A 144179-nucleotide genomic window follows, 5' to 3' on the forward strand; every position below is an offset into this window, starting at 1 on the left:
TATTCTTTGTCTTTCAAATCTATGAATGCAGCCAACACAGAATGATAACGTCTTTATTATGACTGGTATCGGGAGAGATTTATGTTCCTCTTGACGACCCCTGTGTTATTCATAGCACTATTCAGGAATGCGCTACATGCAGGCACAAAGACGAGGCAATTGGAAGGATGATATCTTGTTTAAACATACACAGCTTCGTTAAAAATAAGTGTCTCGTTAGGATATTAAATCTAGGTCCCCTGTAAACATCTCATTGTTTTTATGATGACCCTACAATTTTTTGACATCATCAGTTAAAACTTTGAGCCACTATACGAGTTTGTCAAAATGGGTCTGCAGCTTTTATGTACAAACCTATTACATGGACATCCAAATGAACTGTAAGATAAAAAATATCAAACTAAGTGAACTTAAAAGTTATGCTGCATTTTATATCCAGGGTTCTATCTTGAGATTAGAGTTCAAACAATCTAAGCCCCACTGCTCATCTCCGTGTCAATTCCGTCTAGACATTTCATGGTCCTTTGATCCTTTGTTCTCCCCACTGTTGATTACATTCCAACACCGAATGTCATAACTGTCCTAATGACTCCTATCATCTCAGCTTCATGACACCCAAATCGACCCTTGCTCTGTATTGCATTCCTCAGTAACGATAAGTCAGGGTAAATGCATGAAGACACGACAGTTGTTTTTTATGAATAGACCTGATGAGAAGGCTGGTACGCTGGTATAAAATCAACGAGTGATCAAAGCTAGGTCTTCATGAAAACATAACAGCATTTAAATCATCTCATCATAGAACACTGTCTATTAGTCAATATAGGTTCCAGACTCCTTTGAATAAAATAAGCTTCTGTTTTGAAAAGTAAATGTTTAAGTACCTTCGTAATCCAACTCCTGTCTAAAGGGTAGTCTTGATAAGGTCTATCCTAAAGAGGCGTACGTTGTTTCATGGCCGAATCATGACCAACTCCCTCCAGAGATCATGGTTTGTGATCCCTCGTCTTTTAAATCTATTATGACTTTCGGACATTGGATGAAAGTGCTTGTCTAATGACTGCCACAGCTGAGAGTTAAGGTCCCCTAAACAGTCGCAGGTCCGCACTGCATTGTTCTGTAACGAGCATCGGGGAACCGAGCACAGAGATGATGGTAATCGTATGGTACTTACAAAGAAACCAATGTCTTTCCCATGGACTCGGATGGAGACGTGGCGGTCGCTGCTTCGTCCTTAGACAGGCTCATCACCATTTTGACTTACATTGTGTTGTCAATTACACTGGACCAATCGTTAGTGCTAGTTGGTATGTGCTATGTAGCTAGATTATTTCTGCCATACAGATATTTCAATAGCTTCAACCATCAATATTCTCAGGTAATGTTTTTAAACATGATGAACTTGACTGAAACATTACGTGCAATGTGTTCCAGTTTGTGTACCGTGCCTGATGATTGATCAGAAGTAACATGGAAAAGTTACGATCGTTTGTTACTGATTTGGCTTAGATGTAATTATTTTAATAATGTTGCTCTTTTCGTTTAAAATTTTAATAATGTTTAAATAACTGATTAATGTTTTATTTAATATCGTGTGGCTTTGAGATTGGTGGAAATATTATGTTCTTCTTAGATTCTGCTGCCAACCAGAGTTGATTGACGCAAGTAATTGGAGACCCCCTCCGTTGTCTAGAGGTAGAGCGTTCAATTAACAATTTCATGTCATTGTTGTCATATTTCACTAATGTCAACTCCATCCATTGGCTTGGCAGTGAGAAGGAAGCCACTTCAGCAATATTGTACAAAACAAAAGTAAACGAGTTTGGTAGCATCTGACATAACATTTGTGTCTCTACACCACAATGAGAACACAAGTGACAAAGACTCGTGTGATAGTCCTCTGCGTGCATCTTGATAATGTCAAGACTGTTAAATGTTTAATGCTGTGAGTTTGTCATTTGGTCTTTTCGTTTAAAACAAATACCTTTGACTATCGATCGTCTGAACAAATATACCAACCTTACAGGTCGTTAGCCTGGACAGCATATGTTAATTGACTTGTATCACTTGGTTAAATGAAAAACTTATTCGCTAAATACAGAAAGTGCATGTATTGCTTCAGAACAAAACGTTTCACTTCCAGAAACACTGTTTTTTTCAATTATAATTACATTCTCCATAAAACTGTATGACAAAAGGGATGACTTCAACTTTCCAATAGTCAACTTTCCCTTTATGACGATCAATGTTCCAACAGCCTCACCCCTTGGTGTCTACATTTAACAACTTTGAGATACAATTCAGTATGGTCTTTCTTCGAAGATTCCAAAGAGCGTCAAACGCCGACTGCTGGTAAGCTGTTTGATCAAGGTTACAACATTTAAGGCCTCAGTGAAGCTTTCCAAAATAGTATGGTAGACCTGTGGAGGACATTTTTAAATTTGACTCATCATTGGCAAACATGATATCTGACGCAATTCACCAATTAGACTTGTAATGTATGTTCCCGATTTTTTTTTCAGGAGAACAATTGGCTTGCCGGTGCGTGTGTTTGTGACGGGTGCCAACGGTGGGGCAGGGTACCCACACGAGCACCTTGTATCATCACTGTTTGATAGCGATTCATAAACACATGCTCATGACATATAGAGCTTATCGCGTGAATGTGTTTGGGTATGGTAAATATCCTGTTTTAGGAATAAACATTGCATTTTGTGAGCCTGGACGAGCTTAAGACATAGTGTTTATTCCTTATTCTGGATATTTACCATCCCAAAACACACTCGCGTGATATTAATATTATTACTCTGTTTATTACTCACCCAAGAAGAGAAAACCCGCACAGTTATGGTAACTGATACCGCAAGGCTTATGTCCTCGCTAAATTATTTCTCAATTTATAACTCCAAATTTGCCCAGAACTTGTAATATGCCTCATCTACGTAACAAGATTTTCAGTAAATTAGACTATTCTTGTGTTAATGATAGCAATTACCCCAGTAGTGTCCCCAGATACTCAATGGTTCATTCTGACTCAATCGCCGAAAGACAAGCGCGACGCCTTGTTTGTTGTAAACCCTTTAAGAAGTCCCTCCTGACCTTTGATATTCGCATCTCTATCCGCATATGACCCGAGCGGATATCGCCTGTATCCATTGGCTTTAATGATACGAGAAACTTACAGGAAACCCACCCATTATATTATGTCGGAACAGGACAATCGACTTTGCTTTTAGCAGAGATTTCATATGGAAATGGAAAGGGTTTTGTCGCTTTTCTTAAAACCGCATAAGCGATCAATAAAATATCTGTTTAGCAACCAAAGTAATATCAATGAGCCTTGTACCTTGCATCATATTTTGTTCGTGCACCTGAAACAGCTACAGAGAACACATCCCACCATCCGACAATTACTTGTGTTGTCTCCTTAACTTTACATCTGTGTCCAAATATCTTGACTTGAACCACTCTTGGATTTTTAGTATTATGCTAGGACTTCAAACAGTCTGACTGACCTGTCTCATCCAAAAACAAACATGTCTAGATATAACTTTCTCTGTGATTTGTTGCATGAGATTCTTGGCACATTATCTCATACAACACTGATACTGAGGATCCCCGGCCGCGTCATACCAAAAGTCGTTAAAGATGGTACTTGTTGTTACCCTGTCTGGCGCTCGGCATTAAGGGGCTAAAACAAGGACTGGTCGGCTCGGAGTCAGTTTACTGTGTCTGAGTGGGGTATTCATGTTAAACTGCGGCATGGTATCTCAGTGAGCTAGCACGATGAATCGGCATCAGTCCGGACTAGTACAAGCAGCCACACACACACATACACGTGCATGCACGTCGCTATATAAGTGCAATAATCTTGGACGCGACGTTAAACCCCATTTCACCTCACCTCAACTCACCTCACCTCACCTCACCTCACCTCACCTATGATCCTCCTACAGTTCTTTGATATTGCCAATTAAACAGTTCCTTGATATTAACAATTAAACCTTTAAAAGACTGAGTTTCTTTCAATGAGTTTGCAAGTTTTGTTGGCAGTCTTATACATTACTTGTAAGAATAAAGCCAAGATCTTCTGAATTTATTGAGTAATATCCTGGCAATGAACATGTAACGACTTGACCGACCATAAATCATTAAACTGTGAGATCGTAAAAGTTTCACTGAATTATTTTCATATTCAGGGATATATCTTGCTCATTCCCGAGTCAATTCCGTCTGGACATTTCATGGTCTTTGATCCTTTGTTCTTCCCACGGATGATTAGATCCCGACACCGAATGCCATAACTGTCCTCATGACTGCCACCAGCTCAGATTCATGGCACCCTTCTCTGTATTGTATTCCTCTTTTCTGACAAGTTAGAGTACAAACATAATGATTCATAATATGAAATCAACCATGACAGTTTTATTCGACTGTAGATCAGGAGGCTAGTGTGTTTTTGTCAAGGATGTATGCTGAAACGTTGCAAGAATATTGTATCTTAGGAAGTTGAGTCCATAGATTGTATCTATTTTGGACAGTGATATATGGATATATAACGATACTTCGCTACAATAGTATATTAAATAAATTGTTATCGACAATTGTGTCTATTTTGTCACCCATCAGCTTCTCGGAAATTGAAACACTTTACAAGCTCAAGGTTATTGTAATGTAGTGTGATAATAATGCTTGATTTCTTCCAATATAAACAACTTCCATGAACCAGAACATTAGAGTCAGTGAGTGAGTTGGGTTTACGCCGCTTTTAACAGTATTCCAGTTACATCATCGCGTGTCAGCTTAATGTGGGAGGAAAGCCCGAAGCGACGCAGGTCTCAGATGTGTACCACTTTGCTGAAACCCACGAGCACGGGTATGGTGCTGACAAACCTAGAAACATAATCGGGGCGACCCGGGATTCGAACCTAGAATCCTAGGTTTCTGGCGTGGCCAAGGGACGTAACTCTATACAGCGAATCGCGACGCCTTAGACGATTGGGCCACCCATGCCAGCTTCCAGACATTGGCAGTTGGGAACATGACACGTTGTTTCTGCTTCAAAACATTAAACCGTCTCTGTATTGTTGTATCTCTGTGAATGGGGAGCACGCTTTATAAATAATGATGTTTACTCTTTTATAAATACGGACATATTTCCAGAAACTGTTTACCAAAAACTATCCACAGACTTGTGAACCGTTTTGGTAGCATCTCTCTTTTCAACATCGATGTGACTCTTTCCCATTATAACGCAGCACACTGAATCTCGTGGGATATTCCTCGGGAGCTTGATTGAATTAAGTTTCTTGGATGTTGTTAAAAGATCATTTCCAAATTGAAATGCAGAGGTTAACCGAGAAATCTGTTTGCACAGAAGTAAATTGTGGAAGAAGTAAATTACCCCACAACTTCCATGAATAATCAATCAATTTTATTCAATTGACGCCGTTTTAAGTTTACAATAAAAACACAATACGATGCATCAAATAAGTAGGAACAGCAATAACAATAGCAATAGCACGCTCACATATGTTCAGAATATTGCAGCTGTTGAATGAAAAGGTCTGTTTCCGTCCTTGGGTCTAGAAAAGGGTTGGATGGTGGCAAGAATTAGGTGTTTTCAATATGTATTTAAACCGAAATTTAGGAGAGGTGAAATGGGGCTTAACGTCGCGTCCAAGATTAGAGCACTTTTATAGCGACTTGCATCCACGTGTGTGTGTGTGGCTGCTTGTACTAGTCCGGAATGATGCCGAATTATAGCGCTAGCACACTGAGATACCATGCCGCAGTTTAGCATGAATACCCCAGTCAGACACAGTATACTGACTCCGAGCCGACCAGTCCTTGTTTTATCCCCTTAATGTCGAACGTCAGACAAGGTAACAACAAGTACCATATTTTAACGTCTTTAAGTATGACGCGGCCAGGATTGAACCAAGGGCCTTCCGATCTTTGGGCGGACGCTCTACCACTAGACCAAGGAGGTGGTCGAACCGAGCTTTAGATTACACACAAGTGTGGTCGGAATTTGCCTTCGAATTGTCGCTCTTGTGTAGGTACAGCCATTTTTCTAGAAACTGTCCAATCCAGGAACGTCTCGGATAAGCAAGCCTGCCATGGTCCTAGTTTCCTTAGTATTAACGAGTGCAGATAACCCCATTTATCATTTAACTAACGAAATATTTATAACATGAGCTATGACATAGGCACAGGTTTCTCATACCCCAACGACATAAGTGTGCCAATTAATGACGAGGAACAGATGTTGTTTTGACTGGTGCACTTGACCTGAAACAACACGTATCCCTTTGACAATGTTGATGTTGGGAATAACATGTTCATAGAAGATCCGGGGTAGAATAGATCTTCAGCAACTCATGCTTGCCGTAAAAGGCAACTGTGCTTGTCATAAGAGGCGACTAACGGTATCGGGTGGTCAGGCTCTCTGACTTGGTTGATGCATGTCATCGTATTCAAATTTTGTTGATTTAATCTAGTGCCAGAAGAGCATCAGTGACATATTTACCGAAACCTGATACATCGAAGACGTCTCGAAAGCATTTTGTTCCAATCACAAAGTTGTTCTCGGTTCTGCAACAACCAAATCATTCACATTCATTACATTTGATACACAGTGTCTTATAAGGTTAAGGTAAGGCAGTATTTCACCTGCTGAGTCAGAGTGAGTGAGTGAGTATGGTTTTACGCTGCTTTTAGCAATACTCCAGAAATATCACGACAGGGGACACCAGAAATGGGCTTCACGCATTGTACCAATGACGGGAATCGAACCCGGGTCGTCGGCGTGACGAGCGAACGCTTTCACCACTAGGCTACCCGACCGCTCCTTGAGTCAGAGAGATTGAATAATAATAATATTGCTAGAGACTGAGACTGCCTACATGTAACATCATAGGTGTAATCAGGGAAATCACTGCAAGGTTGATATATAACCTTTGATTTGAATCAAACATTCAAATATTACTTGGCTGAAAACCGTCACAGAAGCACCACAAACTACAGGTCCAAAACACAACTATGATACCCGTCTCAAATGCATCTCCATCGATTAGGTGAGGTGAAATGGGGTTTAACGTCGCGTCCAAGATTGTTGCACTATATAGCGACGTGCATGCACGTGTATGTGTGTGTGTGGCTGCTTGTACTAGTCCAGACTGATGCCGATTGATAGTGCTAGCTCACTGAGATACCATGCCGCAGTTTAACATGAATACCCCACTCAGACACAGTAAACTGACTCCGAGCCGACCAGTCCTTTTAGCCCCTTAATGTCGAGCGCCAGACAGGGTAACAACAAGTACCATCTTTTAACGTCTTTTGGAATGACGCGGTCGCGGATCGAACCCTGGACCTTCCGCTCGCCGGGCGGACGCTCTTCCACTTGGCCACCGAGGCGGTCTTCACCATCGATTAACCGTGCCCTGTTTGTTTCAGTGATGGCAACCATCAACTATTGGTGTATACTTTCTTTTACCCGGCATGTTAACTTCATATCACTTGAACTATAAGGCCAACAGAACGGTGTTAAGGGAATGCCAAATGACCTGGGAGTCGCAGAGAGCAGAGTTGCATCTCTTGGACCATGTCAGGATCCGCTAATGGTGGGGTCTGATTCACAATTCACCGCGATTATGATCCTTGGTCTGTCAACATCATGCCTTCACGTGATCCTGTAGGATCTGTTGTTAAATTTCGACACCTTATATGTAATATTTTTATATTTTTTTTAAAAAGAAGAAATTCTTCCCTCACGTGTGTAACCGACCATATAACGTGAAAACACATATAACTGAAGATATGTTCATAACACTCACTCACTAACCCGTGAGAACATAACAGAATCCTGTCTTTAGTCTTCACACTAAAATTGTTTAGAGTTCCACAAGTGATATCGTTCTTACAACATATTTGTTTCATACATTGAATAGTAATTTAACCCATTCAATCACTGTTTTCCCAATCCCAGCATGATTATTAACGGCTTCAGCGAAGCAACATCCACACCAAGATGAAGAAACAGCAATTTTTCAAAGTTGAAATTGTTTTGTTTCTATCGTACAGGACTGGTTACCATACACTTTCTGCATAGTTACGACCTGACCAAGCAATTTATCTTTTCGGCTGTCATCTGTCTGCATTCAGCCTGATGTGACCTTCAGCACCACTGATACACAAACCGCTAATGGCAATGCACATGTCTGTGTAACTGGACGTGGTACTTTGATGAAGCAATCAGTCGGCGACACATGGCTCAATGGTGGGGCAACGAACACTTTGTCAATACCATACGAGCTCCTGTTTGACTGATAACCATATTATCCATCTGCATCAAAATCATGCAAATAACGCGAATGGAAAAACTGTTGTGTTCTTATTTATCGTATTGAGGGTTGTTTTTTTAAGCACAGAACTCAGAACCTTCATGTTGCTTTAATGGTTTAAAGTTAAAGGTACAGTGTGTCTGAAGGTGAACCCTGTACACATCTTGGTTTTTTTATGTATAAATCTAACAAATGAACGTAAATAAAAACCGCAATACTTGTATGCTCAGCTGAGAAGATTGGAAAAATAAAAGAGTGAAAGCTGATGAATATGCCTTCTGATTTATATCGATGTGGATATCCTGAACCACTTTGATCGTCACGATTAAGGCGAAAACAATATGTAAATGATTATTATTTGGGAAATCCAGGGGTCTAAAGAGACACAATTCGCCGCGCAGAATACATCTGTTAGACGTTCAGCATCCCGCTGGTTCGAATCCCATACACGTCCTCATGATGATTCCTGGTTTTCCAACACATTTTTTGCACCAACTATTACAATTATACAGATTATAGGGTGAGATTCATCAGCACCGTCATCAGTTTACATGAACAATGTCAGCGAAAGGGACTGCTCTCAGGATCGCTGACTAGTCCAAATGACCTTCCTGAGATAACGACTCCCCAACACTGCAGCCTTCACCATTAACACATTGCCAGTAGTGTTGTGTTCTCGGTGGAAAACCCGGCCAATGTCCTGTTATGCGCCTAAAAAGCAGGATGCGACAAATCTAAGGCGCCGATACTAAAGGAGGTTGGACAAATTAATATTGGGATGTAGACGGACATTTCACGAAGGAGTGAGTGAGTGAGTGAGTTGGGTTTATTACAGTCATATCACGGCGTGTCAGCTTAATGTGGGAGGGAAGCCTGAAGTGATGCAGGTCTCAGACGTTTACCACTTCGCTGAAACCAACGAACACGGGTATGTTGCTGACAAACCTAGAAACACAATAAGGGCGAACCGGAATTCGAACCCACAATCATAGGTTTCTGGCGTGCCCAAGGGACGCAACTCTGCACAGCGAATCGCGGCGCCTTAGACGACTGGGCCACCCGTGCCCCTTTCACGAACAAAGTTCATCATTTGTATCATAGTTTTTCTGACTCTTGTATATCCTACTGCTGTCAAAATGGACATAAATTCAGTAATGATATATATACATGTATACATTTATTGGATTCATCAAGGACAAGATCAGGTTGACGTGAATCGTATGAGCTGTATATGGGGATGTTACGCAACAGTTGTCATTTTCCATGAGACCCGTGAAGATCTGGGTTAGAATAGGTCTTCAGCAACCCATGCTTGCCGAAAAAGGCGACAATGCTTGTCGTGAAAGGCGACTAACGGGATCAGGTGGTCAGGCTCTTTGACTTGGTTGATGCATGTCATCGTATCCCAATTGCGTGGATCGATGCTCATTATGTCAATCGCTGAATTGCCTGATCCAGACACCATTATTTACATTACATTATTTACATATAGCTGGAATATTGCGTTAAACAACAAACAACACACAACAACATATTCCATGACGCCCTGTTCATTGTCAGGGTCGTACGATAAATGGATCCACGGACATGGCAACCACGATAACAACATCAGCATCCTATAGGTTGTAGTTGTACGTCATAATTGCGTTTCTAATGACTATCAGTTGAGACTGATGTTCCCCAAAAGTACCTGCTAATCATTGCTCTGTTCTGCAGTTTCACGCACGTGTGCCATGGTTTCAAAACATGTATCTACCTCTCCATTGAAATCCATTTTTGTTAACGCACTGATAATAGTTTCTATAAAGTACTGACGAAATAATAGTACTCATAATACGCTACTTAGCGTATCTGAGGCCTTTTTCCAGTGTAGTCAAGTTTGGAGGCATTGCAGATCACTGCTTGTAGACCTTTGTGGCTTGGGGTCTTTTCCCGAATTAAAAACAGTTGGATTTCGCCGCAATATATTTTTTGTCCCTGTGTGAGACACCTGACCGCAATTAGTAACGCCATGACAGGCCAGACAGACTCTAACAATCATGACGTGGTGGCGGTGGTGGTGGTAGTTTTATAAACTAGAATAGGTAGAGGGCAATTACTCCAGTGGACGAAGAAAAGGATTGTCGCGAAAGTCGATCACTGACAATGAAAAAATATGTTGGGGCAATTATCTTTTTACCTGTACAGTAGATATGCCATTGTCAAAATAACAAGTTCCAGCTTTAATTTTATTTACTGTTTAATCACTGACCTTGTGATGTAGTATGCATCCCGTTAAAACTTGTGTGAGTTGGGATATCAAACAACCTATTAAAGGAATAAACACCATGTATTCTGTTCGCCAAGGCACGCCAAATACAATATGTATTCCTAATGCAGGATAGTTACCATCCGCAAACACACGCGCTTGATAACATATATTGCTTGATTCGTTCATATAGTTCAAAGTATGAATGCGATTTGAAGTTCACAGTTACTTTACCGTTATTTGTAAAAGGAAAACAGCTATCTGAGATATTCTGGCACTATGGATGTAAATATCTTGTCACACATAATCAAACTAAACTGCCGGACCAGAGAGAGAACACACCCACGTTTGATAGTGAAACAAACAAGAAATGTTGTTCAATGGCGACATATTTGATATGTGTATCACAGGCGATATTACATGCATCATATCGACAAGTATCTCACATCAAGTCAGCCAAGTAAAGTTTTGATAACGTTTGTAATCTATGGTGAAATGCAATTTTCCAGCGTATACTGTCTTTTCCCCGACGGTTTATGTGCACTTAAACGTCCCATGTTACACGTTGATATTTGGGGTTATATCGTCAGATGAAAGAGACATTTCAGGGTCTTTGATCCACGATCCTCTGCACTTTATGGAGTCGTGCTCTTGCAATGGACATGCAAATGAGCTTTCAGACTCCAATAATCAAATTATGTGAACTTAAAAGTTACGCTGCATTTTATATCCAGGGTTATATCTTGAGATGAGATTTCAAACAATTTAAGGCCCTCTGCTCATCTGCGAGTCAATTCCGTCTGGACATTACATGGTCTTTGATCCTTTGTTCTTCCTACTCATGTTTACATCCCGACGTCGAATGTCATAACTTTCCCAATGACTGCTATCAGCTCAGATTCATGGCACCCAAAACGGCCTTTCTCTTCATTGTAGTCCTCTGTACTGACAAGTCAGGGTAAACACTCGAAGATTTAAACATGCCATCAACCAACAACACGACAGTTTTTTATTAATAAACCTGATCAGAGAGCTAGTGTCAAGTTAGTCTGAAATCAAGTGCTCAGTGTTAGGTTAGGGTTAGGGTTGGGTTAGTGTTAGGTTAATGAGACTTCATCAAATCAGTGGTACATCTCCTTGACTTTGAACACAGTGTACTTGTCAATTTTAAACACCAGAATCCTGCGATTGCTGAAATGTAAATGCGTCAAAGTACTCTGCTAATCCAACTCCTATATCAAGGGTTGGTCGCGATGATTTTATTTTAAAGAGACGTTCCGTTGTTTTTATCGCGGAGTTTCGACCAATTCCTTCCAGAGATTATAGTTTCTTATCCCTCGTCGTTCAAATTTATAATTACTTACGGACATTGGATGAAAACACTGTTCTATTGACTGCTATCAGCTGCGATTTATGGTCGCCTGAACAGTCTCTGTTCCTCATTGCATTGTTCCGTAACGAGCATCAAGGAACCAGGCTCAGAAACCATGTTAATCGAATGATTCTTTTAAGGATAACATGTAGTCCTATGGATCCAGAGGGGACGCTTCTGTTACGACCTTAGCATTGCTCATCACCATTTTGACTTCTACGCAGACTGCGATGTTGATTTAATTGGAATGATACATCCTGGCGTGTGTTGTGTTCTAGACTTTGTAGGCATTATGACGACTGTTACAGCTTTGCTTGAAATATATTTCCATTGTGTCTCATACATCCTCCGTGGTTCAGTAGTACGGCGTCCGCCCGGAGAGCGGAAGGTCCGGGGTTCGGTTCCCGGACGTGTCACACCTATAGACGTTAAAAGATGGCACTTGTTGTTACTCTGTCTATCCCTTGGCATTAGGGGCTAACAAGGACTGGTCGAGTCAGTATGCTGTGTCTGAGTGGGGTATTCATGTTAAACTGCGGCATGGTATCTCAGTGGGCTAGCACTATAAAATTGGCATCAGTCAGGACTAGTACAAGCAGCTACGCACACACACGTGCATGCACGTCGCTATATAAGTGCAATAAACTTGAACACCTCACCTTTGTATCTCAGTAACACCGAGAACACTTTGTGTTCCATGTAACAGTCTGAAAATAGGTACGGGGATTGCTCAGAAATAACGTGGAAACCTAAAATATTGTGTTCATTGATTTTGGATAGAGGTACGTTTTTAAACATCATTTCCGTATTAGGTATAATTTTCAAAATCGGGTTACTTTTGAGTTTTGAAATAATATGTTTGTTCGAGATTGGTGTAATCTTTTTATCGCTATCAATAGTTCACAAAGACGATATTGCTAACCAGAGTAGATTCAAGCAAGTAAACGGATGAACACGATTCTTAGGAGGTCAAAATGGCTCTGTAACGACAACAATGTCCGCGTGACAGAGGGTAAGAGGGTTGGGTAATTGAATACATGCACAATTAATGGCACTGAACGCATCAGTATTGCCACCATGACCTATGCATGATATTCTGTGAAACACCAATCTGTACTAAGAATAATAACACACATGACATTCACGTCACGGTTGTGCGGCTTGGATGCGACTCCCATGTGTATAACATGTAGAATTCAGAAGAGAACCGAACCTAGCTGATTTTATGCAATTATCAACTTCGGTTCCAGGCAATGTTCAAAATACCTGCCTGTCAGTGGGCCCGTGGCAAGTATAAGTCGTGTGGGCTCGTAGTTTTAACTTTAATTTGTATGCTTCCGTATGGTCTGTAGTAAAGGTGTGGAATTATTTGTACATTAATTCTGCAGTGTTTTTAAATGAGGGCATGAAGAGTTTAGTGACGGCCTTCAGCTTTTAAAATGGGTCCGGATGGCACCTTAGGATTTGTGTTATTTCAAACACTGGTCATAGGCTAGCCCTAGTGTGTAGATGTGGCGCACGGTAAGCTGAGTAGTTATTTAAGGGTTAATGACAGACTGCGATTATTTAGGGTTAATGAGAGACTGCAATGATAACGACGAATGACGACAGAATGATACTGTCACATGATCACATTGTACACGTTGTATTACATATTAAAACTCATCTGTGACAGCACTCTGTTGTCTGAGAATCAACTTCCTTCAGGGATGGACGATTGCTTGTCAAGTATTCACGTCTATGCACCGCGTGTCGCCAGAGTGGCTCGAAGCTGCATGTTAGGATCTGAGGATGTGTAACAGACATCTTTGTTTGGTTTGTTGTTTAAAGCCGCACTCAGCAATATTCCAGCTATATGACGGCGGTCTGTTAATAATCGAGTCTGGACCAAATAATCCAGTGATTAATATCATGAGCATCGAACCACGCAATTGGGATCGATGACATGCATCAACCAAGTCAGCGAGCCTGACCACCCGATCCCGTTAGTCGCCTCTTACCACAAGCATAGTCGCCTTTTACGGCAAGCATGGGTTGCTGAAGACCTATTTTACCCCGGAATCATGACATTAATATTTACATATTATCAAATACATTATGTATTCTTTTTAAGCTTGGAAAAAAGATTTAACAAGTAGTGTTACATTATGTTAGCTTCTGTGGTGGTCATGTGAAATTAATTGGATAAACCTTTGATGAGATCAACTAAGAATCAGAATATGTATATACTAGTATTCAGGGCACTGGATTTCCTATAATCCCCGTCAGCTTGTCTGCAAAATGAATGCGAGGAATAAACACTAGTTTAGGCCTCACGAAAGTGTAAAGAGCGTTATATGTCACGCATTAAAGAGGTGGAGATGGAGCTTTGTGCACGACAAAAACAACTGTGGAGAACTCATTTCATGTGCATCACGCCAAGACCGCTAACCCAGAATAAATACAGAGAACATGGACATTGTTTTCTTTATATTTTTTACAGACGACTGTTTTGCCTAAGTCTAATCCTAGAGATGTATTTTGAATGAGTAAAAAGTAGATATATAGAGATGTATTTTAAGTTGGAGGCTACATTGGTTCATGTTCGCTCGTGAATAAGAATCATCTTGTCACTCCAGAGCTCCTCGATTCTAGTTTAGGAACCGACACTCTCTTGCGTGTTCTACTAATTCTCTCTGTAAATTGCTGTACCCGAGTCACATCGGCACCATGGCCTCATCACTACTGGTAAAAGTGAGTGAGTGAGTGAGTTGGGTTAAACGCCGCTTTAACAGTATTCCAGTTATATCACGGCGTGTCAGCTTAATGTGAGAGGAAAGCCCGAAGTGATGCAGGTCTGAGACGTTTACCACTTCGGTGACACCTACGAGCACGGGTATGGTGCTGACAAACCTAGAAACATAATCGGGACGAACCGGGATTCGAACCCACAATCATAGGTTTCTGGCGTGCCCAAGGGACGCAACTCTGCACAACTGGTTATAACAAAACAAATACCTTACAGATTAACGAATCAGAGGGCACAAGTTACTCAGTCGTCAAGGGCATCGTATTTTGCAGTGAAACCTTAAGCTTGCCATTATCCTCGCTTTGATCATATGTTCGAATCCCATATTTCCAGTTAATACCACGCCGACCCTTGTACACTTGGCCAAACAAGGAGAAGTCCAAGAACTGTAACACTTCAGACGTTCTCGCCACATTAAGCTGACAATTCGTGATATAACTGGAATATTGTTCCAACGTGCTGGAAACGTAAACAAAAGTGTTATTCTTTGTCTTTCAAATCTATGAATGCAGCCAACACAGGATGATAACGTCTTTATTATGACTGGTATAGGGAGAGATTTATGTTCCTCTTGACGACCCCTGTGTTATTCATAGCACTATTCAGGAATGCGCTACATGCAGGCACAAAGGCAAGGCAAATGGAAGGATGATATCTTGTTTAAACATACACAACTTCGTTAAAAATAAGTGTCTCGTTTGGATATTAAATCTAGGTCCCCTGTAAACATCTCATTGTTTTTATGATGACCCTACAGTTTTTTTACATCATCAGTTAAAACTGTGAGCCACTATACGAGTTTGTCAAAATGGGTCTGCAGCTTTTATGAACAAACCTATTACATGGACATCCAAATGAACTGTAAGATCAAAAAAATCAAACTAAGTGAACTTAAAAGTTACGCTGCATTTTATATCCAGGGTGCTATCTTGAGATTAGAGTTCAAACAATCTAAGCCCCACTGCTCATCTCCGTGTCAATTCCGTCTAGACATTTCATGGTCCTTTGATCCTTTGTTCCCCCCACTGTTGATTACATTCCAACACCGAATGTCATAACTGTCCTAATGACTGCTATCATCTCAGCTTCATGACACCCAAATCGACCCTTGCTCTGTATTGCATTCCTCAGTAACGATAAGTCAGGGTAAATGCATGAAGACACGACAGTTTTTTTATGAATAGACCTGATGAGAAGGCTGGTATGCTGGTATAAAATCAACGAGTGATCAAAGCTAGGTCTTCATGAAAACATAACAGCATTTAAATAATCTCATCATAGAACACTGTCTATAAGTCAATAAAGGTTTCAGACACCTTTGAGTAAAATAAGCTTCTGTTTTGAAAAGTAAATGTTTAAGTACCTTGGTAATCCAACTCCTGTCTAAAGGGTTAGTCTCGATAAGGTCTATCCTAAAGAGACGTACGTTGTTTCATGGCCGAATCATGACTCCCTCCAGAGGTCATGGTTTGTAATCCCTCGTCTTATAAATCTATTATGACTTTCGGACATTGGATGAAAGTGCTTGTCTAATGACTGCTATCAGCTGAGATTTAAGGTCCCCTAAACAGTCGCAGGTCCGCACTGCATTGTTCTGTAACGAGCATCGGGGAACCGAGCACAGAGATGATGGTAATCGTATGGTACTTACAAAGAAACCAATGCCTTTCCCAGGGACTCGGATGGAGACGTGGCGGTCGCTGTTTCGTCCTTAGACAGGCTCATCACCATTTTGACTTACATTGTGTTGTCAATTACACTGGACCAATCGTTAGTGCTAGTTGGTATGTGCTATGTAGCTAGATTATTTCTGCCATACAGATATTTCAATAGCTTCAACCATCAATATGCTCAGGTAATGTTTTTAAACATGATGAACTTGACTGAAACATTATGTGCAATGTGTTCTAGTGTGTTTACCGTGCCTGACGATTGGTCGGAAGTAACATGGAAAAGTGACGATCGTTTGTTATTGATTTGGCTTAGATGTAATTATTTTAATAATGTTGCTCTTTTCGTTTAAAATTTTAATAATGTTTCCATAACTGATTAATGTTTTTTTTAATATCGTGTGGCTTTGAGATTGGTGGAAATATTATGTTCTTCTTAGATTCTGCTGCCAACAAGAGTTGATTGACGTAAGTAATAGGAGACAGCCTCCGTGGTCTAGAGGTAGAGCGTTCAATTAACAATTTCATGTCATTGTTGTCATATTTCACTAATGTCAACACCATTCATTCGCTTGGCAGTGAGAAGGAAGCCACTTCAGCAATATTGTACAAAACAAAAGTAAACGAGTTTGGTAGCATCTGACATAACACATTTGTGTCTCTACACCACAATGAGAACACAAGTGACACAGACTCGTGTGATAGTCCTCTGCGTGCATCTTGATAAAGTCAAGTCTGTTAAATGTTTTATGCTGTGAGTTTGTTATTTGCTCTTTTCGTTTAAAACAAATACCTTTGACTATCGATCGTCTGAACAAATATACCAACCTTACAGGTCGTTAGCCTGCACAGCATATGTTAATTGACTTGTATCACTTGGTTAAATGAAAAACTTATTCGCTAAATACAGAAAGTGCATGTATTGCTTCAGAACAAAACGTTTCACTTCCAGAAACACTGTTTTTTTATTATAATTACATTCTCCATAAAACTGTATGACAAAGGGGATGACTTCAACTTTTACTAATTTGACTTGTACCATATGTTCCCGATTTTTTCAGGTGAACAATTGGCTTGCCGTTGCGTGTGTTTGTGACGGGTGCCAATGGTTGGGCAGGATACGCGCACATTTAGCGAACACCTGGTATCATTACTATTTGATAGCGATTCATAAACACATACTCATGACATATAGAGCTTATTGCGTGAGTGTGTTTGGGGATGGCAAATATCCTGTTTTAGGAATAAACATTGTATTTAGCGAGACTTGACGAGCTAAATACATAGTGTTTATTCCTAATACTGGATATTTAACATCTCCAAACACATTCGCGTGATAACCTCTATTTATTACTCACCCGTGAAGAGAAAACCCGTTGAATAATAATACAGGTTTAGTAAACAGTGTTTTATTACGTCACGGACTAAATACAATGTTGATTCCTAATACAGGATGTTTACCATTCCCAAATACACAAGCGTGATAAACTCTTTATCATATAACGCCAACCTGTTTCTGACAGCGTCATAACTGCATATAAGCAAAACAACAATTGCCTGTGCGCACTTTTCTTCTTACCTTTCGCGGCAATCCATCGGTCTGTCCGCAAGAGCAGCTGCCCTTTATCAAAAGGAAGCTACTCTTACCCTAGTCTATGAGACGTCACGTTTGTGTTAGAGTTCGCCTGTCCTATCAAGACGTTAGGAAGTGCAGTCAGATGTACACACATCGACAAAACGACGCACGGTAATAATTTGGACACATTTCGGCCAAATCCAACTGTTTTAATTTGGAGAAAAGGTTCCAAGCCGCAGAGGTCTACAAGCACAGCTATGGAAACTGATACCGCAAGGCTTATGTCCTCCCTAAAATGTACCCAATTTATAACTCCAAAGTTACCAAAACTTGTAATATGCCTCATCTACGTCTCAAGATTTTCAGTAAATCGATTATTCTTGTGTTAATGATAGCAATTACCCCAGTAGTGTCCCCAGATACTCAATGGTTCATTCTGACTCAATCGCCGAAAGACAAGCGCGACGCCTTGTTTGTTGTAAACCCTTTAAGAAGTCCCTACTGACCTTTGGTATTCGCACCTCTATCCGCATATGACCCGAGCGGATATCGCCTGTATCCATTGGCTTTAATGTTACGAGAAACTTACAGGAAACCCACCCATTATATTATGTCGGAACAGGACAATCGACTTTGCTTTTAGCAGAGATTTCATATGGAAATGGAAAGGGTTTTGTCGCTTTTCTTAAAACCGCATAAGCGACCAATAAAATATCTGTTTAGCAACCAAAGTAATATCAATGAGCCTTGTACCTTGCATTATATTTTGTTCGTGCACCTGAAACAGCTACAGAGAAGACATCCCACCATCCGACAATTACTTGTGTTGTCTCCTTAACTTTACATCTGTGTCCAAATATCTTGACTTGAACCACTCTTGGATTTTTAGTATTATGCTAGGACTTCAAACAGTCTGAATGACCGGTCTCATCCAAAAACAAACATGTCTAGATGTAACTTTTTTTCTGTGATTTGTTGCATGAGATTCTTTGCACATTATCTCATACAACACTGATACTGAGGAACCCAAATGCGTCAAACCATTCTACCGAATCAGTGGTCAAAGGTGACTCGTGGTTTAATCTAGCTTCCCTTTAGCATCTCATTTCATGATCCGACGGCCTCCGTGGTCTAATGGTAGAGCGTCCGCCCGGAGAGCGGAAGGTCCTGGGTTCTGTCCCCGACCGCGTCATACCAAAAGTCGTTAAAAGATGGTACTTGTTGTTACCCTGTCCGGCGCTCGGCATTAAGGGGCTAAAACAAGGACTGGTCGGCTCGGAGTCAGTATACTGTGTCTGAGTGGGGTATTCATGTTAAACTGCGGCATGGTATCTCAGTAAGCTAGCACTATAAATCAGCATCAGTCCGGACTAGTACAAGCAGCCACACAAACACACACACGTACATGCACGTCGCTATATAAGTGCAATAATCTTGGACGCGACGTTAAACCCCATTTCACCACCACCACATTATTTGATGATCCTCCTACAGTTCTTTGATGTTGTCAGTTAAAACTTTAAATGACTGAGTTTCTTTCATTGAGTTTGCAACTTTTGTGGGCAGTCTTATTCATTACTTGTAAAAATATAGCCAAGATCTTCTGAATTTATTGAGTAGTATCCTGGCATTGAACATGTAAAGACTTGACCGACCATAAATCATTAAACTGTGAGATCGTAAAAGTTTCACTGCATTATTTTCATATTCAGGGTTATATCTTGCTCATCCCCGAGTCAATTCCGTCTAGACATTGCATGGTCTTTGATCCTTTGTTCTTCCCACGGATGATAAGATCCCGACACCAAAAGCCATAACTGTCCTCATGACTGCTGCCAGCTCAGATTCATGGCACCCTTCTCTGTATTGTATTCCTCTGTTCTGACAAGTTAGAGTACAAACATAATGATTCATAATATGAAATCAACCATGACAGTTTTATTCGATTGTAAATCAGGAGGCTAGTGTGATTTTGTCATGGATGTATGCTGAAATGTTGCAAGAATACTGTATCTTAAGAAGTTGAGTCCATATCTATTTTGGACAGTGGTATATGGATATATAACAATACTTCGCTACAATAGTATATTAAATAAATTGTTATCCACAGTTGTGTCTATTTTGTCACCCACTTCTCAGAAATGGAAACAATTTACAAGCTCAAGGTTATTATAATGTAGCGTGATTATAATGCTGGATTTCTTCCAATATAAACAACTTCCATGAACCAGAACATTAGAGTGAGTGAGTGAGTTGGGTTTACGCCGCTTTTAACAGTATTCCAGTTACATCACCACGTGTCAGCTTAATGTGGGAGGAAAGCCCGAAGCGATGCAGGTCTCAGACGTGTACCACTTTGCTGAAACCCACGAGCACGGGCATGGTGCTGACAAACCAAAAAACATAATCGGGGCGAACCGGGATTCGAACCTACAAACCTAGGTTTCTGGCGTGGCCAAGGGACGCAACTCTATACAGCGAATCGCGACGCCTTAGACGACATGTTGGGAACATGACACGTTGTACCTGCTTCAAAACATTAAACCGTCTCTGTATTGTGGTATCTCTGTGTATGGAGAGCACGCTTTATGAATAATGATGTTTACTGTTTTATAAATACGGACATATTTCCAGGAACTGTGTACCAAAAAATATCAACAGACTTGTGAACCGTTTTGGAAGCATCTCTCTTTTCAACATCGATGTGACTCTTTCCCATTATAACGCAGGACACCGAATCTCGTGGGATATTCCTCGGGAGCTTGATTGAATTAAGTTTCTTGGATGTTGTTAAAAGATCATTTCCAAATTGAAACGCAGAGGTTAACCGTGAAATCTGTTTGCACAGAAATAAATTGTGGAAGAAGTAAATTACCTCACAACTTCCATGAATAATCAATCAATTTTATTCAATTGACGCAGTTTTAAGTTTACAATAAAAAACAATACGATGCATCAAATAAGTTGGAACAGCAATAACAATAGCAATAGGCCCGTTTCCGTTCTTGGGTCTAGAAAAGGGTTGGATGGTGGCAAGAATTAGGTTTTTTCAATATGTATTTAAACCGAACTTTAGGAGAGGTGAAATGGGGCTTAACCTCGCGTCCAAGATTAGTGCATTTATATAGCGACTTGCATCCACGTGTGTGTGCTGCTTGTACTAGACCGGACTGATGCCGATTTATAGCGCTAGCCCACTGAGAAACCATGCCGCAGTTAAGCATGAATACCCCACTCAGACACAGTATACTCCGAGCCGACCAGTCCTTATTTTAGCCCCTTTATGTAGAACGCCAGACAAGGTAACAACAAGTACCATATTTTAACGTCTTTAAGTATGACGCGGCCAGGATTGAACCCAGGCCTTCCGATCTTCGGGCGGACGCTCTACCACTAGACCAAGGAGGTGATCGAACCGAGCTTTAGATTAGACACAAGTGGGGTCGGAAATTGCCCTCGAATTGTCGCTCTTGTCGCTCTTGTGTAGCTACAGCCAGCCTTCCAGAAACTGTCCAATCCAGGAACGTCTCGGATAAGCAAGCCTGCCATGGTCCTGAATTTAACGAGTGCAGATAATCCCATTTATCATTTAACTAACGCATTATTCATGACATGAGCTATAACATAGGCACAGGTTTGTCATACCCCAACGACCCACGTGTGCAAATTAATGAGGAGGAACAGATATTGTTTTGACTAGTGCATTTTACCTAAAACAACACAGATTCCTTTGACAATGTTGATGTTGGGAACAACATGTGCATAGAAGATCCGGGGTAGAATAGGTCTTCAGCAACCCATGCTTGCCGTAAAAGGCATCTATGCTTGTCGTAAGAGGCGACTAACGGGATCGAGTAGTCAGGCACGCTGACTTGGTTGATGCATGTCATCGTATCCCAATTGTGTGGCTCGATGATCATGATGTAAATCACTGGATTGTTTAGTCCAGACTCGATTATTTTACAGACCGCCGTCATATAGCTGGAAAAAGTGCCGCGTTAAACAACAAACCAACCGACCAACCAACTTTCCGGACAACAAATCTCTGCCTAAACATATGCAATGAGCACCTACTGAGTCTCAACAGAAACAAAGTTACAAGTTACAAACATTGTGCAACAATTAAATACACTTTCATATAACAGAATATATTTTGACAATGGCTTGTAAATATTATTGTGAATAGAAGCAAAGGAAACCTCTGTAAATTTCTGCTTCAAGCAAAGGCCATTGTCAGATTTCGAATATATCTTTAGCATGTGTTAATTAATCACTCTAAAAAATGTGTGATACCTGATGTTCGCGAAAAGATGAAGGTATCCTGCTCCACTGATGACACACATCACCATCAACATATTGTAGAAGTCAAAATAAGATATTGCTTAGTTCCATTTGGGTCAACTCTTAAAATGTCCTTCGCGTATTGTCCACAAAAAGATTTGAAAGATATCTTCAGGACTTGAATGCTCTGTCTAACCCTTATAAAGCAACGTTTGATCAAGAGTCGTACGACGCTCTTTGGAATCTGCATATAGAGAGCATGCCGGAGTGTTCCTCAATAGCTGTAAAATGTAGACACCGAAGGCTGGAGCTGCTGGAATATTGCTCGACATAGAGAAAAACATGAGTTGTTTTTTATGAATACCACTGAGTGTACTATTCCCGTCACGGTACGGGCAACAGGTACACGGATCCCGCTGTGGATCGTATGTAACCCCAAGAGGAGATCCGTCTCATTATTTAAAGTGGGGGTCGACTGAGACGTCAACAAACCTTGAGCCCAATCTTTTAGTTGCATAACAGTGATTTGTTAATGTTACCCCTGAAGCGAGCGAGTGAATTTTTGTTTCATGAAGAGAGTCAGTGATATCTAGAGAAAACCTCGGGCGCGGAGCCCTTCCATTCAGAGGATCAATGATTGGAGCTCATGTATACTATTGATAGACATACGTATTTTGACACCGTTCATTTTCTGGTTTTACAGCTATTTCTATTATATCTCAGAGGAGTGGGGATAAAATGTTAGTTTTCGACGAGGAAACACTTGAACTAACGTGGGCTCACGTCCTAAAGGAATAAACCAGAACAATACTGTTCATCTTAATGGTGTAGGTTGTCGTGCATTTCCAAAACGGAACCAATCAAATTTTTTGAAAGAAATAACCTGTTGGTATTAAATGACTGAAGGATATTATCATATCATGATCCCAAACTGACTATTTAGATTGAAAATAAGTTGACTGAAATCATTAGGTTTGTTTCAATGTGATCGTAGTTTTAAGCATCTTCCCGAGGCAAGAGAGTTAACTGACTTTAAAAGTCCAGTTTCCACCCTTGCCAAACTAGGCTGGAATTCCTGGGCTCGATCGTAGCGCCACCACTGGCTTTTACGAGTTATGTCCTTTCTATGCCTCTCTATTGACAAATCAGATTCAACCTCTCGTATCACTTGCATTTGTTTCAAACAAAATGGTGGCGCCCAGTCAAGACGATCTGATCGATAATCAAGATCTATATTGTGTGAGTCTTACATCGCGATGTGCACCAAATCACGTGAGCACCTTGATTAAAAACATGAAAGGATTTAGAAAATATCTGTTGACAACGAATTAGCGGTGCACATGCTTTGCAAATCCTGCAGTCGACCGAAATCTGCATGACACTCTACGAACCGGATTTCGATTTCGGTGCGCGATTTTGATTGGACCATGCATAGACTCGTTAGTCCAGCCAAAATCTAACTCCATAATACCAGCCTAGTTCGTCAAGGGTGGAAACTGGACTTTTATAGTCAGTTAACTCTCTTGCCTCGGGAAGATGAGTTTTAAGCTGTTCAATCAAATAGTCTGAGTCACATGTTTAATTCACTAGTGAACGCATAATTACTTATTGCTTAGCTGATTAAAGACGACTATTCCGCAACTGAGTCGGAGATTCTGTGTCAACTATTAATATCTCATTCTGTGTTCATGCTGATCACACATATGTGATACCATCAGGTAGTTGCAACTGCGAATGACTGCAGTTGAACCTCGCAACTGTCTTTCACACCGCTGGCAACAACAGATCCAATACCCACTAATCTATTGCACTAGGGGCACATATGGCCTGTCGCCTCAACGGCGCCACGATTCGCTGTGCACAGTTGCGTCCCTTAGACGTGCCATGATCCTATGTTCGTTGGTTCGTACACAAGATTCATCCCGTATGACTTCAGCATGTCCTTCACATTAAGTGACGTGAAGTGTTCATCAGGAACGCGGGTTGTCAGTCATTCCAGCACTGCAACTTGTGCGTCTGTATAGTGAACCGTCTTCCTATGATCTTGGGTTTGTGTCTGACATTCGTCCTGATTATGTTTCTAGAATTGTCAGCACCATACCCACACTTAAGAGAATCCCGAAATTGATAAACGTCTAAAAGCTGCTTCACTTAGTATTTCCTCCAACTTTAGTGTGTAAGTGAATATTGTTTCACGCCTTTTAAGCAATATTCAAACAATATCACGGCGGGGACACCAGAAAGGGCTTCACATTGTACCAATGTGGGGTTCGAATCTGGGTCTTCGGCAAGACGAGCGAACACTTTAACAACTAGGCTACCTCACCGCCTCCTCTCACTTTAAGATGACAGGGTTGGACATAACTGGAACAGAGAAGGTTGCGTAGAACACTCACTCACCATTGAGTTAACTGACAACTAACAACGTAATCACAAGTTTCCTTCCTCTCCATTCTCATCTAGGATTGCAGCCGACTCAGGACGATAGAGTGTTTCCGGTGAATGCTTTCAGCTGAGATTTATGCTCCTATAATCACTGTTCGATCCCCATAGCATTGTCTTGCAACGAGCAACAGCCGGACGTAAAGACGGTGTTGGAAGGATGATAGCATGGTTAAGTACACGCGTCTTAGTGAAGGACACACGTGTCTTTTGTGGTTCAGGTATTCCATCTAGTTCCCCTTTAACATCTCTTTCTATTTTCGGTATGATCCTACCGTTCTTTCACATTGTCAGTTAAAACTCTGACTGACTCTGTACGAGTTTGTTTAAATGAGTTTGAAGACCTTTTATTCTGTACTTTATTCATTACCTAAAATCGACCGCCTCCGTGGTCTAGTGGTAGAGCGTCCGCCCGGAGAGCGGAAGGTCCGGGGTTCGATCCCCGGCCGCGTCATCCCAAAAGACGTTAACAGATGTTACTTGTTGTTACCCTGTCTGGCGCTCGGCATTAAGGGGTTAAAGCAAGGACTGGTCGGCTCGGAGTCTGTACACTGTGTCTCAGTGGGGTATTCATGTTGAACTGCGGCATGGTATCTCAGTGAGCTAGCACTATAAATCGGCTTCAGACCGGTCTAGTACAAGCAGCCACACACACACACACACACACACACACACACACACACACACATGCATGCACGTCGCTATACAAAGTGCAATAATTTTGGACCACCACCTCACTATTACCTAAAATCGAACCACGATCCTCTACATTTTTAGTAATATTTTGGCAATGGACATGTAAAGTTTTGACCGATCATTAGTCATCAAACTATGACCCACTGTTCATCTCGGGGTCAATTCTTTCTGGGCATTTCCTGGCTTCTTAGATTTATAGCACCCAAAACCACACTTGCTCTGCTTTGCATTCCTCTGTACGGACTGGCTGGGGTGGAAACTTCCTTCAAACGATGCAGTCAAACATGACAGTGATATAGTCAAACATGACAGTGATACAGTCAAACATGACAGTGATATAGTCAAACATGACAGTGATATAGTCAAACATGACAGTGATATACGACTGAGGATCAGGGGCTAATACGTTGTTCCCGCCTCAACAAGTGATCAGAACTTTGTGAATGTGATTTTCATGAAACCGTTAAGTTGATCGCCTTGGGTTGTGTTATTGGTCAATTACGACAGCAATATCGTTTGAGCTCAGTGAGCTTCTATTTTGAAATGTTAATGTGTTTATTTACTCTGATAATCCAACTCCTATCTGAAGGGTTGTTTGCGATAAGATCTTTCATAAAGAAATGCATAACGTTGGCTACATAACATGAAAGTGAGGAGGCAAAGACGAACTACACATTGCTGGTTATAATATTAATAACTACAGATTTATATAGCGCTGGTATCCAGTTCGAAGAACTGCTCAAAAGCGCTTCATTTAAGTCTACACAAAAAAGAGACATTACACACATATCCAATGGCAGCCTATTCCATAGCTCAGGGGCAACTTTGGCGAAACTCCGACCTCCAAAAGTCGCCGTTCTAACACTAGGCACAGAGAGTAGGGACTGGCAGCTTGATCTGAGAGATCTCCCAGGCACGTACTCTTCAAGAAGCTCGCTGATATAAGTTGGTTTTTGATTGTGTCGCATTGAACACAATCAGCATCAATTTATACTGGATTCTCTCATTGATTTTGAGCCAGTGGAGGTTCCGTAGAATCGGTGTGATATGGTCAAACTTTTTGGATTTAGTAACAAGCCTGGCAGCACAGTTTTGAACTCTTTGAAGTTTAGTTAAGGATCTTGTGACATGACATGTGCTTATTGAAACTAAATCGTCTGAACAAGCAGACACACCACGTGTTTATCATATGAGCGTTTCTGGTCAAAACGTGATGCAACAGTTTACAGTAACAGATTTATTTTACGGTACGAATTATACTCCTTGAATATGTATATACTAGTATTTCATTGGGTGTTTTCATTGTTTCTGTGTTAAACTGCCGGTTAGACAGCTATAGGCTAAATCAGTGAACGTCTACGACCAGAGTCACTTTGCTTATTTTGACATTAATATTTAACATTTTATAAACCCAAATTCCTTTCTAAGGTTTGATTGAACTCAACAGTGACTCACCAACACCATACGGGGCGGTGGGGTAGCCTAGTGGTTAAAGCGTTCGCTCGTCACGCTGAAGACCCGGGTTCGATTCCCGACATGGGTACAATGTGTGAAGCCCATTTCTGGTGTCCCCCGCCGTGATATTGCTGGAATATTGCTAAAAGCGGCGTAAAACCATACTCACTCACTCACTCACTCACTCACTCACTCACTCACTCACTCACTCACTCACTCACTCACTCACTCACTCAATACCCGTGTTCAGAACACATGATTGAGATATTGCGCCCACTTAAACAAGACATCCACTGTACAAGTGTTGAACAGTTGGAGTTGGGGGGCTTGTTGCCTTTCCATAAGTTTGGGGTGGTAAAACCTGAGACAAAAGTATCTCTGGAATTTCTACATTATCAAGCTTGGAAATGGAACAGACACAGATACATGATAAGGCCAGAAAGTACATAAAATAGTAATTGTTTTGTTACATTATTAAATCAAACACTAATTCCACACGGAGGAGGAAACATGGAGGATTTCTTGAGAGATAAACTATTGCTTCAGTCACATGCGGGGGGGGGGGAAAACGTGAGACAGATGGATTCTGGAATTGCACTGAGACGCAAAACAAAATTTATCCGAATTTCGATTCGAAAAAAAATGGGAATGTTTCCAATTCATGTAAAAATTTGCAAAGAAATAAAACAGACACAGATGCAACTGGTAATCATAATTATATTTTACTCAATGGCTGTGCTGGATATATTGCTGAAACGGGCGTAAAACACAAATCACTCAATGAAAAAAAATGTTCCCTAATCATGAAAAATAAGTCGTAGAAATGTAACATACACGCGAATGCAACCGAAAATCGTGTTCTAAAACATTAATCATTTACTCAATGAATATCCGCGTTCATAGCACATATATTGACGGCTAAACTCACAACATAAACTAACATCGATGAGCTATTGCCACCAAATGTGCTTGCCTTCCTACAACAGAACCCATCGATCTTGTTTCAACATCGAGTATACATCGACAAATGGAAGCAAGTAACACATTCATAAATTTATTTTATGTTGTGTTATTATTACGGTAGTCAGTGAAATGATGACAATAGTTGGTATTTTGTATTCAGGTAATGACAATTACTTAACTGTGATATGTACATGGGATGATATCGTTCAACACAATTACTACAGATAAAAAAATAACCACGACGTTTTGAACCGTACAACTAAGTATAAAAAATACAAGCACCATGAAGACAAGATCTACACAAGAGAGAAGTAGTGAAAAAAAAAATTGTTATTAATTAGAGCCCCGTGACGATACGGGGTAAAATAGGTCTTCAACAACCCATGCTTGTAGTAAAAGGTGACTATGCTTGTCGTAAAAGGCGACTAACGGGATCGAGTGGTCAGGCTCGCTGACTTGGTTGATGCATGTCAACGTTTCCCAACTGCGTGGATCGATGCTTATGATGTCAGTCACTGGATTGTCTGGTCCAGACTCGATTACTTACAGACCGCCGTCAAATAGCTGGAATATTGCTGAGTGCAGAGTTAAACAACAGATAACCTATAAATTAGAATCTCTTTTTCTTCCACTGTAACGTGATGCTTAAAAAGGAATTATTGTGTTCTTTAATTGTTCTTCATGATGTTAATGAACAGAAGTTGTGGTATTTTTTGGATTTGTTTACGAGAGAGCATTCTCTCTGAACCGTGAGAGCAAGTAATAATTGAAGCAATTACTTCATATCGATCTAATATGCAGTTCAACATAACCATCCGTCGTATGATGGGCCCCAAAAGACAAGCATGTACACATCTAGCCAAATGATGATAGCAGCCAATGAACTCTCCTATAAATGCATCTAAATAACCGGTGTATATGGAACTAAAGAGAACTTTTTGGTGAGGGAATATGTACGACCCGCTTTAGAGGAATGGTTTTGTGTGTGTGTGTGTCTGTGTGATGTGCAAATAAGTATGTCAATCGAGAACCGGTGCAAATGGAAAAGATGGAGCACTTTAATTAGGAGTCAGAGGAAATGAAAGACCTGCTTTAGAGTAATAGGTTGATTCCATATGGAACCTTTGAAACAGCAGCTTGCTTCACATCATCCCACTCGTACTCGCATTACATTGTTTCTGTTAAGATTCAGTTGAGTATAATGTTTTTGAAGCTATTTAGACTGTAGAATTGGAGGAAGCGCATGCGCATGGCCGTCTCATCTCACATTCCATCAAACATTACACCAAACCCAACGAATGTGTGAAGATCGTTGTTTTCACCCGCGATATCCACTCGCTTGACCACTGTTGCTGCTAGGTGAATATTATTACGACAGCTATTAAACTTTATGCTCCAAATGTAATTGTACTGCCATTGGATATTTGTACTGTCACGTTATTGTGTACTGCCAGTGTGGCTGCTGTGCAGTAATTTGTACTGATTTGTAAACCTAGTTCATTTTATAATATATACTGAACAACACAAGTTCCTGTGACATTGAATAAGATTTAATGCAAAGTTACGTTTATTTTACCAAATCTGAAACAATGTCGGTTTGCAGCAGATAAAAGACTCCTGTAAGTGTTCAAATGGTTTAATTTGCCATACTGACTTCAGAAAATGCGTGATTCCATAAAAAAAACATGAACATGGAAAAATGTCAATTTAAAAATCTATAGCGTGTGTGCCCACCTCTGATTGCGATGCAAGCAACACATCTTCGTCTCATGGAATGGACTAGGCGTCCCACATGCTGGAGCATGTTTCGAAGTTCCTGGAGTATCTGTGGAACACGTGGTTTACGTCGAAGGCGCCGATCCATCTCATCCCATATGTGCTCGATTGGTGAGAGATCAGGGGAGCGAGCCGGCCAGGGGATGATATTCACGTTGTTTTGTTGAAGAGAATCCTGAACAAGTCGAGCAATATGAGGCCGGGCGTTGTCATGTTGAAAGGTAATGCCTGGGTCATGACGGCGCAAAAACAGTAGAACAACAGGTCCGATGATCTCGTCGTGGTAGCGCTGTCCATTGAGATTTCACTATAACACTATCAAACGGGTCCTCTGTCTTGCTGTAATCCCACCCCATACTATAACGCTGCTGCCCCCGATCTTCTTCCATGACACAAAGATTGACGTAACGGTCACCTCGACGTCGGTACACTCGAATCCGTCCATCGCTGTTGCTGAGGTGAAAACGAGACCACTGAACCACTGTAGACGTGCTTGACGGTGGTTTCCTGTCAAAATGGGATGTCTGGCGGGTCTTCTGGCGACAATCCCTGCACATCTGAGGCGATGACGTACGGTTTGTGAAGATATTCTGGCTGCAATAGATTTCGTAGGTGTGTTGTTCGAATCCAGTTGTCTTGTCGATAATTGGTTACGAGTGGCCTGCCACTCTGAAGAAGGTATTTGACTGCATTCGTCTGTTGCCAACGTTGCCATGAACACCAAATGGTGTTTCTGTGGACGTAAAATTGTCTTGCAACATCACGTTGACTCGATCCTGCTTCAAGCGTACCATGGCTCGCAGACGCTCATTTTCGGACAGGCGTGGCATTTCGTAATGTTGAATAATTGCGTAATTTTGTAGTTTTTCTGAGTGGTTGTTGTCAGCACGATACTAAACAATGCAATGGAATCCCGTTAACGCACATGTTTTTATACCCATTCTTGGATAGTGAAATGCATGGGGCTTGCATTAAAGTCAACTTTTGCATGGAATGCATGCTTTTCTGTAGCATTTGCGTTTTTGTGACTTGATTCCATACATTTACTACAATATTGAAAACCAAACTGTACTTGTTTGAAAAATACACTAAAATATTAGTGTCACAGGAACTTTTGTTGTTGAGTATAGTCAGTGGTAACTGTATACCATTTCTTTGCTGGTTACACACGGAATTCTTTTTGGTTTCTGGGATAACTGTTTGTTTCTCTTTGGAAGTCGACACGTGAGAGACATTGAGGGTAAATCCGGGATCGAAATGTGATATGTCACAAAATTATTTGTCAAAATTATTGGATTTTTTTATTGTTTTATTTAGTGTGAATCAAACGCGTCTTTACACTCAATAACTGAGCTGATAGAAATGGCCAAATATTACAAATGTGTTATCAAATCAGGTATGCCTAAGACCGATATCAAGAAGATTTTGCTATCCTACCTGGTTCAGGACGAAATTTTGATAAAACGGATGTTTTGGCTCCTAAAGGTCGTGGATGCAACTTCGCTGTGTAAGAGATCTTGGATGGTTTTAGAGAAACATTTACGGATGTCCTCACGCTTTTCGGCTTTAGGATGGTAAATATCCAGCCTTGCCTGTTTGAATTGAGGAAAAGGCTTCAATCCTCTGAGGTCTACAAGCGCAGATATGGGAACTGATTCCTTTTGCATACTCACTAAATTGTTGCTGCAATATTTATATCTTCCTATTTACCCAAACCTGTACCATGTGTCATCTACGTGTCTGTGAGACACTAATTTTAGGGATCTTCGACTATTATTTCATAAAGATATCAATTATCAGTGTAATTTGTCCGAATCCCAAATGATTATTCAAATTCGATAGACAAGGGCGACATCTTGTTAGATTGTAAAGACGGAAAGTGGTGCCTACCTGTATTATTATTTGCAGAATCCGTACATGACTTAAAAGGATACCGCTTATGTCCATCGGCTTTTTCCTGCCGAGACATCTAACCATAACATGATAAATATCCTGTATTATCAATAAACATTGAATTGAGCCAGTCCTGAATCTGCTCTTGATACACGTGCTCTTGTTTTTTTATCAAAGTGGTACATGTCACTGACCTCCATCGATTCTGGATTGCCTCTACATCAAGCTGACGCGACGTGGTAAAGCTGAAATCTTGTTCAAAGTGGCCTCAACTCCAACCACTCACCAATCAACTTCATGCATCTTTGTTGCAGGCAGATGCTATTTTGTTCACATGATGGATATTTAATATGCATAGGGTTTGATATATCTGACCGTCAAGAGAACGAGTTGTACATATATATGTTATAGCTCCTTTAATTAATCCCCTGATACCCGCTTTCATTATTTAGTCTAAATTTGACTCATCAGTGTGAATAAAATGGTGTCTGGTGTAATTCCCTATTTTGACCTGTAGCATACGTTCCCGCGTGTTTTAAAGTGAACAATTGACATGCCTTTGCATGGTATCACTGATAGGTCAGGTTACGCTCACTTTTCCGCGAACCCCTGTTACCATCACTATTTGATAGTGATTCTTGATTCATGATGTAGTCAGAATCGTACAATCGACTCTGCATTGAGCAAAGATTTCTTTTGATAATGGAAAGGGTTTCATTGCCTTTATTGATCTGTCCTATGTGGATAACAAAGCCTAAAAGACCAAACATGGACATTGGAACATAACCCCTATCACTATCATGTCCGAAAGCTTAATGTTGAACCAGAACGTGTGTTTTTGAAAGTGCTGAACTTTTTTTTCCCAATTTCTTGATTTATTGAGTTACGTCAACATGTTGGAATCAGGCCTGAACAGCATGTTCGTGATGAGAATACCATTGACCGATTAGCCTCCTGGCTGCAAGTAGGCTTTGTGGATAAGTGTCATTACGTTTGAAGTTCTTAGTTTAATCTCGTAACATAAAAGAATTAATCTTGTTGCATTTAACAATTTAAAAAGAGTAATCACTACAAGGTCTTAGTTATTCTTTCACCGTTTACTGAGAGGATTTGAAAAGCATACTACGGTTGAAATGTAAGCTGATAGCCAAACTTAATTGATTTATTGCATACACGCTTACAGTAAAGGTGTTGGGTTAGGGTATTAAATATTTTTATGTGCTCTGTATTATCGATATGTCATTATCTGTATCTTGGCCATGAGCAACTTATTTCTTATTCGTGTAAAAAGTTGTCAAACTTATTCAATTGGGGCTGACTTTCCACAGATCATAATCGAGGCAAAACTAACCTTCGAACCAATGACAATGTCACGGCAAAAGGAGCGACAATGGTAGGCAGTATTGTGGAGAAGATACATCTGAGCAATTTGTTAACAGCTATAGTCAAGACTACAACTCATACACATCACTGGAGTATCATATTCGACAGGAGAATGCCTATAATAAGACGTTGGTATACACGCCATATTTCGTTCTTCAAGTTCAGATCAATCTTATTGAAGGCAATATTTTACTTCAACATGATACATATCTGCTTATAGACTTGAGGACGCCACAGGGTGTCGCGTCAGGTGATGTATTGAATCAGTGAATCAACGTCGAGGTTTCTAAATCCTTGATACAGATCACATATATTCTGATACTCTCGGGTATTTATGACAGCGATATTGAAATGTATAAATAACTTAAAGCACAACATTGATGATAAGATATATATTTCCCTCTGGTGTATTGAATCAGGGAACACAGGTGGCCAGTCATTTAAGGCACTGCATCTTGTTGTGCACATTTCTCTGAAGCGGACCATGATCCTATAATCGTGGGTTCGTATCTGAGATTCGTCCTGATTATGTTTCTCAGTTTGTAAGCACAATACTCATACATAAGTCAATCACTAAATTCATAAGCATATGAAACAGCTTCACTTAAGATGACATGCACGGTGTGATGTATCTGAAATACAGAAAGTTGCGTAAAACACAACTCACTCATCGGTACAAATGTCAACTGACAAATAACAATGTAATCACACGTTTCCCTCCTCTCCACTCACATCTAGGGTTGTAGCTGAGACAGGATGATAGGGTGTTTCTAGTGACTACACCTTCAGCAGAGGTTTATGCTCCCATGATCAGTGTATGACTCCATAGCATAGTGTTGTAACGAGCAACAGCCAGAAGCGAAGACGGTGTTGATGGTTTTAGGTCCTTATGGTTTTCGATCTCGGTCCCTTTCTTTTTTCAGGATCCTACAGTTCTTTGACCTTTAGAACTTTGAATGACTCTGTACGTTTGTTTAAATGAGTTTGAATCTTTTACATACTGTACTTCATTTATTACTTCTAGATTCGAACCACGATCCTCTACATTTTTAACAATATTTCGGCAATGGACATGTAAAGACTTTACCGACCATTAGTCATCCACTGCATTATTTGCATATTCATGGTTATATCTTGAGATGGTCTGAGACCCACTGATCATCTCCGGGTCAATCCCCCCTGGGCATTTCCTGGCTGTACGTTACCTCACACATTACTTCTGAAAGAGAACCACGATCCTCTGAATTTTATTGAGTAATGTTCTGGCAATGAACATGTACAGCCTTGACTGACCATAAATCATCAAACTATTGAAACTTAAACCTTACACTGTATCGTGTTCATTTTCAGGGTTATATCTTGAGGTGATCTGAGACCCACTGCTCATCCCCGAGTCAGTTCCGTCCAGACAGTTTCTCAGATTCATAGCACCCGAAACCACTCTTGCCCTGCGGACACGTTGGAGCAGAAACTTCATAATTCAATCGATGGAGTCAATTGTGACAGTGTTATGTGATGTAGTAACAGGAGGCTAGTAAGTTGTTACCGCATTAACAAGTGATCAGAACTATGTGAATGTGGTATTCATGAAACCATAGTTGATCGCCTCAGGTTGTGTTATTGGTCAATTAAGACAGCAATATCATTTGAGCGCAATAAGCTTCTATTTTGAAATGTGAATGTGTTTATCTGAAGGGTTGGTCGCGATAAGATCTGTCCTAAAGAGATGCACCATTGTTTCATGGTTGGGTCACGATCAATTCCGTCTAGACATCATTGTTTGTAAATTCCTTCCCATTCAAATCTATGAGATTACTTACGGACATTGGATGATAGGGCTTTCTGATAACTGCTATCATCTGAGGTTTATGGTCGTATATGGCCCCTGTTCCCCAATGCATTGTTCTGTAACGAGTATCAAGGAACCAGACACAGATGCGATGTTAATTGAATGAAACTCTCAAGGACAATATGTCTATTTTGGCCTTTCTTACTGAATTATCATCAACGATTTTAATTGATAAACCTGATGAACATGACATGTGTTGTGTTGTGAAATATGTCTCAGGTCCTATAATTATCAAGTATTTGATAGGTATTTAGAAGTGACACACATAAGGAAGAGAATTTATGGTTGTCAACGTCTAAAATTATGAGGAACACAACGTTTTGGAGTACATGTATTTACTTACTCCTTCATCAGTTTTTTTCCCTTTTTTAAAATTATTAAGAAGGAAAGCCAACAGATAATTGGCACTGATAGTTGATAGCGATGGACAACTTGAAGCCAGGACTTAAATTATCACTGATTGGTAATAGGTAATGGACAGTGGGCAAACGGGAGGACGGGGGAGCACCTGATGAAGCATATAATCCAAAACGTTATGTTGACATCCACTTCTCTTCCTGACCAAAAAATGTTGGGGTTACAGCCTTCCTTGGAATGTTATGGAGTTCGAATCTTTCGTGATGTCCTATTTTCTTTAGAAAAATTAACTGACAACCCCAGATATGTGCATCACTTGCACAAAGACTGTGTGAAGCTTTCTCAACAGCCAAACGCTAAGGCCGAGAATGGGGTGTCATAACAACGCCAACGGGCTTAACTGGGATCTATGATGTCAACTCTCAGTATGAAGGCTGGTGTATCTACCAAGTACACAAACCACTCCCTGCGTGCTCCTAAAGTAGACGGCTTTTGACATGCACTGGGTCCATCTCGACACATGGTGACAGTCTCCGGTCACAAGTCTGAGCCAAGCCTGAAAACCTACACTACGTTTCACTGATCACAAAGCTTGGAAGAGAATGTCCGCTACTGTCAGCGACAAATATGCCCTGATGTTCTGCTACATACTCATGTGGAACAGCCTGCATTTGGAGATGATGTACTGACTGACTTCTTGGGGGATATTGATTTTGATGATATTCTCCAGTGTATGTCAATTCGGAAGGCAGGTACCGTTAAAGAGGACATTCTCTTCTCAGCTTTGTCATCACTGAAACCAGTTTAGGTCTCCAGCATTCTGTTAAATCCTTCGATTGAAACATTTTCAAACTCAACTGATTTTCCTCCTGGGCTAAGTACTCCCGAAATACCTTCGACATAGATCACTTAGTATTTTTCGCATGTATATATTGTCCATTATAATTCAATCTTCTTCGAAAGATAGATCTGCACAATGGTTAGGTTTACTCTCGGACGCTGACGCTATGTTTACATTGTTATGATCGTGACGCGCTGGGGTCTCCACGAAACGAGAGACCTGATTGGCTGAAAATCCAAGGACACCCTCATCCTGGGGGTTTTCTGCTATTTTTAGAAACTCAAGTCAATATTGTAAATTAGCGGACCTGTGATTGAGTCAATATGCATTTCCGCAGACAGCCCTTCTTGCCCAATAAAAACTGGTAAAAATGTCCCTCATCTAATAATGTTGAACGCGTTAAACAACCTTTGCAGTATTTGGAAGCATCTGACATATCATCATTGTTGCCACAATCATCAATCAAAACGCGAGAAAACAAATCTCGCGGGATTGTCCCTACTTGCTTGATAGAGTAAAGGTAATGAATGTTTAATGTTGTGCATCCGTTATCTATCCTTTCTCTTCTCAAATAAATAATTGTGACGATTCATCATTTTTATTAAGTTACTGAACGTTGTTTTGCCAGTTTCGTAGCCTCATAAGGCAGCACCTTAACTCTGGTATTTGCTTGATTGGACAAAACACTAACTGATAAATAGTAAAGATTAGATGTGATGGGTCACAGGAAGATGTTTCAGCCCCGTGTGTTGTCTTTGTGTTTGTTTATGTCTGTCTGTCCCGTTGCTTCTCACTCAATTGATGTCATTGCAAAGCTTTGAATATGAAAACTATAGTAATTAGCAGACAGACAGACAGACAAATTTATTCGGTACTTCAGGCCACCGGCCCATAATACAATGGAAATATGCTGTATATATATTTGCATGCTGAGTAGATTTAATAATGATTTACATTTCCACACTGTTTCCTTTCGATGTTCATGACTTGGGAGAGAAATTTACCTAAGCCTTTTATAATTTCTTCGTTTTCAGCTGATATAAGTCTTATAAAATTCACAATAGAGGGAGGGGTAACGAGACGCTTGGGAAAAGGGTTTCTTCTTGCTCTAGAATACTGGTCACAAATCATAAGAACTATCTTTGCAACTGAACACGAAGGAGATGAGCACCTCACAAGAAACAGTGTGACTTAACTAGTTTAAAAGCTTGCTTGCATAATTGAAAACGAGTTGTAATACAACACGTCTTTCAGTCTGAAACGATGTAAACATCAAAGGACACATTCTTCACACATGTTCCTGTCGAACGTTTTTTTGTATACCATATGCAGAGCAAGAAACGTTTTTGGAACTTACTGCCCATGCGAAAACACATGGCAGATGTGTGTTCATGTTATTGGTGGTTTTATACAATCGGGTTCTTTATGGCACAGGTGTCTTTGTTTGTTTGTTGCACTCAGCATTATTCCAGCTATAAGACGCTGGTCGTGTGTGGACCTGAAAATCCATTGAATGGCATCATGAGCTTCACTCGCTTTTGGGATACGATGACAGGCATCAACGAAGCCAACCTGACTTACCCCCTGATCCCGTTAGTCGCCTCTTACGACAAGCATGGGTTGCTGAAGACCAATTCTTCACGGTGATATTACAGTGGTGTCTTTGTGTGATAGATGTACGTTTATAATAGCCTTTATGTTTCTATGTGTTACTTACATTATTACTTTACTTTCTTGTTTAATGACACCCCTGATCTTTGGAGCCCAGCTCCATGACACTAAAGACCATTCTTCGCAGTGTTATGACAGAGGTGTCTTTGTGTGATAGATGTACGTTTATACTGGCCTTTATGTTTCTCTGTGTTACTAACATTATTACTTTACTTTCTTGTTTAATGACCTCCCTGATCTTTGGAGCCCAGCTCCATGACACTAAAGACCATTCCTCGCAGTGTTATGACAGAGGGGTCTTTGTGACATATGTATATACGTGTTTACTGGCCTTTCTTCACAGTGTTATGACAGAGGTGTCTTTGTGACATATGTATATACGTGTTTACTGGCCTTTCTTCACAGTGTTATGACAGAGATGTCTTTGTGACATATGTATATACGTGTTGACTGACCATTCTTCACAGTGTTATGACAGAGGTGTCTGTGTGACATATGTATGTACGTGTTGACTGGCCTTTCTGTTTCTGTGTACGTGTAACGAGACGTCTGATGTTATCTATCAAGCACATGTGCTGGTCCTCATAAAGTGTAGCAAGTAGTAATAAAACGAAAGTTTCCATGTCCACTTCACGAAGAAAATACATTATTATGTTATAAATCCTAGAAATAATGAAGGTTCTTGAGGAGATATGTGGATTATACAAAACGCAAAGATAGCAAATTGTTCCGATGGTAAAATTTAAAAAAATGATGACATTCATGTTTGTTGAGTCCCAGTTAAAATTGGCACTTTGTTATTGAAGTCACATCACCTAGTTGGCATAAGGATGTTTCTGTTAAAAACGCCATGGAATAAATAAGTCATAATATTTATTTCAGCATACAGGCTGTATTCTTTTAATATGTATTTTTGTTAGTTAATTAGCATAAGGGTGTTTCTGTTCAAATGTCATGGAATGATTTAGACATAGTACAAGTTCGGCTTTTCAACATGCAACATTGACTTTTGTAATTGTGTCTGTGTTTTGTTTGTTTATTTGTTGTTTAACTCAGCAACATTCCAGCTATATGGGGGCTTCTGTATTAATAAACTGATCAGACATTTATTGACCAAATCAGTAAACGCCTACGAACTGAGTTTCAATGCATCAAATCCGAATTAAACAAGACATCCACTGTACAAGTGTTAAACAGTGGGAGTTGGGGGGCTTGCTGCCTTTCCGTAAGTTTGGGGTGGTAAAACCTGAGACAAAAGTATCTCTGGAATTTCTACATTATCAAGCTTGGAAATGGAACAGACACAGATGCAAACTCACTCACTCACTCACTCACTCACTCACTCACTCACTCACTCACTCACTCACTCACTCACTCACTCACTCACTCACTCACTCACTACCCGTGTTCAGACCGCATGATTGAGATATTGCGCCCACTTATCCCTTCCTACAACATAAAACATGGATCTTGTTTCAAAATGAAAAAGCAGGAACATTTGCCGCACGTGTCGTACGTCACCTTTTGCAGGTTAATAACACCAACCTGTTGCCTTGGTCAGTTGGCCCTTCTTCACTTGTCGCCAACTGAACACAATCTTGATCCTTATATCAGAGCATGACATGACACATCGATCTTGTTTCTACATCGATTATACATTGATATATAGAAGCCAGTAGTAATCTTGATATAGGTAGTTTATGCAGGTTATTATGACGAAACGATGACAATGGTGGATATTTCGTGTTTAAAGAAAGTGTTGGAGCTGGATGATGTGAGGTCAGATTGAATGTCGTTACCACTTCGAATTGTTAATAAATTGAGGTGAGCCCCTACATTTATGATGTTACTGAGCAAAAGTGCTCTTGTTAGTTTATGTTTTTTACATTCGAGAGCTTTGTTACCAGAGCAAGAAATAGTTGAAACAAATTAACAAATCATCATTCAGATTACTACATCTCTATCTAAAATGTGTGTGTGTGTGTGCGTGTGTGATGTTCAAATAAGTTTGCCAATCGATAAACAGTACGAATAGAAATGATGGAGCACTTTGGGGTCAGAAAAATATTTAAGACCCTAGAATTATATGGGTCCCTGTCTCAAAACATGCAATTCATTTCAGGGATATAGAGGTCATTTTTTTCCAACTATGGGTCACGACATCCAGTATGTCAAGCGAAAAATCCCTTTTAGGGAATATTATTGCAACGGGTATTAACAAGGGTCACCTTTAAACATATTTTGACATGACGCGGACAGGGGATCGAACCATGGACAGCTCTCGGGCAGACGTTATATGTACGACACCAAGGGGGTGCTGTTGAGATGTCTGTATGTATTACAGGGATTACCCTAACTCACAATTGATCCATTTATTCAAGCTGGACTCAACATGATGTTCTCACTGGGAACAGGGATTATGGGGTTTCGGTGAGGATCACGGTGACCTGTAGGCCTAGACAAGTCTGGTAGTTGAACACCGGGGGTATTTGTTAGATACAAGATATCCATGGACATTCAGTTATTTCCCTGAAGGAGGGTTCGAGTAAATAGATGTGTTGACGTTCTCTCTCTCTCGAATCTGTAATGTTAACAAAATAACACATACCTGCAACAAAGATGCATGATGTTGATGATGGTGAGAGGGTGGGATTTGGGGCCGCTTTGAACAGGATTTCAGCTGTACCGCAGCGTGTCAGTGTAGGGGTGTAGGGGAAAGGCCAGAAGTGTTGGGGTGTAGGGGAAAGGCCAGAAGTGTAGGGGTGTAGGGGAAAGGCCAGAAGTGTAGGGGTGTAGGGGAAAGGCCAGAAGTGTAGGGGTGTAGGGGAAAGGCCAGAAGTGTAGGGGTGTAGGGGAAAGGCCAGAAGTGTAGGGGTGTAGGGGAAAGGCCAGAAGTGTAGGGATGTAGGGGAAAGGCCAGAAGTGTAGGGGTGTAGGGGAAAGGCCAGAAGTGTAGGGGTGTAGGGGAAAGGCCAGAAGTGTAGGGGTGTAGGGGAAAGGCCGGAAGTGTAGGGGTGTAGGGGAAAGGTCAGAAGTGTAGGGGTGTAGGGGAAAGGCCAGAAGTGTAGGGATGTAGGGGAAAGGCCAGAAGTGTAGGGGAAAGGCCAGAAGTGTAGGAGTGTAGGGGAAAGGTCAGAAGTGTAGGGGTGTAGGGGAAAGGCCAGAAGTGTTGCAGGTCATTGACCTGTACCACCTTGGTGACAATCATGAGCTCTGAAACAAGAGCAGATTCAGCTCTATGGCAGATGATGTTGAGTAAGTGGGTTAAAGTTAGGGCGCTGTAAAAGACGTTCAGCTGTATCATGACGTGACATCACGATGTAGGGCATTAATGACCAAAATCTTCCCGATGCAATTTCCTTTATTGACTTGAACTTGTCCTCTTTTTTTTCAAGTGGTTCATTGATATGCCTTTGCATGTGTTTGTGACAGATCTCACTGCTGGGTCAGGATACCTTCATCTTCTCGCGAACACCTGTCACCATCACTATTTGATAGTGGTTTTATTGATATGCCTTTGCATGTGTTTGTGCCAGGATACCTTCACCCTTTCGCGAACACATGTCACCATCACTATTTGATAGTGGTTCATCAACACATGCTTATGATGTAGTCAGAATCGTACAACGGGCTCTGCATTGAGAATAAAATTCTTTCCAATATGGAAAGCGTTTCATTGCTTTTATTGATCTGTCCGATATGGATAACAAAGCCTAAAAGACCAAATCAAGCACATTGTAATATAACCCATATCCCTATCATGTCCGAAAGCTTAATGTTGAAACAGAACGTGTGTTTTCGAAAGCGCTGGACATTTCTTTTTTCAGTTTTTCTTTTTGTAGCTGCTGTATGGAGACAACAGACTGATTTATTGACTTACGTCAACATGTTGGAATCAGGCCTGAACAGCATGTTCGTGATGAGAATACCGTTGACCGATTAGCCTCCTGGCTGCAAGTAGGCTTTGTGGATAAGTGTCATTACGTTTGAAGTTCTTAGTTTAATCTCGTAATAGAAAAAGAATTCATCGTGTTGCATTTAAATATAAAAAAGAGCAATCACCTACCAATCGTAGTTATTCTTTCACTGTTTACTGAGAGGATTGGAAAAGCAAACTGCGATTGAACTGTAAGCTGATAGCGAAAACTGATTGATGGATTGCATAATCGCTCTAAGTACAGGTGTTGGGTTATGATATTATATCATTTTATGTGCTCTGAATTACTTAGGCACTGCAACTTGTTGTGCACAGTTGCGTCATATTATGTCATGATCTTTCCATGTTCGTATCTGAGATTCGTCCTGATTATGTTTCTAGGTTTGTAAGCACCATAATCACACTAAAGAGAATCACTAAATTGATAAATGTCTAAAAGCTGCTTCACTTCAGATGATACGTTGTGGTGCAATTGAAATACAGAAAGTTGAGTCAACTGAGAACTAACAACATAATCACAGGTTTCCTTCCTCCTCGTTCACATCTGGGTTTGTCTTTGACACAGGATCACAGACCGTTTCTTGGGATTGCTTTCACACGAGATTAATGCTCCCATAATCATTGTACGATCCTCATCACAACGAAGACGGTGTTGATGGAAGGACGATATCATGTTTAAATACTCTCAGCTCAGTGAAGAACACACGTGTTTCCCTTGTCAAAATCTCTTTCTATTTTCAGGATGATCCTACCGTTCTTTGACAGCGTCAGTAAATACTTTGAATGACTCTGTCGAGTTTGTTTAAATGAGATGGAAGCTCTAATATCCTATACTTTACCGTATACATTGCTTAAAACAACGATCTCTGAATTTTATTGAGATATATTATGGCACTGAACATGTGAAGAATTGACTGACCACAAATCATCAAACTATGGGAATTTAAAATGTTCACTGCATTATTTCATATTCAGGGTTATATCTTGAGATGTTCTGAGACCCACTGTTTATCCCCGAATCAAAGACATTTCAGGGTCTTTGATCCTTTGTTCCTAATGATTCCATCCAGACTCTGAATGTCATAACTATCACAATGACTGCCATCAGCTAAGACAAGGCACCCAAGCACGGCCCTTCTCTGTATTGTGTTCGTCAGTACCGACAAGTTGGGGTTGAAACTAGTCGATTTAAATCATGCAACGTAGCTTGACAGTTTTATCCGATCAGGACGTTAGTACGTTGTTCCCGTACTTTATGAATGGGATTTTCATCAAACCGTTTAGTTAATCGCCTTACTGATGTGTATTGGTCAATTACGACAGCAATATGGTGTGAGTTCAATAAGCTTCTATTTTGAAATGTAAATGTGTTTATCTACTCTGATATTTGATAGTGGTTCATCAACACATGCTTATGATGTAGTCAGAATGGTAAAACAGGCTCTGCATTGAGAATAAAATTCTTTCCAATATGGAAAGCGTTTCATTGCTTTTATTGATCTGTCCGATATTGATAACAAAGCCTAAAAGACCAAATCAAGCACATTGTAATATAACCCATATCCCTATCATGTCCAAAAGCTTAATGTTGAAACAGAACGTGTGTTTTCGAAAGCGCTGGACATTTCTTTTTTCAGTTTTTCTTTTTGTAGCTGCTGTATGGAGACAACAGACTGATTTATTGACTTACGTCAACATGTTGGAATCAGGCCTGAACAGCATGTTCGTGATGAGAATACCGTTGACCGATCAGCCTCCTGGCTGCAAGTAGGCTTTGTGGATAAGTGTCATTACGTTTGAAGTTCTTAGTTTAATCTCGTAATAGAAAAAGAATTCATCGTGTTGCATTTAACTATAAAAAAAGAGCAATCACGTAGTTATCCTTTCACCGAAAAGGAAACTGCGATTGAACTGTAAGTTAATAGCGAAAACTGATTGATGGATTGCATAATCGCTCTAAGTATAGGTGCTGGGTTATCATATTAAATCATTTTATGTGCTCTGAATTGCTGAGGAACTGCAACTTATTGTGCACAGTAACGTCTTATTATGTCATGATCTTTCCATGTTCGTATCTGTGATTCGTCCTGATCATGTTTCTAGGTTAGTAAGCACCATAATCACACTTAAGAGAATCACTAATTTGATAAATGTCTAAAAGCTGCTTCAGTTCAGATGACACGATGTGATATAACTGAAATAAAGAAAGTTGTGTTTCACACAACTCACTCTCCATTGAGTCAACTGAGAACTAACAACGTAATTACAGGTTTCCTTCCTCCTCGTTCACATCTGGGTTTGTCGTCGACACAGGATCACAGACCGTTTCTTGGGATTGCTTTCACACGAGATTAATGCTCCCATAATCATTGTACGATCCTCATCACAACGAAGACGGTGTTGATCGAAGGATGATATCATGTTTAAATACTCACAGCTAAGTGAAGAACACACGTTTCCCCTGTCAACATATCTTTCTACTTTCAGGATGATCCTGACAGCTTCACTAAAAATTTTGAATGACTCTGTCGAGTTTGTTTAAATGAGATTGAAGCTCTTATATACAATACTTTACCGTATACATTGCTTAAAACAACGATCTCTGAATCTTATTGAGATATATTTTGGCAATGAACATGTGAAGAATTGACTGACCACAAATCATCAAACTATGGGATCTTAAAATATTCACTGCATTATTTTCATATTCAGGGTTATATCTTGAGATGTCCTGAGACCCACTGTTTATCCCCGAGTCAAAGACATTTCCTGGTCTTTGATCCTTTGTTCTTCTCCTGATGATTCCATCCCCACTCTGAATGTCATAACTATCACAATGACTGCCATCAGCTAAGACATGGCACCAAAGCACGGCCCTTCTCTGTATTGTGTTCGTCTGTACCGACAAGCTGGGGTTGAAACTAGTCGATTTAAATCATGCAACGTAGCTTGACAGTTTTATCCGATCAGGACGTTAGTACGTTGTTCCCGAACTTTATGAATGTGATTTTCCTCAAACCGTTTAGTTAATTGCCTCCCTGATGTGTATTGGTCAGTTACGACAGCAATATCGTGTGAGTTCAATTAGCTTCTATTTTGAAATATAAAAGTGTTTATCTACTCTGATAATCCAACTCCAATCTGAAGATCTGTCCTAAAGAGATGCACCATTGTTTCATGGTTGTGTCACGATCAATTCCGTCTAGACATCATTGTTTGTAAATTCCTTCCCATTCAAATCTATGAGATTACTTACGGACATTGGATGATAGGGCTTTTCTAATGACTGCTATCATCTGAGGTTTATGGTCGTATATGGCCCCTGTTCCCCAATGCATTGTTCTGTAACGAGTATCAAGGAACCAGACACAGAAACGATGTTAATTGAATGAAGCTATCAAGGACAACATATTTATTTCGACCTTTCTTCCTGAATAATCTTCAACAACTTTAATGGAGAGTCCAAAGAATAGCAGTAAAACCCAAGGACCTAGGAATCCCTTGATTTTCAGCCAATCAGGTGTCTCCTTTCATGAAGACCCAAGCCCGTGACGATCCTAATATCGTAAACATGGCGTCCACGTCTGAGGGGTAACCTAATCGTTTGGTGATCAATAGGTCGAAGAACATGACGTTATATTGGAAAATATTTCTTCGAAAGCAGTGATGGTATGTCCAGAGTATTTAGCCAAGCAAAGAAAATCGGTTGAGTTTGGAAATGTTTCAATCGAAGAATTTGAAAGAAAGCTGTAAACCTACACTGGTTTCATTGATGATAAAGCTAGGACGAAAAGGGAGCTGCCTTCGGAACTGACATTCACTGGAAAATGTCATCAATGTGAATATCTAACAAATGTTATATTTGGGATAACACTTTCTTAGTAAAGTACAGATTCTCGTATGTTTTGGGTTGAGTCCCGTCCGGGATTCGAACCCGCACTTGCCAGAGTGAGGCACCTAATCGCCAGCACACAAAGTCAGCGATCCAACAGACTATACCACCGAGGATTCCACAAAAATGAAAGTCCGACAACTGGTAGTCTAGATCACGTACTTTGAGTACCCCTCTGACAAGTGTAAATTGGCACGGTTCCCATGGCTGAAAACTATGAATACACAATTTCATTTAGAAAGGGGGCAAATGTAACAAATGTTATATTTGGTATTTTTCAGATCTATATATTTTCTAATATAACGGCATGTTCTTCGAAATATATATCAGCAAAACGGTTAAGTACACTGTCGGACGCGGACGCCATGTTTACGTTTTAAGGATGATCACCTGATTGGGTTGCCACGAAAGGAGATACCGATTGGCTGCAAATCGAGGTAGACTCTAGTCCTGGTATTTTGCTGCTATCTTTGGTGACTCAAGTCAATAATTGCAGATCTGCTGAACGTGTTAAAACCACACTTTGTAGTCCTCTCCAGTAGTTGGTAACATGTGATATTTCTTCATTGGTGCCACTTCTCTGGAATCCAAATGCGAGAAAATAATCTCATGGGATTGTCCTCACTTGCAAGATTGAATCAAATCTCATTAATGTTTAATTGTTATCTGTCCTTTTCATCTCAAATACATAATTGTGATGATTCGTCATGTTTACAAAATTACTTAACCTTTTTTTTCCAGTTTCATAGCTTTATAACGCATGTACCTTTACTCTGGTATTTGCTTGAATGGACAAAACACTAACTGATAATATTAAAGATTAGCTGTGATGCGTCACTGGAAGACGCCTCTCTTTCAAGAACTCTGTATGTTGTCTTTGTGTTTGCTTATGACTGTCTTTCCTTCGATTTGTGTTGCTACTCACTCAATCAGCGTCATTGCAAAGCTTTGAAATATTAAACTGTAGTTAATTAGCTTTGCACTGGCGCAGAAGTAAATCAGCACTTCAAAAGAAACTAAGCGACTGAAGTGGTTAAAACGTTTGCTTGCATCATTGAAAAGTTGCAATGAAATACAATACGTCTTTCAGACTGAAATGATGTCAGCATCAAAGGACACAATATGTGCCCGTGTCTTTACCCACGTGCATCAGTGTGTCCACATATCACACATGCTCTTGTCAATTTGTCCTTTCCTATATCCTTTGTAATTGTTTTTATACCATATGCACAGCAAGAAACATTTCTAGGACTTACTGCATGTGCAGAAACACATGACATATGTGTGTTTGTGACATGGGACTGCCTCCGTGGTCTGATGGTAAAGCGTCCGCCCTGAGAGCGGAAGGCCCGGGCTTCGATCCCCGGCCGCGTCATACCAAAAGACGTTAAAAGATGGTACTTGTTGTTATCCTGTGTGGCCGTCGGCATTAAGGGTCGAAAACAAGGACTGGTCGGCTCGGAGTCAGTATACTGTGTCTGAGTGGGGTAGTCATGTTAAACTGCGGCATGGTATCTCAGTGGGCTAGCACTATAAATTGGCATCAGTCCGGACTAGTACAGGCAACCATGTGATATGCAGCAGTGACATGGGTGGTTTTATGTAATGTGTTTCTGTATGGCATGGTTGGCTTTGTTTGTTTGTTTGTTGCACTCAGCATTATTCCAGCAATAAGATGGCGGTCACTAAATCGAGACTGTCCAACGGCCAGTCAATAATCGTGTCTTGACCAGACATTTCATTGATGGCATCGTGAGCATCAATCCACTCAATTGAGATACGGTGACATGCATCAACCAAGTCAGCGAGCCTGACCATCTGATCCCGGTCACCTCTTCCGACAAGCGCTGATTGCTGAATGTCACTGGGTTGTAAAACTTCTCGTGTCACGGTTTAGTGACCGAACTGTTCATCGACCCCTTTCATGGTCTGGTTTCCAACATCGATTGGTCAATTCAGGTGGTTGTCATGGTACAGAGTCATTACATTCTGTTTAAGGGAATAAGTGACGATTATTTCATTCTCTTCTGATTTAATGACATACTTGTACCATGCATTGGCTTGATGTATTGCTGCCTTATACATGTAGTTACAACTATGTTTATGTACTTATGATCGTCCTCTGCCTCATCCATCATTGTCCATCATGTTTGTGACTGTATTATCTTTCAGTTGTCATTTCTTTCTCATGTATGCAATTGTTTACTGTTAATCCTCTACTGTAAATCCTTCACCTACTATATATATTCTGTACAATGTTCCTCTTACAGTCTTGCTTGACAACGGTATAAGGATCTATACCGAAACGTCGCATTCACAGTATTAAAGAAGTTGTTATCCATAAATTGTGTCTACTTACACTTCCGTCAGCTTCTAAGTAATGCCTATCAAACAATTCAATAGTTCAACCTTCCCGTGATTGTGTAGCTTTTTCGGAATTTTAGAATTCCCTTGAACAGTCAAAGTGGTTGAATCATTAGTCTATGCATCTTGTCTTTATCTTGTCAAAGTGTTGTTTTTCCAACTTTCATTTTATTACAGTTATACAGATACTTGCCTAAGCCGCTTGTGTATTTGCTCTGCTTTAATTAATCAGTGAGCTTAGTCATCGCAGATTGGACTTATTTGATCCTTTTATTGTCGTGTCGTGGTACAATTAGTTCTTGGTAATGAACCTATGAACCTATAACATTTTTACATTATTACTTTATTCTTGTTAAATGACCTCCCTGATCTTTGGAGCCCAGCTCCATGACACTAAAGACCATTCTTCACAGTGTTATGACAGAGGGGTCTTTGTGACATATGTATATACGTGTTGACTGGCCATTCTTCACAGTGTTATGACAGAGGTGTCTTTGTGACATATGTATATACGTGTTGACTGGTCTTTCTTCACAGTGTTATGACAGAGGTGTCTTTGTGACATATGTATATACGTGAAGACTGGCCTTTTTTCACAGTGTTATGACAGAGGTGTCTTTGTGACATATGTATATACGTGTTGACTGGCCTTTCTTCACAGTGTTATGACAGAGATGTCTTTGTGACATATGTATATACGTATTTACTGGCCATTCCTCGCAGTGTTATGACAGAGGTGTCTTTGTGACATATGTCTGTACGTGTTGACTGGCCTTTCTGTTTCTGTGTACGTGTAACGAGACGTCTGATGTTATCTATCAAACACATGTGCTGGTCCTCATGCAGTGTAGCAAGTAGTAATACAACTAAAGTTTTCATGTCCACTTCACGAAGAAAATACATTATTACGTTATATATCTTAGAATTAATGTAGGTTCTTGAGGAGATTTGTGGATTATACAAAACGCAAAGATAACAAATTGTTCCGATGGTAAGATTGAAAATGATGACATTCATGTTTGATGACCCTCAGTTAAAATTGGCACTATGTTATTGAAGTCACATCACCTAGTGTAATTAGCATCGCTTCTGTTCAAAATGTCTTGGAATGATTTAGACATGTTATAAGTTCGGACTTTCAACATGTATCTTTGAATTTTGTAATTGATTCTGTGTTAATTTTGTTTGTTTGTTGTTTAACGCCGCATTCAGCAATATTCAGCTATATCACGGCGTTTGTGTTAAAAGTCGGTCAGACAGTTAGTGACCAAATCAGTAAACGCCAACGAACTGAGTCACAATGCACCAAAGCCACACAATAGTAATTGCTTTGGTTACATTATTAAACAAGACATTCAATGTACAAGTGGTGTACACTGGGAGTTGGGATGTTTGTCGTCGTGTGAAGTGCGCACGGCTCACTATTGTGTCCGGGAGATAGCCTTTGAGAGGCGGAAGCGATATGGGTCTGGATTTGTGTTTAGGAAAAGATGGCGTTGACTCCGGAAATTGCAGCATAATCTAACATCGACGAGGTATTGTGCCCAGTTATGCTTCCCTTCCTTATACAGAAAATGGATCCTATTTAAAAAATGAAAACGCATGTTTATGTCTTTTTACTGTCACGAAAGCTTTGTCGCATGGTGAACCGGAAGAAAATGGAATAATTGAGACGAATTAACAAATCGTCATTGAGAGATTACTACATCTCTGTCTAAAATTCAGTGTGTGTGTGTGTGTGTGTGTGTGTGTGTGTGTGTGTGTGTGTGTGTGTGTGTGTGTGTGTGTGTGTGTGTGTGTGTGTGTGTGTGTGTGTGTGTGTGTGTGTGTGTGATATTTGAAATAAGTATGTCAATCCATAACCAGGACAAATGAAAATGATAAAAACACATTGGGGTCAAAGGAAATATAATATCTGCTTTAGAGAAATGGGTTCATTCCATATGGAACCTTTATAACAGCAGCTTGCTTCACATACTTGACTCCTACTTGACCATGGTACTTCAATATCACCCCCCCCCCCCCCCCCCCCCCCCCCACACACACACACACACACACACTGATTTACAGCCAAAGACAAAGTTGAACACATTCAGTGAAGGTTCCTAAATGACCATCACTTCGTCCACGACAATGGATTGAAATAACAAAGTTCAAGTGAAACTATTTGACAGGGAAGAAAAGGCTTGAGCATTGACTAAACAGCCCATTACCCCTGCTGTATTCATCCATTGTGTAACAAGGGCTTGTTCATAATAGTTCTGTGAAACATCCATTTGTGCCATGATGAACAGTGTATGGGATAGTCACGGTATGCGCAGCACGCACACGACTCCCGTGTGTAGAACATGTCGCCTTTAGAGGAGATGATGGCTTACTTGATGTAATTATCTTTACGGTGAGATCGGACGTGTATTTGTGACACACGGACGGCGTTGTTGCAATACTTCCGACAGACCATTTAATATTCTAGGTGTGGGTTGTGAGTGTATGTAGGGCCACCTGGAATTTTAACAGGATATACTTTGTGGGTCACTGTCTCAAAACATGCAATATATTTCAGGGGATAGAGAGGGCGTTATTCACACCAAATTTTCACGACATTCAGCATGTCAAGCGAACAATCCCATTTTGAGGTATATTATTGCTAAATAATGTCTGGTGCAATTCCTTATTTTGACTTTGAACAATTGACACTTTCCCAGCAGCTCAAATCTTTGGTGTTTACATTCCACAACTTTTGAGATACAATCGGGCATGCTCTTTCTACCAAGATTTCAACTCTTGCTCAGAAGTTGTTTGATCATGGTTACAACATTCAAGGCCTCAGTAAAGCTTTCAAAAAGCTTAAGGGAGACATGTGGAGGACATTTCCAAATTTGACGCATCAGTGACAAAAATGATGTCCGATGCAATTCCCTATTTTAACTTGTGACATGTATGTTCCCATGTTTTTTCCAGGTAAACAATTGACTTGACTTTGCATGTGTTTGTGACTGGTGCCAGGGGCGGGGCAGGATTGTCCAACCTTGTGCAAACACCTGGTATAATTACATTACTTGATAGCTATTCACAAACACATGGCCATGAACCAGTTAGAGTCGTACAATTTCTTATGAAAATGGAAAGTTTTTTGTCGGATTTATTTATGCATGTGTTTGTGACAGGAGTTGCTGGTGGGACAATATAAGCTCGCTTTTCGCAAACACCTGTTACCATCACTATTTCACAGTGTGTCATCAACACATGCTTATGATGTAGTCAGAATCGTACAATGGACTCTGCATTGAGCACAGATTTCTTTTGATTATGGAAAGGGTTTCATTGCCTTTATTGATCTGTCCTATGTGGATAACAAAGCCTAAAAGACCAAACATGGACATTGTAACATAACCCCTATCACTATCATGTCCAGGAGCTTAATGTTGAACCAGAACGTGTGTTTTCGAACGCGCCGGACATTTCTTCTTTCAATTTCTTTTTTTGCAGTTGTGGTTTGGAGACAACTGGCTGATTTATTGACTTACGTCAACATGTTGGAATCAGGCCTGAACAGCATGTTCGTGATGAGAATACCGTTGACCGATTAGCCTCCTGGCTGCAAGTAGGCTTTGTGGATAAGTGTCATTACGTTTGAAGTTCTTACTTTAATCTCGTAATAGAAAAAGAATTCATCGTGTTGCATTTAACTATAAAAAAAGAGCAATCACCTGCCAATCGTAGTTATCCGTTCACTGTTTACTGAGAGGATTGGAAAAGCAAACTGCGATTGAACTGTAAGCTGATAGCGAAAACTGATTGATGGATTGCATAATCGCTCTAAGTATAGGTGTTGGGTTATGATATTAAATCATTTTATGTGCTCTGAATTACTGAGGCACTGCAACTTGTTGTGCACAGTTGCGTCATATTATGTCATGATCTTTCCATGTTCGTATCTGAGATTCGTCCTGATTATGTTTCTAGTTTTGTAAGCACCATAATCACACTAATCACACTAATCACATAATCACTACTTTTGCAGTTGTGGTTTGGAGACAACTGGCTGATTTATTGACTTACGTCAACATGTTGGAATCAGGCCTGAACAGCATGTTCGTGATGAGAATACCGTTGACCGATTAGCCTCCTGGCTGCAAGTAGGCTTTGTGGATAAGTGTCATTACGTTTGAAGTTCTTACTTTAATCTCGTAATAGAAAAAGAATTAATCGTGTTATGTGTAACGATTTAAAGAGGGAAATCACCATCCAATCGTGGTTATCCTTTCGCCGTTTACTGAAAGGATTGGAAAATCATACTGCGATTGATTGATTCCATAATCTCATGTGTCGGGTAACAGAATCAAATTATTGCAATATAATATTATTATTGCTGCTGACAAAATATAATTCATTGTGACGAAAACCCAAGGGTATCAACTCTTGAAAGCATTGATTAAACCTTTGGGCCATTGGTTGACGGCTGCTGTCAAAATAACAACGCACATATATCATCAGAACATGTTATTGGAGAAAATCTCAATCATGATCGATATGCACGTAAAACATTTTCGTTCATCAAGCTCGGTTCAATTTCATGAAAATCAGACCGTTTACTGCAACAAGAGACTCCTCTGTAGTGTTTAAGGGGGTATTTTTACGACTCGTCTGTAGAACTTTCTAATCAGTTTAACAATGTAGAGGTTTCTGAATACTCAGTACCAATAACCGAACCTTTATCACCGGCATTTATCATCCAAAACTGGCTCCACGGGAGATATCGCTGCGGTGAGATCAAGCGATATGTATACTGTAGATATCGCTGCAATAAAATTGCATCACAATGCTTTGCAGACCATTGTGACGTCATTGTTACCGTGACGTCACAATCAAATGACATCACTAATGGCTCGGCTACTAAGGCTGTTAGCAGTACTTTTGTACACTTAAGAAACTGCTTATTACTTTCTACAAAATGAAAAAAGTTGGAAGAATGATGTTGGATGACCAATAAAATCTCACCCTCGTGTCTTTTGATATCAAATATATCAACACACGTTGATAAAAGTAGAAAAAAATCCTCGGCAAGCCTCGGAGTTTTCCCACTTTTATTAACTCGTGTTGATATATTTGATATCAAAAGACACTCGGGTGAGATTCTCTATATCTGATCCATGAATCTTGAAAATGACCTGTTCCGAATCTGAGGGCTCAATCACACATTCAGGATTTTACTGCCGTCCTTCATAGGACTATTCCCGATTAAATTTTGTCAAAATTCTGATCAAGATCCTGTGATTCGTGGCGAGATATTCACAAATTTGTAAAAACATTTATTTAATCACGACAACAATCAGATATTGTTCAGGGCGCATCCAGATTCAGCCGTTTCCATGCATGGTAAATAACGACCGCATCTGTCCCGACAGCGTCCCGATTCTCCCGAATGCGATCCGATAGAGATCAGACAGTGACCGGACAGTGAACCGACACAGACGGTTCGTATTCGACAAGATCTGGATGCAATCTGGACTCAATCGACAAGAAACGACAATGAACAATTTCTCCAAATTATGCTCATTCATCACGACAGCGTCCCGTTCAACTGGACGCAGTCCAGACAACACAGGACATTGTTACGATTATGATCCGATACAGCAGAATCTGTCACGACAGAGACACGGTTGTAATCCGACTAGACAAAATCGGCTGAGTTTCCCGAATGTTACGGGACGCAGCATACTGTCGGGATTGCTTGGCCGACCTCTCTGGAATTTTCCCGATCCGTAGGACTCTGTTACGAACGTGTACGATTGCGTTCAGACAATGATAGGATATTCCGGATCATTGAGGATAGTAATCCGACTTTTTTTTTGATCGTACATGTATCATACATATTCACCATCTTAACATCAATAATGATTCATTTGATACGAGCATTAGAAATTGTGCGAGTGGCGGATGCAATACATAGGTTACCCTTTTCGCTAACACCTGGTGTCATCAATGATTTTCAGTGATTCATTCATATGCATGTACTTATCGCCACTATTTTGCTTTTTATATTTTAGCAATATTCCAGCTATATGACGGCGGTCTGTAAATAATCGATTCTGGACCAGACAATGCAGTGATTGACATCATGAGCATCGACCCACGCAATTGGGATCGATGACATGCATCAACCAAGTCAGCATGCCTGACCACCCGATCACGTAAGTCACCTCTTACGACAAGCATAGTCGCCTTTTACGGCAAGCATGGGTTGCTGAAGACCTATTCTATTCTCGTCAGTCCTTTCTCTATCTGTGAAGATTTTGTTTTTATTTTGCAACATGTGAGTGAATGTAATTTGAATCCGTAGCCAGCAATACTTCATCTTTTTATAGCATCCCAACCTTTGAATAATCGAGGCAATGATACACGACCAGCCAGTTCAATCAAGTGGCTGTCAACCCCCTTTTGATACGCGAGATTCAGAGGTTTTATTAGGGGGGATTCACGACTCAGCAGTGTAATACGCAGGACGCAAATACAATCTTATTTACACAGATTAAATAACATAATGACTGTAGTATTTTGTGGTATGTTTTAAGCAATTTAGCTTTAAGCAATATTTTATGGCGGCCGAGGAGAGGTCTATAGGGTTTCGCCTTTATCGACCTTCCGCCTGTGTGGAGTGAATTTTGACATGTGTTTTGGAGATTTGTATTAAGTAAAATAAGTGAGTTATTTTTGACACCGCTTTGAACACTATTCCAGTTAGGTCCCGCTGTATTGTGTAGTATACGGGATTGAGGGGAGATCAAATGACATTTTTTGGATTCAGGGTAGGAGGGTTGACACGCTCCATGAAGTCAAGCATCCAAAATTGAAACGCTTGAAAAGCTGTATAAACCAGAGTATTACCAAATAAGTCAGCATTTACTGTTTGTTTGATTTGCAGTTTTCAAAAACCCCGTTTATCAATTACCCCTTTGTTTTTTTACGAAATAAGCATAATAAATTATCGTGCTCCGACTAATTGTGTATTATCGTGCTCCGACTAATTGTGTGTTATTGTCCCCCGACTATTTGTGTCATCGTGCTCCGAGTATTTGTGTGTCATCTTTCTCTGACTGATTGAGTGTCATCGTGCTCCTAGTATTTCTGTGTCATCTTTCTCTGACTGATTGAGTGTCATCGTGCTCCGAGTATTTGTGTGTCATCTTTCTCTGACTGATTGAGTGTCATCGTGCTCCGAGTATTTGTGTGTCATCTTTCTCTGACTGATTGAGTGTCATCGTGCTCCGAGTATTTGTGTGTCATCTTTCTCTGACTGATTGTGTGTCATCGTGCTCCGAGTATTTGTGTGTCATCTTTCTCTGACTGATTGTGTGTCATCGTGCCCCGACTGTTTGTGTGTCATCGTGCCCCGACTGTTTGTGTATCATCATGCCCCGACCGTACATCATTGAAATATCTGCTTTCAGATCGTATCACTCACTAGCCTTTATCAAACATATCTAGTTTCTGAACCAGCGCCTTTCAAAGGTTATGCCAGACAGGCTTCCGTATTGAACAAACAAGAGGATATTGAGATGAGGGAGGAATAACGATAACTCGATCCCTTATAACTACATGATTGTAAATAGCCATCCAAAAGGGAACGAGAACTTTTAACCTTTCCAAGTCATAGAATTAACTTTTTCAGTGTAGACGTGATGCCGGCACAATCCATTTTGATGACATCACATTCGGACAATTTCCCTGTGATCATCTCTCCATTTCAATCTTTACTTGTCAGCTGAATTTTGTCTGAAAGTTTTACGTCTATCTCGAGTAGGTTAAGATCGTAGTTAGGAAAGAAATATCCGTTAAATATCAATAAAAATGACCCTGGTCGTCTTGCGGGCGACACTTAGTCGTGAAATCATTTATTGACTTCAGGAAACTGGCCATGCGTTTTCCTATCAGAATGTTTATGGTGAATCGCTTTCTACAGGTTGACTCACCAACATCCGCATGCATTTGAAAAAGGGTGGCTAAGTCTTTGAGAGGCATTTAGAAGTGATACACATAAGGAAGAGAATTTAGGGATGTCAACTTCTTTATTATGAGGAACACAACGTTTCGGAGTATATGCTTACTCCTTCATCAGGTGAATGGATACTATGAGGCAGAGAGCATATATATATACATGTAAGGACAACAAAAGTAATAAGATAACAAGAGGTGGACATTTAAAAACGGGAGCCAACAGCTAATTAGCGCTGATATGTGATTAGCAATAGACAATGGAAGCCAACACTTTACAGTATTTATCACTGATTGGTATGGACAACTGGAAGCTAGAACTTAAATTATCAATGATTGGTAATTAGCAATGGACAATGGGCAAACGGGAGACCGGGGGTAATTAGCACTGATAGGTAAAAGAATAGACATAGCAATGGGCAAACGGGAGGCCGGGGGTAATTAGCACTGATAGGTAAAAGAATAGACATAGCAATGGGCAAACGGGAGGCCGGGGGTAATTAGCACTGATAGGTAAAAGAATAGACATAGCAATGGGCAAATGGAAGCCAGCGAGACAAATAGCAAAAGCTTCGAAGCGTTAAGTTCCTCATAATATAGAAGTTGACATCCATCAATTTTCTACCTTAATGGTGGCTGGTCGTCTTAGGCGCTCAATTCGAGGGCCAGACATTTATGATCGTTGCTTCGAATCCAAGAATCGCTCTGATTATGGTTCTCAGAAACATACTCTCTTGCGTGTTTGTCCAAGCGTCAATTCGGGATCCACTCACTCACTCACTCACGCACTCACTCACTAATTCGGGATCCACTCACTCACTCACTCACTCACTCACTCACTTCCGTCAACAGAACCCATGGATCTTGTTTCAAAATGAAAAAGCAGGCACATTTGCAGCACGTGTCGTACGTCACTTTTTGCAGGTTAATAACACCAACCTGTTGCCTTGGTCAGTTGGCCCTTCTTGACTTGTCGCCAACTGAACACAATCTTGATCCTCATATCCGAGCATGACATGACACATCGATCTTGTTTCTACGTCGATTATACATCGATATATCGAAGCCATTAGTAACCTTAATAGAGGTAGTTTATGCAGCGTTATTGTGACGAAACGATGACAATGGTGGATATTTCGTGTTTAAAGAAAGTGTAGGAGTGGATGATGTGAGGTTTACATGGAAAGAATTAATTTACAACAAGTATAACTACGACGGACTTTTTGTTCCACACAGGGCATGTATAAAACATAGAAGCAACATGGTAGACAAGATAACAAAAATGCTTTTAACTGAAACCTGTTTTACTTCCAATACAAATTGCCGCTTAAAAGAATTATATTGTTCGTCAGATGGAATTTCGTTACCACTTCGAATTGTTAATAAATTGAGGTGAGCCCTACATTTATGATGTTACTGAGCAAAAGTGCTCTTGTTAGTTTATGTTTTTAACATTCGAGAGCTTTGTTACCAGAGCAAGAAATAGTTGAAACAAATTAACAAATCACCATTCAGATCTCTACATCTCTATTTAAAATGTAACAGTTTGCCGATAGATGGGTCACAAAAGACGAGAGAAGCATGTATCAATCCCCTATTAATTATGCAGACCTTTCATATATATATATACCGAGAGTGTATTGAGTTTAAATAAATATGTGTGTGTGTGTGTGTGTGTGTGTGTGTGTGTGTGTGTGTGTGTGTGTGTGTGTGTGTGTGTGTGTGTGTGTGTGTGTGTGTGATTTGAAATAAGTATGTCAATCCATAACCAGGACAAATGAAAATGATAAAACACATTGGGGTCAAAGGAAATATAATACCCGCTTTAGAGAAATTGGTTCATTCCATATGGAACCTTGGTAACAGCAGCTGGCTTCACATAATCCCACCCGTACTTGACCATGGTACTTCAATATCAACCTCCCCCAACCCCGAACCCCCACTCCCCCCCATCCCCCCCAACTCCCACCCCCACCCAACCCCCGTCCCCCACCCCCACCCCCACCCCCACTGATGTACAGCCAAAGTTGAACACATTCAATGAAGGTGATCCACAAACTAATCATATACACGTTCTACAGACGGTTCCCAAATGACCATCACTTCGTCCACGACGATGGCCTTAAACATCAAAGTTCAAGACAAACTGTTTGACAGGGAAGAAATCCTGGAACATTGACTAAACACTCCATTACCCCTGCTGAACTCATCCATTGTGTTACAAGGGCTTGTTCATAATAGTTCTGTGAAACATCCATTTGTGCCATGATGAACAGTGTATGGGATAGTCACGGTATGCGCAGCACGCACACGACTCCCATGTGTAGAACATGTCGCCTATAGAGGAGATGATGGCTTACTTGATGTAATTATCTTTACGGTGAGATCGGACGTGTATTTGTGACACACGGACGGCGTTGTTGCAATACTTCCGACAGACCATTTAATATTCTAGGTGTGGGTTGTGAGTGTATGTAGGGATTTTAACAAGATATATTTTGTCGGTCACTGTCACAAAACATGCAATTTATTTCAAGGAATAGAGAGGGCGTTATTCACTCCAAATTGTCACGATATTCAGCATGTCAAGCGAACAATTCCTTTTTAAGGATTTTTTTTTTTTAAATAATGTCTGGTGCAATTCCTTATTTTGACTTTGAACAATTGACACTTTCCCAGCAGCTCAAATCTTTGGTGTTTACATTTCACAACTTTTGAGATACAATCGAGCATCCTCTTTCTACCAAGATTGCAAGGAGTGTCGTACAACTCTTGCTCAGAAGTTGTTTGATCAGGGTTACAACATTCAAGGCCTCAGTAAAGCTTTCAAAAAGTTTAAGGGAGACATGTGGAGGACATTTCCAAATTTGACGCATCAGTGACAAAAATGATGTCCGATGCAATTCCCTATTTTGACTTGTACCATATATGTTCCCGTGTTTCTTCAGGTAAACAATTGACTTGACTTTGCATGTGTTTGTGACGGATGCCAGGGGCGGGGCAGGATTGTCCAACCTTGTGCAAACATCTGGTATCATTACATTACTTGATAGCTATTCACAAACACATGATCATGTACCAGTCAGAATTGTACAATTTCTTATGAAAATGGAAAGTTTTTTGTCGGAATTATTTATGCATGTGTTTGTGACAGGAGTTGCTGGTGGGACTATATACGCTCGCTTTTCGCAAACACCTGTTACCATCACTATTTCACAGTGTGTCATCAACACATGATTATGATGTAGTCAGAATCGTAAAATGGACTCTGCATTGAGCACAGATTTCTTTTGATTATGGAAAGGGTTTCATTGCCTTTATGGATCCGTCCTATGTGGATAACAAAGCCTAAAAGACCAAACATGGACATTGGAACATAACCCCTATCACTATCATGTCCAGGAGCTTAATGTTGAACCAGAACGTGTGTTTTCGAACGCGCCGGACATTTCTTCTTTCAATTTCTTTTTTTGCAGTTGTGGTTTGGAGACAACTGGCTGATTTATTGACTTACGTCAACATGTTGGAATCAGGCCTGAACAGCATGTTCGTGATGAGAATACCGTTGACCGATTAGCCTCCTGGCTGCAAGTAGGCTTTGTGGATAAGTGTCATTACGTTTGAAGTTCTTACTTTAATCTCGTAATAGAAAAAGAATTAATCGTGTTATGTGTAACGATTTAAAGAGGGAAATCACCATCCAATCGTGGTTATCCTTTCGCCGTTTACGGAGAGGATTGGAAAATCATACTGCGATTGATTGATTCCATAATCTCATGTGTCGGGTAACAGAATCAAATTATTGCAATATAATATTATTATTGCTGCTGACAAAATATAATTCATAGTGACGAAAACCCAAGGGTATCAACTCTGGAAAGCATTGATTAAACCTTTGGGCCATTGGTTGACGGCTGCTGTCAAAATAACAACGCACATATATCATCAGAACATGTTATTAGAGAAAATCTCAATCATGATCGATATGCACGTAAAACATTTTCGTTCATCAAGCTCGGTTCAATTTCATGAAAATCAGACCGTTTACTGCAACAAGAGACTCCTCTGTGGTGTTTAAGGGGGTATTTTTACGACTCGTCTGTAGAACTTTCTAATCAGTTTAACAATGTAGAGGTTTCTGAATACTCAGTACCAATAACCGAACCTTTATCACCGGCATTTATCATCCAAAACTGGCTCCACGGGAGATATCGCTGCGGTGAGATCAAGCGATATCTATACTGTAGATATCGCTGCAATAAAATTGCATCACAATGCTTTGCAGACCATTGTGACGTCATTGTTACCGTGACGTCACAATCAAATGACATCACTAATGGCTCGGCTACTACTTATTACTTTCTACAAACTGAAAAAAGTTGGAAGAATGATGTTGGATGATCAATAAAATCTCACCCTCGTTGATAAAAGTAGAAAAAAAATCCTCGGCAAGCCTCGGAGTTTTCCCACTTTTATGAACTCGTGTTGATATATTTGATATCAAAAGACACTCGGGTGAGATTCTCTATATCTGATCCATGAATCTTGAAAATGACCTGTTCCGAATCTGAGGGCTCAGTCACACATTCAGGATTTTACTGCCGTCCTTCATAGGACTATTCCCGATTAAATTTTGTCAAAATTCTGATCAAGATCCTGTGATTCGTGGCGAGATATTCACAAATTTGTAAAAACATTTATTTAATCACGACAACAATCAGATATTGTTCAGGGCGCATCCAGATTCAGCCGTTTCCATGCATGGTAAATAACGACCGCATCTGTCCCGACAGCGTCCCGATTCTCCCGAATGCGATCCGATAGAGATCAGACAGTGACCGGACATTAAACCACACAGACGGTTCGTATTCGACAAGATCTGGATGCAATCTGGACTCAATCGACAAGAAACGACAATGAACAATTTCTCCAAATTATGCTCATTCATCACGACAGCGTCCCGATCAACTGGACACAGTCCAGACAACACAGGACATTGTTACGATTATGATCCGATACAGCAGAATCTGTCACGACAGAGTCACGATTGTAATCCAACTAGACAAAATCGGCTGAGTTTCCCGAATGTTACGGGACGCAGCATACTGTTGGGATTGCTTGGCCGACCTCTCTGGAATTTTCCCGATCCGTAGGACTCTGTTACGAACGTGTACGATTGCGTTCAGACAATGATAGGATATTTCGGATCATTGAGGAAAGTAATCCGACTTTTTTTTTTATCGTAAATGTATCATACATATTCACCATCTTAACATCAATAATGATTCATTTGATACGAGCATTAGAAATTGTGCGAGTGGCGGATGCAATACATAGGTTACCCTTTTCGCTTACACCTGGTGTCTTCAATGATTTTCAGTGATTCATTCATATGCATGTACTTATCGCCACTTTTTTGCTATTTATATTTTAGCAATATTCCAGCTATATGACGGCGGTCTGTAAATAATCGATTCTGGACCAGACAATGCAGTGATCGACATCATGAGCATCGACCCACGCAATTGGGATCGATGACATGCATCAACCAAGTCAGCGTGCCTGACCACCCGATCACGTAAGTCACCTCTTACGACAAGCATAGTCGCCTTTTACGGCAAGCATGGGTTGCTGAAGACCTATTCTACCCCGAATCTTCACGGGTCACTTCCTTTGTGTGTCATCAGCTTCGAGTCATATTTCTGTAAACTCTGACCTAACCGTGGTCTGTGTCTCGTCAGTCCTTTCTCTATCCGTGAAGATTTTGTTTTCATTTTGCAATATGTGAGTGAATGTAATTTGAATTCGTAGCCAGCAATACTTCATCTTTTTATAGCATCCCAACCTTTGAATAATCGAGGCAATGATACACGACCAGCCAGCTCAATCAAGAGGCTGTCAACCCCCTTTTGATACGCGAGATTCAGAGGTTTTATTAGGGGGGATTCACGACTCAGCAGTGTAATACGCAGGACGCAAATACAATCTTATTTACACAGATTAAATAACATAATGACTGTAGTATTTTGTGGTATGTTTTAAGCAATTTAGCTTTAAGCAATATTTTATGGCGGCCGAGGAGAGGTCTATAGGGTTTCGCCTTTATCGACCTTCCGCCTGTGTGGAGTGAATTTTGACATGTGTTTTGGAGATTTGTATTAAGTAAAATAAGTGAGTTATTTTTGACACCGCTTTGAACACTATTCCAGTTAGGTCCCGCTCTATTGTGTAGTATACGGGATTGAGGGGAGATCAAATGACATTTTTTTTATTCAGGGTAGGAGGGTTGACACGCTCCATAAAGTCAAGCATCCAAAATTGAAACGCTTGAAAAGCTGTATAAACCAGAGTATTACCAAATAAGTCACCATTTACTGTTTGTTTGTTTTGCAGTTTTCAAAAACCCCGTTTGTTTTTTTAAGAAATAAGCATAATAAATTATCGTGCTCCGACTAATTGTGTGTTATCGTGCCCCGACTGATTGTGTGTTATTGTCCCCCGACTATTTGTGTCATCGTGCTCCGAGTATTTGTGTGTCATCTTTCTCTGACTGATTGAGTGTCATCGTGCTCCGAGTATTTGTGTGTCATCTTTCTCTGACTGATTGAGTGTCATCGTGCTCCGAGTATTTGTGTGTCATCTTTCTTTGACTGATTGAGTGTCATCGTGCTCCTAGTATTTCTGTGTTATCTTTCTCTGACTGATTGAGTGTCATCGTGCTCCTAGTATTTCTGTGTCATCTTTCTCTGACTGATTGAGTGTCATCGTGCTCCGAGTATTTGTGTGTCATCTTTCTCTGACTGATTGAGTGTCATCGTGCTCCTAGTATTTGTGTGTCATCTTTCTCTGACTGATTGAGTGTCATCGTGCTCCTAGTATTTGTGTGTCATCTTTCTTTGACTGATTGAGTGTCATCGTGCTCCTAGTATTTCTGTGTTATCTTTCTCTGACTGATTGAGTGTCATCGTGCTCCTAGTATTTCTGTGTTATCTTTCTCTGACTGATTGAGTGTCATCGTGCTCCTAGTATTTCTGTGTTATCTTTCTCTGACTGATTGAGTGTCATCGTGCTCCTAGTATTTGTGTGTCATCTTTCTTTGACTGATTGAGTGTCATCGTGCTCCTAGTATTTCTGTGTTATCTTTCTCTGACTGATTGAGTGTCATCGTGCTCCTAGTATTTCTGTGTTATCTTTCTCTGACTGATTGAGTGTCATCGTGCTCCTAGTATTTCTGTGTCATCTTTCTCTGACTGATTGAGTGTCATCGTGCTCCGAGTATTTGTGTGTCATCTTTCTCTGACTGATTGAGTGTCATCGTGCTCCGAGTATTTGTGTGTCATCTTTCTCTGACTGATTGAGTGTCATCGTGCTCCGAGTATTTGTGTGTCATCTTTCTCTGACTGATTGAGTGTCATCGTGCTCCTAGTATTTGTGTGTCATCTTTCTTTGACTGATTGAGTGTCATCGTGCTCCTAGTATTTCTGTGTTATCTTTCTCTGACTGATTGAGTGTCATCGTGCTCCTAGTATTTCTGTGTCATCTTTCTCTGACTGATTGAGTGTCATCGTGCTCCTAGTATTTGTGTGTCATCTTTCTCTGACTGATTGAGTGTCATCGTGCTCCGAGTATTTGTGTGTCATCTTTCTCTGACTGATTGAGTGTCATCGTGCTCCGAGTATTTGTGTGTCATCTTTCTCTGACTGATTGAGTGTCATCGTGCTCCTAGTACTTCTGTGTCATCTTTCTCTGACTGTTTTTGTGTCATCGTGCCCCGACTGTTTGTGTGTCATCATGCCCCGACCGTACATCATTGAAATATCTGCTTTCAGATCGTATCACTCACTAGCCTTTATCAAACATATCTAGTTTCTGAACCAGCGCCTTTCAAAGGTTATGCCAGACAGGCTTCCGTATTGAACTTTTTCAGTGTAGACGTGATGCCGGCACAATCCATTTTGATGACATCACATTCGGACAATTTCCCTGTGATCATCTCTCCATTTCAATCTTTACTTGTCAGCTGAATTTTGTCTGAAAGTTTTACGTCTATCTCGAGTAGGTTAAGATCGTAGTTAGGAAAGAAATATTCGTTAAATATCAATAAAAATGACCCTGGTCGTCTTGCGGGCGACACTTAGTCGTGAAATCATTTATTGACTTCAGGAAACTGGTCATGCGTTTTCCTATCAGAATGTTTATGGTGAATCGCTTTCTACAGGTTGACTCACCAACATCCGCATGAATTTGAAAAAGGGTGGCTAAGTCTTTGAGAGGCATTTAGAAGTGATACACATAAGGAAGAGAATATATGGATGTCAAATTCTTTATTATGAGGAACACAACGTTTCGGAGTATATGCTTACTCCTTCATCAGGTGAATGGATGCTTACTTACTTACTTACTTACTTACTTTGGAGATTTAACGTGCGCTTTCCGACTGATGCGTATTTCGCACACGGGCCCGGCCAGGCCATTTAATGTGTTTCCGAAAGCGGCGAAAGTGGTGTGTGCAACCCAAGAGGGGGCTTTAGGGGTTGCTTATATAGAATTTGGGAATTTTGAGATTTGGAATAGATGCCGATGGGGTTGGGGAGGAGAACTAATTGAGCTGGGTATGGTGGATGTTTGTTTGTTTATGTGATTTTGATTTGGTAGATTATTATTGTGTTTTTAGATGCGTTTTATTAGTTCCGTTTTGATTAAGAATACGCCTAAGGCCTTGAAGTTTTCTAGTTTATTTTGTGGGTTTAGTATTGCTTCTAGAGTGAGAGCCTTGTTTAGATTGAGGGTGGTTTGTAATGCGGTTCGATGTGTTAGGCAGTGTGTGCAGTGGATGAGTGCGTGTTCTGGGGTTTCTAGTTGTTTGCAGTGTGTCCAGTTACCTGTAGTGTGTTTTTTTTTTAAATTTAGGTGGTTATTTAGGTTGGTGTGTCCTGTTTGGAGTTTAGTGATTACTCTGTCGACATTTTTTGATGGATGGAAAATTTTTGGTTTGGTTAGTGGTTTGCTGAGTACTTTTTTGATTTGGCTATTTGAGTTTAGATATAGGTTATGCCATATTTTGGTGATTTTTTGCATGTTTACACTTTTAATTTCTGATTTTGAGATGGGTAAGTTTAAGCTTATTTCTGGGATTTTGAGGGATAGTTTAGCTGCTTTATCGGCATTTTCATTACCGTATATTCCTACGTGGGAGGGTATCCACAAGAAGGTTATTTGTTTGCCTGCCTTAGTTAGGTCGTTGGAGCTTTTAAGTATTTGATTTATTACTTTAGGTCGGTTTTTGGTATTTTTGTTTTGGAGGGCTTGCAGTCCACTTAGGGAGTCGGTAAGTATTAGGATTTTTTTTGTGGTTTTTGGATTCTTGATTATGGGGGGCTGAGGCCATGCCCATTAGTTCTGCCGTGAATATTGATTGGTTGTTTGGGAGTTATGGAATGCTATGAGGCAGAGAGCATATATATATATATATATATATATATATATATATATATATATATATATGTAAGGACAACAAAATTAATAAGATAACAAAAGGTGGACACTTAAACAGGGAAGCCAACAGCTAATTAGCTAGAACTTTAATTGTCACTGATTGGTAATTAGCAATGGACAATGGGCAAACGGGAGGCCGGGGGTATTTAGCACTGATAGGTAAAGGAATAGACATAGCAATGGGCAAACGGGAGGCCGGGGGTAATTAGTACTGATAGGTAAAGGAATAGACATAGCAATGGGCAAACGGGAGGCCGGGGGTAATTAGCACTGATAGGTAAAGGATTAGACATAGCAATGGGAAAACGGGAGGCCGGGGGTAATTAGCACTGATAGGTGAAGGAATAGACATAGCAATGGGCAAACGGGTGGCCGGGGGTAATTAGCACTGATAGGTCAAGGAATAGACATAGCAATGGGCAAACGGGAGGCCGGGGGTAATTAGCACTGATAGGTAAAGGAATAGACATAGCAATGGGCAAACGGGAGGCCGGGGGTAATTAGCACTGATAGGTAAAGGAATAGACATAGCAATGGGCAAACGGGAGGCCGGGGGTAATTAGCACTGATAGGTAAAGGATTAGACATAGCAATGGGCAAACGGGAGGCCGGGGGTAATTAGCACTGATAGGTAAAGGAATAGACATAGCAATGGGCAAACGGGAGGCCGGGGGTAATTAGCACTGATAGGTAAAGGAATAGACATAGCAATGGGCAAACGGGAGGCCGGGGGTAATTAGCACTGATAGGTAAAGGAATAGACATAGCAATGGGCAAACGGGAGGCCGGCAGTAATTAGCACTGATAGGTAAAGGAATAGACATAGCAATGGGCAAACGGGAGGCCGGGGGTAATTAGCACTGATAGGTAAAGGAATAGACATAGCAATGGGCAAACGGGAGGCCGGGGGTAATTAGCACTGATAGGTAAAGGAATAGACATAGCAATGGGCAAACGGGAGGCCGGGGGTAATTAGCACTGATAGGTAAAGGAATAGACATAGCAATGGGCAAACGGGAGGCCGGGGGTAATTAGCACTGATAGGTAAAGGAATAGACATAGCAATGGGCAAACGGGAGGCCGGGGGTAATTAGCACTGATAGGTAAAGGAATAGACATAGCAATGGGCAAACGGGAGGCCGGGGGTAATTAGCACTTATAGGTAAAGGAATAGACATAGCAATGGGCAAACGGGAGGCCGGCGGTAATTAGCACTGATAGGTAAAGGAATAGACATAGCAATGGGCAAACGGGAGGCCGGGGGTAATTAGCACTGATAGGTAAAGGAATAGACATAGCAATGGGCAAACGGGAGGCCGGGGGTAATTAGCACTGATAGGTAAAGGAATAGACATAGCAATGGGCAAACGGGAGGCCGGGGGTAATTAGCACTGATAGGTAAAGGAATAGACATAGCAATGGGCAAACGGGAGGCCGGGGGTAATTAGCACTGATAGGTAAAGGAATAGACATAGCAATGGGCAAACGGGAGGCCGGGGGTAATTAGCACTGATAGGTAAAGGAATAGACATAGCAATGGGCAAACGGGAGGCCGGGGGTAATTAGCACTGATAGGTAAAGGAATAGACATAGCAATGGGCAAACGGGAGGCCGGGGGTAATTAGCACTGATAGGTAAAGGAATAGACATAGCAATGGGCAAACGGGAGGCCGGGGGTAATTAGCACTGATAGGTAAAGGAATAGACATAGCAATGGGCAAACGGGAGGCCGGGGGTAATTAGCACTGATAGGTAAAGGAATAGACATAGCAATGGGCAAACGGGAGGCCGGGGGTAATTAGCACTGATAGGAAAAGGAATAGACATAGCAATGGGCAAACGGGAGGCCGGCGGTAATTAGCACTGATAGGTAAAGGAATAGACATAGCAATGGGCAAACGGGAGGCCGGGGGTAATTAGCACTGATAGGTAAAGGAATAGACATAGCAATGGGCAAACGGGAGGCCGGGGGTAATTAGCACTGATAGGTAAAGGAATAGACATAGCAATGGGCAAACGGGAGGCCGGGGGTAATTAGCACTGATAGGTAAAAGAATAGACATAGCAATGGGCAAACGGGAGGCCGGGGGTAATTAGCACTGATAGGTAAAGGAATAGACATAGCAATGGGCAAACGGGAGGCCGGGGGTAATTAGCACTGATAGGTAAAGGAATAGACATAGCAATGGGCAAACGGGAGGCCGGGGGTAATTAGCACTGATAGGTAAAGGAATAGACATAGCAATGGGCAAACGGGAGGCCGGGGGTATTTAGCACTGATAGGTAAAGGAATAGACATAGCAATGGGCAAACGGGAGGCCGGGGGTAATTAGCACTGATAGGTAAAGGAATAGACATAGCAATGGGCAAACGGGAGGCCGGGGGTAATTAGCACTGATAGGTAAAGGAATAGACATAGCAATGGGCAAACGGGAGGCCGGGGGTAATTAGCACTGATAGGTAAAGGAATAGACATAGCAATGGGCAAACGGGAGGCCGGGGGTAATTAGCACTGATAGGTAAAGGAATAGACATAGCAATGGGCAAACGGGAGGCCGGGGGTAATTAGCACTGATAGGTAAAAGAATAGACATAGCAATGGGCAAACGGGAGGCCGGGGGTAGTTAGCACTGATAGGTAAAGGAATAGACATAGCAATGGGCAAACGGGAGGCCGGGGGTAATTAGCACTGATAGGTAAAGGAATAGACATAGCAATGGGCAAACGGGAGGCCGGGGGTAATTAGCACTGATAGGTAAAGGAATAGACATAGCAATGGGCAAACGGGAGGCCGGGGGTAGTTAGCACTGATAGGTAAAGGAATAGACATAGCAATGGGCAAACGGGAGGCCGGGGGTAGTTAGCACTGATAGGTAAAGGAATAGACATAGCAATGGGCAAACGGGAGGCCGGGGGTAGTTAGCACTGATAGGTAAAGGAATAGACATAGCAATGGGCAAACGGGAGGCCGGGGGTAATTAGCACTGATAGGTAAAGGAATAGACATAGCAATGGGCAAACGGGAGGCCGGGGGTAGTTAGCACTGATAGGTAAAGGAATAGACATAGCAATGGGCAAACGGGAGGCCGGGGGTAGTTAGCACTGATAGGTAAAGGAATAGACATAGCAATGGGCAAACGGGAGGCCGGGGGTAGTTAGCACTGATAGGTAAAGGAATAGACATAGCAATGGGCAAACGGGAGGCCGGGGGTAATTAGCACTGATAGGTAAAGGAATAGACATAGCAATGGGCAAACGGGAGGCCGGGGGTAATTAGCACTGATAGGTAAAGGATTAGACATAGCAATGGGCAAACGGGAGTCCGGGGGTAATTAGCACTGATAGGTGAAGGAATAGACATAGCAATGGGCAAACGGGTGGCCGGGGGTAATTAGCACTGATAGGTAAAGGAATAGACATAGCAATTGGCAAACGGGAGGCCGGGGGTAATTAGCACTGATAGGTAAAGGAATAGACATAGCAATGGGCAAACGGGAGGCCGGGGGTAATTAGCACTGATAGGTAAAGGAATAGACATAGCAATGGGCAAACGGGAGGCCGGGGGTAATTAGCACTGATAGGTAAAGGATTAGACATAGCAATGGGCAAACGGGAGGCCGGGGGTAATTAGCACTGATAGGTAAAGGAATAGACATAGCAATGGGCAAACGGGAGGCCGGGGGTAATTAGCACTGATAGGTAAAGGAATAGACATAGCAATGGGCAAACGGGAGGCCGGGGGTAATTAGCACTGATAGGTAAAGGAATAGACATAGCAATGGGCAAACGGGAGGCCGGCAGTAATTAGCACTGATAGGTAAAGGAATAGACATAGCAATGGGCAAACGGGAGGCCGGGGGTAATTAGCACTGATAGGTAAAGGAATAGACATAGCAATGGGCAAACGGGAGGCCGGGGGTAATTAGCACTGATAGGTAAAGGAATAGACATAGCAATGGGCAAACGGGAGGCCGGGGGTAATTAGCACTGATAGGTAAAGGAATAGACATAGCAATGGGCAAACGGGAGGCCGGGGGTAATTAGCACTGATAGGTAAAGGAATAGACATAGCAATGGGCAAACGGGAGGCCGGGGGTAATTAGCACTGATAGGTAAAGGAATAGACATAGCAATGGGCAAACGGGAGGCCGGTGGTAATTAGCACTGATAGGTAAAGGAATAGACATAGCAATGGGCAAACGGGAGGCCGGGGGTAATTAGCACTGATAGGTAAAGGAATAGACATAGCAATGGGCAAACGGGAGGCCGGGGGTAATTAGCACTGATAGGTAAAGGAATAGACATAGCAATGGGCAAACGGGAGGCCGGGGGTAATTAGCACTGATAGGTAAAGGAATAGACATAGCAATGGACAAACGGGAGGCCGGGGGTAATTAGCACTGATAGGTAAAGGAATAGACATAGCAATGGGCAAACGGGAGGCCGGTGGTAATTAGCACTGATAGGTAAAGGAATAGACATAGCAATGGGCAAACGGGAGTCCGGGGGTAATTAGCACTGATAGGTAAAGGAATAGACATAGCAATGGGCAAACGGGAGGCCGGGGGTAATTAGCACTGATAGGTAAAGGAATAGACATAGCAATGGGCAAACGGGAGGCCGGGGGTAGTTAGCACTGATAGGTAAAAGAATAGACATAGCAATGGGCAAACGGGAGGCCGGGGGTAGTTAGCACTGATAGGTAAAGGAATAGACATAGCAATGGGCAAACGGGAGGCCGGGGGTAATTAGCACTGATAGGTAAAGGAATAGACATAGCAATGGGCAAACGGGAGGCCGGGGGTAATTAGCACTGATAGGTAAAGGAATAGACATAGCAATGGGCAAACGGGAGGCCGGGGGTAATTAGCACTGATAGGTAAAGGAATAGACATAGCAATGGGCAAACGGGAGGCCGGGGGTAATTAGCACTGATAGGTAAAGGAATAGACATAGCAATGGGCAAACGGGAGGCCGGGGGTAATTAGCACTGATAGGTAAAGGAATAGACATAGCAATGGGCAAACGGGAGGCCGGGGGTAATTAGCACTGATAGGTAAAGGAATAGACATAGCAATGGGCAAACGGGAGGCCGGGGGTAGTTAGCACTGATAGGTAAAGGAATAGACATAGCAATGGGCAAACGGGAGGCCGGGGGTAGTTAGCACTGATAGGTAAAGGAATAGACATAGCAATGGGCAAACGGGAGGCCGGGGGTAGTTAGCACTGATAGGTAAAGGAATAGACATAGCAATGGGCAAACGGGAGGCCGGGGGTAATTAGCACTGATAGGTAAAGGAATAGACATAGCAATGGGCAAACGGGAGGCCGGGGGTAGTTAGCACTGATAGGTAAAGGAATAGACATAGCAATGGGCAAACGGGAGGCCGGGGGTAGTTAGCACTGATAGGTAAAGGAATAGACATAGCAATGGGCAAACGGGAGGCCGGGGGTAATTAGCACTGATAGGTAAAGGAATAGACATAGCAATGGGCAAACGGGAGGCCGGGGGTAATTAGCACTGATAGGTAAAGGAATAGACATAGCAATGGGCAAACGGGAGGCCGGGGGTAGTTAGCACTGATAGGTAAAGGAATAGACATAGCAATGGGCAAACGGGAGGCCGGGGGTAGTTAGCACTGATAGGTAAAGGAATAGACATAGCAATGGGCAAATGGAAGCCAGCGAGACAAATAGCACCAACAAAGATCGAAGCAATAAGTCCCAAGCTCCGAAACGTTGTGTTCCTCATAATAAAGAAGATGACATCCATAAATGTTCTTCCTTAATGGTGGCTAGTGGTCTAGGGCGCCCAATTCGCTGAAAAGAGTAGCGTCCTCTTGAGGGCAAGACATTTGACGTTGCTTCGAATCCAAGAATCGCTCTGACTATGTTTGTAGGTTTCTCAGAAACAAACACTCTCGCGTGTTTCATCAAAGTTTTGGCAAGCATCATGTCACGCGTTGAGATTAACTTCTCACTCACTCACTCACTCACTCACTCACCCACCCACCCACCCACCCACCCACTCACTCACTCACTCACTCACTCACTCACTCACTCACTCACTCACTCACTCACTCACTCACTCACTCACTCACTCACTCACTCACTCACTCACTCACTCACTCACTTGAATGTTAGATTCCCTGTACACTAAAAGCTACAATATCCTTTCCCTATTCATGTTAAATCTCTTTGAGTCTATTGACAAAATCGTAAGCATTTGTTGATTGATCACAATTACCGCGTTATGTAGCGGAATTCAATCGTGCAGAATCGTAGCATTGCGATTGAGGAATTGCCGTGGCACGACTGGGTCAAAACCTCAGGATGCAGAATTATCACTGTTGCGAAATGTTCCTGGGACAACTGTTAGAGTACCCAAGTGTGATTGCTGAATTATCCTGGAACTATTGCGGAATGATTGTTTTGCGATTGAGGAATTACGTATACCGTGGCACGATTAAGGCAATACCTAGGTGTGCAGGATGATCGCGGTACGATTGTCGAATTTTCCTGAACAACTGCGGGATCATAATTGTGTAATTATTGCTGAAATTAATTCCGCGATTGCGGAATTTATGTGGTATGAATGTGGTATTACCATGGTACAATTCTAGAAATACCACAGTATCGTATTGTACGGTGATGGAATTTCCGCAATACAATTGCGGAATAACCTTTATTCGACTGCGTAATTACCAGGATACGATTCCGGAATTTCCGCCGAAAAACTTAGTTGTGTACATGGTGGAACATCTATGAAATGTGCAACGGAGATCGCAAGCATAACACTCAACAAGATTGGGTTATGGAATCAGCTGATTGTTTGGTTTCATAAACAGAAAAAGTTCCTCAACTTTGGCGTGTACCGTGCTGACAACCGGCCCCGACTCGATAACTGTCAGGCATGTATGGCTTAAACAGTGCTCACCATGGCGTCATATAACATTTACCCTCCACTCACATGTTTCATTGTTCAAGAAGCAATGATATAACAAGTACAGGGTTCGATTCCGCACTATTACATGGTTATTATGTAAACCTACCCATTCAACAGTTTCGTGATTAAAAAGTATTATATGTATTTTGAACACGATTTAATTTGTGACATATAACTAACAAGATATCAGTTTCGTTATTATATTTATTACATATTTATTGAGAAGTTTACACGACATGCGGCTTTTGTAGTTGGACGAGAGGCCGGTCACATAATCGAGAAACTATCGTTCAAAGGCTATTACGAAATATTTAAATATCTATTTATCACTCTAAATGTTACAGTTAATAAATTATCAAACACTCCCGCGTGTTTCATCAAAGTTTTGGCAAGCGTCATGTCACGCGTTGTGATTAACTTGTATTTAACCACTCACTCACTCACTCACTCACTCACTCACTCACTCACTCACTCACTCACTCACTCACTCACTCACTCACTCACTCACTCACTCACTCACTCACTCACTCACTCACTCACTCACTCACTCACTCACTCACTCACTCACTCACTCACTCACTCACTCACTCACTCACTCACTCACTCACTCACTCACTCACTCACTCACTCACTCACTCACTCACTCACTCACTCACTCACTCACTCACTCACTCACTCACTCACTCACTCACTCACTCACTCACTCACTCACTCACTCACTCACTCACTCACTCACTCACTCACTCACTCACTCACTCACTCACTCACTCACTCACTCACTCACTCACTCACTCACTCACTCACTCACTCACTCACTCACTCACTTGAATGTTAGATTCCCTGTAAACTAAAAGCTACAATATCCTTTCCCTATTCATGTTAAATCTCTTTGAGTCTATTGACAAAATCGTGAGCATTTGTTGATTGATCACAATTACCGCGTTAGGTAGCGGAATTCAATCGTGCAGAATCATAGCATTGCGATTGAGGAATTGCCGTGGCACGACTGGGTCAAAACCTCAGGATGCAGAATTATCACTGTTGCGAAATGTTCCTGGGACAACTGTTAGAGAACCCAAGTGTGATTGCTGAATTATCCTGGAACTATTGCGGAATGATTGTTTTGCGATTGAGGAATTACGTATACCGTGGCACGATTAAGGCAATACCTAGGTGTGCAGGATGATCGCAGTACGATTGTCGAATTTTCCTGACACTGTGGGATCATAATTGTATAATTATTGCTGAAATTAATTCCGCGATTGCGGAATTAATGTGGTATGAATGTGGTATTACCATGGTACAATTCTGGAAATACCACAGTATCGTATCGTACGGTGACGGAATTTCCGCAGTAAAATTCCGGAATTACCGCTAAAAAACTTAGTTGTGTACATGTTGGAACATCTATGAAATATGCAACGGAAATCGCAAGCATGACACTCAACTAGATTGGGTTTTGGAATCAGCTGATTTTTTGGTTTCATAAACAGAAATAGTTCCTCCACTTTGGCGTGTACCGTGCTGACAACCGGCCCCGACTCGATAACTTTCAGGCATGTATTGCTGAAACAGTGCTCACCATGGCGTCGTATAACAGAAGAAGAAGAAGAAGAAGAAGAAGAAGAAGAAGAAGAAGAAGAAGAACATTTACCCTCCACTCACATGTTTCATTGTTCTAGAAGCAATGATATAACAAGTACAGGGTTCGATTCCGCACTATTACATGGTTATTATGTAAACCTACCAATTCAACAGTTTCGTGATTAAAAAGTATTATATGTATTTTGAACACGATTTAATTTGTGACATATAACTAACAAGATATCAGTTTCGTTATTATATTTATTACATATTTATTGAGAAGTTTACACGACATGCGGCTTTTGTAGTTGGACGAGAGGCCGGTCACATAATCGAGAAACTATCGTTCAAAGGCTATTACGAAATATTTAAATATCTATTTATCACTCTAAATGTTACAGTTAATAAATTATCAAACACTCCCGCGTGTTTCATCAAAGTTTTGGCAAGCGTCATGTCACGCGTTGTGATTAACTTGTATTTAACCACTCACTCACTCACTCACTCACTCACTCACTCACTCACTCACTCACTCACTCACTCACTCACTCACTCACTCACTCACTCACTCACTCACTCACTCACTCACTCACTCACTCACTCACTCACTCACTCACTCACTCACTCACTCACTCACTCACTCACTCACTCACTCACTCACTCACTCACTCACTCACTCACTCACTCACTCACTCACTCACTCACTCACTCACTCACTCACTCACTCACTCACTCACTCACTCACTCACTCACTCACTCACTCACTCACTCACTCACTCACTCACTCACTCACTCACTCACTCACTCACTCACTCACTCACTCACTCACTCACTCACTTGAATGTTAGATTCCCTGTAAACTAAAAGCTACAATATCCTTTCCCTATTCATGTTAAATCTCTTTGAGTCTATTGACAAAATCGTGAGCATTTGTTGATTGATCACAATTACCGCGTTAGGTAGCGGAATTCAATCGTGCAGAATCATAGCATTGCGATTGAGGAATTGCCGTGGCACGACTGGGTCAAAACCTCAGGATGCAGAATTATCACTGTTGCGAAATGTTCCTGGGACAACTGTTAGAGAACCCAAGTGTGATTGCTGAATTATCCTGGAACTATTGCGGAATGATTGTTTTGCGATTGAGGAATTACGTATACCGTGGCACGATTAAGGCAATACCTAGGTGTGCAGGATGATCGCAGTACGATTGTCGAATTTTCCTGACACTGTGGGATCATAATTGTATAATTATTGCTGAAATTAATTCCGCGATTGCGGAATTAATGTGGTATGAATGTGGTATTACCATGGTACAATTCTGGAAATACCACAGTATCGTATCGTACGGTGACGGAATTTCCGCAGTAAAATTCCGGAATTACCGCTAAAAAACTTAGTTGTGTACATGTTGGAACATCTATGAAATATGCAACGGAAATCGCAAGCATGACACTCAACTAGATTGGGTTTTGGAATCAGCTGATTTTTTGGTTTCATAAACAGAAATAGTTCCTCCACTTTGGCGTGTACCGTGCTGACAACCGGCCCCGACTCGATAACTTTCAGGCATGTATTGCTGAAACAGTGCTCACCATGGCGTCGTATAACAGAAGAAGAAGAAGAAGAAGAAGAACATTTACCCTCCACTCACATGTTTCATTGTTCTAGAAGCAATGATATAACAAGTACAGGGTTCGATTCCGCACTATTACATGGTTATTATGTAAACCTACCAATTCAACAGTTTCGTGATTAAAAAGTATTATATGTATTTTGAACACGATTTAATTTGTGACATATAACTAACAAGATATCAGTTTCGTTATTATATTTATTACATATTTATTGAGAAGTTTACACGACATGCGGCTTTTGTAGTTGGACGAGAGGCCGGTCACATAATCGAGAAACTATCGTTCAAAGGCTATTACGAAATATTTAAATATCTATTTATCACTCTAAATGTTACAGTTAATAAATTATCAAACACTCCCGCGTGTTTCATCAAAGTTTTGGCAAGCGTCATGTCACGCGTTGTGATTAACTTGTATTTAACCACTCACTCACTCACTCACTCACTCACTCACTCACTCACTCACTCACTCACTCACTCACTCACTCACTCACTCACTCACTCACTCACTCACTCACTCACTCACTCACTCACTCACTCACTCACTCACTCACTCACTCACTCACTCACTCACTCACTCACTCACTCACTCACTCACTCACTCACTCACTCACTCACTCACTCACTCACTCACTCACTCACTCACTCACTCACTCACTCACTCACTCACTCACTCACTCACTCACTCACTCACTCACTCACTCACTCACTCACTCACTCACTCACTCACTCACTCACTCACTCACTCACTCACTCACTCACTCACTCACTCACTCACTTGAATGTTAGATTCCCTGTAAACTAAAAGCTACAATATCCTTTCCCTATTCATGTTAAATCTCTTTGAGTCTATTGACAAAATCGTGAGCATTTGTTGATTGATCACAATTACCGCGTTAGGTAGCGGAATTCAATCGTGCAGAATCATAGCATTGCGATTGAGGAATTGCCGTGGCACGACTGGGTCAAAACCTCAGGATGCAGAATTATCACTGTTGCGAAATGTTCCTGGGACAACTGTTAGAGAACCCAAGTGTGATTGCTGAATTATCCTGGAACTATTGCGGAATGATTGTTTTGCGATTGAGGAATTACGTATACCGTGGCACGATTAAGGCAATACCTAGGTGTGCAGGATGATCGCAGTACGATTGTCGAATTTTCCTGACACTGTGGGATCATAATTGTATAATTATTGCTGAAATTAATTCCGCGATTGCGGAATTAATGTGGTATGAATGTGGTATTACCATGGTACAATTCTGGAAATACCACAGTATCGTATCGTACGGTGACGGAATTTCCGCAGTAAAATTCCGGAATTACCGCTAAAAAACTTAGTTGTGTACATGTTGGAACATCTATGAAATATGCAACGGAAATCGCAAGCATGACACTCAACTAGATTGGGTTTTGGAATCAGCTGATTTTTTGGTTTCATAAACAGAAATAGTTCCTCCACTTTGGCGTGTACCGTGCTGACAACCGGCCCCGACTCGATAACTTTCAGGCATGTATTGCTGAAACAGTGCTCACCATGGCGTCGTATAACAGAAGAAGAAGAAGAAGAAGAAGAAGAAGAAGAAGAAGAAGAACATTTACCCTCCACTCACATGTTTCATTGTTCTAGAAGCAATGATATAACAAGTACAGGGTTCGATTCCGCACTATTACATGGTTATTATGTAAACCTACCAATTCAACAGTTTCGTGATTAATACAAGTATTATATGTATTTTGAACACGATTTAATTTGTGACATATAACTAACAAGATATCAGTTTCGTTATTTATATTTATTACATATTTATTGAGAAGTTTACACGACATGCGGCTTTTGTAGTTGGACGAGAGGCCGGTCACATAATCGAGAAACTATCGTTCAAAGGCTATTACGAAATATTTAAATATTTATTTATCACTCTAAATGTTACAGTTAATAAATTATAGAAAAATATTGTTTTGTTTTTAAAGCGTCGACGCAAGGAAGTTAACTGACTGTAAAAGTCCAATTTCCACCCTTGCCGAACTAGGCTGGAATTTATCGTGGCTATTACGCGTTTTGTCCCTTCTATGTCCCTCCTATTGACCAATCAGATTCCACCTCTCATATCGTTCCAAAGTGAAGTCGATCTGATCGATAACCAAGATCTATATATCAATAAAACGGGTCTTACCTTACAAAGTGCATCAAATCACGTGAGCACCATGATTAAAAACATGAACAGATTTGAAAATTATCTGTCAACGCCCAGTCGACGTACACATGTGCAAATCATGCAATCGACCGAAATCTAAAGGGAAGTTTACGAGCCGGATGTCAATTTCGTTACGTTATTTTGATTGAACCATGCATAGACTCGTCAGTCCAGCCAAAATATATCTCCATAATTCCAACCTAGTTTGGCAAGGGTCTAAACTGGACCTTTATAGTTTGTTAACTCCCTTGCCTCGGGAAGATGCTATTACACTAATTTTCAACATTATGGCAAAATAAACCACATTGTCCCACCCTGCCTACTAACGATAGCGGTACACGTAAATGGTCAACCCAGGTAATGCCCGAGTGTAATAGTGTCGTACAGAGGTACATTAATGTACATGTGACCTCTTCCATTTGATGTCGTCTCGTAGGAACATCACAACCTACCCATCGGAGGACACTTAAGCGACGACTAGCAGAGGCCTGGGAACGTTCAAACACAAAGGAAAGCAGTTGTTAGGCTATCACTACTATCTCTGTCTCGATGTGTAATCACAGGGTCTAAATATTGGATCATATCAAGGCTCTCATGTCTGAAGTTTCATTACAAGTCAAGATAAGTAGTATTAGTTGTGTGGAAAATGTTGTGAGATTTAACAATAAGGAGACCAAGAGGAATAGGCTTATACAAGCATAAGATACTAATTTCCTATCAAATAGCTCTATTAGGAAAGCATAACGTATAGAATCCCAGATGATCGGATGTGAGTATTCTCTTTTTAGCTCTCTTACTCAAGTACTCTCCAGTTAAACAGTAAGAGGATGACATGAGCAGTGGGATGGTTAGGTGGAGCAAGTCTGCTGCCTGGTTGAGGAGACGTTTGAAAGAGAGTCAAACGAACCTGCTCACAACTTGTTTGATCAAGGCTACACCTTACCATGCAAGGCCTCAGTAAAGCTCTCATATTATATGGTAGTCGTCTGTAGGGCTTTTCCAAATTTGACGCATCAGTGACCCAAAATATGTCTGATGCCATTCCTATTTTGACTTGTAACAAATGTTCCCGTTTTTTTCAGGTGAACAATTGCATTACTTTTGCATGTGTTTGTGACGGTTACACGCCCATTGCTATTTCTCTTCTATACCTATCCGTGCTAATTACCCCCGGCCTCCCGTTTGCCCATTGTCCATTGCCAATTACCAATCATTGATAATTTAAGTTCTAGCTTCCAGTTGTCCATACCAATCAGCGCTAGTTACTGTAAAGTGTTGGCTTCCATTGTCTATTGCTAATTCTACCATGAATTTGGAATTTACTCGATTCTGATTGGTCAATCAGAGGCTATTAAATCACAATAAACCCCCTCTGATTGAAACAGCTGGTTTGACGGCCGCATCACCGCGGAAGCTAATATTCATAGAATAGTACTTTTTCAGTCATTGTCGGTAGGCATAATTAAATAATTATATCTACAATTACAGGTTACAAAATGCACAGATGCGGTTACTACAATATTCAAAGGATGCGTGGCAATACATTTCGTGCATAAAACATGATAGCAATCTACAAAGGGACTGTATTTATGTTTTGGAGACAACAGAGAGCTTGGAATTTTGGCGCTTTTTTATATACGACTATGACGTCATAACATTTGCGTCACAATAAACAATATGACGTCATAATGGTGACGCGCGATGTAGAGCGAAAGCACAGCTTGCTTTGTTTTCTTTAGGGATTCCCAATTCATGTTAGCTTACCAAGTTGCCGTGCTTATATGCGTTCAATGCCTGTCATATGTTCGAGTGAAGTATTATGGAGTAAACAAACTGCTTGAGTATATACAGCGCCATATTGTGTTCGGTGATTCCGTAATTCAGATCGATCAGATCAAAACATTCGACTCAACTCATGCCGCTTCACTCAGTATATTTGCTAACACCAAAGAGTTCGCGTTTTATTTTGTCATGGTAGAATGGAGATAAACATACTGTGTTTTCAATGTAGAGCTAGGTTACCTGTAGATTTAACCGCGCTAAATTTAACATTTGAAACCTCAATACTGTTGGCTTCCATTGTCTATTGCTAATCACCTATCAGTGCCAATACTGTTGGCTTCCCTTGTTAAGCTTCCACCTTTGGATATCTTATTACTTTTATTGTCCTCACGTCTACATACATATGTTCTCTGCCTCATGGCATACATTCACCTGATGAAGGAGTAATCATATACTCCGAAACGTTGTGTTCCTCATAATAAAGAAGTTGACATCCATATATTCTCTTCCTTATGAGTATCACTTCTAAATGCCTCTCAAAGACTTAGCTACCCTTTTTCAAATGCATGCGGATGTTGGTGAGTCAACCTGTAGAAAGCGATTCACCATAAACATTCTGATAGGAAAACGCATGACCAGTTTCCTGAAGTCAATAAATGATTTCACGACTAAGTGTCGCCCGCAAGACGACCAGGGTCATTTTTATTGATATTTAACGAATATTTCTTTCCTAACTACGATCTTAACCTACTCGAGATAGACGTAAAACTTTCAGACAAAATTCAGCTGACAAGTAAAGATTGAAATGGAGAGATGATCACAGGGAAATTGTCCGAATGTGATGTCATCAAAATGGATTGTGCCGGCATCACGTCTACACTGAAAAAGTTAATTCTATGACTTGGAAAGGTTAAAAGTTCTCGTTCCCTTTTGGATGGCTATTTACAATCATGTAGTTATAAGGGATCGAGTTATCGTTATTCCTCCCTCATCTCAATATCCTTTTGTTTGTTCAATACGGAAGCCTGTCTGGCATAACCTTTGAAAGGCGCTGGTTCAGAAACTAGATATGTTTGATAAAGGCTAGTGAGTGATACGATCTGAAAGCAGATATTTCAATGATGTACGTGTTGCGGAGGGAAACTGTTTAGGGCATCTATATCGTGGTAGCCTGTAGACTAGTGACTGAAGGGCAAGTTGTGACAGAAGGTGTGAGACATGCACTCTAAAGGGGGGGTAAGGACAGCTGGAACACACGATCAGTCGGGGCACGATGACACACAATCAGTCAGAGAAAGATGACACACAAATACTCGGAGCACGATGACACACAATCAGTCGGAGCACGATGACACACAATCAGTCGGAGCACGATGACACACAAATACTCGGAGCACGATGACACACAATCAGTCGGATGAAGATGACACACAATCAGTCGGGGCACGATGACACACAATCAGTCGGGGCATGATGACACACAATCAGTCGGGGCACGATGACACACAATCAGTCGGAGCACGATGACACACAATCAGCCGGGGCACGATGACACACAATCAGTCGGAGCACGATGACACACAATCAGTAGGAGCACGATGGCACACAAATACTCGGAGTACGATGACACACAATAAGTCGGGGCACGATGACACACAATCAGTCGGAGCACGATGACACACAAATACTCGGAGCACGATGACACACAATCAGTCGGATGAAGATGACACACAATCAGTCGGGGCACGATGACACACAATCAGTAGGAGCACGATGGCACACAAATACTCGGAGTACGATGACACACAATCAGTAGGAGCACGATGAAACACAATCAGTAGGAGAAAGATGACACACAATCAGTCAGGGCACGAAGACACACAATCAGTCGGGGCACGATGACACACAATCAGTAGGAGCACGATGACACACATTCAGTCGGGGCACGATGACACACAATCAGTCAGAGACAGATGGAACACAATCAGTTGGAGCACGATGACACACAATCAGTAGGAGAAAGATGACACACAATCAGTCAGGGCACGAAGACACACAATCAGTCGGGGCACGATGACACACAATCAGTAGGAGCACGATGACACACAATCAGTCGGGGCACGATGACACACAATCAGTCAGAGACAGATGGAACACAATCAGTCGGAGCACGATGACACACAATCAGTCGGGGCACGATGACACACAATCAGTTGGGGCACGATGACACACAATCAGTCGGGGCACGATGACACACAATCAGTAGGAGCACGATGACACACAATCAGTTGGGGCACGATGACATACAATCAGTCAGAGACAGATGACACACAATCAGTCGGGGCACGATGACACACAATCAGTCGGGGCACGATGACACACAATCAGTCGGAGCACGATGACACACAAATACTCGGAGCACAATGACACACAATCAGTCAGGGCACGATGACACACAATCAGTCGGGGCACGATGACACACAAACAGTAGGAGAAAGATGACACACAAATACTCGGAGCTCGATCACACACAATCAGTCAGGGCACGATGACACACAGTCAGTCAGAGGAAGATGACACACAAATACTAGGAGCACGATGACACACAAATACTCGGAGCTCGATGGCACACAATCAGTAAGATGAAGATGACACACAATCAGTCAGATGAAGATGACACACAAATACTAGCAGCACGATGACACACAAATACTCGGAGCTCGATGACACACAATCAGTCAGGGCACGATGACACACAATCATTCAGAGAAAGATGACACACAATCAGTCAGATGAAGATGACACACAATCAGTCAGATGAAGATGACACACAAATACTAGGAGCACGATGACACACAATCAGTCGGGGCACGATGACACACAATCAGTAGGAGAAAGATGACACACAATCAGTCAGAGAAAGATGACACACAATCAGTCAGATGAAGATGACACACAAATACTCGGAGCACAATGACACACAATCAGCAAGAGAAAGATGACACACAAACAGTAGGAGAAAGATGACACACAATCAGTCGGGGCACGTTAACACACATTCAGTCAGAGGAAGATGACACACAATCAGTCAGAGGAAGATGACACACAATCAGTCAGAGGAAGATGTCACACAATCATTCAGAGGAAGATGACACACAATCAGTCGGAGGAAGATGACACACAATCAGTCAGAGGAAGATGACACACAATCAGTCAGAGGAAGATGACACACAATCAGTCAGAGGAAGATGACACACAATCAGTCAGAGGAAGATGACACACAATCAGTCAGAGGAAGATGACACACAATCAGTCAGAGGAAGATGACACACAATCAGTTGGAGGAAGATGACACACAATCAGTCAGAGGAACATGACACACAATCAGTCAGAGGAAGATGACACACAATCAGTCAGAGGAAGATGACACACAATCAGTAGGTGAAAGATGACACACAATCAGTCAGAGAAAGATGACACACAATCAGTCAATGGAAGATGACACACAAATACTCGGAGCTCGATGACACACAATCACTCAGGGTACGATGACACACAATCAGTAGGAGAAAGATGACACACAATCAGTAGGAGAAAGATGAAACACAATCAATCAGATGAAGATGACACACAAATACTCGGAGCACAATGACACACAATCAGCAAGAGAAAGATGACACACAAATACTAGGAGCACGATGACACACAATCAGTCAGAGACAGATGACACACAATCAGTCAGAGGAAGATGACACACAATCAGTCGGAGGAAGATGACACACAATCAGTCAGAGGAAGATGACACACAATCAGTCAGAGCAAGATGACACACAATCAGTCGGAGGAAGATGACACACAATCAGTCAGAGGAAGATGACACACAGTCAGTCAGAGGAAGATGACACACAATCAGTCAGAGGAAGATGACACACAATCATTCGGAGGAAGATGACACACAATCAGTCGGAGGAAGATGACACACAATCAGTCAGAGGAAGATGACACACAATCAGTCAGAGGAAGATGACACACAATCAGTCAGAGGAAGATGACACACAATCAGTCAGAGGAAGATGACACACAATCAGTCAGAGGAAGATGACACACAATCAGTAGGTGAAAGATGACACACAATCAGTAGGAGAAAGATGACACACAATCAGTCAGAGGAAGATGACACACAAATACTCGGAGCTCGATGACACACAATCACTCAGGGTACGATGACACACAATCAGTAGGAGAAAGATGACACACAATCAGTAGGACAAAGATGAAACACAATCAATCAGATGAAGATGACACACAAATACTCGGAGCACAATGACACACAATCAGCAAGAGAAAGATGACACACAAATACTAGGAGCACGATGACACACAATCAGTCAGAGACAGATGACACACAAACAGTAGGAGAAAGATGACACACAAATAATAGGAGCACGATGACACACAATCAGTAGGTGAAAGATGACACACAATCAGTCAGAGGAAGATGAAACACAATCAATCAGATGAAGATGACACACAAATACTCGGAGCACAATAACACACAATCAGCAAGAGAAAGATGACACACAAATACTAGGAGCACGATGACACACAATCAGTCAGAGACAGATGACACACAATCAGTCAGAGGAAGATGACACACAATCAGTCAGAGGAAGATGACACACAATCAGTCAGAGGAAGATGACACACAATCAGTCGGAGGAAGATGACACACAATCAGTCAGAGGAAGATGACACACAATCAGTCAGAGGAAGATGACACACAATCAGTCAGAGGAAGATGACACACAATCAGTCGGAGGAAGATGACACACAATCAGTCAGAGGAAGATGACACACAATCAGTCAGAGGAAGATGACACACAATCAGTCGGAGGAAGATGACACACAATCAGTCAGAGGAAGATGACACACAATCAGTCAGAGGAAGATGACACACAATCAGTCAGAGGAAGATGACACACAATCAGTAGGTGAAAGATGACACACAATCAGTAGGAGAAATATGACACACAATCAGTCAGAGGAAGATGACACACAAATACTCGGAGCTCGATGACACACAATCACTCAGGGTACGATGACACACAATCAGTAGGAGAAAGATGACACACAATCAGTAGGAGAAAGATGAAACACAATCAATCAGATGAAGATGACACACAAATACTCGGAGCACAATGACACACAATCAGCAAGAGAAAGATGACACACAAATACTAGGAGCACGATGACACACAATCAGTCAGAGACAGATGACACACAAACAGTAGGAGAAAGATGACACACAATCAGTCAGAGGAAGATGACACACAATCAGTCAGAGGAAGATGACACACAATCAGTCAGAGGAAGATGACACACAATCAGTCAGAGACAGATGACACACAAACAGTAGGAGAAAGATGACACACAAATACTAGGATCACGATGACACACAATCAGTCAGAGACAGATGACACACAATCAGTTAGAGGAAGATGACACACAAATACTCGGAGCACGATGACACACAATCAGTAGGTGAAAGATGACACACAAACAGTCAGAGGAAGATGAAACACAATCAATCAGATGAAGATGACACACAAATATTCGGAGCACGATGACACACAAGTAGTAGGTGAAAGATGACACACAATCAGTCAGAGGAAGATGAAACACAATCAATCAGATGAAGATGACACACAAATACTCGGAGCACAATAACACACAATCAGCAAGAGAAAGATGACACACAAATACTTGTAGCACGATGACACACAATCAGTCAGAGACAGATGACACACAAACAGTAGGAGAAAGATGACACACAATCAGTCAGAGGAAGATGACACACAATCAGTCAGAGGAAGATGACACACAATCAGTCAGAGGAAGATGACACACAATCAGTCGGAGGAAGATGACACACAATCAGTCAGAGGAAGATGACACACAATCAGTCAGAGGAAGATGACACACAATCAGTCAGAGGAACATGACACACAATCAGTCAGAGGAAGATGACACACAATCAGTTGGAGGAAGATGACACACAATCAGTCAGATGAAGATGACACACAATCAGTCGGAGGAAGATGACACACAATCAGTCAGAGGAAGATGACACACAATCAGTCAGAGGAAGATCAAACACAATCAGTCAGAGGAAGATGACACACAATCAGTAGGTGAAAGATGACACACAATCAGTAGGAGAAATATGACACACAATCAGTCAGAGGAAGATGACACACAATTACTCGGAGCTCGATGACACACAATCACTCAGGGTACGATGACACACAATCAGTAGGAGAAAGATGACACACAATCAGTAGGAGAAAGATGAAACACAATCAATCAGATGAAGATGACACACAAATACTCGGAGCACAATGACACACAATCAGCAAGAGAAAGATGACACACAAATACTTGTAGCACGATGACACACAATCAGTCAGAGACAGATGACACACAAACAGTAGGAGAAAGATGACACACAATCAGTCAGAGGAAGATGACACACAATCAGTCAGAGGAAGATGACACACAATCAGTCAGAGGAAGATGACACACAATCAGTCAGAGACAGATGACACACAAACAGTAGGAGAAAGATGACACACAAATACTAGGATCACGATGACACACAATCAGTCAGAGACAGATGACACACAATCAGTCAGAGGAAGATGACACACAAATACTCGGAGCACGATGACACACAATCAGTAGGTGAAAGATGACACACAAACAGTAGGAGAAAGATGACACACAATCAGTCAGAGGAAGATGACACACAATCAGTCAGAGGAAGATGACACACAATCAGTCAGAGACAGATGACACACAAACAGTAGGAGAAAGATGACACACAATCAGTAGGAGAAAGATGAAACACAATCAATCAGATGAAGATGACACACAAATACTCGGAGCACAATGACACACAATCAGCAAGAGAAAGATGACACACAAATACTAGGAGCACGATGACACACAATCAGTCAGAGACAGATGACACACAATCAGTCAGAGGAAGATGACACACAATCAGTCAGAGGAAGATGACACACAATCAGTCAGAGGAAGATGACACACAATCAGTCGGAGGAAGATGACACACAATCAGTCAGAGGAAGATGACACACAATCAGTCAGAGGAAGATGACACACAATCAGTCAGAGGAAGATGACACACAATCAGTCGGAGGAAGATGACACACAATCAGTCGGAGGAAGATGACACACAATCAGTCAGAGGAAGATGACACACAATCAGTCGGAGGAAGATGACACACAATCAGTCAGAGGAAGATGACACACAATCAGTCAGAGGAAGATGACACACAATCAGTCAGAGGAAGATGACACACAATCAGTAGGTGAAAGATGACACACTATCAGTAGGAGAAAGATGACACACAATCAGTCAGAGGAAGATGACACACAAATACTCGGAGCTCGATGACACACAATCACTCAGGGTACAATGACACACAATCAGTAGGAGAAAGATGACACACAATCAGTAGGAGAAAGATGAAACACAATCAATCAGATGAAGATGACACACAAATACTCGGAGCACAATGACACACAATCAGCAAGAGAAAGATGACACACAAATACTAGGAGCACGATGACACACAATCAGTCAGAGACAGATGACACACAAACAGTAGGAGAAAGATGACACACAATCAGTCAGAGGAAGATGACACACAATCAGTCAGAGGAAGATGACACACAATCAGTCAGAGGAAGATGACACACAATCAGTCAGAGACAGATGACACACAAACAGTAGGAGAAAGATGACACACAAATACTAGGATCACGATGACACACAATCAGTCAGAGACAGATGACACACAATCAGTCAGAGGAAGATGACACACAAATACTCGGAGCACGATGACACACAATCAGTAGGTGAAAGATGACACACAATCAGTCAGAGGAAGATGAAACACAATCAATCAGATGAAGATGACACACAAATATTCGGAGCACGATGACACACAAGTAGTAGGTGAAAGATGACACACAATCAGTCAGAGGAAGATGAAACACAATCAATCAGATGAAGATGACACACAAATACTCGGAGCACAATAACACACAATCAGCAAGAGAAAGATGACACACAAATACTTGTAGCACGATGACACACAATCAGTCAGAGACAGATGACACACAAACAGTAGGAGAAAGATGACACACAATCAGTCAGAGGAAGATGACACACAATCAGTCGGAGGAAGATGACACACAATCAGTCAGAGGAAGATGACACACAATCAGTCAGAGGAAGATGACACACAATCAGTCAGAGGAAGATGACACACAATCAGTCGGAGGAAGATGACACACAATCAGTCGGAGGAAGATGACACACAATCAGTCAGAGGAAGATGACACACAATCAGTCGGAGGAAGATGACACACAATCAGTCAGAGGAAGATGACACACAATCAGTCAGAGGAAGATGACACACAATCAGTCAGAGGAAGATGACACACAATCAGTAGGTGAAAGATGACACACTATCAGTAGGAGAAAGGTGACACACAATCAGTCAGAGGAAGATGACACACAAATACTCGGAGCTCGATGACACACAATCACTCAGGGTACAATGACACACAATCAGTAGGAGAAAGATGACACACAATCAGTAGGAGAAAGATGAAACACAATCAATCAGATGAAGATGACACACAAATACTCGGAGCACAATGACACACAATCAGCAAGAGAAAGATGACACACAAATACTAGGAGCACGATGACACACAATCAGTCAGAGACAGATGACACACAAACAGTAGGAGAAAGATGACACACAATCAGTCAGAGGAAGATGACACACAATCAGTTGGAGGAAGATGACACACAATCAGTCAGATGAAGATGACACACAATCAGTCGGAGGAAGATGACACACAATCAGTCAGAGGAAGATGACACACAATCAGTCAGAGGAAGATCAAACACAATCAGTCAGAGGAAGATGACACACAATCAGTAGGTGAAAGATGACACACAATCAGTAGGAGAAATATGACACACAATCAGTCAGAGGAAGATGACACACAATTACTCGGAGCTCGATGACACACAATCACTCAGGGTACGATGACACACAATCAGTAGGAGAAAGATGACACACAATCAGTAGGAGAAAGATGAAACACAATCAATCAGATGAAGATGACACACAAATACTCGGAGCACAATGACACACAATCAGCAAGAGAAAGATGACACACAAATACTAGGAGCACGATGACACACAATCAGTCAGAGACAGATGACACACAAACAGTAGGAGAAAGACGACACACAATCAGTCAGAGGAAGATGACACACAATCAGTCAGAGGAAGATGACACACAATCAGTCAGAGGAAGATGACACACAATCAGTCAGAGACAGATGACACACAAACAGTAGGAGAAAGATGACACACAAATACTAGGATCACGATGACACACAATCAGTCAGAGACAGATGACACACAATCAGTCAGAGGAAGATGACACACAAATACTCGGAGCACGATGACACACAATCAGTAGGTGAAAGATGACACACAATCAGTCAGAGGAAGATGAAACACAATCAATCAGATGAAGATGACACACAAATATTCGGAGCACGATGACACACAATTAGTAGGTGAAAGATGACACACAATCAGTCAGAGGAAGATGAAACACAATCAATCAGATGAAGATGACACACAAATACTCGGAGCACAATAACACACAATCAGCAAGAGAAAGATGACACACAAATACTTGTAGCACGATGACACACAATCAGTCAGAGACAGATGACACACAAACAGTAGGAGAAAGATGACACACAATCAGTCAGAGGAAGATGACACACAATCAGTCAGAGGAAGATGACACACAATCAGTCAGAGACAGATGACACACAAACAGTAGGAGAAAGATGACACACAATCAGTAGGAGAAAGATGAAACACAATCAATCAGATGAAGATGACACACAAATACTCGGAGCACAATGACACACAATCAGCAAGAGAAAGATGACACACAAATACTAGGAGCACGATGACACACAATCAGTCAGAGACAGATGACACACAAACAGTAGGAGAAAGATGACACACAAATAATAGGAGCACGATGACACACAATCAGTAGGTGAAAGATGACACACAATCAGTCAGAGGAAGATGAAACACAATCAATCAGATGAAGATGACACACAAATACTCGGAGCACAATAACACACAATCAGCAAGAGAAAGATGACACACAAATACTAGGAGCACGATGACACACAATCAGTCAGAGACAGATGACACACAATCAGTCAGAGGAAGATGACACACAATCAGTCAGAGGAAGATGACACACAATCAGTCAGAGGAAGATGACACACAATCAGTCGGAGGAAGATGACACACAATCAGTCAGAGGAAGATGACACACAATCAGTCAGAGGAAGATGACACACAATCAGTCAGAGGAAGATGACACACAATCAGTCGGAGGAAGATGACACACAATCAGTCGGAGGAAGATGACACACAATCAGTCAGAGGAAGATGACACACAATCAGTCGGAGGAAGATGACACACAATCAGTCAGAGGAAGATGACACACAATCAGTCAGAGGAAGATGACACACAATCAGTCAGAGGAAGATGACACACAATCAGTAGGTGAAAGATGACACACAATCAGTAGGAGAAAGATGACACACAATCAGTCAGAGGAAGATGACACACAAATACTCGGAGCTCGATGACACACAATCACTCAGGGTACGATGACACACAATCAGTTGGAGAAAGATGACACACAATCAGTAGGAGAAAGATGAAACACAATCAATCAGATGAAGATGACACACAAATACTCGGAGCACAATGACACACAATCAGCAAGAGAAAGATGACACACAAATACTAGGAGCACGATGACACACAATCAGTCAGAGACAGATGACACACAAACAGTAGGAGAAAGATGACACACAATCAGTCAGAGGAAGATGACACACAATCAGTCAGAGGAAGATGACACACAATCAGTCAGAGGAAGATGACACACAATCAGTCAGAGACAGATGACACACAAACAGTAGGAGAAAGATGACACACAAATACTAGGATCACGATGACACACAATCAGTCAGAGACAGATGACACACAATCAGTCAGAGGAAGATGACACACAAATACTCGGAGCACGATGACACACAATCAGTAGGTGAAAGATGACACACAATCAGTCAGAGGAAGATGAAACACAATCAATCAGATGAAGATGACACACAAATATTCGGAGCACGATGACACACAATCAGTAGGTGAAAGATGACACACAATCAGTCAGAGGAAGATGAAACACAATCAATCAGATGAAGATGACACACAAATACTCGGAGCACAATAACACACAATCAGCAAGAGAAAGATGACACACAAATACTTGTAGCACGATGACACACAATCAGTCAGAGACAGATGACACACAAACAGTAGGAGAAAGATGACACACAAATACTAGGATCACGATGACACACAATCAGTCAGAGGAAGATGACACACAATCAGTCAGAGGAAGATGACACACAATCAGTCAGAGGAAGATGACACACAATCAGTCAGAGACAGATGACACACAAACAGTAGGAGAAAGATGACACACAATCAGTCAGAGGAAGATGACACACAATCAGTCAGAGACAGATGACACACAAACAGTAGGAGAAAGATGACACACAAATACTAGGATCGCGATGACACACAATCAGTCAGAGACAGATGACACACAATCAGTGAGTGAGTGAGTGAGGCACAACGAATTGAAGACCACCCAGGCTTCTCGTTAGGACATCAATCGGTGTCTCATTATTGTATACAATAAACGTATGTTGAACATTTACATAAAAAACATGTGTAATGTCACAATAAGGTAAGCAGGCTTCTGTTAGGAATAGCTCAACAGCTGGCATTCTTCAAACAGTTACAAGCAACATACCCGAGGATGAATTGCACGCATGCATGAAAGATGTGTTGCCTCTCATCCACCAAATACAACTGTCTTATATACTAAACTGCCGCGGAACGGAAAGGATGAAAATTTGATTTTACCAACAAATTACAAACTTTATCAAAACGTTACTGGGCCGAAGACATTGTCGCTGAGACACTGCAGGCTTAAGGCCCGTGACACAACAGTGATACCAGTATGAAACATGTAGACACAGTGAAATGATATGTTGTCATGGGTTCCCAGCCCTGTCTATCAAATACGCGTTGGAACCAATGCACCACTAACACATCTCAACATTTGATTCTGATATGTGTTGAATTTGTATGCGCACTATTTGAAAAGTATTGACAGTAAATAAAAGCGACAAAACCCTTTCTATATTCATATGAAATCGCGAGCATGTAAATGTATCCCGCCCCGCCGGTGGCACCCGTCACAAACACATGCAAAGTTAAGTCAATTTTTCTTCTAAAAAGGCATGGGAACACATAATACAAGTCAAAATAGGGAATTGCATCGGACAGCATTTTTGTCACTGATGCGCCCTCCACATGTCTACCATAAAACCTTTTGAAAGCTTCACTGAGACCTTGAATTGCATGACATGTCACATGTTGGTGGTTGTCTGAAGGTTATATCGAAGGTCAAACCACTCACGACAACGACTCCTAGAGTTGATGTTAACACAAAGTATCACTGAATCATAACTTGTTGCACACGAGGGCGGTCGGGTAGCCTAGTGGTTATAGCGTTCGCTCGTCATGCCGAAGGCCCGGGATCGATTCCCGTCATGGGTACAATGTGTGAAGCCCATTTCTGGTGTCCCCCGCCGTGATATTACTGGAATATTGCTGAAAGCGGCGTAAAACCATACTCACTCCCTCACTCCGTTACACACGCCTCGACATGAGGACATTATTTCCCCAATGTCTGTTCAGACTAAAACTGTGGGCGTCTCCAGACCACCAGCATGGATTTACTTTTGTTTGTTTGTTGTTTAACGCCACACCCAGCAATATTCCAGCTATATGACGCCAGTCTGATCTCCGGATCTGAGGAAACATAAAACGCCAACATAGAAACAGAGAAACATATTCCTTTGGGCGTAATATCAGTGAAAATAATATGAAAAGATCATATGTTGAAAATCAGTGATGACACCAGGTGTTCGCGAAATGGGTGAGTATGTTCTGCCCTATCAGCAACACCCGCCACTAACACAGTTTGCATAACATAAGTGTCTGTTGCCTGAGGCACATCAGTACTCCAGCCACACCATCTGAACCAAGATGGTATCGCTCGTACAATATTTATATGGATTATGCTCCCGGCAACCAGAGTGAGTGAGTGAGTGAGTTGGGTTTAACGCCGCTTTTAACAGTATTCCAGTCATATCGCGGCGTGTCAGCTTAATGTGGGAGGAAAGCCCGAAGTGATGCAGGTCTCAGACGTTTACCACTTCGGTGAAACCCACGAGCACGGGTATGGTGCTGACAAACCTAGAAACATAACCGTGGTGAACCGGGATTCGAACCCACAATCATAGGTTTCTGGCGTGCCCAAGGGACGCAACTCTGCACAGCGAATCGCGGCGCCTTAGACGACTGGGCCTCCCGTGCCCCCTCCCCGGCAACCAGAAGAAGGATCCACCCATTGTAAATGAGTAGAACTGAGTTTGGAACATTTACCTCCCCAAAGACAAGCGTTTTAGCTCAGGTTTTATTGTTGCGGTAGTAAAACGTCTGGTTTTTAATTTACATAAAATTGAATGGAAACATGTAATTTCACACCCTGTTGGCCCATCGCGCAGGGGAGGTAATAAACCTTGAGTAAACTGTTGTTTTAAGCAGGACGATACTGTTGATGAGTATGTTTCCCTCCTTATAGCCCGTGCCTACAGAAGCGCTTTGGCTCAAATCGGATGAGGCACGGCTCCTTTCCAAATTGAGTTAGGACGGTATGTTAAAATGCTTTCCGGAGAAAGGAAGTGTTCTCAGCGTCTTGACGTTGTTGATGATGGATGTCAAGTCAATTTCAATTGTCCTGTGTATAGTGTGGAGCGACGTCTTCTCTTAAACATGTGTGATGTGCGGACAATTGTCTATGTTTTGTCAGATATGTATATGTTCTCTTTCCGCCAAAACATGCAACGACATTTTACAAACATGGAAAAAGTGTTTTAAAAAGCTGCTTGTCAACTATGGTTTTGTTATAAATGCTAAATGATTTTTTGTGAATACATTTTAAAAAGGGTCTCTCTTAACTCCGTACGGTCTGATCCATACATTTATTTTATGATGTAACACTGATATCATGAATTGGGGTGAGACCATAACCAAATCTGTCTGTCTGTCTGTCTGTCTGTCTGTCTGTCTGTCTCCGGCGGCGGCCTTCAAACGAACACGACAATCCTGTAATCGATGAACCAAAAAATCCCTTGACACGATAAGCATTTACTGATGATGTCGAAAGTAAAAACAATTCGTCAATTGTGAATTACGTCTCGTGTGTCGTGCAGAGATTCTGCTGTTAATAAGTAAAGAAAACAACGTTAGGCGGCAGATTTTTTTACAATACGTTTACCTACACTTAAGTTAGAAAGAAAGGTAAACTGCCTGTAAATAAACCACTAACACGTGATTAAAAGCATGCAGCTCATGCTCCGAAATGTTCGAATCTGCTTTAGGGGCGGTCGGGTAGCCTAGTGGTTAAAGTGTCACGCCGAAAACCCGGGTTCGATTCCCGACATGGGTACAATGTGTGAAGCCCATTCTTGTGTCCTCCGCCGTGATATTGCTGGAATATTGCTAAAAGCGGCGTAAAACCATACTCACTCACTCACTCTTCTTGACAGTTTGTAGGACAGGAAAATACAAACTGTTCTTTATCTGATTCCGTTCTAATTCTCTGACAAAAAAAAAGGTAAAGACACTGGACAACTATGATCGCCGGACTTTGCCGAACGGTGACGGAAGCCGGACAGTTTTAATCTAATACTGACTCACCGGTAGTATTTAGCTAAACTTATTGGCAAGGACTTTTCACAATCCGTGGATAACCAACCTTCCCTCGTCTGTCTTGTTTAATATCTACTATTTGGAGTCAAGTTAGTCTCTTGGTGAAGTCTAGATCCTCCTTAGGTCAAGTACGTTATAGGTTATGTAAGTTTTGCCCAGTTTTGTCTATGTAAATTGGGATTTTGATCCTCTATATGGTCGCCTATTGATATATTTAGCTGCTGGTAATAATCCTGTGAACACATTACGACGTTCACATAATAACTATATTCTTGTTTCATGACAGGGGGCACGGGTGGCCCAGTCGTCTAAGGCGCCGCGATTCGCTGTGCAGAGTTGCGTCCCTTGGGCTGCCAGAAACCTATGATTGTGGGTTCGAATCCCGGTTCGACCCGATTATGTTTCTAGGTTGGTCAGCACCATACCCGTGCTCGTGGGTTTCACCGAAGTGGTAAACGTCTGAGACCTGTATCACTTTGGGCTTTCCTCCCACATTAAGCTGACACGCCGTGATATGACTGGAAAACTGTTAAAAGCGGCGTTAAACCCAACTGACTCAATCACTCAGTTTAACCATGGTTGACAAGTGAGTGCGTGGGTGGAAGGTCGCGTGTAACACGTCCATCGTCCAGTTATTCGAGATATCACATGTGGCCATGTGGTCTAGGTTTGCTGAAATGGGGTTTAGCGCCATGCATAAGATTATTGCACATATGCAGCGACGTGCATGTATATGAGTATGTGTGGCTGTTTTACAGTGGTAATCGACCGCCTCCGTGGCCTAGTGGTAGAGCGTCCCGGAGAGCGGAAGGTCCGGGGTTCGATCCCCGGTGCGTCATACCAAAAATATGGTACTTGTTGTAACCCTGTCTGACGCTCGGCATTAAGGGGCTAAAACAAGGACTGGTCGCCTCGGAGTCAGTATACTGTGTCTGAGTGGGGTATTCATGTTAAACTGCGGCATGGTATCTCAGTGAGCTAGCACTATAAATCGGCATCAGACCGGACTAGTACAAGCAGCTACACACACACGTGCATGCACGTCGCTATATGTCTGCAATAATCTTCGACTTGACATTAAACCCTATTTCACCTCACCTACAGTGGCAATCAATTGAGATGCAATGCACCTTTAACATTGATACCTAACTCAGACAGTTTACAGACTCCGAGCGAACCTGTCCTTGTTTTATCCCCTTAATGCCGAGCGAAGACAGGGCAATAACAAGATTTACATGTACCGTATTTTAACGTCGGTTAGTAAAACGCGGCCGGTGCCCGAACCTGAGATATTCCTCGGGCAGCCACTTTATCCACAACACCATGGAGGTGGTCACATGTGATATTAGTGAGTGAGTATGGTTTTACGCCGCTTTTAGCAATATTCCAGCAATATCAATATGCGGGGTACACAAGAATGGGCTTCACACATTGTACCCATGCCGGGAATCGAACCCGGGTCTTCGGCGTGACGAGCGAACGCTTTAACCACTAGGCTACCCGACCGCCCGTTGAGATATAATACTTGGCCAGTCGGCAGGATATTTTTCCTAAGTTCAAACAGCGTGGCACGCGCTTTCGACCTTCAGGACGAGGACGCGCCCCCCCCCCCCCCCCCCCCCCCCCCGTGTTAAGCAAGCGTCCGCGTTAAAATTGAACCCTTTGTGACACCAACGTAAGATAACATAATTTCACGCATATGAAGAAGGAATACTGTATTTCTTCTGTTTGTCAGGTGAAAATTGCCTTGCCTTTCATTTGTTTGTGACGGGTACCACCAGTCGGTAGGATCACTATGCAATAATCATGATAGATTATGAGCTTTTAACATTCCAGTTATATCGCGGCGTGTCAGCTTAACGTGCGGGGAAAGCCCGAAGTGTTGCAGGTCTCAGACGTTTACCACATCAGTGAAACACACGAGCACGGGTATGGTGCTGACAAACCTAGAAACGTAATCGGGGCGAACCGAGATTCGAACCCGCAATCATAGGTTTCTGGCGTGCCCAAGGGACGCAACTCTGCAAAGCGAATCGCGGCGCCTTAGAGTGAGTGAGTGAGTGAGTGAGTATGGTTTTACGCCGCTTTTAGCAATATTCCAGCAATATCACGGCGGGGGACACCAGAAATGGGCTTCACACATTGTACCCATGTCGGGATTCGAACCCGGGTCTTCGGCGTGACGAGCGAACGCTTTAACCACTAGGCTACCCGACCGCCCCGCGGCGCCTTAGACGACTGGGCCATCCGTGCCCCAGATAGTTTATGATTCACTAGGAAATAGTGATGATAGATTATTTGATTTCGAATTAAACCCTTACCAGGAAATTTATCTTTTGTAATTTTCTTCTAAATGAAATCGGTTTCGGGTGAAAAGCTACCAGTATCCCTATTTTCTAAAGTAAATAAATTTCCGTTATCGCCTTCAAGAACAATAGTGACGTCTTGTCATGGCACGGCAGCTAAATGTTAGAGAAAAGCCGAAAAGTCTGGCATCATGACTATATCACAGTAACTCTTAAACACATGCTTATTTTACAGTAGGATTTGTCAAATGGGCTCTGCCTTAAGTAGATATTTCTTATGATTACGGAAATTGTTTTGTCGATATTATTTACAATTCAATGTGTGTCTCGCAAATATGACAAGGTGAGTTTTACCCACGCTTTCACGTCAGTCTATAATTGACAATGTCGTGTCGCACTCTTCCCATTCAAGTCCATTCTCATATTTCTTCCACGTCAATCAATCTTGTCAATCTTGTTGAATGGAGCGATGTCGAGTTTTCCTCCTCAACTATGTCTTTTGAATATAAATCAAACATTTAGCTTCTTCTGTTAGTCTTCAAAAGCTCTCTGTCAGGGTGATGGGTCAGAGAGACACGATGCACATATCGCATGAGACTTCCCTTTTGTGACTTTTCCCCGTCCGCTCTTCTCAAATGTGATGATCGACACCAATCCGCTTTTTGGCAAGAAACCTAAATCGAATCACTTGTCGTATTGTGCATTCTTCCAGTGAACGTGCGGTGGTTATTAAATGAATATCGATGATCTAATTGGCTAGATGACTTCAATAAAATAACCACCTCTTCATGCTGTTCCTTGTTCACCGAATGGTTCTTTTATACAATTAATCAAGTAGGCATTTGGCCCGGTGATTAAAGTCACACTTCCAGAATTTGAGTCAGTTTGTAGTGAATGAAGGTGAGGTGGAATGGGGTGAACGTCCCGTTCAAGATTATTGCACTCATATAGCGACGTTCCAGCACGCATGCATACATGTGTGTTTGTGTGTGCGTGTGTGTGTGTGCGTGCGTGTGTGTGTGCCTGTGTGTGCGTGCGTGTTCGTGTGTGTGTGTGTGCGTGCGTGTGTGTGCGTGCGTGCGTGTGCGTGTGTGTGTGTGTGAGTGTGCGTGCGTGCGTGCGTGTGTGCGTGCGTGCGTGTGTGCGTGCGTGTGCTAGTCCGGGTTAATGCACGTTTTATAGAGCTAGCCATGCAATTGAGATAACATATCGTAGTTTAGCATGGATATCCCGTTCACACACAGTATATGTTCCCGAGCCGACCTGTCCCTGTTTTATCCCATTAACGCCCAGGGACAGGCAGGGTAACAATAGGTACCATCTTTTAACGTATGTTGATATGACGCGGACATGTCCTGTCACCGCGTAGTAGCGCAATGTGAGAAGAAAGCTGTATGTGAGATGTCGCCGACGTGTATCACCCTCGTGAACACAAGAACACATAAGGACAATCAGATTTGTTCATGTATTTCTCATCTCCAACATCAATCAGTGAAAGAACGTGCGGACGAAATACAATTTAAAAAGCTGTTTTACCTAATTGTGTAACTTATGTCTTGACATTTAAAAGTTCAAGCCACTTGGCACCAGTCTTTAAAATAATCCATGACTAAGGTCCCGTCGCTGTGCTTCGGAAAAGAATAATTGATAATATAGCTGAAGGAAGAACAAGCAAGGGCAAGAGTACAATGGCAGTAGCATTTTTGTATCACATGGGGGCATTTTTTTTCCACAGTAGCGGAACAATTGAGATAGGAAAACTTTATATCGTCTCACATGGGAATAAAAAGTCCGAGCGGGAGGAAATGGGAAACTCAGAAAAGCAGACAGACTAATTCGGACAAATCTCGCCAGCCAATCACGGAACATGTAAGGGAGACAACTCTACAGACTCTACTCTGAAACCAATCGGAGAAGACCCCGACAGTGAACCTGATGTGGTAGATGTATAGTACCTCGATGTAACAGACGAGCACTTGTTTCCTCCTGGCAAAACAAGGATTATTACCAGAGGAAATCTGACAATCAAACCCAGGAGCGTAAACCCAGGCGTGAGTCAACAGCGAACGGTGAATTGAGGTAATTAAACCAGTGGGACATCTATTCGCCAACTGTGTCTTAGAAATCAGAAAAAACAACATTTGGATCAGATCTCTCTGCAATCATTAGTCCTGGAACAACCGGTTTGGGGAGACTTGTCAAATTATGGGGCTTACCGTAGCTACGTTAGTGCCAACAAATGCTTCACCTTTGATGTTGCCATTAATCTTCAAAACGACTTTTTAATGATTTAGGAAGAAGAAAGATCGCCTTTCCTTATACTGATTAATGTCAGATACCACTGATACAAATCCGAAGGGGGCGAGCTCGACTCAATTACATGAATCAATACTGGTACTATCTATGTATGCATGATTTATATATTTGGGGGCAAGCTCTGTAAAGGAATACAATGGGAGATTTTTCACATCATCCATTGTCCAGACAAGGGACTTATGTCATCAGATAACGCGTCTGCTCTTGTCAAGGACATGCCTTGTATGACAACAATGTGATAAAGCTTTCTGACATTTGTACAATGAGCTAAGAAAATGGCTTTACTGTTTACTAACGAGTGTCTGGAGGGACACCATTGTAGCACCATTCATGGGGTAATAAGGAAAGTTTCGTTCTGTTCATTGTAATTCCTTTATTCTGATTAGCTGAATTGGTCACGTGTTATTGCATCCATTTTCCAATGAAGCAAACAATTAAACCACGCCCACCGAGGTGTACTACATTTGTTACTTCGAAATGACGGGGGACCCCAATATATCGAGGGAATTCCCTTTCTGCTCACAGGGCATTTAGCGAAATTCATGCATGCTCATTGTCCAAGCTACCCCTTGAGACCAAAGGCCGAGAAGGAATGAAACAGCAAGCGTGCAGGGAGTAAGGAGCAAGGAGCAGGACCTCATTCTTAATGTAATCTGTCATGTTACATGGCCTCATCTGGCATATCAAACGTCATGTAACGTGATCCACATGGTAATGGCGTCCATTTAATATGATATGTCAGGATATAAATGTCAAACGTCATCATACGTGTCTCCATATGACATATACCTTTCATGTCATGTCATATGTCACTTTAAAGAAACCCGGTAGACGCCTCATGCGTCTGGATACGTTGTCCATTCACATGAAACACATCGCGTTACAGGCAAACGTCATACGATATCATGGGTATTGAAATTAAGAAAAGGTGGGACATAATCGACAGGTAACCAAGGAAAACAAGTTGCAGAAAGCACGGGACGACCCACGCCATCTAAGCACAATGTCACGCAATCATTTAGCTCGACTCTAATTGTCTCTAATCGGCTCCTGTGACTAGCATTTTATGGTAGAGGATATTAAATCAATAACTAAGATGGTTGTGTCAAACAATTTTCATTAACAATGGGTTATTAACACGAAGATGTACTCCTGGAAGAGGATGCTCAATACTGAGGATGAAACATTATGTATATATACTTATCCCATACATAGATATATACTGAACGGAAGAGCTTGCAGATCTTTAACGTTACTATATAATAAAGAAGAAAGTCCTTGAATTGTTGCAACTATGCAATATGGTGCATTCACGTTCTGGAGCTAATCTGATGCCAGACACATTTGTTAAGACAAAATATCGGCTCCAGATGCCCTTATATAGTGGTATTTGTGTTGTTTCGTCTGGTGTGGTGATAGACTAAATCAATCCTCATTGTACTACGCTTCGAAGACATAGCCCACAGACCTGTAAGTATCTGCATGTCAATGGTAAGTTGTGATTACCACGAGGAACATGGATTGAGAGGTTGTCGTGTTACCTTACGTTACATAAAGATAGCAATATGACCAACAAGTGATTTGCTGTAGCAACATATATATAACTTGACACGCTGGGAAACATGGATTGAGAGGCTCTCCTATATCTTTCACTTGTGACTGATGACTGAGACTGATATGGCCTATTTTCTTGTGCTGCGTAATGATAGTATGGCGATTCTCCCTAGACAATATACTAGTATTCCTACCAAAGGGACATATATATATATGTTTTTCATACGAGAACTACAGTAGGATGACAATAGTGTGTGGAGACTTGTGCTAAACGATGTCACTGATTCGTATTGTTCTCTGCAGTTGCTTTTGTGTTGATAATTAAATAAGCTGTCCGTTAATGGGTTTTTTTTATTTTTGGTGACGTAGCCATACGATTTGATTTTGTTTTGTGGTTTATTGGGTCATAACCGTACAACCGTATGTACTTCCGCTTCTACGTTAACACTTCCATGAACGCAAAACCATTGACGACAATTCTGAAATACCAATTGCACTTCAATAAACTATACCTGAATTAACTCCAGGCACTACTTTATTTCAACTCAACAGTGTAAGGTGAGTGAGTTGGGTTTAACCCCGCTTTTAACAGTATTCCAGTTATATCACGGCGTGTCGGCTTAATGTGGGAGGAAAGTGATGCAGATCTCAGACGTTTACCACTTTGGTGAAACCCACGAGCATGGGTATGGTGCTGTGAAATCTAGAAAAATAATCGGGGCGAATCGGGATTCGAACCCACAATCATAGGTTTCTGGCGTGCCCAAGGGGCGCAACTCTTCACAGCGAATCAGGACGCCTTAGACGACTGGGCCACCCTTGCCCCCAAACTTTGAAAGGGTCGCAGAGACTAGAAGTCCGACAAGTTGAGACAGCACCATGTCAGTTCAAGGCTGATTAATTGCAGTTGTCTCAGCATGTGTTCCACTGTTTCTTCATGGAAATAGTTCTACCCTTTCAAAAACACACTTTCTGGGGTGAAATGATGAAATATGACACTCGCAAACAACATTTACATCAGTTGTCGTTGATATGGTCTCTGCGGAGCACGGCTTCATTTGACACATGTTATTTTGCTGGTGTTTCTCGACTTGTGATCAAAATACCGATAATGTGTCTAGACGAGATTTGATGCTGCTCGTGATTTGAAAGAGGGACTTTGTGAACTTGTGACTGGAGTGATTGGATATCTCAAGGACAGATCCTGCGCAACGGAGTTTGATTTCACACGACACTAACGACTTGTCAACATTTGGCGTTGTAGTATGATGCATAACACAAAATAACGAGATGATTTCACATTCTTCTTGTCCACATAAAATACATAGTTGCCTCAAACATACTGTTCACTTTGTCATTTCTTTTAGAGTTACCGAGTTTAAAGCTTTGTATGTAATCAGCAATCTGCAGGTATAGGCTTCGGAAAAAGAATATATCAGAGCTGGAACAAACATTAGCAGTAATGTGCGGTTACACGTGCCATCACTGTCTGTGATTTGTTTCGGCAAACCGAAATTGATAACCACTATTCTTCTTGTCCGGTTCTAGTCAACACGTTCACACGGACATAGCTCTTACACACCTATCTGGTTCGCTGTGCAAAGTTGCGCCTCTTTGGGCACGCCTGAAACCTATGATTGTGGGTTCGAATCCCGGTTCGCCCCGATTATGTTTCTAGGTTTGTCAGCACCATACCCGTGCTCGTGGGTTTCACCGAAGAGCTAAACGTCTGAGACCTGCATCACTTCTGGCTTTCCTCCCACATTAAGCTGACACGCCGTGATATAGCTGGAATACTGTTAAAAGCGACGTTAAACCCAACTCACTCACTCACTCACATACCTAGCTGACATCCAATATAAAAACATTTGCACGCTGATGAATGTTAATTACATTTATGACAACTTTCTAAATTACGGAAGCGTAGTAGGGCCACAGTAAATTTTGTTTGTCTAAGTATCTCCTACCTAGGACTAATTATCTCCTACGTAGGACTTACTATCTCCTACGTAGGAGATAGTAAGTCCTACGTAGGAGATAGTAAGTCCTACGTAGGAGATAATAAGTCCTACGTAGGAGATAGTAAGTCCTACGTAGGAGATAATTAGTCCTAGGTAGGAGATAGTAAGTCCTAGGTAGGAGATAGTAAGTCCTACGTAGGAGATAGTAAGTCCTACGTAGGAGATAGTAAGTCCTACGTAGGAGATAATTAGTCCTAGGTAGGAGATAGTAAGTCCTAGGTAGGAGATAGTAAGTCCTACGTAGGAGATAATTAGTCCTAGGTAGGAGATAGTAAGTCCTAGGTAGGAGATAGTAAGTCCTACGTAGGAGATAGTAAGTCCTACGTAGGAGATAATTAGTCCTAGGTAGGAGATAGTAAGTCCTAGGTAGGAGATAGTAAGTCCTACGTAGGAGATAATTAGTCCTAGGTAGGAGATAGTAAGTCCTAGGTAGGAGATAGTAAGTCCTACGTAGGAGATAGTAAGTCCTACGTAGGAGATAATTAGTCCTAGGTAGGAGATAGTAAGTCCTACGTAGGAGATAGTAAGTCCTACGTAGGAGATAATAAGTCCTACGTAGGAGATAGTAAGTCCTACGTAGGAGATAATTAGTCCTAGGTAGGAGATAGTAAGTCCTAGGTAGGAGATAGTAAGTCCTACGTAGGAGATAGTAAGTCCTACGTAGGAGATAGTAAGTCCTACGTAGGAGATAATTAGTCCTAGGTAGGAGATAGTAAGTCCTAGGTAGGAGATAGTAAGTCCTACGTAGGAGATAGTAAGTCCTACGTAGGAGATAATTAGTCCTAGGTAGGAGATAGTAAGTCCTACGTAGGAGATAGTAAGTCCTACGTAGGAGATAGTAAGTCCTACGTAGGAGATAGTAAGTCCTACGTAGGAGATAATTAGTCCTAGGTAGGAGATAGTAAGTCCTAGGTAGGAGATAGTAAGTCCTACGTAGGAGATAGTAAGTCCTACGTAGGAGATAGTAAGTCCTACGTAGGAGATAATTAGTCCTAGGTAGGAGATAAGTAGACACAAATATATTTCACCGTGGCTCCGCTACGCTATAGTGCTTGCATGGTATATTCACAGTCATGATATCTTTTTAATTTTCCATGTCACGATTCTAGGTGACACTGTTAATACTTGTCTAGCGTTACCCTACTATAGCTATAAGAAATAAAGAATTGAAATAATGTAAGCATTTAATATGAACATATAGTATCAGAAAACTATTTCCCTTCTTTTCACTTCAAATGTTGCTCTCGCTGTTGTGTGAACACATCGATCTCAATGTCAGTTACGAGTACGCCCTGAAAACACACAAAATCAAAATTGTTCAGGAAAAGCTGCACCCTCTTAACCACATGAAAATTAAACATGTTCATTGCAATTTGTTCAATAATTCTACTCAAGTTTATCAGCTTCATATATGATTGTAACTTTTTGATTGATCACGAAGTATTGGTTTCTGATTCCCTAACCATATATTTATTATTTTTAAAACTATGAGCATGAAGTTTGTTCAACTAAAAATACCTTGCAACAATATGATTGTTGTGACAGGACCGACCATTTGATATTCTGGAGGAGGAGCGCTGGGATTTTGTATTAAGGCCAGACAACTTTTTTATCTCCAGCAGCAAAATTAGATATATTTTTTCATCATGAGCCAAAATATTTATTTCTAGAAAACACCTTGCAACAATGTATTTTTTGTGGCAGGCAATTTCTTTTATTTTCAACAGTCTGAAGTAATATGTTTTTTTAAAGAATTAATGTGGACAAAACATTTTTTTTAAATCCAAGCCCCCTCCCCCATAAAATAATAATAAATACCACATTTGAAATATAGTTATTTTGTAGTTCACACCCTGGAGTAGTTTTTTCTGATGAGGTATTCTGAAGGAAATGGAATTAGAATGAGCAAAACAAGCATGTATTTGATATAGTGAACCCTCTCGTGTAACCTGTTCCTGTTCTCTCTCTTGACTAGATCAAACACAAACAAATTGACTTTTTCTTATTGTGCTATATTTTTATTACGAACATGCGATTATAATTATGATGAATATCGATTTACTTTTTGTTTTGACAATCTCCGCTATTTTATGACATTATTAAATGTTTTCACTAGAACCCTGGAGCACCAGTGACATTAGGCACCCTCTTTTCACTTTGTAATACACGGTCTGAACATGTAAGTTGAATATAACGACGTTTTAAACAGTACACCAGCTTTATATCTACAGCTTATCGTTCTAATGTGAGAGGACAGTCTAATTAGGACATGTCTAAGACGTTTACCATTTTGGTGAAACCCACCAAGACACTCTCCCAATCTCATTAAAATCAGATCTTAGTTCTCGCTTTTGCTAAACAAAGATCGGAGGACATCCCATTACGGGTCACGTCAGAACGACATTTCATCCAACCAATCAGAGCGTCGCTTACCGGATCATGAAAGTGACAGTCGGAATGTGTTTCTAATCATGCAACCACGAAATATTTAACACGGGGTATTCCGAACGACAGTTACGGGTTTTATGATTATATCCATACAATCTAGGCCATCTATAAGCTATTCCAGAATGTTCTTCTTATAATTTATTTTTTTTAATCGAGAATACGTCAAATATGTTTCGAAGCATAGTCGCCATTTTAAAACTAGTGTCGTAAAGCTCGAGAAAGCTGCCTTCTGATTGGCTGATGTCGATTTCTTGTCAGTCATTTCATTGGTCGGTCAAAATTCGCGAAAGGTCGTTCTGACGTGACCCGTAATGAAGATGTCCTCAGATCTTTGTTTAGCGGTAGCGAAAACTAAGTTCTGATTTTAATGAGATTGGACAGTCTCCATGAAATTGAAATACTGACAAAATATCCGAGCATTGCTCCTGACATGAATCAACAAGATTAGTTAAACCAGAGGGTGATCTATTCACCCACGGAGTCTTAGAAATCATAAATCAGACATCTAAATCAGACCACTCTGCAACCAATAATCCTGGAACAACTGGTATTTGTGACTTTGGGCTTACCTCTTTGTGCAGTCTGACGAATAAACCATATTTAATGATGCCATTCTTCTTCAAAACCACTTACTGATTTAGGAGGAAGAAAGACGACCTTTTCTTATACTGATTAATGACACATACTCGTACCACAAGGTCACGCCGTGAGAGGACCCGCTCGACTCAATAACATGAATCTATAGGTGTACTATGTGTGTACAAGCTTGATTGATGTATTCGGGATCTTCCTATGTAAAGGTGTAATTGAAGGCAAAGTTCGTTCAGTTATAATGGCCAGTCAAGAACCATATTTCATCAGCGGTTGCATATTTTCGTCTCCAATATATACTTCGTATAAAAACAACATGATTAAACTGTGTGTGGTGTCAGGCTTAGAATGACCGTTATACAAGATTATAAAACGGGTCTTCACTGTGTCCGAACGAGTGTCTGCTGGATACGATTGCAGACTAACTTACGAGGTAATAGCGGTGCAGTTGGCTCCAAGTAATTGCTTATTTGGTTAACTGCTGTGCGGCATTAGGGAATAAATTCTTACTTTTTATGCAAATTGTGTAAATGACGTGTGTTACTGATAGGACAGGACATGCTGACCCTTTTCGCGAGCTTTCACTGACCTTCAGTGGTCCATTCTTATATTGTTCACAAATGGAACCTCTTTCGGTGGACAATCTGGAATGGCCATTCTCCTGCAATCGCAGTTTATATTCTCTTGCATTGACAATTCATATATGATATTGCATGTTAGAAAATCTTCCTTTTGATAGAGTGTGATGAATACATTTGTGAAGTAAAGGGACTTGGTTGGTTTTGTGGTGGTAATGACATTGTGAGATGAAACGCCATTGAACAATCAAATTATGGTGATCCTTGCGAGGAACGCTGAAAGTGCATGAAAGGATTCTTAACATATATTAGTTTTCAAAACACCATGCCTAATCATTAGATTTCGAATCAGATATTTATCAGGAAAATTCTCTTTTGTAGATTGCTTACAAATGTAATTGGTTTCTGGGTGTGAATTAAAGCTGCCAATACTTCTATTTATTAAAGTAATTGAATGTCGTTAAACGCTGTTAAGAACAATATTTAAATTATTAATGGCATGGCAGATAAATGTTCAGACTGGAGTCGAGAGGCAATTAAGTACTGCCCTCACCTCATATGTAATACGTCATGTCACTGACTTCACATGACATGTAATACGTCATGTTACTGACTTCACATGACACTTTATACGTCATGTTACTGACTCCACATGACATGCAATACGTCATGTTACTGACTTCACCTGACATGTAATACGTCATGTTCCTGACTCCACATGATACGTTATACGGCATGTTACTGACTCCACATGACATGTAATACGTCATGTACTGACTCCACAAGATACGTTATACGGCATGTTACTGACTCCACATGACACGTAATACGGCATGTTACTGACTTCACACGACATGTAAAACGTCATGTTACTGACTTCACATGACATGTAATACGTCATGTACTGACTTCACATGACATGTAATACGTCATGTTACTGACTTCACATGACATTTTATACGTCATGTTACTGACTTCACATGACATGTTATACGTCATGTTACTGACTTCACATGACATGTAATACGTCATGTTACTGACTTCACATGACATTTTATACGTCATGTTACTGACTTCACATGACATGTAATACGTCATGTTACTGACTTCACATGACATTTTATATGTCATGTTACTGACTTCACATGACATGTAATACGTCATGTCACTGACTCTACATGACATGGTATACGTCATGATACAGGCCCCACGGACATGGTATACGTCATGATACAGGCCCAATGGACATGGTATACGTCTTGTTACAGGCCCCACGGACATCGTATACGTCTTGTTACAGGCCCCACGGACATGGTATACGTCATGATACAGGCCCAATCTGCATGGTATACGTCATGATACAGGCCCAATGGACATGGTATACGTCTTGTTACAGGCCCCACGGACATGGTATACGTCTTGTTACAGGCCCCACGGACATGGTATACGTCATGATACAGGCCCAATCTGCATGGTATACGTAATGATACAGGCCCAATGGACATGGTATACGTCTTGTTACAGGCCCCACGGACATGGTGTGCGTCTTGTTACAGGCCCCACGGACATGGTATACGTCATGATACAGGCCCAATCTGCATGGTATACGTCATGATACAGGCCCAATGGACATGGTATACGTCATGATACAGGCCCAATGGACATGGTGTGCGTCTTGTTACAGGCCCCACGGACATGGTGTGCGTCTTGTTATAAATTACAGGCCCCACGGACATGGTATACGTCATGATACAGGCCCAATCTGCATGGTATACGTCATGATACAGGCCCAATGGACATGGTATACGTCATGATACAGGCCCAATGGACATGGTGTGCGTCTTGTTACAGGCCCCACGGACATGGTGTGAGTCTTGTTACAGGCCCTACGGACATGGTATACGTCATGATACAGGCCCCACGGACATGGTGTCCGTCATGATATAGGCCCCACGGACATGGTGTGCGTCTTGGTAAGGCCCAACTTGCATGGTGTGCGTCTTGTTACAGGCCCAGCGTGCATGGTATACGTCATGTTACAGGCACCACGAACACGGCATGCGTCTTGTTACAGGCCTCATGGACTTGTTACTTGTACTAAGCTATGTCATTGACCGACTCTGAAATATAACATATCATACGTCATGTTACAGACCCCTTTTAACACATTCTGTAAACATGTGGCAGCTTGATATGACAAGGGAGCAAAATGGACACAGGGCATATATGCATTTACAAAAAAACATGGGCATAAGTGATTCAGTAAGAGAAAAAAAATAATTTTCACCTCAATGGGATGTACCTGGTTTGCTGCTGGCAAAACAAGGACCATTGTTTGGGAAAATTTATCAAACAAACCAACTGCATATGGTCATGCTTACATATGGTGTTAAAATTAACATTATCCTTAAACACGATCATAACAAAATAGACCCAGGCGTAGGTGAACATCTCACCGTGAATAGAGGTAATTAAACCAGTGGACATATATTCGTCCACTTGTCTCGGAAATCATACAAATATATACGTTTGAATCAGATCACTCTGCCATCATTAATCCTGGAACAACCGGTTTGGGGAGACTTGTCAAATTATGGGGTTTACCGTAGCTCTCTGTGCCAACAAATACTTCACCTTTGATGTTACTAAAAAAGACTTTTTGATAATTTAGAAAGAAGAAAGATCGCTTTTCCATATACTGATTAAAGGCAGATAACACACACACACGTGAGCAACTGAGGGACGACCAGCTCGACTTAATTACATGAATTCATAGTGGCACTATTAATGTAAGCTTGATTTATATATCTGGAGTCTGGCCCGGTACAGAAAGGTATACTTTGACGGCACGTTTTCCTCTATTATTAATATGCCAGACAAGAGACTTATTTCATCAGTTGTTGTCTCTGATCTTGTTAAGAACATGTTTTGTATGGCAACAATATGATTTAGCTTTGTACTGGTTTCACGTTTTGATTAACCGTTGTCCAATGAGCACTCAATGGATCTGGTCTTTGGACTACCACGTGACTTTGGACACGATCACGGAAGGTAATGACGGTTTAGCCATAATCAAATAACTATCTGCATTTTGAAACGAGAGTGTTAAGAATGTAATTGTGGCTAGTAAAATGACATGTAAGTCTCCTGGTTGTTTATGCGTTAGTTTAAATGTAACTGTAAACCTTAAATCATGCGTCCGTTGACCGCCTCCGTGGTCTAGTGGTAGAGCGTCCTCCCGGAGAGCGGAAGGTCCGGGGTTCCATCCCCGGCCGCGTCATACCAAAACATGTTAAAAGATGGTACTTGTTGTTACCCTGTCTGGCGCTCGGCATTAAGGGGCTTAAACAAGGACTGGTCGGCTCGGAGTCAGTATACTGTGTCTGAGTGGGGTATTCATGCTAAACTGCGGCATGGTATCTCAGTGAGCTAGCACTATAAATCGGCGTCAGTACGGACTAGTACAGGCAGCAACACAAACACACACGCGTACATGCAATTTGTCGCTATATAAGTGCAATAATCTTGGACGCGACGTTAAACCCCATTTCACCTCATCTCATGCGTCAGTTCCAAGTGAACCACGCTAGCAAGTTCTTATAAACTGTACATGCCTTTAAACTAGCATACCAATTTTCAGATCGTTCACATACTTACGACACCTCTCCCGCTTCTATCTTTGAGGCAGTTCTAGAGAAGTACGCTTTGACAGCATAAACGTAGAGGGCACTGAACATATTCACCGCACGTGTTACCAAATCTAGTACCGATGTCTCAAAGGCTTTCAAATTTCATGTCAACAAGAACTTCCAATGTTATTTCATCACAGTTATTCTGGGAAGCGTGCCATTGTTCCCTCATTAGAAAGTACATTTCTTTGTTGAAAATAAGGTGTTGCAAACACCTAAATGATAAGGTTATGCATAGAAATTGAGGAAAAAATCACAGTTAAAGTGCAAATTGTGAATATGTTTAGTTATTTTCTACAAAAATAAATACAGAAAAGGTGGTATTTTCTTTTGGGGAATATGAAAGCTTAAAAATAGAGCAATATCGCCCCACATCAAAGTGGGCTTACAAGCCAAGTACATTTATAGTTGACTGGGTGCTGTGACGTGAAATGGGGTTTACACACTCATTCTGCATGTGAGTGCGTGCGTGCGTGCGTGCGTGCGTGCGTGCGTGCGTGCGTGCGTGCGTGCGTGCGTGCGTGCGTATGTGTGTGCATGCTTGCGTGCGTGTTTCTGTGTATGTGCGTGTGTGTGTGCATATATGTTTGCGTGTGTGTGTGTGTGTGTGTGAATGTGTGTGTGCGTGTGTGTGTGTGTGTGTGTGTGTGTGTGTGTGTGTGTGCGTGTGTGTGAGTGTGGGGGGGGGGGGGGGGGGGGGGCTCCTTGTACTAGTCCGGACCAATGTCGATTTTATAGTAATAGTGAGTGAGTGAGTTGGGTTTAACGCCGCTTTTAACAGTATTCCAGTTATATCGCGGCGTGTCGGCTTAATGTGGGAGGAAAGCCCGAAGTAGTGCAGGTCTCAGACGTTACCACTTCGATGAAACCCACGAGCACGGGTATGGTGCTGACAAACCTAGAAACATAATTGGGGCGAACCACAATCATAGTTTTCTGGCGTGCCTAAGGGACGCAACTCTCCACAGCAAATCGCGGCGCCTGAGACGACTGGGCCACCCGTGCCCCCTTTATAGTAATAGCTCACTGAGATACCATTTTAACATGAAGACTAGTAACCCATGTAGACACAGTAAAGTGACCCTGAGCCACCCAATCCTTGTTTTAGCCCCTTAATGCCGAGGGCCAGGCAGGGTAACAACAAGTACCATCTTTTAACGTTTTTTTGTATGACGCGGCCGGGGATCGAACCCCGGACCTTCCAGTCCCCTGGCGAACGCGTTACCACTAGTCTTCTAGTTGACTAAAATTAATGTTCGAATAGGCTTATTACAATTATAACCATAGTTACTGTTGAACTGGGAACTTCGTTCTATTCGCGGTATTTCGTCCATACAACACCATGGCTTCCTGGAATATGGCTAACTACCACACCAGATGTATCTAAGTGATGTAAAACAGCATAAAAAACCTGAAAATGAGAAAAAATATAAAAATATATTAATATATTTATATATCACCTTGGCCGGATCTCAGAGAGTCACGTGTTGAGATGTCTATTGTCAGAGTGTCTGGTAGAAGATTAATCTTTTCAAGGCTTCTGTATGTGTTAATAGATTCTGTCTCGTAATGTAAGAGCCTGTAGCACGGAGGTTGGTCTGACCAGGGACTTGACCAGAGACCATGTGTCGATGGTGTGTGGTCTCTGCTTTGACTAATGTCAATTTTGACCCACACATGGAATCCAGTGGCTGATGTCAGGCCGAACAGAGCAAAGACGCAGGTACTAAACCTGGTAGTTGATGGGCAACATCTGGGACTTGTTAGGTGACTGGCTGTCTCGTTTATAAGCACAGATACACATATAACACGCCCCGTGGGCGTTCAATAGCGACAGCAGCACACATTGCATCGAACATTCGTGGACAGTAAATGGCACCTGCAAAAAACATCAGTGAGCAGTTTACACCCTCCCCACATCTCCATCTTCCCCTCCTCCTTCCAGTCGGCCAAACACCATGTTTCCCAGCGACACAACGAACTAACATGTCTTCTCTCAATCAACATTGCAATTAAGTTTCTAAAATGATAATTAGTCAATAGTTAAACACAGGATAGTAATCAAGACGAAATAGATCTGATGCATTAATACCTGCACCCCTTCCAGTTTCTAGCCACATCAGGTTTACACTCTGTTTTGTTTTGTTTTGTTTGTTTGTTTGCTTTTTGATTGTTTAACGCCGCGGCTATATGACGGCGGTCTAGAGATAATCGAGTCTGGACCAGACAATCCAGTGATTGATATTATGCACATCGATCTACGCAATTGGGATCGATGACATGCATCAACCAAGTCAGCGAGCCTGACCACCCGATCCTATTTGTCGCCTCTTACGATAAGCACTGTCGCCTATTACGATAAGCACTGTCGCCTCTTACGATAAGCACTGTCGCATTTTCTCACCTGGATCTTTACGTGAGGAGACAAACGTGGGTTGCTGAAGACCTATTACCACCCGGATGCAGCGTTACATAGACGGTTGTCAAAGATACAGCGTTACATAGACGGTCGTCACAGATACAGCGTTACATAGACGGTCATCAAAGATACAGCGTTACATAGACGGTCATCAAAGATACAGCGTTACATAGACGGTCGTCACAGATACAGCGTTACATAGACGGTCGTCACAGATACAGCGTTACATAGACGGTCGTCAAAGATACAGCGTTACATAAACGGTCGTCACAGATACAGCGTTACATAGACGGTCGTCAAAGATACAGCGTTACATAGACGGTCGTCACAGATACAGCGTAACATAGACGGTCGTCACAGATACAGCGTTACATAAACGGTCGTCACAGATACAGCGTTACATAGACGGTCGTCACAGATACAGCGTTACATAGACGGTCGTCACAGATACAGCGTTACATAGACGGTCATCAAAGATACAGCGTTACATAGACGGTCATCACAGATACAGCGTTACATAGACGGTCGTCACAGATACAGCGTTACATAGACGGTCGTCACAGATACAGCGTTACATAGACGGTCGTCACAGATACAGCGTTACATAGACGGTCGTCAAAGATACAGCGTTACATAAACGGTCGTCACAGATACAGCGTTACATAGACGGTCGTCAAAGATACAGCGTTACATAGACGGTCGTCACAGATACAGCGTTACATAGACGGTCGTCACAGATACAGCGTTACATAAACGGTCGTCACAGATACAGCGTTACATAGACGGTCGTCACAGATACAGCGTTACATAGACGGTCGTCACAGATACAGCGTTACATAGACGGTCGTCACAGATACAGCGTTACATAGACGGTCGTCACAGATACAGCGTTACATAGACGGTCGTCACAGATACAGCGTTACATAGACGGTCATCAAAGATACAGCGTTACATAGACGGTCATCAAAGATACAGCTTTACATAGACGGTCGTCACAGATACAGCGTTACATAGACGGTCGTCACAGATACAGCGTTACATAGACGGTCGTCAAAGATACAGCGTTACATAGACGGTCGTCACAGATACAGCGTTACATAGACGGTCGTCAAAGATACAGCGTTACATAGACGGTCGTCACAGATACAGCGTTACATAGACGGTCGTCACAGATACAGCGTTACATAAACGGTCGTCACAGATACAGCGTTACATAGACGGTCGTCACAGATACAGCGTTACATAGACGGTCGTCACAGATACAGCGTTACATAGACGGTCATCAAAGATACAGCGTTACATAGACGGTCGTCACAGATACAGCGTTACATAGACGGTCGTCACAGATACAGCGTTACATAGACGGTCGTCACAGATACAGCGTTACATAGACGGTCGTCACAGATACAGCGTTACATAGACGGTCGTCAAAGATACAGCGTTACATAAACGGTCGTCACAGATACAGCGTTACATAAACGGTCGTCAAAGATACAGCGTTACATAGACGGTCGTCACAGATACAGCGTTACATAGACGGTCGTCACAGATACAGCGTTACATAAACGGTCGTCACAGATACAGCGTTACATAGACGGTCGTCACAGATACAGCGTTACATAGACGGTCGTCACAGATACAGCGTTACATAGACGGTCGTCACAGATACAGCGTTACATAGACGGTCGTCACAGATACAGCGTTACATAGACGGTCGTCACAGATACAGCGTTACATAGACGGTCGTCACAGATACAGCGTTACATAAACGGTCGTCACAGATACAGCGTTACATAGACGGTCGTCACAGATACAGCGTTACATAGACGGTCGTCACAGATACAGCGTTACATAGACGGTCATCAAAGATACAGCGTTACATAGACGGTCATCACAGATACAGCGTTACATAGACGGTCGTCACAGATACAGCGTTACATAGACGGTCGTCACAGATACAGCGTTACATAGACGGTCATCAAAGATACAGCGTTACATAGACGGTCATCAAAGATACAGCGTTACATAGACGGTCATCAAAGATACAGCGTTACATAGACGGTCATCAAAGATACAGCGTTACATAGACGGTCATCAAAGATACAGCGTTACATAGACGGTCATCACAGATACAGCGTTACATAGACGGTCGTCACAGATACAGCGTTACATAGACGGTCGTCACAGATACAGCGTTACATAGACGGTCATCACAGATACAGCGTTACATAGACGGTCGTCAAAGATACAGCAGTACTTGTACAGTACAGTACAGTTCATAGTTTGGATACAATATCGCTAACTTAAGTTATTTTTTATTGAAAATCAAATATGATACAATCAAGGGAAGGGCATAGTTTCTATGGCTCCCAGGTTAAGAAGTTAGTACTATTGATAAGGAGATAAACATACTTTGTTTTCAATGTAGAGCTAGGTATCCAGTAGATTAAACCCCGCTAAATTGAATTTGGAACCGAACCATGACTAAATTAAACGCGAACTCTTTAGTGCAAGCAAACCAGCTGTTTCAATCAGAAGGGGGTTTATTGTGATTTAATAGCCTCTGACTGACCAATCAGAATCGAGTAATTTCCAAATTCATGGTAGATTTACATCTATACCGTTAGTAAGTATTAGTTTGGCACAGTATATCATGAAAACTTCTAGCACTTTAGAATTGATGACTATTGTGTTTTGAGCTCAGGTGAGCTGTGGTGAAATAGGGTTAAACGTCGCGTTCAAGATTCATCCACATACTTAGCGACATCTGCGTGCGTGCGTGCGTGCGTGCGTGCGTGCGTGCGTGCGTGCTCTTGTACTATTCCCGACTGAAGCCAATTTTATATTGAGTGAGTGAGTGAGTTTGATTTTACGCCGCTTTTAGCAATATTCCAGCAATATCACGGCGGGGGACACCAGAAATGGGCTTCACACATTGTACCCATGTCGGGAATCGAACCCGGGTTTTCAGCGTGACGAGCGAACGCTTTAACCACCAGGCTACCCGACCGCCCCAATTTTATATTGCTAACCCACTGTGACACAATGCCACAGTTAAACATAAATGCCTCACACAGCCACAGTATACTGAGTCGGAGCCGACCAGTCTGCCCCGGTACGCCGCGGACCAGGGAACAGGGTACAGGGTAACAACAAGTACCATCATTTAACGCCCTCTGGTATGACGTGGCCGGGGATCGAACCCCAGACCTTCCGCTAAGTGACAGGCGCTATATCCACTAGAGCACAGAGGAGATCGTATTGTTTGAAATGTGAGGTAGTCTAACTGTTGATTAGATAACTTTTGTTGTTTCAGCAAGTTTAATCCCCTTTTTGCCATGGCGACCTTGGAGACGTTGATCTCTTGGAACAGGTATGTATATGTACGTATAGGCAAACACGCCAGCTTTCTTCCAACGCGCCGAAACGTGGACATAAGTAGTCATGGTTACTTAAGTTCAAGATTATTTACTGATTTTCTTGACAAGTTGCAAAACATAAAATTTTACAAAATTAATTAAAGAAATAACACTTCAAAGATATATATTTGCACTGCTGACTTAACCATTGACATTCAATATGACATCTTCCATTGTAGGGGGAAACAGTTTAGTGACAAGAAAGGCTGAACACATTTGTTTCTTAAATAACTTATCAATCATAGTGTTTTCGTTATTTTGAATTTATATATATGTACCAGATGGTTTGCCACTCCAGTAACAGTAATATTCTCCATCACGAACTTCTACATTGCTGAACTTGACCTACTTCCGACGGCTGCCAGAAATACAGACAACCCCCCTGTAACAATGTACACCATTAACGTGATGATTTACTGTGGTAATGAGCCAGGTGACACGACCTCATTGCCAACAGAACTATTGTGAATGAATGCTGAATACCGCCGTTTTTAGCTGAAGACGAACAAGCATTGTACGACACGAATGAGAGACTGCTCATTTCTGTGAAGGGCGGTCGGGTAGCCTAGTGGTTAAAGCGTTCGCTCGTCACGCCGAAGACCCGGGTTCGATGCCCGACATGGGTACAATGTGTGAAGCCCATTTCTGGTGTCCCCCGCCCTGATATTGCTGGAATATTGCTAAAAGCGGCGTAAAACCATTCTCACTCACTCACTCCTGTGAAGGGTGGCTGTGTTGGCCTGACACAGTGGCTAGAGTGTGTTCCGATGTAGATGTCATATTGGGTAAACTGTTGTTCTGGTCTGTTTGTTTGTTTGTTGTTTAACGCCGCACTCGGCAATATTCCAGCTATATGACGGCGGTCTGTGTAAATAATCGAGTCTGGACCAGACAATCCAGTGATTGATATCATGCACATCGATCTACGCAATTGGGATACGATGACATGCATCAACCAAGTCAGTGAGCCTGACCACCCGATCCCGTTAGTCGCCTCTTTTTGTTGTTAAGGTGCCAAACGTGCCATGTTTTACTGGGTGCCATGATAATATGTACACTAACCCATCCTATTTTCCCATTTTAAAATTGGGGGCACGGGTTGCCCAGTCGTATAAGGCGCCGCGATCGCTTTGCAAAGTTGCGTCCCTTGGGTAAAGTGGTAAACGTCTGAGACCTGCATCACTTCGGGCTTTCCTCCCACACGGAGCTGACACGCCGTGATATAACTGGAACACTGTTAACAGCGACGTTAAACCCAACTCACTCACTCACACATTGGAAAAAGTTAAATACTCTGAATACAGTTCGGAGGACATCTTTAATGAAATCCGTCCACATAGATATTACCATCTATGTGTGTCTTGATCTCAAAACCACGGCCATCGGACCCCGACACAAAAAAGGGGCACGGGTCTGCAGAGATAATTTCACCTTATACAATAAAAGAAGAAGGACGAGGAACTAAGTGACGAAGAATGTAGATTTACCATTTCTGTTATGTGTGGTGCTGACAGAAGGAACATTGTCACCAAGGAATCATTGGATTCTTGCATGGGATGCTGCGATGCGATCAACCGCAAGTCCATCCATTCCCCACCGCAACATGACAATCAGATTAATGATCAAATTCTGAATGGATAGCAGAGCAATGAGTAATCGTGGAACAATCAGTGCCTAAGACGTATCAGATTTATCTGGACTACCATAAGATAATAGCAGGTTTTTCCAACTTTCAGCAACACCATCTTTAATGTTGCCATTAATCTTCAAAACGACCCTTTAATGATTTAGGAGGACGAAGGACAACCTTTCCTTAAACTGATTAATGACACATACAACTGATACACACCGGGAGCAATTGTAGTGGTTCAACTCGACTCAATTACTAGAATCAATAGTGACACTATCTTTGTAGACTCCAACCTATATAATCTGAGCTTAACTCTGTAAAAGTATACAAGATTGCAGTCCTTGCTCCATTATGAATTAGACACAAAAAGGATTAATTTCATCAGCCTTCGTCTCGGGTAATGTCGAAACATGCCTTGTGTGAAAACCATATGATTAAGCTTCGTTCAGGTATCGTGTTTAGGTTTGCCAATGTACGAGGGATACAAAACGATTCTTGTCTGTGGACTAACGAGAGTCTGCTGGGACACGATAGCAGCAGAATTTATGAGGCAATGGCAGTTTACTCGGCTCCAAATAATTGCTTCTAGAAAGTCTATCTTCTGATAGAGTGTGATGGATGTATTTGCACAGTAAAGGCGATTGGTAGTGGTGCTACTATACATCAAGCTATACTGCATAGGACAGGACCATTGGCTTTCTGTGAACTAAATACGATGACCTTCTTCAGTGAGTGAGTAAGTGAGTTGGGTTTGTAATGAACGGAAATAAGTTTCTGTCTAATAAGTGTTTTCCAAGAATGATTACTAGTCGTGTGGAATACACGACTGAACATGACCTTGACATTAGTGCTGTGGGAAGAAAACTGTCGTCGAAAGCAGCTGCATGTCTTTTGGTATTTTTTGGCACCGAGGATGGAGGTGAGTGAGTCTGGTTTTACGCCCTTGTAGCAATATTCTAGCAATATTACGGCGGGGAACACCAGAAATGGGCTTCACACATTGTAACCATGTCGAACCCGGGTCTTCGGCGTGACGAGCGAACACGTTAACCACTAGGCAACCCGACCGCCCCAGAGTATTCAAAGAACTGCATCGCTTGACTGTGAGGTGATCTGTGCAGCTTTGGGTTTACGGAAGTGACAAAGTGGGAGATAAGAGACAATGTTTCAAACAGTGTCACTTTCCAAACTTGCCTTTGAATAACAAGCTAAATATGCCCAAAACACGAGAATGTCCCTTTCAGTATGCCATACATAACCCTCATATAAATACTTATCTTGAAAATGACTCCCCTTCTATTTGCGATATGTTATAGGATTAAGGTGCGTAGACCATGAACCCTATTTGCTCAGATTGTTTACAGACGCCGTGGTATGGGAGAGTCGTAGGTGTCAAACACGTTGGCCCGCACACGAACATCTATGGTAAGAGGTACACACTCATGCATGGCTTTGGTTATCAGAAATACAAGTCAGGTTTTGGTGTACACAATTAGCAGACAGGGAAGCTTAAAAATGTTGTTGTCTAACCCTACATATCCATCTTGTGCCTCGAGCGTAACCGTTCTGACAGTGACCGCCTCCGTGGTCTAGTGGTAGAGCGTCCGCCGGGAGAGCGGAAGGTCCGGGATTCGATCCTCTGCCGCTTCATTCCAAAAGACGTTAAAAGATCGTACTTGTTGTTACCCTGTCTGGCACTCGGCATTAAGGGGCTAAAACAAGGACTGGTCGGCTCGGAGTATACTGTGTCTGAGTGGGGTATTCATGTTAAACTGCGGCATGGTATCTCAGTGAGCTAGCACTATAAATCGGCATCAGTCCGGACTAGTACAAGCAGCCACACACACACACGTACATGCACGTCGCTATATGAGTGCAATAATCTTGGACGCGACGTTAAACCCCATTTCACTCCACCTCACCATTCTGATGACATAATTAATAGGATAAGTTTGGATTTAATATTGAGGTTAACCTAAGACGTAGGAAATACAATGAATACTCCAAGTGGTTTCTTCGATTTGCATTTAGGAATTTTTATTGGATTGTAATGGTAGTTTATTCAAATAATGGTATTTATTTTTATACTTCGTTTTATTATTCAAAGCTATCAGAAAGCCAAAGCGTCTATTGCATGTTGAATACTTAAAAGTGTTAACCACAGCTCGTTTAAACTGATCGTTTGTGTTGAGTAGTTTGTGTGATAGCACCATTAAACATTACTTGTCCACTCCAAATGGCCACTTCAAATTTCAGTGAATCACATAAATGTATTCCTCAACATGAAGTTTCAAATCAGTTTGGAAGACTTGGATTTCTGATTTTATTGATGCTAATACCTCATCAATGGACGAAGTATTTATTTCTATATTCGAACATTTTAGAACACTTAAAGCAACATATACACGAATGATACAGCGTGTTCCTTGCTACGAATGATGAACCCGAGTTTCATCAATCACTGGTGTGAACCAAGTCTATAATATAACTGTTTACCTTGAGGTGGTGAAATGGGGTTTAACGTCGCGTCCAAGATTATTGCACTTAAATAGCGACGTGCATGTACGTGTGTGGCTGTTTGTACTAGTCCGGACTGATGCCGATGTATAGTGCTAGCTCACTGAGATACCATGCCACAGTTTAACATGAATACCCCACTCAGACACAGTATACTGACTCCGAGCCGACCAGTCCTTGTTTTAGCCCCTTAATGCCGAGTGCCAGACAGGGTAACAACAAGTACCATCTTTTAACGTCTTTGACGCGGCCGGGGTTCGAACCCCGGACCTTCCGCTCTCCGGGCGGACGCTCTACAACTAGACCACGGAGGCGGTCCTATTTACCTTGAACATAACTACATTTCTATTGACGTTAAAATGATGTAGGTGTTATAAACTTTGCCTTCTGTCTTCAGATTATTTACAGTCATCGTGCTTCAAGAGGTTGACCTTTGTGCCACCCTGGATACACACACGCCACCAGACGAGGTACACATTGAGTCATTTGCTTTGGAAAAGAGAATTGCAAGTCAGGTTCGGTCCACAGACAGGTCAGACAAGACGCCATTAAACTGTGTTTTGTTCACGTCACAAGTCTACTTGTGTAAGACCTTGTCTTGTCTGTCGACAGGATTATCTTAGATTAATTTGGTTTTCATATTCAAACGGCAGTTCGGTGTAAGGCAGACAAAACAGCCTTTCTTTGATGCCAATGAGGTACTTGGATTACGTCACTCACAGATCGATATTACTGTCGTGGATTACACTATGTGCATCACTACCTGTCGTGACACGTACAGGAAGAAACATAACAGTGGCATTTAATGTTTCTTCGGCAAAAATGAAACAAAAGTAGAGAGTTGTGCTGTCATATCAAATAAACAAATACAGTAAACTACGTAACGAACACGCTTATAACGAACTGACTCATATAACGAACCTACTATTTTGTCCCGATTATTTGCTGTCGTTATGCTGTATATATGTTTATAACGAACTACGGTTATAACGAACTAAAATTGGGGGCACGGGTGGCCCAGTCGTCTAAGGGGCCGCGATTCGCTGTGCAGAGTTGCGTCCCTTGGGCTAGCCAGAAACCTATGATTGTCGGTTCAAATCCCGGTTCGCCCCAATTATGTTTCTAGAATTGTCAGCACCATACCCGTGCTCGTGGGTTTCACCGAAGTGGTAAACGTCAGTGACCTGCATCACTTCGGGCTTTCCTCCCACATTAAGCTGACACGCCGTGATATAACTGGAATACTGTTAAAAGCGGCGTTAAACCCAACTCACTCATTCACGAACTAAAATTAATGGTCCCTTTGAGTTCGTTATAACCGTACTTTCCTGTATCTATACCAAGGATCTCTTGTTTATTCCTCTATTGTTATGATGACGTTGCTGATTATTATCAACTTATTTTTCAATATAGTTTATATTGTAGTTTTCTGAATGATTATAACACGAACATTAACATAAAATAAACGCCTAAAACGACTTCAGGTAATGGATGTCACACAGGGGATATTATATGAGTGTTCATGTCGCAATATGTTTACGACACGAGTGTCAAAATTCCGATATTTTCCGAGCGAGAGATATACTGAAATTTAGCCACGAGTGTGGTAAACATAGTATGACCTGAACACGAATATAATGTCCTATTTATTACCGAAGACGATGTTTACATAGAGAGGCGAATTTACTGTTTACATATGAGGGGAGAAAGTCGCAACAGCAGCGGAACCACAATTTGTCGAATGACGTCAACAATCTTCAGCTATGACGTCGTTTCGAGTGTGACGTCATTCCGACCTCACGTCACAATCAGATTCAAATTACGTCAACATTGCCGTCCGGATGACGGAAACAATACACTGTTGTGTCGTTACGCGATATGACCCTAGGCCTAGGGCACATATGATTTTTATAAACCCCGATATATTTGCCCTCGAAGGTAATAATATTATTATATTATGTGTATAAACGTCATGACTTTTACAGAAATTCTTTATTTTCCTTGTCAAAACACTTGATTCGTACCATTGGCATCAATGGTAATGGGTGGGAGAGAGCAAACATTAATTACAATGCATTTAGGAAATGCGGGAATATTTTGTCAGTTCTGAATGAAATCTGAAAACAATATTCTTCCACAACGGAAAAGAGAAATAGTTACTTTCGGTAGCACTCTCACATATCTTTCAAACTGAATTGTCCATGAGATTTCCACCATTTTTCAAACAATTAGATTCACATTCCATTAACGATCACAATAATTTTAGAAATCTTTTTCTTGGATTATTTTCCCTCAAGGTAAGACTGGCCATAGGTTCAGAATTTTTTTTATGTCATCGGTTTATTTGTATGCCGAGCATAACATGAAGTTATATCGGTTTTTTCAGATATTGGTAGGAAAGCCCGAATTAAGTAAGGATAAGATTCATGGATGAACAACTTCTTTATTACACATAGGAGCGACGTTTCGGTGTAGGTTCTAACACCGTTATCAAGCAAGTGAGGAACAGTTCCACACGCTGTATGTCACTTGCTTGATAATGGTGTTGGAACCTACACCGAAACGTCGCTCCTAATTGTATTAAATTGTATCTTATCCTTACTTGGTACTCTAAATGCCCTTCAAAGACGTTAAGCCAAAATTAGGAATTTTAAATGATTTCAGATCAGGAGTCTATTTTAGTGGCCATTGTTCCAACTAATACTGGATTTGAGTGTTGGACGAGTGGATCTAAATATGTGTACGGGAACACCCAAACAAAGTGGTATGTTGCTTCTTAGGGTTAATGAGTGGGTGAGTGGGTGAGTGAGTGAGTGAGTGAGTGAGTGAGTGAGTGAGTGGATGGGTGAGTGAGTGAGTGAGTGAGTGAGTGGGTGAGTGGGTGAGTGAGTGAGTGGGTGAGTGAGTGAGTGGGTGAACGGGTGAGTGAGTGAGTGGGTGAGTGGTTGAGTGAATGAGTGAGTGAGTGAGTGGGTGAGTGAGTGAGTGAGTGGGTGAGTGGGTGAGTGAGTGAGTCGGTGGGTGGGTGGGTGGGTGGGTGGGTGAGTGAGTGAGTCGGTGGGATGATGATTATGTGTGAGTGGGTGTGAGTGAGTGAGTGAGTGGGTGAGTGGGTGAGTGGGTGAGTGTGGCTCTACTCCGCTTTCAGCAATATTCCTGCAAAATCACGGCGGGGAGACACCAGAAATGGGCTTCACACATTTTACCCATACCGGGAATCGAACCCGGGTCTTCGGCATGACGAGCGAACGCTTAAACTACTAGGCTACCTGATCGCCCCGTTGCTTCTTAGACCAAGCGCAATCAAGAAAACCTATTTATGACGGCAACACGGAAATACGTAAGCTCGGTTATGTCAGATAATTGTTTCCATTGTTATGGCCACCAATGTTGTGTCAGTATCTGATATATTCCCTATTCACCAAGACAATCGGGAAACATCCGACACATCTTGTGTGAACATGTGAACAAATTATTATTTATTTGCATGGAAATATAGCCAAAAGTATTATCCTGTATGATTTTGGTGTTCCTATATGTGATAGGTTTGCCAGTACAATATAGTTCGTATGGAGTGCAATTTATCAATTTGAATTTTTGAAATTTGAGATTTAGAAATTTGAAATAGTTTTAAATGGTTTTAGTCATCAAGACCGGCTCCTCATCGGAAATAGATTACAATAAATGTCAATGATGTGATCAGGCTCGACAAAACGCTTATCTGTAGACTATAAATTCAAAATCGGTTAGCATGTAATTGTATAGCGTCCAGTGAACATGAACCAACTTTAGGATAGTTGTATATACTGACGGATGAAAGAAACCATACCTCTCAGTCGATGTTATCATGTTTGATCTCAATTGTAAATATATTGCGAATGAACTATATTAGCGCTTAGTCAACACTCAAAGAATACTTCTACTTGGTTTCATTTAAAAAACATACGTTTTGAAACCTATCAGTACCCGAACTTGTACATTTAAAGTTTACCAGATTGTCAAAGTGGTTTGGTATATGAGAGATTGCAACTGAACCCTTGACTATGTACATTCTCATTGAATTCTGGATGGTTGGTTGGTTGGTTGGTTGTTTAACGCCACACTCAGCAATATTCCAGCTATATGACGGCGGTCTGCAAATAATCGAGTCTGGACCAGACAATTCTGTGATTAATATCATGAGCATCGATCCACGCAATTGGGATTGATGACATGCATCAACCAAGTCAGCGAGCCTGACAACTCGATCCCGTTAGTCGCCTTTTACGACAAGCATAGTCACCTTTTACGGCAAGCCTGGGTTGCTGAAAACCTATTCTACCCGGAATCTTCACGGGTCAGAATAAATGTCCCAGTTTCGTTCGAAGGGTTGATCACAAAATGTTGAATGGGTGATTGTCTGTTTTGGTACCATCAGCGTGGAGTGTTTGACTTTTGATGTTTTGGACTAAGAACCGCTACTAGTGCAGTTCACATGTAATATGACTAGTACACACTGCCCACATTGATATAGTATTTTAATGTACGAGGTATATGCCTGTCCCTGCGCATTAATACAGAGTCCATAAGATAGGTTTTGGCCTCTGTACCAAATATGTGTACATAACTATTTCTTGATTGGATGAACATGGTTTGTTCGTTAAGTTTTGTAGTGCAAACAATATTCAGGTGGTATCAAATGCGGATGGCATGGATCAGGTCTCATAATGCCATGCACTGGATTGTCTCTCATTGCCACCTTCACTATGGCTGTGGTATTGTTGAGTTCGCGTTAGGCCACAAACAAAGGAAAGCTTTCTTGTTTAATGTTGTAACCGTGAAGATCCGGGGTAGAATAGTTCTTCAGCAACCCAAGCCTGTCGTCAATGGTGACTATGCTTGTCGTAAGAGGCCACTAACGGGATCGGGTGGTCAGGCTCGCTGACTTGGTTGATGCATGTCATCGATCGCAATTGCGTGGATCGATCCTCATGATGTTAATCACTGGATTGTCTGGTCCAGACTCGATTACTTACAGACCGCCGTCATATATCTGGAGTGAGGCGCTAAACAGCAAAGAAACAAATTATTGTAGATTGTATGGAGTGGAGGGTGCCACCCGGGATGCGGGACATGCTTATCCATTGATAAGATTTCATTACTATTTTGCATTTATCGATCTATAGAGTCTGTTTTGGCACATACTCCAGACTGATTATTCTCTGGCCTTGAGGGATTGAATTGTTTGCTGCGTACTCCTGACACAGACCAGTCACCCTTCAACTGATTAGACATCCCTGTGCGTGGGCGAGCGAAACGCAATACAGACACCAGGCTGCAGATTATTTAGGCATATTGTGATATATTGTGGTATATTGTGGTATATTGTGATGCAGATATCTGAGTATGTAATGTATAAAAAAAGAAAAAATACTTTTGTCCAGAGCATAACACCAACGTGACCTCATAACATAAAACAACATTTGCCCTTTTCACAAAACAAAGACACATCGTCTTGTTTCACGTTTGATTGGTGGAACTCGCCTCGTCAGGTCACCAGAACATGTTTTTCAGCTCCACAACTGCCATTGAGAAGGTGTTGCTGGAGGGAATTGCTTGTTTCAATCTGGTAAATATCATGATGCTGGTTGGTCAGTTTTATAATTTTTTTAAAATATATGTACAAGATAGCAAGGATCATATCAATATGAAAGTTCTCGAACGAGCAAGTCAGTGGTTTCAGCAAGCTCCTCACAGCGATAGTACGTTCGTAGAGCTCTCTATACTATCGCTGCCACCAGTCAAAACTCCCCACTGAGATAGGTGGCCACAACCATGCTTGGAGTTGAACTCGCAACCGAATGACCGTTATGTTTACAAACAAGTGACGACTGTCGTGACGCCGAATACACTTATCGCTGCTAAATTACTTTCTTCGTTTGTCAATTTGAATTTCTGTTTCTTTAAAACTATCGTGTTATTGATATAGTTAGAATGTAAGGGAGAAGTTTGTTGATTTTCCGTAAGTCTGCAATCTCGAACCAATCTGATGATACAAACAACAAAGTAAATTCATCTGGAAAACATGGTCACTCGTAAACCTTTTCAAAATGAAATATGATGGCATTCCCAAAGACATAAACAAAAGTATAAACGTTACTTCATTTGGGGTTGGAGGGCAAATTTCAAGATTCTTGTAATGGCCGCGCCCATACTGGTGGCAGCGATGTTACCAAGAGTGTAATGAAGGTGTCACGCGCTGGGAAGGAGCTTGTGGTTTCAGTGTGAAAGGGAGCTTACTCTAAATACAGGTTCGCGCTATACTTTTCATTTACCTGTCCGGAAATAAAATGGCGCTGAGAAAGTGATACGTTCTCTCGTCCATCACTCGGTTGGAAAGACTGTTTCTAATATACACGACATTGTCTACTGAATTGAAATTATTATTAATACCATATGACATACATAAGGAAGAGAATGAAAGTATGTCAACTTCTTTATTATGAGGAACACAACGTTTCAGAGTAAATGCTTACTCCATCAGGTGAATTAATGCCATGAGGCAGAGAGCATATATATGCACAGGTAAAGACAGCGAAATGAATAAGAATACAAACATGGCGGAAAATAACAAGGGAAGCCAACAGCTAATTGGCGTTGATAGGTGATCAGCAATAGACACTTTACAGTAATTAACGCTGAAGGTATGGAAGCCATGACTTAAGTTATCATAGATAAGTACTAGGCAATGGACACAGGGCAAACGGGAGGCCGGGGTAATTAGCACTGATAGGTGAAAGAATGAACAAAGCAAAGGTTGGTTTGGTTTGTTGTTTAACGCCGCACTCAGCAATATTCCAGCTACATGACGGCGGTCTGTAAATAATCGAGTCTGGACCAGACAATCTTGTGATTAATATCATGAGCATCGATCCACGCAATTGGGATCGATGACACGTATCAACCAAGTCAGCGAGCCTGACCACCCGATCCCGTTAGTCGCCTTTTACGACAAGCATAGTCACTTTTAACGGCAATTATGGGCTGCTGAAGACCTATTCTACCCCGGAGTCTTCACGGGCCTACAAAGCAAGGGGCAAATTGTAGCCAGCAAGGTAGTTAGCCCCGACAAAGATCAAAACAATAAGTCGCAAGCACTAGGCAGACAGGTTCCCCGGTCACGGTTCATGGCTGGCTGGTGTCTCCTGATGTCAACGGCTTCTTGTAGTTTTCTATGCATATACTCCGAAACGATGTGTTCCTCATTATAAAGAAGTTGACATCAAATATTCTCTTGCTTATGTGTGTCACTTCTAAATGCCTCTCAAAGACCTGATATGACATACAGCATATCAACTGAATCAAGTTTGGAAAGTGTTGCTGCTTGTGACAAATTAATAATCATGACATACCGTTTTCGACGCAATAAGCGCCCCACTCTAATAAGCGCCACGGCGGTATTTGCTAATATATTGGCTAGTGAACAATCCCAATTAGCACCCCTTCCGATTGACCAATGTTCAACAGGCTTATTTATTCTCGTACAGTACGCACTCGTGCGTTATATGCACCCTTAATTATGGGCAATTAAATTCTAGAAAAATATATCTGTCGTACATAAAAAAGTCAGGCTGCCAGCATAAACCACGGAATTTATCTTTCAACTGTTTTTCACCAAAATAATATTCTAATAAGAGCCCATTATTTCTAATTTTGAGAGCGCCCTGGGCGCTTATTACGTCGAATACGGTAGTTGTTTTGGTTGACTTGGACATAGGTGTCGTGACGAGACACATATGATGAATAAAAGTGAACCTGACTCTGATTAGTACCCAGTTAGTACCGCAATACATACAGTGTAGTTAATGTAACTGATCCAGGACTAAGTGTTCGAGGTTATTGTATTGAAGTATTGCCAGACAAACAGTGTATTTAATGTCACTGATCCAGGACAGTGTTCGAGGTTATTGTATTGAAGTATTGCCAGACAGACAGTTACTCATCACTGATTAATTACGGTCTTGTGTGGCACACATTTCAAAGTCCATGGCTGAGAACAAACTCGAAGCAAAACCCTTCCATTCATTCCATGTTGTGTCAGAACGTCCCCATGCAATCAGAGTTAACATGGTTTAAGTGGATTAGGACCCCGAATATTACAACATATTGGTAATGTCACTGTTCCGTGTCATTGTGTCTGATTTTGTATAGAAATATTCTAAACACATCACCTATTCTTCATCACCAGCTTGTCTATAGCTATATAGCCTGCAAACACAAAGTCTTTTGACAATCCCTGACAACAACAACAGCAGCAGCAACAACAACAACCAGCAACCAACAAAACAACATCAACAACAACAGCAATGTTAGTAGTAATAATAATAATATATAGCCCCTGACTTCCAACTACAAACGCTGCTCAGCGACGCTGTGATGATCCTATTGCAAACAGGCCTCTCTGAAGAGGTAAGTCTTCAAAGAAAACGGAAGATGTCAAAGTAAGTGGAAGATCTGAGGAACAGAAGGAGTGAGTTCCACAGTGTGGGAGAAGCGACTGAGAAAGATCTTTCATCCACAGTTATTGCTGAATCTCAAGTTCTATCACACTCCCTAGAGCAAGGAGGAAGGTATGCGGTTGCCACAATCCTGCCGCTGCAACATGGTATAAACATATTTATTTCCATAAAGTGGAGGGATTGGCAAACAAGCAAATTTTGCTTATCTGAATGCCTCTCCCAAACATGATACATATACAAATAGCAATGTATTGAAAGTGACATGAGAAATGGAATACATAATATAATTGACACTAGAGATAAAAAAAACAAAAATTAAAGTTGCAACATTAACAGCTTACCCATGAGAGTGTAATGCTAATCTTTTGAGTATACACCAGGAAGTATAAGTTTATATTGATCAACCAAACTAAATATTAATCCATGATCACAGATGTGTCAGACACAGTCGCTGTTAATGGCCTACGGTATAACTGTACATACACAGGGTGTTCATTTCATGTTCAAGAAATTCATCGGGCAGAATACGACCATCTTTTCGCGAACATTTGAAATCCTATTTGATGGTATTTATTAAACACATACTTCTGTATTTTATACATATGATATAGACGGAATCTTCTTTTCGTAGAGGGGGCACGGGTAGCTCAGTCGTCTATGGCGCCGCAATTCGCTGTGCAGAGTTGTGTCCCTTGAGCACCCTAGAAACCTATGGTTCTGGGTTCGAATCCCAGTTCGCCCCGATTATGTCTCTAGATTTGCTTGTGGGTGTCACCGAAGTGGTAAACGTCTGAGACCTGCACCACTTCGAGCTTTTCTCCTACATTAAGCGGACACGCCATGATATAACTGGAATACTGCTAAAAGCAGCGTTAAGCACAACTCACTTCTTTTTGGTAGAGATTAATTATGATTTTGAGTGTTTCCCGTTGCCTTTTATTTATTGCAGAAATAAGAGCATCATCACACAGTCTATAGATAACTTGGAAAACATATTAATGCTGTCATGACAACACATCAAATGTTTCTTAATAGTTCCACAACGAACACAAACAGAAATAAAAACCTTAACACAAACACGGTTACACAAAACCGATGTATATAACATGATGTGTACTTTACCAAAGACTAGACTCGTGCTTCAGAAAATACACATTTTTAATTATTAAATATGAATTTTTATAGTACCTGATTACTTGTTAACAAAGAAATACACAAAATGTTGAATAAACGATTTTTGAAGTATGTGATTTTTTCCCAAAACGAAAGAACAATATGTTTGGATAAACATATATTTTTTAATCTGTTAGCATCAATGGATCTTGGCATGTATGTCACGAAATTTCAGAAAATGGAAGCAAATGGAGACAAATCTGTCGAAGGATGTTTCTACTGTCGTGAAAGATGATAGTCTGATGATGTACATCTAAGCCAATGCACTTTAATGTCCATGGCTATACTTACACAAACTTGTCTACTTTACTAAAGACTAGTCACATGCCTTTGGAAAAATGCATGTTTTTCATTTTACAATTATATGTAACTTGAAGGACAAATGGCTTTCTTTGCTACAAATAATGAATTTGCGTCCCTCCAATCACTGAGTACGCAGATTCTGTAATAGGATCATCTATCTTGAACTGTTTATACTGACGTCAGAGTGATGCGGGTTTTTGGACATTAGCCTAATATCGTCAATATGTTTACAGCTATCGTGCTTCACAAGAGTCGCGTGGGTAACCTTAATGCCAGGCAGGCCACGTACACCTGTCCAGAATTGAATCATTAACTTTGGAAAAGAGAATTGAAAGTCAGGTTCAGTCCACAAACTGGCCAGACAAGGCACCATTAAACTGCTGTTTGTTCACGGAACTACTCGACTTGTGTCAGACCTTGTCTCGTCTGAACACAGGATTAGTGTTTTAGATGAAATTGGTTTTCAGTAGACTGTTCGGCCCAGGATCCACGAAACAATCTTCCTCCATAACCTAAGGGCCTCTGCAAAGGTTGGTTGGTTGGTTTGTTGTTTTACGCCGCACTCAACAATATTCCAGCTATATGACGGCGGTCTGTAAATAATCGAGTCTGGACAAGACAATCCAGTGATTAATATCATGGGCATCGATCCACGCAATTGGGATCGATGACATGCATCAACCAAGTCAGCGAGCCTGACCACACGATCCTGTTAGTCGCCTTTTACGACAAGCATAGTCGCCTTTTAGGGCAAGCATGGGTTGCTGAAGACCTATTCTACCCCGGAATCTTCACGGGTCCCTCTGCAAAGGAGATATCTCCAGTTAGCTTTGTAGTTGGAATAGAGCACGGATGGACGAGGGTGTATGGAAATGCTGTGTATTGTGAACGATCATGTCAGTAGAACCACTTGTGACTGTTTTGTAGATGCTGCCGACTATACTATAGGGGATGCATTGTACTTTCTTCTCATTGTTGGACCACCATCTAATAAAATAGTACATATGTCATCACAACCTTAAGTATATACATACATCGTATGAGGTGTAGTCGATACAGCGTATGTCCGGAGGATGGAAGGCCGATGGTTCGGCATACCAAAATACGTTAAAAGATGGTACTTGTTGTTACCCTGCCTGGCGCTCGGCATAACGGGGATAAAACAAGGAGTGATCAGAGGTGGAGTTAGTATATTGTGTCTCAAAAACTGCGGCATTTTACACACGCATACGCACACACACACGCATACGCACACACACACGCACACGACGCATACCCCATGTCACCTGACCTCAGATCGCCAATAGAATGTTTGTTTTATAACACATCCAATGTACATGAAGTCCTAAAACAAGAAATTGTGACCAAACTGGGATTCGAGACAAAGACCAGTGGATTTCCTAACATGGCTCAGGAAAAGGGACGAAGGCAATGCTACAGTTTATTTAGTGTGTCAACTTTAAATTTCCATTCACCTAACTTCAAAGTCTGATACAAACCCTTTTCCTTCGAATATTACATATTTGATGCATGTACATACAATCATAAACAAGAATTGAAAATATCCATTTGGTGAAGAAATATGATGAATTAATCACGTTTTTCATTTTTTATAGATTGGGTTAGGGTTTGAGTTAGGGTGAGGCTATTACAACACAGTCGTCCGTTGGGCAGTTGATGAATTTCAAATTTATATCTTGAATCATGTTCTTAATGGATTTATTCATACCCTATGGCTCATTTGAAGACCACGAATGGCCTCTTTGAACTTACTTTGATGTCAATAATATTATCTGTCAATTGATTCAATTGAAATTCAGTTTACGTCAATATCAACTAGTCTCCGGACCCGCTTCATGTTATGCGTTTAACTTCAACTTTCCAACCATCAACTTTCCCATTATGTTGAGCAATATTCCAGGAGTTCCAGCCTTTGATGTCAACATTTCACATTTGAGGGACGATCGAGCAGGCTCGTTCTTCGACGACTTCATAGAGCGTCATATGACTCTTGCTCAAAAGTTGTTTGATCCACGACACAACATTCGAAGCCTTACTAAACTTTAGACAAAGTTTTATACTTGACACGTGGAGGACACGTCTACAGTTGACGCATCAGTACCAGGGGGTGTAGGGGAAGGCGGGGATCATGGAGTGAAAGCAGGGGGTGAAGGGGGGTTGGGGATGGAGTGAAAGCAGGGGGTGTAGGAGGGGGCAGGGGGTAAGGGGATTGAGTGAAAGCAGGGGGTGTAGGAGGAGGCGGTGATGGAGTGGAAGCTGGGGGTTTAGGAGGAGGCAGGGATGGAGTGAAAGCAGGGGGGTGTAGGAGGAGGCAGGGGTTTAGGGGATTGAGTGAAAGCAGGGGATGTAGGAGGAGGCGGGGATCATGGAGTGAAAGCAGGGCGTGTAGGAGGGGGCGGGGATCATGGAGTGAAAGCAGGGGGTGTAGGAGGGGGCGGGGATCATGGAGTGAAAGCAGGGGGTGTAGAAGGAGGCGGGGGATCAGGGGATTGAGTGAAAGCAGGGGGTGTAGGAGGGGGCAGGGGGTAAGGGGATTGAGTGAAAGCAGTGGGTGTAGGAGGAGGCGGTGATGGAATGGAAGCTGGGGGTGTAGGAGGAGGCGGGGATGGAGTGAAAGCAGGGGGGTGTAGGAGGAGGCAGGGGTTTAGGGGATTGAGTGAAAGCAGGGGATGTAGGAGGAGGCGGGGATCATGGAGTGAAAGCAGGGCGTGTAGGAGGGGGCGGAGATCATGGAGTGAAAGCAGGGGGTGTAGCAGGAGGCGGGGATCATGAAGTGAAAGCAGGGCGTGTAGGAGGGGGCGGGGATCATGGAGTGAAAGCAGGGCGTGTAGGAGGGGGCGGGGATCATGGAGTGAAAGCAGGGCGTGTAGGAGGGGGCGGGGATCATGGAGTGAAAGCAGGGCGTGTAGGAGGAGGCGGGGATCATGGAGTGAAAGCAGGGGGTGTAGGAGGAGGCGGGGATCATGGAGTGAAAGCAGGGGGTGTAGGAGGGGGCGGGGATCATGGAGTGAAAGCAGGGGTTGTAGGAGGAGGCGGGGATCATGGAGTGAAAGCAGGGGATGTAGGAGGAGGCGGTGATCATGGAGTGAAAGCAGGGGGTGTAGGAGGGGGCGGGGATCATGGAGTGAAAGCAAGGGGTGTAGGAGGAGGCGGGGATCATGGAGTGAAAGCAGGGGGTGTAGGAGGGGGCGGGGATCATGGAGTGAAAGCAGGGGGTGTAGGAGGAGGCGGGGATCATGGAGTGAAAGCAGGGCGTGTAGGAGGGGGCGGGGATCATGGAGTGAAAGCAGGGGGTGTAGGAGGGGGCGGGGATCATGGAGTGAAAGCAGGGGGTGTAGAAGGAGGCGGGGGATCAGGGGATTGAGTGAAAGCAGGGGGTGTAGGAGAAGGCGGGGATCATGGAGTGAAAGCAGGGGGTGTAGGTGGAGAAGGGGATGGAATGGAAGCTGGGGGTGAAGGTGGAGGCAGGGGATCATGGAGTGAAAGCAGGGCGTGTAGGAGGAGGCGGGGATCATGGAGTGAAAGCAGGGGGTGTAGGAGGAGGCGGGGATCATGGAGTGAAAGCAGGGGGTGTAGGAGGGGGCGGGGATCATGGAGTGAAAGCAGGGGTTGTAGGAGGAGGCGGGGATCATGGAGTGAAAGCAGGGGATGTAGGAGGAGGCGGGGATCATGGAGTGAAAGCAGGGGGTGTAGGAGGGGGCGGGGATCATGGAGTGAAAGCAAGGGGTGTAGGAGGAGGCGGGGATCATGGAGTGAAAGCAGGGGGTGTAGGAGGGGGCGGGGATCATGGAGTGAAAGCAGGGGGTGTAGGAGGAGGCGGGGATCATGGAGTGAAAGCAGGGGGTGTAGGAGGAGGCAGGGGATCATGGAGTGAAAGCTGGGGGTGTAGGAGGAGGCGGGGATCATGGAGTGAAAGCAGGGCGTGTAGGAGGGGGCGGGGATCATGGAGTGAAAGCAGGGGGTGTAGGAGGGGGCGGGGATCATGGAGTGAAAGCAGGGGGTGTAGAAGGAGGCGGGGGATCAGGGGATTGAGGGAAAGCAGGGGGTGTAGGCGAAGGCGGGGATCATAGAGTGAAAGCAGGGGGTGTAGGTGGAGAAGGGGATGGAGTGGAAGCTGGGGGTGAAGATGGAGTGAAAGCAGGGGATGTAGGAGGAGGCGGGGATCATGGAGTGAAAGCAGGGGGTGTAGGAGAGGGCGGGGATCATGGAGTGAAAGCAGGGGGTGTAGGAGGAGGCGGGGATCATGGAGTGAAAGCAGGGGGTGTAGGAGAGGGCGGGGATCATGGAGTGAAAGCAGGGGGTGTAGGAGGAGGCGGGGATCATGGAGTGAAAGCTGGGGGTGTAGGAGGGGGCGGGGATCATGGAGTGAAAGCAAGGGGTGTAGGAGGGGGCGGGGATCATGGAGTGAATGCAGGGGGTGTAGGAGGAGGCAGGGGATCATGGAGTGAAAGCTGGGGGTGTAGGAGGGGGCGGGGATCATGGAGTGAAAGCAAGGGGTGTAGGAGGAGGCGGGGATCATGGAGTGAAAGCAGGGGGTGTAGGAGGAGGCAGGGGATCATGGAGTGAAAGCTGGGGGTGTAGGAGGGGGCGGGGATCATGGAGTGAAAGCATGGAGTGAAAGCATGGGGTGTAGGAGGGGGCAGGGGTTTAGGGGATTGAGTGAAAGTAGGGGGTGTAGGAGGAGGCGGGCATGGATTGAAAGCAGGGGGTGTAGGAGGGGCGGGGATTGAGTGAAAGCAGGGGGTGTAGGAGGAGGCGGGGATCATGGAGTGAAAGCAGGGTGTGTAGGAGGAGGCAGGGGATCATGGAGTGACAGCAGGGGTGTAGGAGGAGGCGGGGATCATGGAGTGACAGCAGGGGGTGTAGGAGGAGGCAGGGGATCATGGAGTGAAAGCAGGGGGTGTAGGAGGAGGCAGGGGATCATGGAGTGAAAGCAGGAGGAGGCAGGGGATCATGGAGTGACAGCAGGGGGTGTAGGAGGAGGCAGGGGATCATGGAGTGACAGCAGGGTGTGTAGGAGGAGGCAGGGGATCATGGAGTGACAGCAGGGGGTGTAGGAGGAGGCAGGGGATCATGGAGTGAAAGCAGGGGGTGTAGGAGGAGGCAGGGGATCATGGAGTGAAAGCAGGAGGAGGCAGGGGATCATGGAGTGACAGCAGGGGGTGTAGGAGGAGGCAGGGGATCATGGAGTGACAGCAGGGGGTGTAGGAGGAGGCGGGGATCATGGAGTGAAAGCAGGGGGTGTAGGAGGAGGCGGGGGATCATGGAGTGAAAGCAGGAGGAGGCAGGGGATCATGGAGTGACAGCAGGGGGTGTAGGAGGAGGCGGGGGATCATGGAGTGAAAGCAGGAGGAGGCAGGGGATCATGGAGTGACAGCAGGGGGTGTAGGAGGAGGCGGGGGATCATGGAGTGAAAGCAGGAGGAGGCAGGGGATCATGGAGTGACAGCAGGGGGTGTAGGAGGAGGCGGGGATCATGGAGTGAAAGCAGGGGGTGTAGGAGGAGGCGGGGATTGAGTGAAAGCAGGGAGTGTAGGAGGAGGCGGGGATTGAGTGAAAGCAGGGGGTGTAGGAGGAGGCGGGGATCATGGAGTGAAAGCAGGGTGTGTAGGAGGAGGCAGGGGATCATGGAGTGACAGCAGGGGGTGTAGGAGGGGGCGGGGATTGAGTGAAAGCAGGGGGTGTAGGAGGAGGCGGGGATTGAGTGAAAGCAGGGCGTGTAGGAGGGGGCGGGGATCATGGAGTGAAAGCAGGGGTGTAGGAGGAGGCGGGGATCATGGAGTGAAAGCAGGGTGTGTAGGAGGAGGCGGGGATCATGGAGTGAAAGCAGGGGGTGTAGGAGGAGGCGGGGATCAGGGGATTGAGTGAAAGCAGGGGGTGTACGAAGAGGCAGGGATGGAGTGAAAGCAGGGGGTGTAGGAGGAGGCGGGGGATCATGGAGTGAAAGCAGGGGATGTAGGAGGAGGCGGGGGATCAGGGGATGTAGTGGGATGCGGGATTCAGGGACGTAGTGGTTACATTGGATGTAGGGGATGTAGTGGGATGCGGGATTCTGGGACGTAGTGGTTACATTGGATGTAGGGGATGTAGTGGGATGCGGGATTCTGGGACGTAGTGGTTACATTGGATGCAGGGGATGTAGTGGGATGCGGGATTCTGGGACGTAGTGGTTACATTGGATGTAGGGGATGTAGTGGGATGCGGGATTCTGGGACGTAGTGGTTACATTGGATGTAGGGGATGTAGTGGGATGCGGGATTCAGGGACGTAGTGGTTACATTGGATGTAGGGGATGTAGTGGGATGCGGGATTCTGGGACGTAGTGGTTACATTGGATGTAGGGGATGTAGTGGGATGCGGGATTCTGGGACGTAGTGGTTACATTGGATGTAGGGGATGTAGTGGGATGCGGGATTCTGGGACGTAGTGGTTACATTGGATGTAGGGGATGTAGTGGGATGCGGGATTCTGGGACGTAGTGGTTACATTGGATGTAGGGGATGTAGTGGGATGCGGGATTCTGGGACGTAGTGGTTACATTGGATGTAGGGGATGTAGTGGGATGCGGGATTCTGGGACGTAGTGGTTACATTGGATGTAGGGGATGTAGTGGGATGCGGGATTCTGGGACGTAGTGGTTACATTGGATGTAGGGGATGTAGTGGGATGCGGGATTCTGGGACGTAGTGGTTACATTGGATGTAGGGGATGAAGTGGGATGCGGGATTCAGGGACGTAGTGGTTACATTGGATGTAGGGGATGTAGTGGGATGCGGGATTCTGGGACGTAGTGGTTACATTGGATGTAGGGGATGTAGTGGGATGCGGGATTCTGGGACGTAGTGGTTACATTGGATGTAGGGGATGTAGTGGGATGCGGGATTCTTGGACGTAGTGGTTACATTGGATGTAGGGGGTGTAGTGGGATGCGGGATTCTGGGACGTAGTGGTTACATTGGATGTAGGGGGTGTAGTGGGATGCGGGATTCTGGGACGTAGTGGTTACATTGGATGTAGGGGATGTAGTGGGATGCGGGATTCTGGGACGTAGTGGTTACATTGGATGTAGGGGATGTAGTGGGATGCGGGATTCTGGGACGTAGTGGTTACATTGGATGTAGGGGATGTAGTGGGATGCGGGATTCTGGGACGTAGTGGTTACATTGGATGTAGGGGATGTAGTGGGATGCGGGATTCTGGGACGTAGTGGAGGCCGGGGATGCAGGGAGTGGAGTGAAAGCAGCGGGTGCATGGGGACTGAGGATGAGGCGGGATTCAGAGACGTAGTAGATGCAGGGGATGCATTGGATTCAGTTTGCGATGAGACGAATAAGGCGCGGCAATTCACTGCGAAGAGTTGCGTCCCTTAGCTGTCGTGTCCTTGAATTTCAGAATCGCTCGGATTTTCTTTCCAGGTTTGTCATCACCAACACGTGCTCGTGGTTTTCCCAATAATGGAAAACGTCTAGAGGTCTGCATCCCTTCTGGGTTTCCTCCCACATCAAGCGGGCAGACACGCCTTTGTACTGCTGGAGAGTGCAACAGCGAGGTGAAGCTCACACAGTATAGGAAGAGTAATCCAAAGTGTCGACCAGGAAGTATTTTAGATCATTTAGATTTCTAAACGTACTCAGGAAACTGCTTCAGTGTGCCTTGATTATTTGAGCTTTCACCCGGCAAATTCAAAGGATTTTTGTAACTTGAATACGACCTTTATAAAGAAGATCCGTTTCCCTGGTACTCTGCTATTAGCAAAGATTTCTAGATATGTAATTGAAAGAGGCTTGACGCTTTAACTACATCAGTTCCAGGCACTCTTGCACTGATTTTGGTCGAAGCACAGATGGTCTCTAAAATATCTCACTGGATAAGTAGACACATCAATAGCTATATTAATCTACTCTAGGCCCAAGGGACATCTTGTTAAGAATCCTCGGGTCAACAAACACAAACGTTATTCCGTATAACTAAGCCTTTCATAACCACAGAAAAACAACCGAATTAACGGTAAGGTTAACAAATGACACCCTATCATCACCATGGGCAGGCACTGTACCAATCCAATCCCCAACATAGTCAGCTTTCAAGATGACATTAGGGTTTGGGGGTTCATTTCTTCCCAGGGAATAAAGACATTAATTCAATGTTTATCCGTTGAGTCTGTCTGTATGTCTGTCTGTCTGTCTATCTATAGGTCCTAAACACACACACAAAAGTTGTTTGATACATGTGAAGAGAAATCGGAAAATCGATTTGAACACAAAAATAGCAAAATGAATGATCGGTTTGTAATTTGTCTAATCATGAAATTGTCTTTTTTATCGTAAGATGTTTTATCTTGGAACGGTATCCAAATAGTTGCAATGTTATGTGCAGAGCACAATTTGCCGAGTTTTCTGGCGCTAAAACAAATGTATTTGGCTAATACATTATTACCTGTTTAAATTCAAATTGTTTCAAAATGCTTCTTTTAAAAATTTCAAATGTGTCAATTGATTGTGACAAGAACACTTTCAAAATAAATATTATTTCGCATATGCTAATCTCTTCAACTGAGAAATTGAAAATGCTATTTCCAGCCCAATAGTGGTTTGAACATTGATTTGTGGTAACATTGTGTCAATTTTGGAAACGTAATTATGAGTGGATGAATTTAGTTTGACGCCGCTTTGAACGGCATGCCAGGTATATCACAGCGTGTGAGCTTGATGAGGGAGGAAAACCCCCAATATGGCTAAGACAGTTGCAACTATGGTGACACAGAACACACCTGGGAAACTTATCAGGTGTCTGGCACAAGGAATCACGGCGTTCAGACGATTTGGCCACACATACCCACAAATTTAATCAAACACGGTATCTAACTCAGGGAATCGTCCAGTAATCAATATATCTTTCTGTACTGAAGCATCTGGATCTCTTTTATCAAATATCCCAACATGTCTCTCCGGGGTTAATCTTCCCACTCATCAAATAACAAAAGTTCACAGTTCATCCAAACAAATTATATGCCGACTAATCCGAATATCAATTGCACCCGACCAGAATCACATTGATCGCCATCACAACATGTCATAACCGTGCGAACAATGTCCTTTGAGAACAAAATAACTGGAAAACAGACAAATATCATTAAAAAAAACTTTCATTTTACTATCAATCTCCGACCAGTGAAAATATTCCAGGTATATGACGGCGGTCTGTAAATAATCGAGTCTGGACCAGACAAACCAGTGATTAATAGCATAAATAGGTCTTCAGCAACCCATGCTTGCCGTAAAATGGGACTATGCTTGTCGTAAAAGCGACTAACGGGTGGTCAGGCTCTCTGATTTGGTTCATGCATGTCATCGATCCCAGTTGTTTTACGCCGCACTCAGCAATATTCCAGCTATATGACGGCGGTCTGTTAAAAAATCGAGTCTGGACCAGACACTCCAGTGAATGACATCCTGAGCATCGATCTACGCAATTGGGATCGATGACATGCTTCAAACAAGACAGCGAGCCTGACCACCCGATCTGGTTAGTCGCCTCTTATGACAAGCATGGTCTGTCGCCTTTAGCGACAAGCATGGGTTGTAGAAGACCTATTCTACCCCGGATCAATACGGGTCTTCATCACACCTGGTTTTGAGGGCCTTGGAAAGGTCCTATTAAAAGATGTCAATACGTTTAACAAATTGAATTACATTTTTCGCAAATGGTCTCAATATTCCCTCTATATGACTGATTACTGAACATTGTACTGTGTACAATGGAAATAAGCCTGAAAAGTTTGTCTGTTTGTTTGTAACGCCGCACTCAGCAATATTCCATCTATAAGACGGTTGTCTGTAAATAATTGAGTCTTGACCAGACAATCCAGCGATCAACATCATCATCATCATCATTATCATCATCATCGATGTACGCAATTTGGATACGATGACATGCAACAACTAAGTAGGCGAGCCTCGCCAAATCTGACCCGGAATCTTAACGGAACCAGCGAGATAGGAGATTGAAACTATCTTGTTCTCAGTTGGTTGCAGGTTGGTTGGTTGTTTGACGCCGCACTCAGCATTATTCCAGCTAGATGACGGCGGTCTGTAAATAATCGAGTCTGGACCAGACGATCCAGTGATTAATATCATGAGCATCGATCCACGCAATTGGGATTGATGAGATGCATCAACCAAGTCAGCGAGCCTGACCACCCGATCCCGGCAGTCGCGTCTTACGACAAGCATGGTCGCCTTTTACGGCAAGCATGGGTTCTACCTATACCTATTCTACCCCGGAATCTTCACGGGTCCTCAATACACGGGCGTGTGGGTATCACCTACAATCATGGGGTCCTGGGTATATGAAGCTGGCCTATAAACATATATGACTTATTATTTATAAACAGGATTCATATAAAAAGAATTGTGATTGTGTGTTGATATTTCATACACACACCGAATGTTTCTTCTGAAAGTGATCCCTGACTCAGAGACCGCCTCCGTGGTCTAGTGGTAGAGCGTCCGCCCGGAGAGCGGAAGGTCCAGGGTTCGATCCCGGGCCGCGTCATACAAAAAGACGTTAAAAGATGGTACTTGTTGTTACTCTGTCTGGCGCTCGGCATTAAGGGGCTAAAACAAGGACTGGTCGGCTCGGAGTCAGTATAATGTGTCTGAGTGGGGTATTCATGTTAAACTGCGGCATGGTATCTCAGTGAGCTAGCACTATAAATCGGCATCAGTCCGGACTAGTACAAGCAGCCACACACACACATACACGTGCATGCACGTCGCTATATAAGTGCAATAATCTTGGACGCGACGTTAAACCCAATTTCACCTCACCTCACCTGACTCAGAAATCCACATATGCTGCAAAACCATTGTCTCTTTTGACGCCACGGTTCTGGAAAACAAAACAAATTGATTAAATAAGTCCTTTCTTTATTTATGATTAATTGAATTGATCTTAGTATTTTTTCCTTCACCACTCATCATTTACAATTGCTAGCAACATGAGAGATCCCAAAACAAAGTATTCTTTGTTCACGATTGTCATTTCTTTTCCGGCGATGCTAAGCCTACGGAACCCCATTTTGAAATGACACTTTTTATCAATCAGATTATAGAAAATGTTCTTTTCGTATAATGTACCTAAAGGCTGTTCTTACCATTTCTGTCAATATTCTTTTTGTCAGAAAGCACAAAACATGTTTTACTGTTAGCCATTATAACTCCCAGGTGATACTTCATCTCGGTCTTGACATCCAAATTCGATATTTTCTGAAATGTAATGTCTAGTGTATGCTGACAGACGGTGAGCAGCACTTGAGGGTCTCAGCCCCATCGCGCGACCATTCCTACTGGGAGACATCATCTGATCGCGACCATTCCTACTGGGAGACATCATCTGATCGCGACCATTCCTACTGGGAGACATCATCTGATCGCGACCATTCCTACTGGGAGACATCATCTGATCGCGACCATTCCTACTGGGTGACATCATCTGATCGCGACCTTTACTACTGGGAGACATCATCTGATCGCGACCATTCCTACTGGGAGACATCATCTGATCGCGACCATTCCTACTGGGAGACATCATCTGATCGCGACCATTCCTACTGGGTGACATCATCTGATCGCGACCTTTACTACTGGGAGACATCATCTGATCGCGACCATTCCTACTGGGAGACATCATCTGATCGCGACCATTCCTACTGGGAGACATCATCTGATCGCGACCATTCCTACTGGGTGACATCATCTGATCGCGACCTTTACTACTGGGAGACATCATCTGATCGCGACCATTCCTACTGGGAGACATCATCTGATCGCGACCATTCCTACTGGGAGACATCATCTGTTCGCGACCATTCCTACTGGAGACATCATCTGATCGCGACCATTCCTACTGGGAGACATCATCTGATCGCGACCATTCCTACTGGGAGACATCATCTGATATCTGACTGAACACAAACGTCGGCCTCCGTGGTCTAGTGGTAGAGCGTCCGCCCGTCATACCAAAAAACGTTAAACGATGGTATTTGTCGTTACCCTGTCTGGCGCTCGTCATTAAGGGGCTAAAACAAGGACTGTAGGGTCGGACACAGTATACTGTGTCGGAGTGGGGTATTCATGTTAATCTGCGGCATGGTATCTCAGTGAGCTAGCATTATAAAAAAACAGTGCGGACTAGTACCAACAGCCACACACACACACACACACACACACACGCGCGCACACACACACACGCACGCACGCACGCACACAAACACACACACACACACACACACGCACACACACACGCACACGCACACGCACACACACACACACACACACACACACACACACACACACGTGCATGCACGTCACTATAAAGTGCAATCATCTTGGACGCAACGTTAAACCCCATTTCACCTGACCTCATCAACTTGTGTTTAAGCCAACCATTGTTGCACAACCAACAAAAGCTAAAGTCATGACGTAAATCCTGCCGGGAGGTGCCTTAAGGGCTGTTGATGGCCTATAGCCCAGTTTTTAAAACCGTAGGAATGATATTGTTACGCCGAAATATGTTTGATGAATTTCTGTTTAAATATAGTCAGTGGGTGAGTTAATGCTTTACGTCACATAGGCAATATTTCAGCCATATCTTGTCGAGAAATTATACATTTTTAAAATTATACATTTATTTTAACTAAATTAAAATCTGTCATCGATGGACAGTAAAATCACTAGAAAATCACAGATTAATATTTAAAACTAGCATACAGCTATAAAAAGATATCTATATATCTATAACTATAAATAACGATACCATATAAAAAATGGGCTATAGATAGCCAGCAGCTGAAGATAGATCACCATGCTCGGGTCCATGGGGACTTACAGTACTTTTGCTACCTGCATGGACCCCAGCCGGATTTACATCATCCCTTCAGCTGTTGGCGATTATGACACATTTAGCCAGATTAAACGAACATATATACTACTATTAAAAACGTGGTAAAAATAAATATACTTTGAAAGACGTGGTCTTACATACCCTCTCAGGGGGAGAATACTTTTACACTACACTACGAGGATGCAGCCACTAACAATCTCAGTTATAACATTTATTCTGCCAATTATAAAAACTCTGTATTATATACACAACATAACAATCAAAATGTATGTGACAATTCAATTTCTTTTAACAAAACATTAATTAAATGACAACTAATAGTGTCAAAAAGGCCCTTCATAGATTTAACCTTGAAATATTTATCCCTTGTGATGGAAAATTCAACACTGTCAAGCAGGACATGCTTGACCGTGATTCTTTCATATATAACTCTGCATACATGACTCACACGTGAATAAATCAACATGTTTTCGTCGTTATATGGCTAAACTAATGCCGATGCATGCGACGTTAAAATTTAACTCACTCACTCGCTTCACATGAATATTTAGGTTGCGGTCGAAGTTGTGGATTAGTGTGTGCATGGAAGTAGAGTTGGCTTTTAAATGTGCCGTAACGGTAGACGTACTTGTACCTTCATCCCATAGTCGAGACCCAGAAGTAAACCCTTCCTGCATTGATACTACATCTTCTTAGCGAGTGAGTGAGTGAGTGAGTGAGTATGGTTTTACGCCGTGTTTAGCAACATTCCAGCAATATCACGGCGGGGGACACCAGAAATGGGCTTCACACATTGTACCCATGTCGGGAATCGAACCCGGATCTTCGGCGTGACGAGCGAACGCTTTAACCACTAGGCTACCCGACCGCCCCATCTCAGCGAGTGAGTGAGTATGGTTTTACGCCGTGTTTAGCAATATTCCAGCAATATCACGGCAGGGACACAAGAAAAGGTCTTCACACATTTACCCATGTGGGGCTCGAACCCGAATCTTCAGCGTGACGAGCGAACACTTTAACCATTAGGCTACCCCGCCGCCCCTCAACTTTTGTAATGCCGCTTATATAAAATGAGTGCAGTCGCAGTCGGAAATATTCCAGCCATCTCATCTCGGCTGGTAAGTCAGTCTGAACCAGAAAAAAACAAGGGGTGAAATAATGAGCAAAGAACGCATTATCACTGACCAACCGATCCCCGGTTTCGTGAGCTCTTACAAGTATGAGGATCTTGGGACTCGGTTGGTCTTTGAAATGAGTAATTATTGTATGTAACGTATTCGCAAA

Source organism: Haliotis rufescens, unplaced genomic scaffold, assembly GCF_023055435.1.
Source record: "Haliotis rufescens isolate VD_foot unplaced genomic scaffold, xgHalRufe1.0.p SCAF_24, whole genome shotgun sequence".
NCBI classification, from domain to species: domain Eukaryota; kingdom Metazoa; phylum Mollusca; class Gastropoda; order Lepetellida; family Haliotidae; genus Haliotis; species Haliotis rufescens.